Genomic DNA, 142,604 nt, shown 5'->3' with positions numbered 1-142,604 from the left:
AGTTCTTGGACATTCAAAGCCTCTGATGCCCTTCCTGATCAAAGGGTCCTGTGTTGGGATCTCTGGAGGAGCTCTCACATACTCTGGAGAGAGAGAAAGAAAACCTGATTTCTGGGTTCAGCTGGAATTATTTTAGCGCTGTGAACCAGGTGGTGAGACGGAGGCCGCCATCTTGCGGTGAAAACCAGAACTGCAACAGGTCTGCCGTGGGCCCAGACCAGACCTTCTGCCTCTCCTGAGCGTGAGGACTCACTTCTGACCCTAGAACCAGAACCCTGGTCAATGGGTGGAGGTGTAAAGCCTCTATGGCCACTGCAGCCCAAGCTGCATGCACACACCTAAGGAAGTTAGAAAGCCACCTGCAGCTTACTGAACCCCTTCAAAACAGTCCCAGGCCTGTCTGCCCTGAAATTCCATTTTCTAAATTTTAAGTGAAAGATACAGTGAATGCACCATTGCACCATGGGTTATTCGCTGTCCCCACTACAACTCTGTGATGCCCTTCCAGTGGCAGAGCTGGAAGGCAGCTGCTGTGAAGGTCTGTGTTTGTCACATTCACGCCCGTAGGCCCAAGAAAGTACCTGGAATAGTACCCAGCATGGATGGGCATCTCTAAAATTGAAAAAAGAATCCTGGTCATACTAAGTTCAAGGCCTGGGTTGGAGGATGAAATGTGATCATATACCCTTTCTACTGTAAAATGCTTCAGTGTGATCAAAAAAATACTGGGAGTGATCTCTGATTTTTTGAGATGGACCAGCAAAGGCAGCTGCATCCTTTCTCCAAATCCCCTGGTAACAACCCAAAGACTTGTAGGCTGGAGGAGGGCTTGGTCAGATGTTTTTGCTGGGCACAAGTTTGGTTTGGACAAGGAGCCCTAATGCTGAAAGTCAGAGATCCTCTGATACCTCATTCCTTCATCTACAGCCCCTTATTGAGAGCCTTCCCTGACTCAGGCATGGGACGAAGTAACAGGGATGTGGCTTGGGGGTTGTCGAGGTGGGGACAGTCAGGGGCAGGCAAGAGGCACTGAAGGGCTGCCAGGACTGGAGCAGCATGATCAGATCTTCGTGGTAGCCGGTTAGCAATATAACCATCACGCCGAGGAGAGCCAGCGTGTGCTGAGCTCCCTGTGTTGTGGGATGGAATTCTCAGGGCCCAACTCAACTCACTGAAAGGACCAAGCAGCTAATCGCCAATCAGGCGGTTAACATGTCAAGGCAAGTGGGGGCAGGATGCCAGACCTGAGCCAGCTAGGCCTGAATCAAGTGCATGGTCTGGCTCTGAGAAGCCACTTGACCTTGGGTTTGCAATTTAGCCTATTCAAGTTCAGGTTTTTGTCTGTGACATGGGGATAACAAGCTGGACCTGATGGCACAGGCCTGTAACCCCAGCAACTTGGAAGCCTGAGGCAGGAGGATCACAAGTTCAAGGCTAGTCTCATCAAATTAACCAGATCCTGTCTCAAAATAAAAAAATAAAAAGGGCTAGGGTAGCTTAGTGGTAGAGTGCCCCTAGGTTCAATCCCCAATACCGGACCCCCCCAAAAGGGAAAGGGATAACAGCTAAAACTACTCTACCAACTATCTACAATTAGGAAGGTTTTTTTTTTTTTTTAAATGTGCTTATTTAGTTATTTTCGAAAATGTGCAAGTTATCCCACCCGCTGTTGGCTACAGACAGCGGTGCTAGCAATCACTCCCCACATTTCAGGCATTGTCCCCTGGGCAGAGTCCTCAGGCCCTGAGCAGAGTTTCACCCCATCTGTGCCTGTAGGTCCCACGGGCATCTCCTAAACTAGTCTGTCAGATCCATTAGCATGGCCACCTTATGGACTTGTTTCATTTCTGCTTGGGAAGCCATTTGAGGTGTCCCCCCTTCATCTTGGCTGTCAGGACCACTAAGAATGTGCCTCTGATGGGTCAGGAGATGTTTTCAGAGCTCCCAAACTGCTGTTCGTGGAGGGGCCTAAGCAGGGATGTCCTCAACCTGGAGCATACCTAGTCACAGGTCCCTGACTGAAACCAGGGCCATCATTGAAATAGAACATGAGAAACTGTCAGGGATGGTTACCCAGCCAACTCTTCCCAAGTCCCAGATCTCCCGGAACTGGATGGCACTTAAAGATGGAATTTGAGGACTGGGGTTGTGGCTCAGTGGCAGAGCGCTTGCCCAGCATGTGTGAGGCACTGGGTTCAATTCTCAGCACCACATATAAATAAATAAATAAAATAAAGGTACATTGCCAACTAAAAATTTAAAAAAAAAAAAGATGGAATTTGAGCTTCTGGGGAGTCATTCAGAAATGTGTCCCTTTGGGCTAAAACCAGGGGATGTGTCTGGCTCAACCCGCCACTTGACCTACATAAGCAAGGAGCCCTCAGGCTACCTGGTGCTCCATCTCCAACAAGTCTCCTGGTAAGTCTTATAGGCTCTTCACTCCTAGCTAGGTGGATTCTCTTCTTCTTTTTTTTTTTTTTTTTTTTTTTTTTTTTTTTTTTTTTTTTTTTGCGGTGCTGGGGATTGAACCCAGGTCCCTGTGCATGTGAGGCAAGCACTCTACCAACTGAGCTATCTCCCCAGCCAGGTAGATTCACTTCTGTTGATATTTTATTGTGTGCATCTTCTGTGAGTAAAGTACACATGCAGCTGGTTTTCTAGATAGACCAAGGGATTCATTCATCTTACAAATTTGGGTTTGAATCTTCTTTGAGGCACTTTCAGGCCGGGTGACCCTGGGTGAGTCCCTAAAGCTCTCCGAGTCTTAAGGTAAGTATGCTAATGCCACTATTAGTGAAGTTGGTGCACACACCACACACGTGGGGACCACACTGATGTGTCACAGCACCCAGCTTGTCACTGTGGGTATGGTAGGATGAGTGGGTGAGGGTGAAGTCTTCAAAGAGTTCACAGTTCAGACAATGGCCCAGGAAGATGGTGGACCCACCATCTATAGACAGAGAGATTCCAAGTTGCTGCTAGGACTGGATAAGGGTAGGGGGACACATGGAAGAACAAATTGCCCAGCAGGCCAGGGCTGAGGTCTATACTTGGGATGGAGCGGCTGGGCCTGCATCTCCTGCGATAGACTCTTTCAAGGCTTGTCCAACATGCAGCGGTGGAATCCTCTCAGAACTAAGCTCACTCTCCATGGGGTGCCTGTAGAAGACACGACTGCAAATATAAAAATCACTTGGCAACCCACAATCAGGCATTGAGCTGAGTGGCTACCTAGGAGATCAGAGAAGCCCTTGGCCACAGGAGCTCCTGCTGACTTCTTAGGAGGCCCAGCCGGCTCTGCAGGAGGGGAATGAGTATGGGGCAAGGTGTGGCCACAGGCTTTCCCTGCAGGGCTGGCCTGGGCAGGTCCAGGGAGAATGAACTGGAGCAGGGCCTTGAAGGAGGGCTAAGACTCAGGAGGCCCTAAGGGGAGGAAAGTGTACAGGGGATGGAAAAGAGAATTCTGAAGCAGTCAGAGCAATGGGGAAAAGGAACAGAGCAGTTTGGCTGGAGGGGAAGGTTCTGGAGGAAAGTAAGGAGAGATCATGCTGGAAGGGCCTCTGAGAGCCAGAATGCAAAAGCAGCGGCAACCATGCGGCTGCAGCTGTTGGGGACAGGGAAATTGTACAGAAATACAACCCAGAGCAGAAGGAAGAGCTGGAGGGCAGAGTGGGCCCTACCCCCTGCCCCATCTTTGGGGAGATCCACTTGGCACTGGTGGCCAGTGCTCCTCTGGCCTCTAAGACATTTGCTCTCCTTTTCCACTATCCCTCTTCTCACTTCTTTCTTTCTTGACTTAAGAATTCAAAGCTTCAAGGCCTGGCTTTGACCTTAGTGGCTGTGTGACTGACTAGGGTCATCTGGGAGTCCCCTGAACCCTGGAAGTTTCCTGCACTGAGGGAGAGAGATCAGGTGGGACAGGCTTTGCCAGTACATGACGGGGCTGCCAACACTCTCCACAGGGCTCTCTGACTTCCCTGGTTTCAAAACCTCTCCTGCTCTGACTTTGACCCTTCACCCCTGTACACTCATGCTTACTTCAAGGGGATCGGGCTCCAGTGAAAGTTCAAGGTGAAAGGTTGTAATAGTCAAGTTCCTGCTATTTTCTTGCAGTAAGCGAGATTCCCTCATGCCCCAGCTGAGGCTTGGAGACTGTGACCGTCCATGCAGAGGTGATCTTGGGTCTGGTGGGGGGCCGGGGGGGGGGTTTGCATCTTTCTAGAGGAGTGCATTGTAGCAGATGTTCCAGGGTTTCAGGACTCAACCAAGTCCCTCCTGGTCCTACTGCTGTCCTTGCAGCTGGCCACTTTCAGGCTTGGCCATCTGTCCCTGTGTTGAAGAATTTGCACTGTGAATCCCTCCTCAACTAGGGAGGTTGTTAAAGTGACTGTCTCCAACTGGCACTGCCACTGTCCCAAGGACCCAGATTTTCCTCTGGAGGAGGGTGCTTCTGGGGGCTAGACCTGTGGGACCTCATCCTCTGATCCCATTTTTTCCTCTTAGAACAAGGCTCTGTTTCCAGTGACCAGGTTTGCTGGCTGTGGCAGAGGGGAGGACATGGAACTCAGGAAATTCATAGCAATATCTCTTTAGGGAAGAGAGAAGGCTGAGGAGCCTGGCAGGGCGTACAGAGCTGGAATGGATGGAGGCCTCACTTTGTGAGGGCACCTACCCCAACTGCAACTCCCGCAGACCCTGGGATTTGATATCCTTTTCTGCCAAAGGAGCTGGGTGTGTTTGCATTCATTTCTTTCCCCATATTGATAACCAGAGGCGTTTTCTTAGTTTGGGATCGACCAGAGATCATCAGTGTCCACAGGGCGATCATACGCCCCCACCTTGGTTACTCTGGGAAGCACTCTGGATGTGCCCCTTAAGGTGATTTTCTGAAGTGGCAGAAGAGGACTCCCGTCCCCTTCATAGATTCAGAAGACTGGGGCCCAGTAATCAATTTCACAGATGGCGAAAGAAAGGCACCAAGAAAGCCTCAGCTAACCTGGACCAAAACCCAGGTCCCAGGGACCCAGAGAGTCACCCCACCCCCGTGTCTGGGAGTCAGCCTGAGCAGGACCAGGGGGTAGGGGCGACACTGTTTCTCACTGTTTCTGGATGCAAAAGAAATCTTAGGCAGTGTTTTGGCCCCCATCTGCCCACGGATTTTGGCTCCTGGGCAGCCTCCGACAGAGGAGCCGCGGGTCCCAGTAGTCCAGACTTTGGTCGCTGAGAGCCCAGGCACCGTGGCCTTGCAGCCTCTAAGCCGAGTTGGCGGGCAGCTTCCCTGGGCTGCCGCCGCGGCTTTCTGGCCGCGAGCCTCGCGCCCCACCGGCTGCCCGGACCTCAACGAGGCGCTGGCGCCCTCTGCCGGCCGATCTCAGGATGACAGTCCCACCGCGCCTCGCTGTGCATGCGAGCACCCAGGGATCAGCGCCAATCCCCCTGGCATTCTGTGCGAGTGAGGCGCCCCGGGCCCCGCGGCGGCGCCTTGCCACTTTTTTTTTAGCTGCATTACCTTGGAATTAACCTCAGAGCCCTACTTGTGTGGTGCCTACTTTTCGGTGAGAGGATTACACAGAATAACCAGGGAAAAATACCCAGTGCACCATAGGTATTTTTAATGGTAGCTATTATTATTAATACCCATCTCATGTGGTGGTGGTTCGGAGAGGTGAGTTTCGAGAGGACTCGGAAAGGTAAAAGTGATAACCTAAGCGCTGGCTGGTTACTAATGCCCTCCGGGGACTGTCAGGAGGACATGGTTGTTTTGTTGTGGAAACTGGTCCATTTTAATTGTTTTCTATTTACTTCATTAGAAATGCAATCTTTTATTTATTATGTATTCTAGAGGTCAAGGCCGGGGGAAGGCAGGACTCCAACAGGGCAGGAGACCAGAGGATCTGCTTCTGGGAGGGTTTGAGGATTTTTTTGCTGATTATTTGGATTTGACTTTTAACAGGTCATAATGAAACCAGAGTTTGGAGATGAGACTAGAGTCCCATCTTCATCAATTTCCTTGGGTTGTGGTCTTGCAAATTTTGAAAAATAAAATCCACAGACAATCACAGAAGGGAAGATAACCGGAGCAGCATTTATTTGAGAAGAGATAGAACTCCCACCATGGGGCGGGGTGTGATAGCAGAAAAACCCATTTTGGGTGTGCCAGCATGGGAGTTTATATATGGTTCTGGGTAGAACAGAGAGCAAAAGCTATGTTAAACAGGCCTTGAAAAGTATCAAGGCTTTAGCTTCCTTTCCATCTGGGTTCACCCCCACCTTCAATTTTCCACCTCTGGGACAAAGGAGTTGGCTGGAGGGGTTCCCGCAGGTGAGCCTCAGGGTCTTTTACATTTGAAATAGAACTTGGTGGTGCTCATTAATACGCCTCGCCTGGGGTTAGCCTCCAGGTGTGGTTGAATGGGGCCCATTATCCTGACTGCCTGGTCATTTCACCACCTTTTCTATTTTTTCCTCATTCAATAAAGCTGCATCACCAAAGAAAAGTGAAAGTGAAAGGTTTTGTTGTTTTCTGTGGAGGCCAAGAGGATGAGGACCCCAGGGGAGAATGAGGAGTTAAGGAAGGGGGTGCCAGGTAGCGTCCTGGATTTAGGGCTCTGGGGAAGGGGTCTGCAGGAAGGGCTGGTAAGGGGACAATGAGAAGGACCAGTGAAGACACACCAGCCAGCGACCATGACTGAAACTGTCCATGGCCTATGCCCCCAGGACATATCCTACCATTAGATCACCCATTCTGCCCCCAGGATGGGACACAGCTCTGTCTCCGTCACAGCCTTCCCACGAAGTTCCAGGATACCTAGAGCCCAATGAAAGGGCTAGCCCAATAAAAGGGACACCCAGGAAGGCACAGAGAGTGTAAGGCCCCCAAAAAGGAAACCCCAACTCTGTCCCGTGGATCGATGGCAACCCCAATCAACCGCAGGAGGCGTCACTTGATGCAAACCGCAAGAGGTGTTTATTCCAGCGCGCTGGGACCCAAGTCGAGGAGTCGAGGCCCTAGCAGAAAATCTTGTAGGTTTATAAAGGCAGAAACCACACATCGGGAGGGGTCGCACATGAAAGGGAAAAGGGGGACAAAGCTGCCGGGAAATTTCAAAGGGGGTTCTGGGTTTGCTGATAACATACAACATGTTTCACAATGTTTTACAACAGGGCGTAGATTCTGGTCAATAGTTTCTGGTAATCATTCTGTTTGAGCACTATCTGGCTATCTGGCTCAATTTACCCTTTTATTCTCTGTTTGGGGCTGTTTCTTGGAACAGCTTTAAGGGCTTTGTTCCCATTCCTGGGAGGGTGACCTTAGGGAGTTGAGATGACTGGGAGGGTGACCTTAGGGAGTTAAGATAACTGGGAGGGTGACCTCAGACAGCTTAAAAAAATGTCCATTCTTTCAAGAGGAAGTCCCACATTTGTACTTGGGAGGAGGGCTCTCTCAGGGGACACAGAGGCTGTTGATGCCCATCTCATTCAAATCCTCCAGAGTGTTTTAGGAAAGGTCTGAGTCCCTGAGGAGCAAGGAGCCCTACCTTTATCTGAACTGCTCAGCAAGCACTCTGACCCTAAGGGTTCTAGGAAAGTAGGGAAGAGGGGGGGGGGGGGGGGGGGGGGGGGAGAATGAATATGAATGCAATTGCCCTGATTTGCATCTCTTTGGTTGTTGCCTAACTCAGTTTGGGTGGGCAGATGGCCTTAAGTTGGGCCACATCAAAATGGCCTTCCTGCAGTTCCTCTGTGCTCATCTGCATTGCTGGCCCAGAAGACTTTCCTACAGAGAAAAGGCCTGGCAAATGGCAAAAGACAAGACACTGCAGAGGGAAGGAAGCAGAGACCTGCTGCCCTGGGTATTAATATGATTTAGGAGATATGCAGGTCACCCCCTCATGACTGAGAGCCATCCTGGAATGAAGCTATGTGGCTATTTCTAAGCAAAACTGTCTGATGAGATGAAATAGCTCAACTCCTGACCATTAAGTCATGCAGGCCATGGCCATCGTAAATCTCAATCTTTCCGGCCCTCTAGACTGCACGGAGTGTAGCCCAGACAGTGCCAGTTACTTTGGTGGGAAGGGGCTCATTCCTGCTGTTTGTGGTCCTGAGGGGGCATGCTTCAATGCCAAGGGCTGAGGGCACTTGAATCCACCCTGCATATTCATTGTTTCTTTTGGGTGATCTAGAAATCTCCTGATCTCTAGTGTCTCAAATCCTCCACAACTCCCATCAGACAAGCTGGCCCTGCCACTTACCTATCTGATTACTTTGGGCAGGTAAGTTCAGTTTTTAGAATCTTCATTTCCTCACATTAGAAAATGTGAGTATTAATATCTCCCTGGAAAAGTTGTTTGTGAGGGTAAAATGAAGTCATCATAGAGTGCAGCCTGGTATTCTTTTCTTACAAGACTTGGCTCAAATTCTGTTCCTCTTCCTGGGGTGTCCTTCCTCTATTGTCTTCCCCACTGATTCTTATGCATTGCCAAGAGCTCCCCATTCCCTGCTGGGTTCTCCTATCTCACCCCAGCACAGTCAATCTCCTGCCACTTGCTATGACTGCACATAGGACCCTTTGGGATATGGTGGCTTCCAGATTTAGAGGCAAGGAGTCTCTAAAGAGCAGAAAATGGCTGTTGGCTTTGTATTTGAGGAACTAGGAAAGGAACATAGAGGTAGAGAAGGTAGCGGTTAGGGCAATTCCAGACTGAGGGATATGGGATTAGGGGAGACTGTGTTCATGGAGTTGAGGATATGGCTTATCTCTGGCCGGCAATAAGGAAATCCTGTGTGGTCGGGCTCTCCAGGACACTATAACTGCAATTCCACTTGTGGCCACCAGGTGGTCCATGGTGCCCCAGAGGCAGTTGCAATGAGAGGAGCTCATGAAATAAAAGGCAGCGTGTCTTCTAGCCTTCCAGCATTCAGCACTTGTTTAAACCCACGTTAATAAGGGTAAAACTGCAGTTCTTGGCTGGGGGTGGTGGCGCACACCTGTAATCCCAGCGACCTGGCAGGCTGAGGCAGGAGGATCGCAAGTTCAAGGCCAGCCTCAGCAATTTATGCAGGCCCTGAGCAACTTGGCGAGACCCTGTCTCAAAATAAAAAAATAAAAAGGGCTGGGGATGTGGCTCAGTGGTTCAGCACCCCTGGGTTCAGTCCCTGGTACCAAAACAAAACAAAAAAGTACTGCAGTTCTTGCTGCTCTGGCCCTGCTGCTCCTGCTATGATATCCACAGAAGGGTCCCAAGAACCCACACAGGGGACCTTGCAGGAGATGACTTTGTTGCTGGTTGTTCCTGCAACCCACTGCAGCCAGGAAAGCCAGTTGCCATACAAATGATTATGAGGAACACTATTTGAATCTGCCCTCTTTTTAAAGAAGTTTAATTATTCACAGACTTTGGTTCTTGGAACTAGTCATATGATATTAGGGTCTGCATGGCGACCTTGTAGTTGAGAAGCACTGAGACTGACATGTGAAGGTTGCCTTCCTGGGACAAGCAGATTCCATCCAGGAGGCTGTCACTGTCTCTAACCATCCTTTAGGAGAGACAACAGTGGTTACAAACTTGACTCTGGAGCCAGATTCCTTGGGACCAAAGCTTGTGTCTGCCATTTACTTGCTCTGAGACCTTAGGCAAATAACTTCTCAGTTCCTCAGTCTCTTCATCTGTGAAATGGGAACAGTAATGGTCCAGTCTCACGGGAAGGATTTGATGAGGGAGTAAATGTCAAGTGCTGAGTCAGGGCCTAGCTCATGGTGGGTGTGACCTGAGCCTTGACTCTCATTAAAAAAAGACACCAACCTACTCATTTATTGTTCGCTTGCATCAGATGCTAAGTTCAGAGACTTGATCTTCCATGATCAGAAAGGAAGAGTTAGGTGAGAAGGGGTTAGTCAAAATGGGCCTCTCATCCAAGCAGACAGGGCTGCCTTCACAGGTGGGTGACCTATGCAGCCACCCAGGGTTCTGAGCTCAGAGAGGTGCTCAGTTTAACGCTCTGCTGTTGCTGTCCTCGTATTCACGATCATTTATGAAGGAACCCTGGATTTTCATTTTAGACCGTGCTTGCAAATAATGGGACAGGTCTCACCAGCAGATTCCTCTGGCTCCCCTCTGTTCCCTCCTCCAGCCACAGGCAGATGCTCCACCTCAGGGGCTTTGCCTCAGACTGGGCCTTTACTTTTCCCTCTCTGGCCTCTTGATGAAAAATGTCAAGCATATGGCCATGTGGAAGAATTACAGCAAACATCCATACCTCTGCCACCTGGATGCCACCAGTAGTGTTGACCAGTCTCATCTAATTGCATTATCCATGGAGAGACATTTGCCGTCTCCTTCACACTTTCCCTGGACCCTGTCCTCAGCTACTGGACCCTTGTCTCTTGACAGCTCTTGAGCTTCCAGTCCCTCTGTTGGAATCAAGAAAGGCATTCTAGGTTCTGGGTCTCAGATGGTGGCCTGTGAGGAAGGGGGAATGAAAGAGGAGGTTGTTGAAGGTTCTGGAGAACCTGCTGGGGAAAGGCTGGGGCCAAAGTTCCACCGGGCTTGTACAATGCAGGGCAGAACAGATGAGGGTGAATTCTTAAGAGCAAAGAAATATTCATTGTAGAGTCTGAGGCCGGAGGGTCCTGCTTTTGGCCCTGGTTCCTCTTGGTTCTTTGTATGGTTTCTTGACCCTCCAGAGGGTCTTCCCACAGATGTGGACTGTAGCCTCAGCAGCCCTGGGAGGTGACCACAGAGCAGATTCTTCTCTCCACTCCACAAAGGAGAAGACTGAACCCCAGAGATTCAATGACCTGCCCAAGAGCCCAGGGCTAAAAGTGCCAGACCAGGCCCAGGCCCTCAGGCCCCAAGATCAGCCCTCTTTCTTTTGATCCCATGAAGCATGTGCATGTTGGGAGGCGGCCAGCGTTGCATTTTCTGTGGTAAATCAGGGAGAAAAAAAAAAAACCCAAATCTTAAAACATTCTCTCCAGGGAAAAGAGGGAGTCTGGGCTGCCATCTACCCCGATGTGTGGTTGGGCCACTAGTGGTCATGTTCCAAAGGGTGAGGACCCATTTCTCTACTTTCCTTGCTTGGGCCCAGAGCTCAGAACTGTGTGGGCTTCTCCCCACCTCTCCAGTGTCCCTGCCCCCTCCCAACTGCCACAGGCAGGTGACACCTGTATTATTGCTAAGGGTTAAAAAGCCCCTGAATCAATAAAACCCATTAATGAGTGTTGGTACCTCGAAGGCTACAGATAAATCCCCTCTCCTCAGTGAGTTCAGTCCCATAAAACAGCGCTCCCCTTTCCATCCTAGAATTCATTTGATGGAAAATGTAGAGAAATTTTAAAAAGGTGACTTACTAATTGCCTGTAAAATAAAAGGCAGATGGAAGCTTTATTACAGTTGAAGGAAGTCGGGAATATTAAGGTAAAATGTCAAATAACAATTGATTTTCTTTAGACATAAAGGGGCGATTTATGGCTTCCTAGTTACTACAAATGAGAAATTATTTGAAGTTCTAAAAAGTATGAGGAGAAATAAAGATTAAATAGAAGATGAAATCATAGAGATTTCTCTGGGAGGTGACTTCAATGCCCCTGGGAGCTAGAATTCATGTGGCCAGGGTCCAGCCAGCTGGGGCTTGGCTTGGCATTTTAAGGCCCAGACGGGGTCTCTTAAGGAGTGGGGCGAGGGTTACTTGCTTTGTGCTTGAGGAACTGGGAAAGGGAGGTAGGGTAGGAAAGGGGGTAGTGTTTGGGGCAATTTCAGACTGAGAGATATAGGATTAGGGGACATAGAATTCTTAAGGATGGGGACATGGCTCCCACCTGCCCACCACCATTAGCAGATATTGGAGATCTAGACAAGGGAAGGAAGATGGCTTCCCTGGGACAATGATAGCATCGCCAGTTCCTGGACAGCAAGGTCGTGCATCTATCCCTCTGAGTCACAGCACTACCCAAAGCCCTGTGGTGGTTTTGTCTGGTCTGGGTCAACCCGTTCTCTACACTGAAAGTCAAAGAGGAGAGGGAAAAGGACTCACTTCCTGGTACCAGACGCTGCGCTCTGGCTTATCTCAGCCTGGGGTCCCCCAGAGACTGATCTGCAAAGGAGATTCAAGGACAAGTTGTTGATTTTACAGATGTTCACAAAATCCACTAGGGGTGTGGGGAAGTGAGGCCGGGAGGGAAGGTCACCCCTGTAGAGGCCCGAGTGTCATCTTGCTGGGAAACCTGGGGAGCCAGTTTGAAATCCGTGCCTTGGAGCTATTCCACTGAAGGCTGTTGATTGAGCCCGCTGGGAGGAGTGGGAGGCAAGAGTTCTCCAGCACTTTCCCAGGCTGCAGGTGGTCAGAGGCGGGGCCCTGAGGCTCCAGGATGGTGGGGCCCTGGGAGGTGTGGGCAGGGCTCCCGCGGCATCTACCTCTGTGCTGTGTGTATATGTGCTAACCCTCTAATTCCTATCACATGCATACCAGACCCCCCAACTTTATGGAAGAGCAGACTGGGGCTGGGAGAGGTCAAATCATGTTCTCACAGCTTGTGGTTCCAGAAAGCTAGGAAGCTGACGTAGGGTGGCTTGACTTCAGAGCCCCGAGCTTTCCATACCATAATTTTTGTGTAATAAGCTATATCCAGGGGGTATGTTCAATTGCAGATTCCTGGGCCCACCCTGGGAGATCTGCCTTGGCAAGGCAGTGCTTATGGGGAGAGGGGTGTCAGGGAATAAGGCCTGGCACTGAGAAGGGCTGTACCCCGGCCACTGCCAGACTCTTTTCAAGATTCCTCCTCCCTCCCTCCGTTGAGTCTGTTCCCCCCGGCATTCCCTGGGGGCCTCTCTGAGCCACATCTCTGCCCTGGGTGCCCAGGCATGGAGAGAGGCATCAGCACACTGGAGAAGCCCCCACAGCAGAGGTGTCAAGTGGGAGGAGCCTGAGGCTTCTCAGGTGATGAGGTGATGGTGTGGTGGCAGAGACCCAAGGAGGGTGCTAAGGTCAGTTTCCTTAGCTGCTTAGGTGGAGAAAAGTCTTTGAGTGGGTGAGGCCCAAGTAGTGAAAAACCCTTGCAGACAGGGAGGTGGGTCAGGTTACAGAAAACTGCAGAGTTCGGAGGGACCAAGAAACCCTCATGCAGCCCAGCAGTGGAGGGTAATAAAGTCACCAAAGAGGTAAAGGCAGGCAGGGGCAATGGCCTCGAAACCTCTGGACAGGAGGAGCCACTGATGGCAGGGATGGTCTGGGGTGACCCTCAGGTTTGAGATTCCTCTCTAGCACTGTGCACAGACAGAAGCCAACACCGCCAGGTGTATGGCAAAGCTTCTGTTTCCCACACTGTATTAGTTTCCTACTGCTGCTGTGACAAGTGACTACAAATTGACTTTAAACAGCACATTTAATATCCTAGGATTCTGGAGGTAAAGAGTTCTAAAAGCAAGGTGCCAGCAGACTGCACTCCTTCCAGAAGCTCTAGGGGAGAATCTGTTTCACGGCCTTTTCCAGAGTCCAGAGGCTGCCTTGTTCCTTGGCTTGTGGCCTCACACCATGCTGGCCTCCGCTTCCACTAGCATATCCCCTTCTCCAACTCTCTTGCCTCCCTCTGTCCTCAAGGATCCTTTAGATTAGTTTGGACCCATCCAGAGAGCCCAGAATAATTTTCATATCTTAATATTCTTAATTTAATAATCCCTGGAAGGTTCCTTCTTCATATAAGGTTAACAGGTTGATTGGGGGATTAGGACATGGGCATCTTTTAGAGGTGGGAATAAGGGCTTGGGGTTTTTCTCTTACATCAGCCTTGGCAATCTGAAACCTTAAATAAGGCATGTACCTTCTCTGAGCCTTGGTTTCTCCACCTGTGCAATGGGTTTGCTCTCTCCACTATCATCACTCTGATTTTTTCAATGGGAGAGTATATAGGGGTGTGGGTGGGCAGGTTATTATCCATTTCAGGGCCTCCCAAAGTCCCACAGTGGTGTGCACCCTGTGTGTGTGTGTGTGTGTGTGTGTGTGTGTGTCTGTGTGTGTGTCTGTGTGTGTTAATCTTCCACATTTTGGATGTGGTCCTAATCTAATAAATGCTTAGGAAATTTCTATAGAACAGATTAATTTATGCTAGAAAAAAATATAATTGGTTGATGTTAAGGCTACTGCCCTGACAAATCTGCCTTGGCCATATATCTGAGAAAGTAAAAGACCTGATCTCGTTGCACATAAATATGCCATCTCCCCGTCAGGCCCCAGCGAAGCACTCCGGGGAGGTTTCCCTGGGTGATTTATTCTTCATTAATAAGCTCTATGCTATATTAGGATCAGATTTATGACTCTGCCTCTCTAATATTTCTGACATTTCATCCAAAAAGAATTCCAAATGAAATCTTGAAACTTTGCCACCTTTTCCCGCTGGTACTTGGGCACTGTGCAATCAAGGGGAGCTGGTGGAAAAAAGTGGCCTGAGAAACAGGGACATGGGGTGTTTCTCACGGAAAGGAACAGTCAGTTTGGCTTTGGGAGGACCTGGCTAGGCGTGCAAGTGGCTTGAGAGGCAAGCAGTTGAGGCGAGAAGGTTCCAGACCACAACCACAGCAACAGTGGCAATACCTGCAACATTTTATTAATGGCTGACCATTGCACCAGGGACAGTGACTCATTCATTCATTCATTCAATGCTTTTTTTTTTTTTTCTTTTTTCTTTCTTTTTTTCTTTCTTTTTTTTTTTTTTTTTTTTGTTGTTTTGTACTAGGGATTGAACTCAGGAACACTTAACCACTGAGCCACATCCCCAGCCCTTTTTATTTTTTATTTTGAGACAAAGTCTCACTAAGTTGCTGAGGGCCTCGCTAAGTTACTGAGGCTGGCCTCAGACTTACAATCCTCCTGCTTCAGCCTCCCAAGTCACGGGGATTACAGGCATGTGCCATGGCACCCGGCTTGTTCAACAAATGTTTATTGAACATTTACTAGGTTCTCACTGGTGCTTGGGATACAGTAGAAAACATAAGGGAAGCAAAGACAAAGATCTCAGCGCTTATGCAGGTGATGTGTAGTGGAGGTAGAGGGTGTTCAACAATAAAGCATGAAAACCATAAATAAGGAAATTATATAGTATCTTCATTGATGATGAGGGATATGGCAAAGATGGGAAAACCTAAATAAAACAAAACAGCAACAATAACAAAAGCCAGGATAGATGGAACCAAGAGTGCAGTGGGTAATTACTGTCCCCATTTTAAAGACAAGGATGGAGGCTCAGCATGGATAAGGAGTCATGTAATGATACGAAGGGACTTTTGCACAATGGGATGGTTTGCAAAGTGTTTCCCAGCCACTAGTCTCTGTTCTCCCACTTGGTTGCACCGGGAGACCTTAAAACAAGTGTCTCTGGGGTTCCACCCCTGGAGGAACCCTTGCCTAAGGTCACCCAGTCAGTATATAGCAGAGCCTGGATTTGAACGCAGGCAGCTTAACTCCAAAGTCTTTCTACTACAGACAGGTTTCTCAAATATCTATTTCCAGCCCCCTCCCTCAGAGCATCTGAGTCAGTGGGTCTAGAACCTTCTATTTCTATCTGTTGGATTCATTAGAGAAGCTTCATTATTCCTCATGTTCAGATCCAATGGAAGTGACAGCATGTCTCAGGCAGTGGCCAAACACAAGCAAGTCTAGACATCAAAAAGAATGACACTGTTATGGTTTGGATCTGGATGTCCCCTGAAGGCTTATGGGTCAAAGACTTGGCTATCAATGCAGCAATGCCAGAGATCTGGCTTTTGGGAAATGATTGGACTGTGAGGATTTCGACCTCACCAGTGGATTAATCTATTAATGGTTTCATAATTTGATGGCATTTTTGAAAGGTGATGGGGAAAAGTAACTACAGACTGAAACATTTGAAACCATGGGCCAAAATAAGTCCTTTCTCTTTCAAGTTTTCTTTTTCCCTTGGGTATTATGTCACAGTGATGAAAAACTGACTAACAGAACATTGGTATAAGGAGTCGGGGCATTACTGTGACTATCTCTGACCAGAATGTTCAGCTCCCTTTGTAATAGGTTTGTGGGAGGGTTTGGAGAAGTCTGAAGATGCAGGCAAGAGAAATCTTAGGCTAGTGTAAGTGGAGCTTAATGGGCAATTCTGCTGGGAGCTCAGCAGACCTGAATGCTGACAGGAACACAGACAGTAAAGACTGTGCTCATGAGTTTTCAAACGTGAACGAGGACACTATTGGGTATTGAACTAGAGGACATCTATGGTACATTCTGGCAAAGGACTTGTTTACTTTTGTCAGTGTCCTGAGATTTTACATGATGCTGAATTTAAAGGTGATGGATTAGTTAATGTGGCAAAGAAAATTTCAAGGCTGTATAGCATTCAGGTGGTGGTGATACCGCCGTTTACTGGTGACGAGTTCTGCTCCTTCTAATGTTGAAGATTGAACACTAGAGAAGCACGCCAAGGCAAGCATATTAAGCAGGTTTTATTTAAAGGTAATAATACAGACTTCTCCCGGCAGGAAGAAGAGGGCCATGGCTGATGTTCTAAAGTCCCAAGAAGTGAGCGCACCCTACATCTTTTATAGGTTAAATTCTCTTTTGTTCTCCAGTTCTCTCCCCACTTATCTCTCCTTCCTGCCTACGTGACTAGGCCTGGTTTTGCATTAAGTGAGAAGCCATGGGCAGGGGGAGGGCCAAGGTGATTCAGGCAGGTAAGGGCCCAGGGGGCATTAATTAGCAGCTCCTTGCTTGCAGTCCTTGATAAAGGCAGGTAAATTTGGTAATCAATGGGCTCCGGAGATCCTTGACATTCCATTCTTCCAGGGGCAGTCTCCAACTTCCAGAGGCAGATGGCTTCATGGCTTCATTTCCTCGAATTGACCCGATTCCCTATTTCTACACTAACTACCTGTCCTTAATTCTGGCTTCAGTGGCATGGGTATTACTGAATACTCTCGGCCGGTTTTACAGTGAGAATCAGAAGCAAAAAGAAGAGCAGAAAGATTGGAAAAACTACAGTTTGGCCAGAAAAGAGCGTGTAAAATTGGGGCTAAGGAAGTTGTGCTTGCTGAGGAAATTATCACCATTAAAGAGAAGCCAAGAACTTTGCACCAGGATGATAGGAAAGATGGCTTGAGGGAATCTCAGGAATTGGCCAGACCTCGCTCCTGGTACCAAAATCTGTGTTAGTCAGGGTTCTCTAAAGGATGTATATATAAAATTGGCTTACACAATCAAGAGGCTGGATAGTCCCACAGTGGCCATCTGCAGGAGAACCAGTAGCTGATCAATCCAAGAAACTGGAACCCTCAGAAGAAGAGGGAACAGCCAAGCATGGTGATGCACGCCTGTAATCCCAGTGGTTCAGGAGGCTGAGGCCGGAGGATAACAAGTTCAAAGTCAACCTCAGCAACTTAATGAGATCCTGTTGTAAAAATAAACAAACAAATAACTAAAAGGGCTGGGGATGTGACTCAATGGTTAAGTGTCCTGGGTTCAATCCCTGGTACAAAAAAAGAAAAGAAAAGAACAAGAGGGACCAATAATGCAGCCCCAATCTGAGACTGAAGGCCTGGAAGCTCCTGAAGAGTTGCTGTGGTCCACACTGGAGGAACGAAGAAGCCGAAGAAGCCGGAACCTGACGTCCACAGGCAGTGGCAGCCACAAAAGTCACACCTGCTCAGGGAGAATCAAGCTCCCACCCCTTGCAGGCTTCCTCCTCCTGCTTTTGTTCCGTCTGGGCCCCCAGCCTACTGGGGGCCCACATGCATACTGCCCTCACATTCTGGTTGGGTCTCCCCTCTCAGTTTGCTGTCCCTCATGTCAAAAGTCACTGGATACACTCAAAAGTGGGTTTCACTAATCTCCCAAGTGTGTCTCAGTCCAGTCAAGTTGACCATCGAGGTTAAGAATCACAGACCCTGACAGTAGCTAACATTTTTTTAAAAATATTTTTTAGATGGATTGACCTTTATTTTATTCATTTCTTTATATGTGGTGCTGAGAATCGAAACCGGTGCCTCACACATGCTAGGCAAGTGCTGGACCACTGAGCCACAACCCCAGCCTGTGTAGCTAGCGTTTAATGAGAACTGACAGGGCCAAGCTCCTGGCTAAGCTACACACACAATGCTGTGTAACCTGTGAGGAGGTATATTAGTCTCACTTCACAGAGGAAGAAACTAAGGTCCAGAGAAGTTGTGTGACTTGCCCAAGATAATACAGCTTGGGAAGCTCATAGGTAACCCCTTTCCATCAGAATCTGAACCCTCTTTACCACTCCTCTCTCCCATCTCCTCAGAGGTGTTCAAGGGCATTGGGCACTGTCCATCTGGCAAACACGATATTTCTGCATCAGGCAGTCAGTGCCATTTAAAAGGTATCCAGAACCGTGCATGTGAAGAAGGTTGTCAGATGTATCTCCATCAGATACTTTCCCTTTCACTGTATTCTGTCATTCTGTGTGTACTAAGAAGCTGTCCCTTACGGGGTCCTAGTGGGCAGGATGAAGAAATCAGTCCCTTCTCTTGGGTTCCTGAAAATGGGAGTCCTTTGTGTTTATTAAAAGAGTGTTTTTGAACCTCAGCATTACTGAAATTTTGGATCCCTCATTGTGGGGGGCCATACTGTGCATTGCAGAATGGGTCACAGCATCCCTGGCCTCTGCTCACTAGATGCCAGTAACACCCTCCAGTTGCAACAACTATAATATGTTTCCAGACATTGTCAAAGGTCCCCTGGGGAGGAATTGCCCCAAGTTGAGAATTACTGCATCAAAGAAGAAAGAGAAAAAAATAAAAGGAAAGAGAGGAGGAAGACAAAGAAGAAAGAGAGGCTCTTCTGTATATTCTACTCATGGACTGAACTATCCTAACATTTTTCTAAAATCATGGATTTCATTTCCATAATAAAATTTTTTTTAAACTAGTTGCTAAAGTTGCTACAGTTTTATTTCTTTTTTTTGTTTTGTTTTGTTTGCGGTGCTGGGGATCGAACCCAGGGCCTTGTGCTTGCGAGGCAAGGACTCTACAGACTGAGCTATCTCCCCAGCCCTCAGTTTTATTTCTTAATAAAGCAAATTGCAGTTCATGCTGAAGGGATCTAGTTTTGTCAACTGCCCAGAAAGTTCCAGTAGCTTCCACAGTCAGTGGTACTGCAACTGAGTTCTTCTGACCAACACTCCAGTACCCCTTCTTTACAGTCATGCTGTAACAGAAACATCTAAGAAACATTTCCTGCCATTGAGATTCTGCCCCTCTAGGTCCGGAGTAAGGCCCTGGCATCTGTGTGGTTTTAAAGCTTCACACATAAGTTAAGTGAACACCCAAGTTTATAACACCATAATTCTCTTCTCCCTTTCATTGTATTCTTGATCTTCCCTGGAAATCAGGTCCTGAGCTCCGATGGGTTGCAGTTCTATAAATGACCACGAGACGTCGCTGTTGAATCACAGTTCTCATGAGGTGACCCTGCGTGGAGCCAGGTGCCTTCTGCAGAGAGAGTTGACCTTCCCCTTGGGCAAGGATGGTGGTGTCCTGGCTCTTTTTCATGTGCAGTCCCTCTCCAGATATAAATTTTCCTCACTCCCAATCTGTCCCTGCCCCTGAACAAAATCTTTTGGCAGCCAAGAGCCAAGAACTACCAACTGAACCATTGCTAGTTACTGTTGTATTTGGAACCATAAAAGGCAGAATTATTACAGTTGAAAGGGATTTCAGAGCATCTGGTGCAGTGGGTTTCAAACTTTTTTAAAAAATGGTGTGATCTTGGACAAGTTCCCTAACCTCTGTGCCTCAATTTCTTCATATGTAAAATGGAATAAGAATGTCTTGCGCGTACAATTGTTAAAGGAGAGAGAACACATGCATGCATCACAAAACGATGCTCACAAACAGTTTAACGTGTAATGAAACCCAAGTTCAGTGGCTTGCTCAAAGTCACATGGGGAGATGATGCTGAATCTGGAACCCCATCTTGAGTTCCGGGCCCTCAGTCTACTCCAATCTTTGATGCTCTGGTTTTCCCTGTAGAGGAAAATCTGAAACCTTCTAGAAGATACACAGACAACGATGAACAATGACTTTTTAAGCTGCACATTTCTACCTGAAGGTGGGAAAGCCCTGGTGCTCTTGTGGGGTCAGGGTTCTGGCCATGCCTTTCTTTGACTTTGTGGGGAGGATAAGTTGGACCCCTGAGCCTCAGTTATTCTTCAAAATGAATCACAATGGCTATGTGTCCCTGGAGTGGAGTGACATCAGCCCAGAACATCAGAAAAGCTCAGCAGTTTAGTCAACCCTCAACATGACCAGAGAGCCTCTCCTTTCTCCTTGGGGGAAGCAGGGGTCCAACACTTGGCACCTCTGCTGAAATCTGGTTCTGCTTCAATTTGTTATTAGGGTTTTGTCAAATCACTTCCTCGTTTGCAAATTAGGGAAGCTGGATGAAATTTCTATGGGGGTTTCTTCTGGCGCTCACTATCCATATGTCCTCACCATGTCCTCTTCAACTTTACTACTGGCAAGGGCTGAGCAGAGGTAGCCCCCTCCTCCTTCGGACAGGAGGGTCAGAGGTGAGGCCGTGCAGGAGGTGGCCACTGTGGGTGGAAATGATAATATTTACTTCCTAACTCATGTTTGTCCCCCTCCCCATGCCTCGCCTGCAGTGTCCTTGTGAAGACACTGGCGAGGATCGGCAGAGAGGCTCAGCCCTGCTCTGAAATGGATACGCCAGTCGCTCCCCCTCAAGGCTGGTCTCACTTGCCTTCTTCATTTTTAGACACATTCCAAACTTTTCAGCAAATTACAGTGTTTGCCAACTGGCCGTCTGGGGCTCAGGAGAGGTGCTATTTATAGCAGAGCTGGGATGCTGCCATCCCTGAGCAGCATGGTAAGAAATTAGGCCAGGAGGCCCCAGAGTGGCGTCCTGCACCCTGGGGAGAGGTCGGAGCTTCTGGAGCAAGATGGCCAAGCTGGAGAGCCCATGGTAAGGCCTGTCCACACGGCCTGCCTGGGCCCTGGGGTCTGCCCTGCACACGCCCTGTGTCAAGGGGCTGCTTAGAGATTCCTGAGACCCTAAGAGAGACAGTGGTGCTGCCAGAGCCATAGAGCAGCGCTGGGTCATGCTGACCACTGGCCCATTTCACTTCATTTGTCCCCTCTCTCCTCATTCCTCGGGGTCTGCATCCAGGATCTGCCACTACTTGGGAATATCAAGTCATCTTTGTGAGTCTTGATTTCTCCCACATCTGTAAAGGATGGACATGAGCTCCAAAGTTTCTTGTGTGAGGCCCAAGTGGAGCATCTGACATACAGTAGGTGCATAATAAACGTGTTTGTATTCCCACCCTGCTCAGTGCTGGGCACTAAGGCATCCTGAAGAGAACTGTGAATAAGTATGGTTCTTATCTTCAAGACCTCAGTACCCAGACCAGGATGAAGGACTCAGACCAGGGGCTTGTGCAGGGACAGCAGCAATCCCATACCTTTGCCCCACATGCTACTTTACAAAGGATATTTATGGCATTTGGGGCCCCCATGACTCCTTGAGGGGGGATGGATGGTGATACCTGTTCACTTGGCAAAACTGGGCATCTCGGAAAGGCCCGGGGCTCACTTAAGTTCCCAGAGATGTAGTAAGCAGGGAAAGAGCCCTTCTGGGGTTTCATTTGCCATTATAACCTGCTCTGTTGGACTTCAGGGACTCTTGTCTCCCTGCTGTGTGTCCCCTGTTCCCACTTTCCAGTTAAGATCTCAAGTCTCTTAACTTCTCTCTTCGCTATTCCCCACCCCTGGAAAACTCCACCTGCTTCCAGAAAAGGTTTCCATTCAATTTTGGTGTCTCCCCCTGGGGAATCAGGTGCCTCTTCTGTGAGGAAGGCGACCAGCTGAGGCTGCCTATGAGTAAAGGAAGCTCCTCTGTGTCCTTGGGTTATGTAACAGCTTTTGCTTCTTTCTTTTCTGTATATTCCAAGAGTGTGTATCACTTTCACAATCAAAAAAGGAAATTTTCATCCAAAAGAACACTCAGCTAGGGACAGTGGTCCTGCAGGTCTCTGACCGCAGCCACTGGGGAGACTGAGGCAGGAGGATCAAAAGTTTGAGAGCAGCCTGGGAAACGTAGTGAGACCCTGTCTCAACAGGGCAGAAAAAAGGACTGGGGACCTAGAGGGCTTGCTTAGCATGTTCGAGGCCATAGGTCCAATCCCAAGTATCACAAAAACAAACGAACAAATAAATCAGACACAAAGCAAGACATGCAGCTATGCTCCAGTGTCAATCAACAAAACAGCAGGGAGACATTAGTCACAGAATTGAGTGGCCCAGCCCTAAGGCAGGAGAGGTGTAGAAGTGGAGAGGCCCCCGTGGACTTTAGAGTGTGAGCCTCCTCTTGTGCCCAGCACCATGGACAGTGCCTTGCACACAGTAGGCCCTCAGTAATTAGCTACTGATCAAAAGGTATTGCTTGACAAAGACCTGGAAGCAAAGTGTGCCTGAGCACAGGACGGGGACCTGTGGTCCAGCGTGGCTGGAGAGAAGGTCGACCCAGCTGAGCCGGGCCTGCAGGGGGCCCTCGGGGCTGGCAGAGGAGGGCTCCTTCCTCCCAGAGGGTGAGCAGCCATTCAAGAGCAGGACTGAGGAGTGACATTTTGGAGAGCTGGGAGTCGCCCCACTTTGAGAGGCAAGCAGAGGACTGAGCACTGCAGCAGGCCCAATGGGGCAAGAGGGGGAGCAGAGAAGAATCTGAGGGCGCCAGAGAGGTGGGAGGAGAGTCAAGATCGGGAAGGGTCTGGAAGAGAAGGGAGGGGAGCCTCCAGGGAAAGCAGGAGAATGAGGGCTGAGGAAAGGCCCCTGGGACGCATGTCTGAATGTGGCTGACACTGGTACTTTGTTTGGGTACAGGTCCCAAACCAGGGAGCTCAGCCAGCAGCCTCTACCCAAGCAGAGAGCTCAGCCAGCTGCCTCTACCCGTGTGCTCCAGTTCTTTCATCAGACAGCCAGGAACAAGTTACACCAGATGGTGTGAATAAAATTCCAAGTCCTTCCCACAGGATCTGGTCCCAGCCCCCTCTCTGAGCCACCTCCTGTCACCCTTCCTGCCCCCTACTGGCTCCTTCTGCTCCAGCCTCACAGGCTTCTCTGCTAAATGCTGGTGGCCTTGGGACCCTCGCACCACTTCCTCTGCCTGAAATTGCCTGCCCTAGATAAGCAATGACTCATCCCCCATTTCCTCTCTGCTCCTTATCAGGGAGCCTGCCCTGCCACCCTATTTATAAAACAGCATTCACCCTCTCCCCTTCTGCTTTCTTAGTCTCCCCATTCTTATCACCACCTGACAACATACATTTATTGGTTGGTTGGTTTGTATTCTCTCTCCCCATCTTAGTCAGTGTTTACTGAAATAATGCTGTGTAACAAACATCCCAATACTCAGAGGCTCCAAACAATTGGAGGTTTTTCTTCTTTCTCTGTCTCTCTTCTTCCAGTGCTGGGGTGGAACCCAGGGCCTTGTGCATCGTGGGCAAATGCTCTATCTCTGAGTCACATCTCAACCCAGTATTATTCTTATCCACGAATCTAGGGGTCAGGTGGAGCAGGGCAGCTTCAAGCTGCAGTTTCCAGTCTGATCCATGTATCTCTCCCTCTCTCGCTCTCTCTCTTTTTTTTTTTTTGGTGGTGGTACTGGGGATTGAACCCAGGGCCATGTGCATGCGAGGCAAGCACTCTTACCAGTTGAGCTATATCTCCAGCCCTGATCCATGTATCTCTGCTTTCTCTTTGGACCAGCTACTCCCCAGGCCATGTGCTTCTTCTGGAGAACAGCAGGGACTTCAAAGCCAAGGCTAAGTACATTGAAGGGTGATTATCACAGTTGCTGGGGTCCAGTGAATCTGTGGCCAAGACTAACAGTTATGGAGGAAGGAATTTTACTCCTTACACCTGCTGTGTAGGGGACAGGAGCTGTGTGACTATTTTGATGATAGCAATGTAACTGATCATATGTCCCAATAGGATGTATACACCATAGGGCTGGACAGAGTCTCTATTCCGGTCTCTCCCTAGCATCTAGAGAGTTCTTGGTATGTGGTAAGTTTTAAGCAAACAGTTAACAATGGATATTCAAACTATCCAAGTAACATAACACAATGACAAGGCTGTCCTTCCCAGCGGTCTCCTTCCCATCTCCCTAACAAAACTCTCCTGCTTCCACCTATCCAAGCCTAGTGATGGGCTGCTGTGACAGGAACTTTGGGAACTTCCTGGATCCCCTGGGATCCCAGCACCTGCAGCAATCGACATGTCTCTCTCTCTGCTCATGTGGACTCCTATCCCTGGGGACCCTCTGGAAGCAGCTTCTAGGTCTCTCAGGGCTTAGCCAGCTCCTGTGTCTGGTCCTCTGTCATTCCAAGCCTGGCCTTCTTTTCTGACCTGACCCTGTTTCATTACTCCTACCTGACTGTGGGATCCTGGTCAGAGGTGGGGGGTGGGGACCAAGTGTGACAATCACCTGAGACCCTATTGAAGAACTGGTCAGGTTCAACTGGAAGAAAAAGTAGCCACGAAGGATGGTATTGAACAATCAATGAGGCTTGAAAATAGACCGTATATTAGATCATAATGTTGGTCGGATGTTAAACTTCCTGATGCTGATCATTCTTCTGTAGGTAAGAGAATGTCCTTGAAATATTTTGTGGGGTAGGAAGGTCAAGATCACTACGAATTCCAAATGGTTCAGCAAAATAAAAGATGAGGGCCGGAGCTGAAGCTCAGTGGCAGAGCACTTGCCTGGCATGTGTGAGGCACTGGGTTGGATCCTCAATAATAAATAAATAAATAGTCCACTGACAACTAAGTAATAATAATAATAATAATAATAATAAAATATTCCAGGAATATATGAATCCTGCACCGTCATCTTTAATATGTGGTACTGGTAGATGACCTTGTTTCTGGCTGCTCACTTATTCAACTTGTGATTTGGTGGACCTTTATTAAAATAATAAAATAAAAGACTAGCAATAATGGTGTGATTATTATTATATTAGTTACACAGAGAGAAAGAAGGTAATGTAATAAATGTCAGGAATAACAGAGGAGATAGGAATATGGACGTTTATCATGGCCTTGCAACTTTGCTGTAGGATTCAAACCTTTCAAAATAAGTTTCATAATAAAAACAAAAACTGGTGGTGAGGCCTTCCGTGTCCTCACAGGAAACCGAGCCCCCCATTTCTGACCCCCTATTTCCTCCCAGGCCCCCTGCCTTCCCAGGGGCCCCAGGGCTCTGTTTACTAAACATCTTGGCAGCGAGTTTCCACCCCCTGATTTTATCAATTATAAATGTGCTCGCTACTCACCGCAGGGCAATTTGTGACTGACCGTGGTTTGCGGTGAGAGCCGCACCGTCCAAGTTCACGGCAGCCTCGAGCAGCAAGGAGCGCTGGGGCCAGACACAGCGCTGTGGGGGCGGCAGGGGCACGCAGGCAGCCCTGCCGCCTTCCTGTTTGTCAGCCCAGCCAGGCTCGAGGGCCGCGGTCACAGCTCAGGGCTCAATCCTGCTGCCAGGCCAGCCAGGGGAGGTCTCTGTCACCAGAGCCAAAGGCTCTCTGGGGACCTGAGGTCTCCCAGCTCCTGGAAACTGAAGCCAACACGCTGACCAGTGTCTTGAGCAGTGAGTAAGAGAGGAATCAAGTTTGGTTCCAACAAGTGGATTTTATTCATGCAATGCACACTCAACATTCCTAATGATAGCAAGTCACAAATACATTGAAGCTTCACTCCCTTGTTCACCTAGAGTCCAGTCCCCACGGACTTACTCAATGCAACGTCTCTTAGCCAAGAAGTCAGTCAGCAAGACAGAGGGGATTCTTCTCAGTCATAGTGTCTCTCAGCTCCTCGGATGTCTTTGGATGTCCTTGGGTGTCCGATAAGCGGGAGGCTGGGTGGCAGTCATCGCAGCAGGAGAGGTGGTCAGTCGTCTGGCCTTGGTGACAGCGGTAGATCAGCTATTGGTGATGGAGTGGACAGGAGGCGGGGCAGTCAAGAGACAGAGTGACATGGAGTCCTCTGGTTATGGTGCGGCTGACAGTTTGCTCCAAAAGTCCGGGGGTGTAAGTAGTGATGTTCAGCCCAGTCATGCTCTGGTCTCCATTGATAAAGACCAGAACACCACTAGACTAGGACTTCCACTCCAATCATAGATAAAGGTTCATATCAGCATTGTTCAGGAGTGTCATCCTGCCACACAGCAAGTTTGTCACCAGGAGCCTTTATTTTAGTTTTACAAGTTCAGGCAAATAGCAAATACAGCTTATTATTACTGCATAACACACAACTATAGCAATTCCTATTATGTCCTTGTCTCATTACAACCAGGCCTGCTTGAAGGACCTTATGTGGATCAGTTCATTCCATGTGCACCACAGACCTGGGAGCAGCTCTTGTGATATCATTTGCAGAAGAGGAGGCAAGAAAAAATGAAGTACTTCTTCTTCATCATGGGTAAATGACAGAACCGGGCCCTCAGAACCATCATGCCTCATTGATAAGTGATTTAAATTTGCAGATGCTCTGTGGGCTCAATTGAAATCCACTGATTACAAATCAGAGTAGCAATACTTGCACGGCTGCCTTATCCACCTTCCTGTACCCGGTGCTGATGTCTCCCTTGTGTGGAAGCATCTGTTGACTCCCACTGCCAGTGTTTAAGCAGAAATCCCTATCTGTCATATAAAGTCCTCTTTCCTATCTAATTCCCCACTTCTCTCCCCTTATTTCTGGTAGTAGCACTTCTCCTACCCACACTACCCATCATTCCAGGGAACTGACCCACTTTGCCTTGCTTCGGGCAACCCAGGCCTGGCCAATCACTTTCTGGAATTCCCCAGCTAGTGATTGGTTCAGGGAGGGGCACTTGGCCCACCAGAGCCAATGAGGATCTATTCTGGGACTTCTGTCTGAACTCCTGAGTAAAGAAAAGCTCTCCCTATGTTGGGGTGGCTGAGAGAATGAATGTGAGGTGGGAGCTCCTAGCAGACACCATGGTATTCCCCTCGACTTTTAGGGCAGGTTTTGACTCCCTCTAACAATTCCGAATCTTAATCGGTCCTGTGTCTTCCTCTCACTAATGGTGTCCTGGGCTCCAGGGCTTACATGGTCCCTCAAGCTGGAGCTACAATCTGCCTTGCAGTGGCCTGGTTTTGGGAAGGACCTGAGCCTGGCTGCTTTCTGCTGACCCTGGGGAAAAGATTTAGCCTGCCTGCCTTTCCTCAGGGTCCATTCTCAGAGTGCAGATCCCCTGCCTCGCTCTTCGCCCACACAGATAAGAGTCAGCTGGTGGCCTTAAATGCATAGGGGAGGCCCATCGTGAAGCACAAGGAGCTCTGATGTTGGGATTAGAAGGCTAGATTAAAGCCTGAAATTTACTACTTACTATAACAGGCACATACATTTCTCTCAGGCTCAGTCTCTCGGTCAGTATAATGGGTACTCTGAGAGATGTGGGCTTGGGAAGTGTTTTCTAGACTGCAAGTACCAGACTTCCTGATGATGGCCTAGAGGTAGAAGTGGTTTGTCTTCTCCTGCATTGTCTTTGGGCTCCTGATGATTGTGAGGTGAATGACTGAGCGTAAGACTCTAAACATCTAGGCAAGTTGAGTCTTCACTCTGGAATTTTCCCAGTGTCCACCATATATGGACCTACAGTCAGCTTGCAGAATGAGTGTCCATCATGGTGGGAAACAAAAGTAGATATTGTGTTATCAGAGTCACTGGTACTGTGGGGGGGCCACACTTGCTGCAGGAATAGTGTCCAGACCCACTATGGACTCCTTCTCCTAACCAAGGCCTGAAGAGGGACCTTCAGCATAGGTCAAGGTCAGCCCCAAGGGACTAAGCCTGCTTACCAGTAGATCACGAAGAGCTGCCCCGGCCTTAGCCTCCTCCCCACTCAACCCAGGGTTCCCATCCCAGGGGGCCGGAGACCAGGGTGGGGACAGCATTGCTGAGAAACCAAAAAGAAGCCCAACCGCCTCCTCTCCTTCCATGGTTTTGGCCAGGGAGGGCGAGAGCCGGTCATCCACTTGGGTGCAGTTTTGATTACAGTCTTGAACTTGACAGTCTAGTATCTGAACTGAAGTGGCGTTTGTGACTTCATGAGACTCTGGGACCCCTGAAGAATAGCCAGTGACGTCATGGGCCTGGAGAAGTGCTCCCTCAGGAGAGATCACTCTCCCTGAAGAGTGTCAAGGAAGGTGGGAGCAGAAATAAGGGTGTGTCTTGTGACACTAGAAGATGTCCTTGTGTGGTGTACCAGCCACGCCTGCTACCCCAGAGCTGTGAGTTAGGGAACTCAGGTGTTGCAAATTCTATCCAGAAGGCTCTGAGGGTACACCAGGGATTTCCTGGGTAAAAGTCTGCATGAAACCCCAAGAGCCTACCCAGACCATCGGCCTGGTTTCCAGGTACAGCGCCTTTGAATCTCCCCCTCTCTGCTGAACCCTTGGCCCAGAGCCCCTCCCCCATGCTTCAGTGGCGGGAAGGGCCCCTGAGCAGCAGGCTAAGCTCTGCTCGGCTCAGAACCAGGCTTCCATCAATGGGGTGGTCTGGGCAGTGGCAGCCAGAGAGTGATAATTACCATCAAGTTGTAGGGCCCCACGCCCCCACTTCTATTTGGGCAAAGAATAGACCTGCCCCCAGTTAAGATGGTGTCAGCAGGTGTCTGCCCACCTCTTGCTGGGTTCCCAGGCCCCTAGGGCCTCTTGTAATAGGGGCCACTTGCCCCATAACCAGTGGGTGACCAGTTTTTTAATCTTGGAGACCCCTTGGATCCCAGCTGGGAAGTGGGATTTGCCCAACGGGGAGGGGAGGGCCTGTCTGGGAATGCCAGAGGGCTTCTCAGCACAAGGGCGTTGACCTGGGGCAGTTTGTCTTCTTTCCAGAGCAGCCTCCCCATTCCTCCGACCTCCCTCAATCCCAAAAGCCAGCCCTGCAGCTTCTAGGGGGAGTCTCCAGTGTGCCCAGCCTTGAAAGCAAATGGACTCCTGCATTTGAAATTGGAACGGCTTGTTTGGGGCTAACCCAGGTGCACCTCAAATTGGTTGTCTCTCATCCTCCCTCCTTGGGAAACTTCCTTTCTACCTGCTGCCTGTCAGCAACTGCACTCATAAGACCCTTCACCTGGCCACACAAGAAGGTCGGTCCTGGCTGTCATGGTTGAGGAGAACACTGGACCAAACCCTGCCAACTGTCTGCCGCAGCTTGCTGTGTGACCTTGGGCAAGTCACCTCCCTTTTCTGGCCTCCATTTGGGGAGGGAGCAGAGTTGGCATTTCCTGAGGCCCATGTGTCATGTTCTTTGACATGCATAATCCCACACAGGCCTTGACAATGACCCTGTGACTAAATCTTATTTCCAGTCCTCACCAGAGAAGATGCAGCCTGGGAGGGATGAAGCTCCTGTCCCAGACCATGCAGCAGGTCACCCGGGGCCAGGGTCTGAAACCAGGTCTCTCCAATTCTACTGCCTGAGCTTTTCCTCCTTTGCTGTGGCCTTTCCAGGCGATGGCAAGGACCCTTCCAGACTTAAGGGAGAAAATTATAACCAGGACCCCAGGTGCTCAAGCCTCCTCCCTGGTAGTCACCGCCCGACCAATGGTGCCTTTCCTGGAACCATTCCTCCGCCTCACCTCTACCAAGCTGTTATGGTATGTGCATGGCACCTGGGGTTGAACTTTGGAGCCTCCGTTCCTATTCTGAAAATTCAGTCTCCTAGGGTAGATAAACTCAGGTGCCACCTCCTCCATCTTGGTCTTCCTGGCCGTGTCACCCTGACCACATAGCCATCACCCCTGCCCTCACAGATTCTTCTCTCTCTCTTTCAGGACCTTGCAGGTGCTAGGCAAGCATTCTATCACTGAGCTTTGTCCCAAGTCCTTTTCATTTTTTGAAACAGGGTCTCACTAAGTTACTGAGGCTAGCCTCAAACTCATGATCCTCCTGCCTCAGCCTCTCTGATCGCTGGGATTACAGGCATGTGCCCCATACCAACTCTATCAGACTTTTACATATTCATTTGTCCATTATCAGGTTCCCCTACCAGAATGTCAGTGCACAGAGGCGGGGCTTTTTGTTTTGTTCATTGTTATATCCTCAGCGCCTAAAACTGTGCCTGGCCCATACAGTATGGGTGGAGCATCCCTAATCCGAAAATCCAAAATACTCCAAAATCAGAAGCTTTTGAGCACCAACATGACACAAAATTTTAGATTTTGAAGCATTTTGGATTGGGAAGTTTGGGATTAGGGACGCCCAACTTGTAAATATTCTCAAATCCGAAAACTCCAAAATCTGAAGCACTTCTGGTCCCAAGCATTTCCAATAAGGGACAGTCCACCTGTACTCAGGATGTATTTGCTGAGGGAACAAATGAATATATAATAATAACAGCAGTAACTATTTGGGGAATGTTCACCCCTGTCAGGCACTGTGTCAATCTGCACAACAACCCTGTGAGGAAGGTCAATTATTATACCCGTTTTACAGAGTAGCAAACTGAGTCATAGAAGGTAGCTAACTTGCCCAAATCCTAGTCTCACTTTGAACTTCTACATGTCTGGCTCTGGTACTCATCCAAGAACTTTGTCAAGTCAAGAGTATGCTAGAGCTTAAATGGCTTATGTCCACGGAGACTATCCTGGCCTTGCTAAGAGCTAGACCCCCGACCTGGGCACAGCGCCGTGCACAGTTGGCTTCCCCTGGGCCTCTTGATCCAGTTGAGGGGGCAAGTGCTGAGACCCACAGGAGCCCGGAGGACAGAGAGCTGGATCCTTTCCCTTTCACAGGCAATGGTCCAAAATTAAAAACAAACACTTTAAAATAAAAGCCATATTAAAAAACAAAACTAACTTTTTCTGCCTTAAAATATTGCAAGCCAGGGGGGCAATTAGCAATTATGCTGTATTTTATTATGAGAAGATAGAATTCTAATTGGACTGATTTGAATTCCACACACCTCCACAGATTGTTTTGGGAATTAAGGTATCAGTTGTATCGGTAATTATGGTTTACCATTAAATTACCCCCCCACAGAAAACTGTTAAATTGTCTGTGACGGGCTTAAATTTAGCCCAGACCCATGTCCTATGAAGACTGCGCAAGTCAATACAAGCCATCCGGAAACCACTAGGTGCCCTGTGCCAGGCGGTAATTAGGGGTTGAGGTTTCCAAAGTTTTACCTGAGACAGCAGGGACAGCGCCTGGCCTGCAGGACGCTCACGTGGGGGGTTTGGATGATCCCCAACACCATGTTCCTGGATCCTGCCCTGCTTTGCTGGTCCAATACCTGAGCTGCTGCAGGCAATCTGGAGAGCAGTGTGGTTTCAGCTGAAGGGTAACACTCTGGTGAGGTACACCAGCACAGAGGCAACCCTCAGGCAGGGAGGGACTGTGTAGGGTCTGGGGACATTATGATCAGACACATCTAGGATTGATTCTTTGCTTTGCCACTTTATCTCTGTGAACCTCTGTTTTCTCATCTGTCAAATGGGTACAACCATTGGCCTCATGGTTGGACTGTGAAGATGAACAGAGTAGCACTGATAACAACGCCCGTCACCCAGTCATGGACATTCATCTTTGACTGCTACAACAAGCCTGTGAGTTTCTGAGTTCTGTGTTGGTATGCACTGGGCGGCGGAAGGCGACGCTCACGGAATGGCAGGGGAGGCCGAAGAAGAGACTTAGAGTCCGCAGGCCTCAGGGACAATAACTGCTCATCTTGGTCTCCCAGGCGCACCCAGGGGAACAAACAAGCTCCCAGGGTCTCTCCCAGTCCTGGACCCAGGCCCTCCAGACCCAGCCCCTTTTGGGCAGCAGGAGGAAGTTCCGTTCCAAGGCCACGCCCTCACATTTCCTAGTGTTTGAGGCAGTACAAGGAGTAGCAAAGGGAAATCAGGGTGCTTGGGAAGAAAGACCAGGCACAATTTTTATTACTTCCATTTCCTAGACCGGGAGACACCTGCCTAAATTCACCCAGCCAGTGAGTAGCAGCGGGGATTCAAGTCCACGCGTCCTTCCTTCAGCCCCCAATCTGGTCTGCTCCAGGCCTGTACCACGCACCGGCATTCAGGGGTCGTATTCTGGGGTCTCACGCAGATGTCAGGCTCTGGGGGCCCTAGCCGGGGTGGGAAAGCCTCAGGACAGAGGGGCAGCTACCCTCGCCCTACTCACAGGACCAGGCAGAGAATACAGGGAGCACATCTGTGCTTCTGTGCATGCTAGGATGCACAGGGTTGGGGCTGGGGTGGGAGGAGCTTGTTGTCATGACCCTGAAGAATTTAGAAGTTGCAACATTGTTCTGAGGCTGTGAAAGGGCTTCCTCCTTCTTTACCTCCACACCTTGGCTTTGGTTATTTCTTCCACCTGGAACCCCATCCCCCGTTTCTTTGTAACTCCACACTTTTTAGAAAACTGGGTCCAGATTTCACTCTTTCTAAGAAGCTTTCCTGAGTCCCCAACCAGGGCAGTCCTCTCCTTCCTCTGGCCCTTATAGAGTGTTCTCCTGACCCTGGCTGTGCTCTGCATGGCCGGGAACTTGTTTTGACACCTGTCACTAAAGCATAGTGCTGGGTCCAGGAGACAATCCCAAGGTGTGTATTAAGTGAATCAAAACTGTTTTCTTCCACTAACAAATTGACCTTGGTTTTTTGGTACCCACCACATGCCGAATCCTGGACATCATCTTCTCTAACCATCCCCGATTCCCCTGAGGCAGGCACCGTGGGCATTCTCTGGGTGGTAGAAGAGGAATCAGAGCTTCCGAACCTGCCCAAGGCCACCTATTAAGTGGAGCAGCTCGGATTCAAACCCAGGCAGCCAAGCACCATAGCCCTGTGTGAGATGCCACATCAGATGCCCTCTGCACCTGTCTGTCTGTCTGTCTGTCTGGAAGTGCCTCAAACAGACCCAGCCAAAAGAGGGAAGCTGTATTTTCTCATTTCAATAATTCCCACTTCCATAAGAGATTCTGAGGGGCCAGGCATTCTTTGCTTCTGAATACAGGACTGAGAAGGATTAAAGAGGGAATTAACGCTTTTTTTTTTTTTTTTTTTTTGGCGGGGGTGGGCAGTAACAGGGATTGAATTTTTTATTTTGAAACAGGGTTTTGCTAAACTGCTGAGGCTGGTCTCAAACTTGCCATCCTCCTGCCTCAGCCTCCCGAGTAGCTGGGATTATAGGCATGCACCACCATGTCCTGTGCAGAGAACTGACTTTTAAATTTTTAGTTTTACTTATTTATTTTTTGCAATGCAGGGGATTAAATGGAGAGTCTTGTGCATGCTAGATGAGCACTTTACCACTGAGACACATTCCCTGCTCCTGGCTCTCTAATGTAGTGGGAAAAGCTAGCTCTGCATGGCCTCCTTGAAGTGACTCAGCAGAACAAAGGCAAGAAAAGACACACCCTGTAGACCACAGAGGCCACTCTCTGTGGCGGGAAAGTGGAGATGGAGTCCTGTAAAAGGTACAGTCTGTGGAGGAGGCACTGGGACAGTATTCCAGACTAGAATTTGAGCTGAAGGGATTGGGGAAGAGGAAAGGAATCCTGTGCGAAGCTGTGAGCCAGAGCAGGAAAGACCAACCTAAGAGCAAGCAGCCGGGTCCTTCATGTTACCTCCATTTTGACCCAGCAGGGACCCAAGGGTGGACTTACCCCAAACTAAGTTTTTCTGCATGTGGTTTAGAGATGAAACCATGAAGGATGCCATGAGGCCGAGAGGTCTCCAGGCAGCGGGAGCAGCGATGACTTCCTCTGTCTTCTCAGGTAGGGCATGAACTTCAACTGAGGGGAAAGTCAGAGGCACAAGGTGGATCCAAGGACGGTGGCTGGGGTTTGGATAGGGATGATTCTGACTGTGACACTCCAGTGATATGGTGGTGGGTGCTCAGAAGCCCCTTGGGAAGCAGATGTTCCCCTGGAGACGGGAGCTGCAGGTAGCCCTGAGGGGACAGTGATGCTGGGCCTGGACTCGCCTTGGCAGGTAGCAGTTTATCCGTTTTCAGACTCCCCATTCTGCCCTCTCCTTCTGCTGTTGGATGTTGGGACCTGTCACTCCTAAGCCTCCACCTCTGTCTACCCCTCAGAATCCCTTCTGCCAGGGCCACCTTCTGTCCCATTTTTCCATGGTGCAGCCATCAGGAGCATAAATGAGACCCTCCCAAGGGCTTTTGTGTCCTAGGGATTGCAATGATGTGGCTGACCCACATCTTGTCAATAAACTTGGGGCCCACATTCCCTGAGTAGCTTGTCCCAAGAGCACAGAGAAAGAGAAGTCAAATCCCTTTGAGCAAATGTCCCCTAAAAGAAGGGTGATTTCTTCCTACAGTGTTGCCAAAAGATAAATAAATAAAAATAAGGTCAATGGGTGACATCACATTTGTGGGAGGAACGACATCAGCAAATTGGATGGTGTGAGGGACAGAGACAGCAGGGGTTTTGTCTTCAGCTTCACCTCCCAGTCTTGATCTGCATATATACAGAAGATTCCACCGGAACCCAATCTGGCAGTGACCTGGATCTACTGGGAGGAAGATGGTTTCTTGCAGGACCTCACCTGGGAGCAAACTCCAGCCCCTCTTTGGCCTGCCACTGAGGGGTTGGCTCAGCATCACAGGAAAGATGACAAGAAGTCAGAGGGGTAAATAGTTCCCATTTCACAGTAAAGCTGACTGGGCAAGTCATGCTCCTTTAGGGCCTAGAGTGCTGGGGTTCCCAGGCAGCCCTGACAGGAGGGACTCTGAGAGGCTGACAGTGAGGTGGGGGCTTGGAAGTAGCAGGTCTTAACATCTGATGGAAGCCAAGCGAAGGGAAGGAGAGGGAGTTCAAAAACCCAGCAGCCTGCCCAACTCTGCAGGGAGGCCCTCCCAGCCCCAACACCTCTTGGTTCCTTCTCCCTGTACTACCCTGCCACCACTTGGAGGCACCTGCTCCTTGAATCTCCCCGGGGTCACGCCCTTCATGTGTGTATCAGGAAGTACATTGTACACATTTGGTTAGTTCCTTCTTTTAAAACTGTAAATCATCAGACACAACCCTTTTGTAAAGCAATTTGGCAACAAAATCAAGTGACATAAAAATGCTCACAGCCTCTGACCCAATCATCTTCCTCCTGGGAATGAATCCTAAGGAAATAATTCACAAGGAAGAGAGAATAGTTTTGTATCTTCAAAGACATTTATTAGGGTATTATTTATGATTGGGAAAAAACTAGAGACAACTTCCAAGGAAGGAAAGGGAAGGGGCCTATAAATTATGGGACACCCAACCAATGAAATACTATCCTGCTAGTCGAAAATGGTAGATTGAACATTGTGTAGCAACAAGAAGGAGTATTTAGGAAATCAAAGCGGGTGCAGAAAGGCACAGGGAGCCATGTGTGTGCTGTGATCACTGTGCTGCGGGGGCGGATCGGCCAGAACCTGGAGACATTAAAACAGCTGGCGAGTCACCTGCAGGGAGTGGTAAGGGGATGCAACCGTGCTTCAGAGGTGCTGTTCCATTGCTCTGGAGACCTTCTGGCAAGACCCGTTTTTGCATCATTGGCATGGGTCCCCCGGGGCTTGTGACTCTCTTTACCGCCTCGTGGGAGGCGCAGAAGCAGCGCCCTTCAGACCAAGCATCGGTTCCTCCCGGTCCTCCCACCCAGGCCCCCAAGGGAGATGCCGCAGCCTCCCGAGTCCCCATCGCGGCGTCTCGCACTTTGCTCTGGGTTTTCGGTGGCAGACAGAGCCCGGGGCACGTTTTCATGCTCATAATTCAAATTACCTGTTGAAGTCGGTCAAATGAAAAAATAGCCGCGCCTCCCACGCGGCCGCCGGGCGCCGCGCGCTCCCCGCCGGCCGGCTCGGCCCTGAGCTCATTTCCTGGGGCGCGCGCGCCGGGCTATTTCAGCCTGGCGCTGTGCAAACAGGACAATTTACTGCAACCAAAAGGGGCCCAAATTACAATCGTATCACAGACAAATATCCGCCACGCCAGGTCTCCGGAGCCCGGGGAGGGGCCCCGGCGGGCGCGGGAGGCGGGCGCGGGGTCAAGCGGATCCGCGGCGCCCGGGCAGCACCCGCGGGAGTTGCGCCCCGGCCCTGCAGCAGGAGGGGGCACCGGCTCCCCAGGGACCTTCTTATGTGGGTCGTCGAGCAGAAAACCTCGCCTCTTCCTGCAGTCTCGCTCTGATGAGGGCCCCCTTTTATCTGGCTACTTGTCAGCACTTAGGAGGAAACGTCGCTCCATTCAACTCCCAAAAGTTCTAAGTCATGTTTCCTTGGTCAGTGCCACAGCATCTCCTTAAGGAATAGTGGGAATCCTTAGCCTTCTAGCCTGATGGCGGAAACAGCCATGTGCAAGCCCAGGCCACCTCACTCCAGCCCCCCAGAGCACACCAGGCTGTGTCACAGCTTCCTTCCTCGGCATTTACCTTTTTCATGTCCCCTAAATGTTCCTTTGTTTTCTCTGTCTGGTGAATTCTTACTTCTTCCTCGGGATCTAATTACATGTCACCTTCTCCATACAGCCTTCCCTGACTTCCCCTTATCTGAATGTCAGCCCTCCAGGCAGCCAGCCCTCTCCCTTCCTGGCACCTGGAGCAGAAGTGGCTGGGACTCCTCACATTCTGGAACTATTTGCCTGCATGCCTGTGGCACACCGTACCATTATTCACGAATATTCCCTCCTTCCCTTTTGGGAAAATTTTTACCTCTCTGACCCCTTGGCCTCACTCTGGCTTGGCCATGTAACTTGCGCAGGCCAGTGAAGTGGAATGTGTGAGTCACTGGGGTACCAAACTTCCACAGTCAGGCCTGCTCTCTTTACTCTGCTATCAAGTTGGCAGTATGCTAGTCAGAAACCACGCTGCCAGCCTGACCCAGGAGTAAAGAGAGCGGAGCTGTGCAGGAACCAACACAGGGCACATAAGAAGTGAGAGAGAAATGAAAAACTTCAGCGCCTGAGGCCTATGACCCTGGAATCATTTGTTACTGCAGCATGAACTAACTGATCCTGACTTCTGCAACCTCTTCCACTCTTTCCACACTTTACCCTCACAAAATCAAGGATTTTACTACACTCCTGTTATAGTCCTCAACCCATGTTCTTTGGATGGTTAATGATGTCCACAGCCAAGGTTTGTTGAGTACATACTGTGCTATCCCACTTCATCCTTTCAGCACGCTGGATGGTGGGTACTACTCTTTCACGGGACTTACAAAAGAAAAAAGGGGCTCGAAGGAATTGGGGCTTCAAAGGCATGAAAGGTAGGGCTGTTTCTTGGATTCACATCCATCTGACACCAGAGACCTCAAAATCTCTGCTACTTAAATGTGTGTGTTTTCACCTCACTACTTCCCGAGGTCCTGTGGAGGTTGAAGAACAATGGACAGGTTGTAACTATTGTTTGCACAGGTCTCTTTCACCTAAGGATGAATTGCTTGTTGACAGGGACAGATCGGAATCATCTCTGATCGCACATTTATTAATGCAGTCATTCAGCAAGGAAGTATCGAGTGGTTACTTCATGCCAGGCACCAGCTTACATGTTGGAGACACAGAAATCAACAAAATAGATAAAAATCCCTGCTATTAAACTAAATTATAGTGACAAATGGCAGATCAGAGGTTGCCTGGGGTGGGGGTAGAGACTGGAAATGGGAGTGGGAATGACTATAGTTTTGGGAAGGGCTGGAGAATGTTCTTTGTACCTTAGTAGTGGTGGTGGTTTTAGAGGTATAGACATCTGACAAGACTCAGAACTGTACAATTTAAATGATAATGCGATAAATACAGTTATTATATGCAAATGATCTTTTAATTAAATGCCCTTAAAAATCCTTGATATGGAGAAACGTTCTTCTGAGAGAAAAGGACAATAAATTAGTCCCCCCATAAACTCAATTTTGCTTTCTGTGGTTTTGGTTACCCATTGTTAACTGCAGTTAAATGGAAAATTCTGGAAATAAATAATTCATAAGTTTTAAATAACTTTCACTACAGAATATTATAATTATTCTATTAGTGATTGTTATCAATATCTTACTGTGTCTAATTTATAAATTAAACTTTATCATAGGTGTGTATGTATAGGAAAAAACAGTATTTTTAGGGATCAGTACTCTCCTCAGTTTTGGGCACCTACTAGGTATCTCCAGATGTATCCTCCACGGACAAGGAGAACTACTGTAAAACATCTGTGAGAGGAGGCAAGTGGGGCTGAGAAAAATCATCAGGGAAAGATGATCAGGAGTGCAATTTAAAATTAGGGGATCTAGCCAGGCATGGTGGCGAATGCCTATAATCCCAGCGGCTTGTGGGAGGCTAAGGCAGGAGGATTACGTGTTCAAAGCCAGCCTTAGCAATTTAGCGAGTCCCTAAGCAACTCAGCCACTCAGTGAGACCCTGTCTCTAGATAAAATATAAAAAGGGCTAGGGATATAGCTCAGTGGTTAAGCACCTCTGGATTCAATCCCCAGTAGCCCCCCCACCAAAAAAAAAAAAAAAAAAAAGAAAGAAAAAAAGAAAAAATATTAGGGGGTCCAGGAAGGCCACCCTGAGAAATTGGTGGAGCTCTGCCCTGCTCATTGTATTCTTGCTTAGGGGGCTGTGCCCCAGCTTGCAAGCATTCTGCACAGTAAGTGTGTGGATGGGCAGCTGGAGATTTGACTTTCTATGGGGAACTGATGATACCTTTGTAATGAGTCCGTACCTGGGACCTGGCGCAGCTCCCTGCCAGTCTATGTCCGCAGCAAAGGAACTCGGGGTGAATCCTCTTTATCCTCCCTCCTCTAGCACAGTCCGCATACACCATCGACACACCCGTTGTTCTGCTGTTTCTGATGCCCCCAGGGGTCTGGTTACTCCTGTTTACAGTCAGTACTCAGAAGTCTCAGTGTGGGCTTTGGGTAGACAGGACCTGATGTTCCCTTATGTCCCTGTGACCTACCCAGCCCCAGGCTTCAGGTGGAAATTCTGAGCCGACTTTGTTTCTGAAACTCCGACCTTCCCTTTGGACACCTCTTTCCTGGTTATGGGCCCCCTTCCAGAATTTGGGGCTCTCAGAGTTCTTTACCCTATCACTAAACCAGTAGTTAGGCATTTGGGGAAGAATTCTCATTTAACCTTAGTGGAAAATAGGATCAAAGTGAGTCCCCTTTCCCGGAGCAGGTACAGGCTCAGCTCTCTCTGATCATCAGGAGAGTTTACCCCTCCCTCCCTCCTGCCCTCTCTTCCTCCTTTTCTTTCTGTATGGGGGATTGAAAGTGAGGGTACTCTACCACTGAGCTTTACCCCCAGTCTTTTAATTAATTAATTTATTTATTTTGAGACAAGTTTTCCCTAAATTACTGAGGGTCTCACTAAATTGCTGAGGCTGACCTTGAACTTGGGATCCTCCTGTCTCAGCCTCCCAAGTCACTGAGATCCCAGGTATGCACCACCACTCCCAGCTACCTTTTGTTCTGTTACAGAAATTTCAGACTGAAGCTTAGTGGGAGAGGGGGTGTCTTTCAGTTTATAGGCCCCTCAAATTACCCTGTAAAGGGAAGCGTCTGTGTCTCTCCTGCAGGCTCTGGGCAGGGGCTGGGAAGGCTCTGACTAGTTCCTCCCATCAGAACAAGCAAAACATGACAAATCAGAAACAGCTGGATGGCCAGAAGAAACCCCCAAATCAATGTGGTTCAAGATTTCACGTGTCCCATACAGATTTCCAGAAAGGAAACCTGGGAGTCCAGGTCACTTCAAAACCCCAAAGTTAAAAACCTCTTCCCTCTTCCTGACCTTCCTGGCTTGGGAATTTAGGCAGCTTATTGGGAACCTCCTTTACCTGCTGTAAACTTGGCCAAAAAATTGTCCATTAGCCCTCACTGATTATGTTCCTGCTGTGTGCCTGTCAAGGGGGAACAGAAATGAGTGGGGTTTGTCTTCAAGCATCTCAAAACCCATGGGAAAGAGAATTCATGAACAGAGTCAAGCACAATGTGTGTCGTGGGGCGGCGGGGTGGGGCGTGGGGGTGTGGAGGGGAGGGCTTTGAGGAAAGAGGAGGGAACCACCGGGGAGCTGTCGTGAGTTGAACTGAGCCTTGAAGTATGAAGAGGAGTTCTTAACACTACATGGAAGTCAAAATGTCACGTGCTTACTAAGCTCAGGGAGATAACACAAATGGGAGGGAGGCTGGAGTAAAGGCAGGGATTAAAGTAGAGGCAGCAGTGGTGATGTGGAAGGCCTCCACCCTGCCTCCATGGCCTCTGCTGAGAAGACAGCCTGGTCTGGACTTGGCCTGTATTTACTCCATCTGCCTTTGTACAGTGCACAACACACACATCCTCACATGCTTATGCTGATCAAGCGTGCCTATGCTTGCTGCCATGCCGAAAAAGACACTTGGCTTTGTTACCTCTTTCTTATTCAAGGGAATCCAGAAACCCAGATTCTACATAAAAATTTCCAATGTGGAGCTGGGGAGATAGCTCAATTGGTAGAGTGCTAGCCTGGAAAGCCCAAGGCCCTGGGTTCAACCCCCAGCACCGCAAAAAAAAAAAAAAAAAAAAAAAAAATTCCAATGTTTCAGCCACTGTTGAGGCAAAATCATCATCATCATCCAATCTCAGACTGGATCCACTGTAGAGTTCCAGTCTGTAACCTTGATGGGAATCGGTCCCCGAGCCCATTCTCTCCCCCTCACTTGTACCACACAGCTCAGTCCTTCACTGAGACGTGACAGGGAGCGCATAATCACTGGTGACAGCCCCCACCAGCTGCTGAATGGCCCTGCCAGGAAGATGAGATTGGCCTCCGAACAAGAGGAAAGCGGCAGGGGGCTGCGGGACAGGAGCTGGCCCTTGGTGTTGACAGGCGACTTTAATTTATCCGCGCACCTTGCTTTGAGGGAGCCTTCCCTGCCCTACAGGCTGCCCCCCCTTCTGTTTTGCTAATGACAAATGACAAGCAGTGGACGTTTATTAATTAAACTGCCCACGGTGGCCAGTGGTAAAACCAAGGCCACATGCCGAGGAGGCATTGAAAGCATTCCTGCTGTCCCGGCCCAGGGCACAGGCCCCAGGCCCGCCCTGCCCGCCAGAGCAGAGTGGGCCTGGGCGGCCATGAAGCCCTGCACAACAGGTCTTCCTCGGATCTGTCTGGGCTCCACTCTGATGAATGAAAACCACCTCCGTGGACCGCACAATAATTAAACTCCCAGCATTCTTTCAACAAAAAAATGTTCCTCTTGGGAGATTCCCACAAACTGCCGAGGGACTGTCTGGGGCCTGCAAGCTCCCGGCTGATTACCAAGGGATTTTCGAAGTTGACCTTGACTGGGGATCAAAGGGGGATGGGAGTTCAGGAGAGAGGGTACTGGTGGGAAATGCCTTGAAATTAACTTTATCATTTGGTTGATCAGCTTGAAGCACTAACACCTATTTCCCTAGGATTGAGCTGGACAGAGATAAAAACGGACTTTCAAGGCCCATTTCTTATGTTTGTATTGTCTGTTTACTGATGCATTCCAAACACCTGAGACACACCAGGCACCTAAGTGAGTGTCAATAAATATTTGTCAACTGATTAGCCCAAGGTGCATTGGTGCCAATTCATAATAAAAGCAATCGGGAGCAAATCCTAATTAAAGTCCTAGGACATGTGGCTTCTGTTTGTTGCCACAAGATTGTAAACAGGTTAAAGATGAGGCCAGTGTCTTTTCGATTGACTGTCCCCAGGCCCTGCATGCAGTGGTTCCTTAAAGCTGTTGATTGCCTGAAGGTCTCAGGGACAAATCACATTTCAGGGCTGGGTCAGGCAGAGTCCGGCTGGGATGTGTACTTCACGCACTTTGAAGTTCCTTAAGATGTAGCTGCAGTGGCAGCGACAGCAAGGTCCCACAGCCAAGGGATCAGAGCCACAGTGGATGTCGCAGCTGAAAAGGCCTGAGATCTCAGCCAGGCACTGGCCAGACAGAAAGAAGAAATGAATTAGCCACAATGTCGAGTTTCTTAAAAATCACAATTTCATTTTCCTGTCTTTCTCTTTGAGACCCCCATTTTGCCTGGGAGCAGCAAATTTAATTTGATTTAAATTTTCAATTTTCAATTTTTTTTAAATTTAAAAATGTATATGTGGTCTGAGGCCGTGGCTCAGAGGTAGAGTGCTTGCCTAGCATGTGTGAGGCACTGGGTTCAATTCTCAGCACCACATGTAAATAAATAAATAAAATAAAGGTCCATCAACAACTAAAAATATATATGTATATTTTAGAAATTTCAGCCGAACTCAGTCATTCCTATTTGAATTTGAACTATTCTGGATTTTCTCTTCTCCTTCTCCAGGCGGTTCTGTAGTTCCAGGACCTTCTGTGGCAGAGGAGAGGGGACTGGTGGAGGGGAGATTCCGGCCCTGGCCATTGGTAGCTGGCTCTGCTGTCCTCTTGGGTGGGATCATTCCGCTTTATGGGTCTGCCTAACTCATGTCTTTCCCCTGTGTCATGTACAAAGCTGCTCCCTGGACCTTTCCGGTGCAGCCATTTTCCCCGCCTCCCAACCACTTGTCAGTCTGTGAACATCCCAGCTAGCTATTGGTTCATCAGTCAGCTTGCAAGTGTCCTTCTCCGATATTGGTCCCCTGTTAGCCCGGTGGAATTCAACTGTTTTACTGTAGCTTCCCGCCATCTTTTCTCATCTGTCTGTCCTCCTCACTTTTCTCTATCCTCCTGGCTTTCACACTCTCTCTAGCACGTGCCCTTTCTCGTTCCCTTTCTTTTCCTCTCATTCTCTCTCTTACCCTGCAGGAGACACTCTGTTTGCTTAATAAACTCCCTTATGTGATTTCCCGCGTCTGGTGTGGTTCCGTGGGATCCCTTACATTGGTGCCACGACTCGGGATGGGATCTTCCATGGTCTCTTAAGCGAGTGGAACCCCATCTGATGCCCCAGTGCCCCCCAGACACAGCCCCACCTTCCATTCTTCCCAGACGCTCTGCTCTGCATCCATCACCAGACTTCAGATTGGTGAGTCCTCTAGGCGGGTTCCCCTAGGCTGATTTATCCAGGACCTTCGAGGGGGCTGAGGGGTGGGGTACCCCCAGCCACAACTTTTATAGTTACGGCTGGCCCCTATAATTGGTCTTATCTGCCGGGTGGATTCCTGATTTATGGTGGAGATTCTCTCTCAGGGTTGAGGCTCATCTCGTACTAGCATTCGAAATCGAAAACCCTGATATCAGGTCCTCAACTCTTCTCGGCTTTTGCCCGGCCCCACATTGATGTTTGTGTGACGACAAATCTATGTGCTGCCTTCTAGTCTCCAGTCGACTACTCTGTGGCCTCGGGACGCCAGGGCACAGACACGGCTGTATCAGTCCCCACCATGGAATCTGGGTCCTCCAATCTGGCAGATTCAACCCTGGGAACCCTTCGCCCGACCCCCGACTTAGAGCCATCAAAATCGGTTTGTGTAATGGCACACAGCTTCCGTGAGCGAGCGGGCAGATGGAAAGGGATTCCTTATCTTCATGTCTCTTCTTTCTTGCTTCTTGGCTCTTCCTGCAGGCTCGGGCACCTCCAGACTCTGCTTCTCCGTCTTCCCCTGCTTCTCCATCTGCTTCCATTCCCCAGCCCAGCCACCTAGTCCCCCTGCCACGAGGTCCCACATATGCCAGTGTGGAGGGAGTAACCAGCCCAACCATCAGTGGCATGTCCCACTAAGGAGTATGACCTGTTAGCTGCTTTCAGATCTGAGTCAAGGCTTACGTTGGAATGTAAATGGAGGAAGCCAAAATGCTAAGTGGGAGACCAGTTTCAAATCCAAGGAAAAAAGTGTCCATTTTAAATTTCTCTTGGGCTGTAACTCAGAATACTTTTTCTCCCTTTCACCTCTTCTCTCTTTCTCATTTTCTCATGCTATAATTAATGACCATTATCATTTTTCTTCTAGGACTTTTGTTTTTCTTAAATGCTATATATATATATTTTTAATTTATTTTTATTGTAAACAAATGGGATACATGTTGTTTCTGTTTGTACATGGAGTAACAGCATACGATTTGCGTAATCATACATTCACATAGGGTAATGAGGTTTGATTCATTCTGTTATTTTTTCCTTCCCCCCCACCCCTCCCACCCCTCTTTTCCCTCTATACAGTCTCTCCTTCCTCCATTCTTGCCCCCCTCCCATGCCCCATTATGTGTCATCATCCGCTTATCAGTGAGATCATTCGTCTTTTGGATTTTTGAGATTGGCTTATCTCACTTAGCATGATATTCTCCAATTTCATCCATTTGCTGCAAATGCCATAATTTTATTATTCTTTATAGCTGAGCAATATTCCATTGTGTGTGTGTATGTGTGTGTGTGTGTGTGTGTGTGTGTGTGTGTGTATATATCACAGTTTCCTTATCCATTCATCAATTGAAGAACATCTAGGTTGGTTCCACAGTCTGGCTATTGTGAATTGAGCAGCTATGAACATTGATGTGGCTGTATCTCTGTAGTATGCTGATTTTAAGTCCTTTGGGTATAGGCCGAGGAGTGGGATAGCTGGGTCAAATGGGTGGGTCCATTCCAAGTTTTCTAAGGAATCTCCACACTGCTTTCCAGAGTGGCTGCACTAATTTGCAACCCCACCAGCAATGTATGAGTGTACCTTTTCCCCCACATCCTCTCCAACACCTATTGTTGCTTGTATTATTGATAATCACCATTCTAATTGGGGTGAGATGGAATCTTAGTGTAGTTTTCATTTGCTAAATGCTATATTTTTGAGCTCATGATTTTGCTCCTACTTACCTAGGTTAATGATATTTGGTCAGTTCTTTTTATCCAACTCTAGAGTTATTTTTGAATATCTGTTACATTGCAATGGAGATAAACATTACAAGGCCTTTACTTTTGTGTTAAATATAAGCACACATAAAAATTAAAATTTTAAAAATGGATCCAAATACTTTTCATTCACATGATTTAAAAAGGTTTGATTTAAATTGAGTAAAGTAATAGAAGTAAAATGTTTTTAAAATTAACTCACAAGTCTCTAGGTGGTCATGCTAATAAAATGTTGATGTTTATAAAATATCTAACATCAATTTTTCTAGGACTTTTTTTCAACAGGAAAGAGATGGCAAATACTGTTGGTACACTTGTCTAATATCTTGGTTTTTTACAATAAGATGAGTAAATTAGAGTTGACACGTATAGGATTACTCAAACGTGTTTGTTAGAGACATCTAATTAATTTACAAAGTTATTCCATAGTAACATACTTAAAAACATTATTCTTTGTATATTAAATGTGTTCATATTTTCCAGGTATACAAGCCTTTAAAGCAGAAAATTTATCAAGTTGCTATTCTCCAAATTAAACTTGTCTGTAATGGTAAACCTATCATTTAATGTTCTATTATAGGACCTGTCATCAATAGGGTATATGGAAAATTTGTTAAATGTATTTCTAAAAGTTATTGAAAGCCTAATTTATTTAAAGGTTAAACATGAAAGCATTTTGCCACTTTGCCACACAAAAGGAAACTTAAAAGCTCTCTCAGCCTTTCTTTAATTCATGTTTTAGATATAATGTTAAATTGTGTTAACTAATGTTCATATAGACTCAGGAGTCAATATATGTAAACTTCTTAAAATAACATTTAAGAAAGAGTGTAACGCGCAGTAGCAAAAATGGGACAACAGTGACTGAGATTGGGGTTGCTGACCTCATGACTATGGCATGCTGGTGCCTGGGAGTGCTCCTGTGCAGGTGCACAAGATGCCTAACTGCTGTGGCAGTACGTTGATCTCAGGCACACAGCTCTTGGGCAGGAAGGAATTCTTTTGCTAGATAACCAGTGTTTCATCAGCTCCCTTCTCTGGTTCCTGCCCACCTTACAGTAACTTTGGAACCTAACATTGCACATATATAAAGATTGCTAACATAACTCTTTAGATCTGCATTTCCATCAGAGAACAGAGCTAAAAGCCCCACCTTACCTGAGATAAGGCTCTGCCTCACAACCCTGCTGCACATTAAAATGACTCCAAAGTAAGCCAGACTTTAACTCATTTAAAGTTGTGTTCAATGAATGCCCATTTGTGGTACATACATACAGGTAGCATATATGGTTTTATCCTTTGCTACTAAAAATATGAATGTATGATGTCCAGTGGAGTTACATCAGAGACACATCTAACTGAATACATGTGGCCAGTCAAGAGGAATCCATAGGGAAAATAACACGAAGCCTTGTGACAATGCCACTCACTTAAATGCACACCCCCAAGTCATCATCTTTTCACATCTGCCTCTTACACAGCAAGCATCCTGTAGGGCTAAGTGTGATTCTAATATTTAAAAGAATGTGCTTTTTATGCACAATTGTCCCCAGACCACCACCATCAATGGAATTTTTTGTGTTAACTCATTTAAAGTTGTGTTCAAAAGTTTGATGTTTGTTATAAAATATTATTGTAATCTCAAACAGGGGATATAAAAAATAACTCAGCCAAAATTCAGGATAGCTATTGCACAAACTGAATGTTTTACTATTGGTAATTCCATTTTGTATTTTCCTTATAAACTCTAATTGTTGCCTAATCAATATTTTGCAGAAGTACTGCTTCAAGAGTGAACACCGTAAATTAACTTGAAATAGTAAGCCATCACCTATAGGACAGATTATGTAAACCCCAATTAGATAAAAGGGGGTAAATAACTGTAAAGTCATAGATATTGAAGTTAAAGCCCAGTACTTTTACTTTATGACTGGTGAGACTGACTTGCTTGATGGTTAAGATCAAACTTAGAGATTGAGATTAAATACAGAGGTCAAGAAAAGTCCATATTTGGGTCTTGCCCTCAAAGTCAGCCTGAACCCAGGGAACAAGAGGACTTCTTTAAGGAGGTTTGCAACTCTGGGTCACACAACCTCCTGATCAAGGAGATTGATGAGGCCACTAGAGGAAAAGCCACTCAGTGCACCTGCTGCAGAGGAGGGTCAAGGAAAAAGGGAAACATCCCTGGTGCTTTCAAGGGAAGCCACCTCATTGAGGAGACCCTGCCTAACCAATGGCACTAATGGAGCTAAGAAGCTGCTCTTAAGTTCTCTATGAGTGACCCCTGTGGAAACTCAGCTGACTCTTTAACAGACAGTAACATGTCACTTTGACCAACTTGATCTTAAACACCTAGCAAAACAGTTAAAACCAAAATATAGCCATTCTTAGGCATTTAAAAGAAATAATACTTAAATGTAATTTAAGATGTACACTTGTGTTAGCCCACTAGAATAAAGACTAAAAGCTACAAAAGAGATTCTTAGGTAAATGTGCCTGATAACTATCAAGAGAAATTGCCAGAGTCAGAAGTTTTAGTCAGTTTAAAGCCTACAGACACAGGTAGGCTTAATCTATGTTTGCTAGTAACAGAAGTATAGAGATCTCTACTAAATGTTGTGTTCACATTCCTGATAACCCGGACAATGTTAAAGTTCCCAAATAAAGGCCTTGTCTTCTCCAGCCTTTGCTAGGCCTTGTTATGGGAACAACTTCTCAGTTCTTCCATCCCCTGGTGAGGGATTATTGACTTCTGTCATCTTTATAATATGCATTGGCATGTTCCAGATTCTGCAGCATATATATTGTATCAATCTCATTTCAGTACTCATGTCTTTTTGTTCTTCTCTCATAGAAGCACCCATCCCCAGATGCCTTTACAACCTGCTCTTCCCCAACCGGACTTCTACCTTGGACCACTCAATTGACCAGATTTCTAAAAGGGAACTCCAAACTGCTTGCCCCATGCCCCTTCCAGCTCGAAGAAGCCAGAGCAGTCATTTGACCCCCTTTCCCTACAGCAAAGGAGTTTCTAAAATTAGAGGGGTGAATGTCCTCTTCATTCACCCCTCTAATTTTAGGGGACAGGCAGTTAGTGTAGAAATAGGGGATCAGTCAAATCGAGGAAATGAAGTCCATGAAAACCATCTGCCTCTGGAAGTCTGCAAATTGAAGACTGCCCCTGGGAGAATTAACTTTTTACATCTCACCTGCAAAACTAGACCCAGTCACTTAGGCAGGAAGAAGAGAGAAAGCTTCAGAAAGAACTGGAGAACAAAAGATTTTCTTATAAAAACAGAAACGGGGGAATGTAATGTACAAAGCTGCTCCCCCTGACCTTTTTGGGGCAGCCATTTTCCCCGCCTCCCAACCACTTGTCAATCTGTGAACATCCTAGCTAGCTATTGGTTCATCAGTCAGCTTACAAGTATCCTTCTCCGATATTGGTCCCCTGTTAGCCTGGCAGAATTCAATTGCTTTACTGTAGCTACCCTGCCATCTTTCCTCATCTGTCTCTCCTCCTCACTTTCTCTATCCTCCTGGCTTTTGCACTTTCTTGTGCGTGCCCTTTCTCGTTCCCTTTCTCTTTTCCTCTCATTTTCTCTCTTACCCTGCAGGGAGACACTTTGTTTACTTAATAAACTCCCTTATGTGATTTCCCGTGTCCAGCGTGGTTTCCTTGGGATCCCTTACACCCTGTGCATCCTCTGACTGCAGTTGAGTCCTCCTAGGCCACCGGGCCTCGCTTGCCACCTTCCAGGCCTCTGGGGAGTGATGGAAAACCAGCTGATCTCTCATTTCTATAGGGCATGGGGAGCACCAAGGAAGCCACACCTCTTCCTCCCAGAAGGCCACCAAGAAGGCCAGTGAGTGGCAGTGTGGCAGTGATCCTCATTTTAAGGCAATTGCATGAATAATGATGTGACCATGCATGACTGGTAAGAAAAAATAAAGTACATTCTTCAGCAGGTGCCCTGGAATTATTTAAGGGAAGTAAAGGAAGCAATTAAGACTCATTGACAACAGACTCCACTCCTGGCCCTGCCCATCCGCATCTCATCTATTCCCAAGGAACCTTTGAGTATCCTTTAAGTGCCTCATTAGACTCTGGGCTGTGTACACAGGCCTGGTCCTAGGATTTCCCACAATCCAGCAAGAGATGAACATTAAACAATTATTCATGCACATACTTTGAATGAAAAGCTCAGGCTGTTCTGAGAGTGGGTGGAGATCTATTTAATCCTTGTAATAGCCTTCTAAGGTGAGTATCATCATTTCTATTTTTTAAGGAGACAATGAGGCTCAGAGAGGTTAAGGGATCTCCCTGAGGTCATCTAGCGGGGACACAAGACTGAAAAGAAGCCTGAGCAGGTTCCTAAATGCAAATGGAAAAGCATAGGCACAAATGGCTGGGGATGCAGGAATACAGCTGGCTGGCGGGAGCACCGAGGAGGCGGGGCCAGCACCTCTGGCCGGTAACACTCGGGGACAGCATTAACTCCGGGGAAGACAGGGTAGCTGGTTAATTCAGAAGGGCGGCCCCATCTTCCCAAGAGGAGATGATCCTCTACTGAGAAGGAATGATGGGGTCCCATCGCCTGGGGGTCCCTGGGCAGCTGCGTTTACCTGTAAAATGGGGGCAGAAGTAGATGGGTAAGGTACGGCACCCCACAGAGACAGCAGCTGGTTCCCTTAACCCACACCTCCATTTGAGTCCCAAGGGTCAGGGTGAGGTGTAGGGAGGTGAGATAGGACATCAGACCCCACCCTCCACCTCAGAATGAAGAGGTATACCCAGCGAACAGGTTCTAATGCTGATGTAAGGCTGCCACTGTGCCATATGGAAAAGTGAAGACAGAAGCCCAGGAGGGCGCGGGTAACACCCCTTCCCAGCTCAAGGCTGCTCCTCCTCTTGGGAAGGCACGTGGGAGGGTCCGGTGTGGCTGCTCAGACTCTGACCCCCACCTTTAACCTTTTCGAATTCCAAGTCCAATCTTGGCTTCCTTCTCTCCTTGAAGGAGGGCAACAAAAGTTCACGGTTGGGGCAATCAGCCTGGACTGGCTCTGAATCCCAGCTCTACTCACTAGCGGTGGGACTCTGTGCCTTGATGAACATTGGCAGACAACTTTTAAAAATATGGGCTGGTGTTGCGGCTCAGTGGCAGAGCCTAGCATGAGTGAGGCACTGGGTCCGATTCTTGGCACTACATGTAGATAAATAAAATAGAGGTCCATTAACAACTAAAAAATATATATATTAAATTAAAATTATATATAATGTATATAAATTTAAAATATATAAAAATTATATATAAAATTATTTTATATAATTATGTATATATATATATATATATATATATATATATATATATATACCAGCTGGGCATGGTATATAATCCCAGTGGCCTGGAAGACTGAGGCAGGAGGATTTCAAGTTCAAAGACCCTAAGCAACTTAGCAAGACCCTGTCTCAGAATAAAACATAAAAAGGGCTGGAGATATAACTCAGTGGTTAAGCACTCCTGTGTTCAATCCCTGGTATCAAAGGAAAAAAAAAAATATATATATATATATATATAAAATATATATATATATATATATATATATATATATATATATATATCCTTAGCTGAGCTTTTCAGAGCCCTTAGAGAACTCCAAAGGCTCAGGAAAATGAGGATGTTGAAGGATTCAAAGAAGCCATTAGGCAAATAAATCACTAACTAAATTGGCTTCCAGCTAATGGTTTTGTTCCCTCACAATGCTGGGCAAATTACCTGTCCATTCCAAACCTCAGTTTCCCCAACCACGAAATGAAGCTAATAAAATCTGTCATTGCTTTGTGGTGAGGAGGTTGTAAGAGGGCGTGAGCTGCGTGCCAGGTAGATGGTAAACATTCGATACATGCAACTTCCCTCCCTTCCTGAGGATTTGGACCACACAGGAGCCTTCCTGCTCTTGGCTTTGGCTTTAAGGAGCTTGTGGTCACAGAGAGGATCTGACACTGGAAGTACACGCATTCCAAATTGATACCTAACTGAATATTTTCTGGTGTAAACTATATGTCGACTCTAACTTTAGCCTGGGGGAGCGTTATTATTTGTTTCCCTTTCATGAAAGCTATAATAGAGGAAGAGAAAACCTTGCCTCATGCATTCCGATTCCTAAATACACAATTTACAATTTTCTGGGATATTATTTAAGTTTATTTTAGTTATGGAGTCTCGCCATCCCTGTTGGGTGCTTATTTAAGTTTCGGGTGGGCTCTGGAAAGGCCTGGAATGTCTCAAAGGGAGGGAAGGAGAATCTCCTCATTCATTAAACAGCAGGCCTGAGGTCTTTACAAATTCTAGGACACCAACGAGGAAGCCCCGGGGCGGAGGCTGTCAAGCCAAGCTCTGCTTCTCGTGTCCAGTAGCTCTCACAGTTGGGCCTCTTTCTGGCTTTCATCATCCTTTGCTCAGATTGAGGCCAATGGCAAGGACATGGATCATGGTCTGACTGGGGCTCCAGCTCCTTCCCTTTCTCTCTTTTTTGGGGGGTTGAATCTGGGGCACTTTACCACTGAGTTACATCCCCAGTCTTTCCTATATTTTTGTTTGGAGACAAGAGTCTCACTAAGTTGCTGAGGATAGCTTTGAACTTGGGATCCTCCTGCCTCAGCCTTCCAAGTAACTGGGACTACAGATGTGGGCCACCATGCCCCAGCCAACCCTTTCTCTTGATAGATATGGGACCCAGGTGCCCATGGCCACACCCCAGGTGTGAGAACAAAACCAACTTTCATCAGGTTCTCGGAGGGCTCAGGGACCTCCAAAAGGATAAATATCATTGGGAGATGGTCAGTAGCTCCCTCCCACCTGCTTCCTGCCCTCACAACCTGCTCTTGGGACAAGGCCTTCCGTGATACTTAATGGTGAGTCGTCAAGGAAGGCCTCAGCCTTCTGAACATTCTTCAGGGAGGACATCCGCTCCTGGCCCTGTGGCAAGTGCTATCATTAGCCACGGAGATACAGAATGGGGCAGCGTGGTGGGGTCCTCCCTCTTTGTTCTGGTTGTAAATCATCAACCCCTGTTCTGGAGTTCCATACGAGGGCTCTCCAACTTTAATGTGCAGAAGAGTCAAGTGTGTTTTTTAAAACTCCCCAAAAGATTGTAGTGTAGGTGGACACTTGGGGAAACACCGATGGACTGTTAGAAAGCTGCCCCAAGTTACTGGATGTCTTTGAAGTAGTTAGTACACACACACACACACACACACACACACACACACACACACACACAAACTGGGTGCCTTTTAAGAAATTATTGGCAAACTAAGACCCAGGGGTCAAATCTGGCCCACTGTCTGATTTTTTTAAATAAGGCTTTATTGGAACACAGCCATGCCTATTCATTTACATATCATCTACACATTACTTAGTGCTACGTTAGCAAGAGTGAGTAGTTGTGACAAAGGTCTTAGGGCCTGCAAAGCCTAAAGGTGTTTAGTCTCAGTCCTTTTACAGAAAAAGTTTGCCAATTCCTGGTTTCAGGGTCTTTTTTTTTTTTTTTGCGGGGGGGGGGGGGTTCTATTACATGCAGCCAAGGGTCTCTGTCAGCCCGGGAGTTGTGGAATTTGGCGTCCCCAGATGGCACTGTTAGTGATGGCAAACTTTGTTCTTTAGACCATTTTTCCTGAGAGATTTACCACAGACTGAACTTTTGGGAATTTCAATAACATCACCCAGGCCAGGGATGTAGCTCAGTTGGTAGAGCGCTCGCCTTGCAAGCACAAGGTCCTGGATTCAATCCCCAGCACCGCGAAAAAAAAAAAAAAAAAATCCAACCCTACTTCTGATGGGAATGGCGGGTGGCAGTGTGGGGGTCACCTAGGTCGGACAAGGCCTGGATTTATTATATCCTAGTTTTACCCCATAGAACCAATTGCCTTTGAAAAGTTACTTAAATCTCTAGTCCTCAAGTTTTTTTTTTTTTTTTTCTTATATATAAAAAAATAATTATACTTTCCTGAAGGATGGGTACACTCAGGGAGGGAATTCCAGACAAGGACTCAGTATAAGCAAAAGAACTGGAGTGGGAAAATTCCAGTTCCATGTGGAGAACAGCAAGAAGTTCTGTCTGACCCAAGCCAGGAGCCTGTGGATGGGGGCTTGGAATTCTAACTTACCTTGGGATTTCCCAAGCGATATGTCTTTGTTATTCCTAGTGATCCCTAAAGCCACACCTGAGTTAATGCTAATGAGCTGATTCACGGTGGGCCCCTACATAGTTTTGGCCATCAGAAAAACCAACCATGTGATTAGAGGGTTGGGCCTTTGAAGCAGATGATAAATCAGCCAAGGAAGGCAGGAGGCTGAAGGTAGAGTTCAGTCACATGACCAATGATTCCATGACCAATGATTCTATCAAATACACCCATGTGATGAAACCCCAATAAAAACTATAGATAGCAAAGCTCGGTTAAGTGTCCATGAATGTTCTAGGAGGATGATGCGCCCTGATTCCATGGAAACGGGACATGGAAGCTCTGACCTCCCAGACCTGGCCCTGTGGATCCCTTCCCTTGACTGGTCCTGATTTATACCCTTGTAATAAACTGTAACATTAAGCATAGCACTTTCCCAAGTTCTGTGAGCCTTTCTAAGGGAGGAACATAGGGTTAAAGTTTAAACCGGTGACTGTTAAAAAGACTGCATGCGTGCCCAATGCTTCAGATGACTGGCAGGATCTTTCCCAACTATATCCATTATTTGAAAAAAACAACAGGAGAGCAAGGAACCAGTGCAGGCAGACTGGACCACATATGCTTGCCCTGAAGGGAACAGAGGCCCTCAGTTAAATGCATCCGCATGCTAAAGGATACTCCCAGCGGGGAGACCTAATTTCAGGTGCATTTTTTACTGCAAATTTGAGCAGGTGCAATAAGAGATTGCGACATAGTTTATGAATATGTTAATTTCTAGCCCTGAAAGGTATACTCACCCCCAATCTCTTTGTCACTGTGCCTATGGGGCAGCCACCTTGCTAGGTGAATCAATGCAATTCTTGCTAACCCTCTCTTTGTTAGTGGTGTTTGATTTCTATCCTGCATGAGCTAAAGGATCAACTGAGCTAGTGACGGTTTCTAGCAAATTATCAAACGTGAGGGGGTTGTGTGAATCCCCACTTGTAGCTAGTTGATCATGTAGGTGGCCTGGGGATTCCTAAACTTGTGCTGGTGTCTGAAATGAGGTCAATCCTTAACCTCTGGATTCTGCACTAACTCCAGACAGTAGGTATGGTGTAGGAGTGCGGTGCTAGATCAGCAGTGCCTGATTCCAGCCTTGGATTTTATATGGTTGATGGCTAGGAGCCATGAAAGTTTTGTGAGCGGAAGAACAACAGAATTGGTATCTGGGATTCTGGAATAATAATCAGGCAGATACTGAGGCCAGTCAGAGCTTATCCAGAGTCCCAGGCCCCCTTAGTTGTACAATCTTGACACGTGCATGTAATACTGGTCACCAAAAATGCTTCCTTCCAAAAAATAAAGAGAAACTATAAAGCAACTCACATATGTTGGTGGGCGTCTCAGGGTAGGCCAGGCCGAGGAGCTGCAGAAAGTACCACTCCTGGGAAGCATAAGATTGATCGGTTCTTCCCAAACCACTTCTTTTTCAGACACTGACGCCCATGTAAAAGGACTGGATGCTGTTATGGTTTGAATACAGTTTGAGTGTGACCCCCAAAGTTTTGTGTTCTGGAAGCTTGGTCCCCAGTGTGGGCCCATTGAGGTGGTAGAACCTTAAACAGGTAGGGCCTAACTGGACATGGTGGCACATACCTGTAATCCCAGTGGCTCGGGAGACTGAGGTAGGAGGATTGAGAGTTCAAAGCCAGCCTCAGCAAAAGTGAAGCATTAAGCAACTGAGTGAGACCCTGTCTCTAAATAAAATACAAAATAGGGCTGGGGATGTGGCTCAGTGGTCAAGTGCCCCTGAGTTCAGTCCCTGGTCCTCCCCAAAAGAAAGAGGTAGGGGCCTAGTCAAAGGTTGTTAGGTCATTGGGGGCTCTGCCCTTTGAGAGGATTAAGGTGATTCTCATGGAAACCCAGTTAGTTTCCACAATAACTGGTTGTTATAAAAAGGGCAAAGTTGGCCACTAATTCTCTCTGGCTTTATGTCTCACCATGTGAGCTTTCCCTCTTGCGCGTGCTTCAATCATGATGCCATCCACCCTATTGTGAAGGCCCCCACTAGAACTGAGCAGAAGCTGGCACTGCTGGCACCATGCTCTTGGACCTCCAAAATTGAGAGTTAAACTACCTCTTGACTTTATAAAGCATTTAGCCTCAGGCATTTTGGTAAAGCAACAGAAAATAGCCTAATACAGATACATACCCAGACCAAGCCTTCTCATTAAAGCACAACAAGTATAGCAACAGACTCTGGTTCAGGTTTCTCCTTAGGTATTTGAAGAACAAGTTGTCATTCAGGAACCCTTTTCCCTAAACCTTTTGTGCTTTCCGGCTTTGATTCTTTCCAGCACCAGCTGACTGTGAGGGAATTGTATTTCAGCATTTCTTCAGCATCCCCTGCCAGTTAAACACTACACTACATGTTCTCTCTCTAATTTAGCCTCCCCTGCAGCCCTCCCCGAGGTGATGACTTAATCTCTGTGCTGTGTGAATAGAGCCACGAAGTTCAGATAAATTTTGCAAGACAAAAACCCAAATCTATTTTGTGGCTGCCGATACACATTCTGACTTCACCACATCCGCAGTCATTCTGATCACAAACACAAAAAGTGCTATAAATTCTTCCCATGAGGTATTGGTTTGTTTCTGGTCTCATTCATTTTTTGGAGAAGTCAGCCAGTCAAAATAGCCTGTCATTGATTCAAGAGCCCCACGGTGGTGCACTTAACTTACTGACACAGTTTAGTCTTAGTAGTAGCCAAGTTTCTTTTCAGGAACACTTTTTCTCTGACACTTTTTTCTTTGCGTGCTAGGGATCAAACCCAGAGCCTCATACGTGCTAGGCAAGCACTGTAGGAGAAAAATATTTGAGAGAGATGACAGTGAAAAGATTTAATTGCACTCAAGGAAGCAACAGTCACTCTTCTTTTTATAATTTAATATTTTTACAAAATAATGATCTTTAGAAAAACTTTAAAAATATGGAAGTATAAAGAAAACAATTCTGTAGGCATGGTGGTACATGCCTGTAATCCCAGCAACTTGAGAGGCTGAGGCAGAAGGATTGTAAGTTTGAGGCCAGACTCAACAACTTAATGCTAAGCAACTTAGCAAGACACTTCTCAAAAAAAAAAAAAAAAAAAAAAAAAAAAAAAGGCATTGGGGCTGGGGATGTGACTCAGTGGTTAAGCACCCCTGGGTTCAATCCTTGGTACCAAAAAAACACAAAAACCCTGAGATAATCAACTTAATAAAGAAGGAGTTGCTCTCCGGTCCTCGCTTCCAAGATGACCAAAAAAAGAAAGAATAATGGTCGTGCCATAAAGGGCCACGGCCACGTGCAGCCTATTCGTTGCACGAACTGTGCTAGGTGCGTGCCCAAGGACAAGGCCATTAAGAAGTTCGTCATTCGAAACATTGTAGAGGCCACAGCCGTCAGGGACATTTCCGAAGCAAGTGTTTTCGACACTTATGTACTTCCCAAGCTCTATGTGAAGCTGCATTACTGTGTGAGTTGTGCCATTCACAGCAAGGTGGTCAGGAATCGATCTCATGAAGCCAGGAAGGACCGAACACCCCCACCCCGTTTTAGACCTGCTGGTGCTGCCCCACGACCTCCACCAAAGCCTATGTAAGGAGCTGGGTCCTTAATGAATGAAGAAAAGCTATCTTCTGGAAAAAAATAAAATGGGAATTATAATCCAAAAAAAAAAAAAAAAAAGAAAAAAAGAAGGAGTTTATTTTACATCACAGTTTCGGACATTTCAGTACCCATGGCTGCCTGGCTTTGCTGCCTTTGGGCCAGTGGCGAGGCAGTACATCATGGTGAGGAACACGTGGCAGAAAAAGGTGTTCACTTCGTGGCCGGGAGCATAGAGAGAGGAAGGGGCTGGGATTCCAACATCCCTTTCAAGGTCACGCCTCCAGTGACTTAATTTCCTCCTATTAGGCTCCACCTTTTAAAAGTTTCATCCTTCCCAACAGCATCACAAGCTAGTGACCAAATCTTTAACACATGGCCTTTGGGGGACACTTTTCCAAGCCATCGTAGGTTCTGTCTCTGATTATTTTGGAGCAATTCTTAGGAGCAAAATTACAGTTCAAAGACTACAATGCAACCGTAGCTTTCCATGCTTTTTGACCACTGGGTACCTGTCCAAAATGCTTCCTGCATTTGATGATTCTCCACTCTGCCAGACCCGTCTTCTCCTGATAGAAAACAAAACTCACTTCCCCAGGGCTCCTCAACACTCAGGGTCAAGGCTACAATCTAAACTCCACTGAACAATGAGATGCCCCGTGAGTTCTGAGCAGAGAGCAAGGGGAAGGGAGAGCTACCTGCAGGGTCCCCAGATTCTGATGAATCTGGGAGATCATGATGAAGCCAGTCAAGAGCCACCACCTTTTAGGTGTTGCTGCTGCAGGTCCTGGGCCCAGCCCCAGTGGGATCTGATGCTTGTGCCCACAGTGAACTGTTGCTAAGCCTGGTCTCCGTCTACTTGGTCTCTGGGGATCAAGGAGAGTCCCTCAGCTTCCTTATACCCTTAATCCATTTTTTAACAGCTTAAACTGACCAAGAACCTGATCAACTCGTGAACATTTTAAACACTTCTGATACACATCGATGTAAATTTTGTAGTTTTTTTTTCTTTTTGTTTAATTGAATAGAACACTATTACAAGAACAGAACTTACCTAAAACGTAAGATGTAAAACTTTAGGAACATTTTCAAACACTTCCACAGAAGCCCAATGCTCTTTCATGCTGGTCTAGTCACTAATAATAACATTATTACATCCAAGGGCTTCTGCATTAGATATCAGGGCAAAATCATGTTCTGAGAACTTGTTCCAGATTAGGTCAGATGCCATGGGTTGTGTATTGTGCTTATTTTCTTACTGATAAATTCATGTATTATAAAAAAAATTCACATATTATAAAACTCACTGATTTAAAATATTCAATCCAGTGGTTTTAGTTTAATCATGAGATTGTACAATCATCACCACTAATTCTAGAACATTTTTGTTCCATATGAAGAATGAGTCACACTCATTCCCAGTCATTCTCTGGGCCCCCTACCTTCCTGGGCAACACCTAATCTACCTTCTGCCTCTTCTGGATATTTCATATGACTAAAATTATATAATATGTGCCCTTTCGTGACAGGCTGCTTTCACTTAGCATCATGTTTTCAAGACTTAGCATCATGTTTTCAGATTGGGGATCTAGCAATACTTTATTTCATCTTATGGTTGAATAATATTCCATTGAATGGATATACCACATCGTGCACACACATTCATCAATTAGAGCACATTAGGTGATTTCCAGTATTGGACCCTTATCCATAATGCTGCTGTGAATGTTGTTATACAAGTTTTTGTATGGAATTATGTCTTCAAATCCGTTGGGAATAGGAGTGGAATTGACAGATCATATGGCAATTCTATGTTTAACTTACTGAACTAGCATCTCTGGAAGTAGGGCCCAGGAATCTCTGTTTTAACAACTCTACAGTTAATTCTGTACTCACCAAAATTTGAGAAGCCCTAGATTAAGGGGCAGTAATTTTTTTCCTGTAGAGTCAGGTGGTATATATTTGGGGTTTGCGGGCCAAGAGGCAAAATTGACAGTGTTAAAGTTAGTTGCGTACCAACGTGTAAATTTTCACAAAACTTTTTGTTGGCAGAACTTTAAATATAATCACAATAAATGGCCACAATTTTTTGTATTGCAGGTTTACTAATGAAAAGAATGGAAAATTTTTGGAGAACATGTCATTTAGTTGGGATTCAAAGTTTTTATTCCTTATCAGCAAATCAATGACAAATATTCTTCTGTGTAAACTAGCTCATAAAGTGGGGTAAGGGGAGGCAGTGGGCCAGATTTGGCCTGTGGCACTTCTTTGCTCACCCATCCCAGTACTCAAGATTTTGCAGGTTGGCTAATGCCAAGCGGCTTCTTTGGCCCCCAGCCCGGTTTTACTTTGAGAAAATGATCTTTCTCATGTCCCATGCAGTTCCAATGGGGCTGTAGGTTGTGGAGTTCTAACACCTCCCACCCCAACCTCAGCTAGAGCAATCGGGCCCTTGGCAGTTTGAATCTGGAAGGAGCCATGGGTGGTAGAGGTCAGGGCGGCAGGTGCCTTCTGATGGCAGCCCCGAGTTGGATCATGCTCCACTGCCTAGGCCTTGCAGGATCTCCGAGACTCCCAACCCATCTGCTCCAGCTCTCTAATTTGCAGGCAGCCTCTGCCATATCCATTTATTGATTCAGTTCAGCAACATCTACTAATGACCCTAAATCCCTTGCAAATGTACTTGAAGTGGCCCCAGGGGTTTAAGATCTGGATGTTCTCCCACCAGCAAAAACACTGCTATCCCCACAGCCTGGAGGGGTTCCTGTTCTACCTGCTGTTAAACATTTATCTATTGCTTATTAATATGTGCCAGAAATTGGATCCTCTCTTGGCCTATTTGGGTCACGGATTATAAAGTGGTACCTATCTTCTCAAAAGGAATAGAGCAACATATGTTAAGAGTTCTCAGAAATGTCTTCCGCCTGAACGTTGGAGTGTGCAAAGGGAAATGAGGGCAGGCGGTGGGGAGAAGGAAAGACAGTGGGATGAGACAAACATCATTACCCTATGTACACGTATGATTACACACATGGTGTGACTCCACATTGAGAAATGAAAAGTTGTACTCTATTTGTGTGCAATTAATCAAAATGCATTCTGCTGTCATGTATAACTAAACAAAACAAACAATAAAAAAATGAAAAAAAAAAAAAAAAAAAAAAAAAGTGTTTTCCTCCTGGAAAAATAAATAATCCTAAATGCAGAAAAGTCTATTTAAGCAAAGGTGTTCATGGTTGTCTTATGCTTCTCGATGTCCTGAAATGGATACAAACTCAATTTACCACCAGCAAGAACCATCTACACTCATCTAGGATGCAGAAGATTCCTGTCCTTTCCACTGGGTTGCCTTCTGGAAAACAGCTTCCAGGATGTCCAGAAATCTCTGTTTCCCTTGGTCTCCCTTTCCTCCTTCCTTGTTTGACCTTCTTCTCTCAGAAAACCAACATCATCCCCCTTGGTCAGAAGCAGCAAATCTGAATTGCTCTTTATGACTTTTGCTCTCAAGGTGGACATAGCCACCTGCCCTGCATCCTCCTGTTCTCTGAGTGGAGGACTCTTGAGATAATCAGCCTCTGGCTACAGCAGATTCTCACTGTGTCACATTAGTGGTTTATGATGTTTAAAAGCTCCCTTTCCAGTAGGGATGAGCAGAGAGGGTAGACAGGGACTGACTGGGCCGGAGAATCCACCTACTACATATTTAATAGTGAAAATATCAGAAACCATCAGGTGTTCCAGAAGCACTTTTGCATCACCCACGGCAGGATCCCAGCAGCTGGGGCAGGATGGTGGCATGGTACTCTAAGCAACAAGGCCTCTCAGATCTGAGCATGAACACTGTACTCAGCCTAGGAAGGTAGGCCTTGGTTCTAGGGAGGCCTTCTGGATAACTGTTTTGTTCTGAGTTGTGTGTGAAGGTTGAGAGGACCACTGTCTCAGGTCTAACCCCAGTGGGTCTCCTATTTAGACTTCTGCTATTTTTTCAAATATACTTGCATACTAAATCCCAAAGAGCAAATCTGACAAGACCAAAAGAAAGAGAGCGTTTGTCACTTGGCCTTGACTCTGTCTTCCACCTCTGGATAGTTCACACAACCTACTGCATCTCAGGATTTTATCTTTTTCGTATGAGTTTCTTAAGGTGTTACACCATATTGTTGTCTGATGAGAGTATTGATTTGCTCGGGGTAAACACTAAACTCCTTGGCAATCTTTAGGGATAGCTTCATTTGGAAACAGACTAGGAACCTCAAAAATGGATGGTAATGCAGACATTACCTAAATTGTCAGATCTGGAGAGGTGACAAGGGTGCCACACAACTGGGAGGCAAAGCAAAAAGTCTTAGAGCAGCGAGAAGTGAGGAAGCAAGGCACAGGATTGAGAGGGTCAAGATTTGGGGCTGGTTTATGGAGCAGGTGCCTGGTGCCAGGGCATAACTTAGCCTGGTAACAGGTGGGTTGGAAGATAGCAGGCAATCGTCAGAGACACCATGGCTGGTCATCTAGGCAACCATAAGGAACAAGGGTGATGAGGATGCTGCAAAAATATGAAAGTGCTCATGTTGTCGTACGTCATACAAAACTCGATGGACCTACAAGACACACACACACACACACACACACACAGAAACAAGGCTGGAAAGAATTACACCTAAATGGAAGCAGTGTTTGTATTAATGGGGAAGGGTGAGGTTGTGGGTAGGTTTATTTGTTCAGTATTTTAAAATAAAACAACAGCACTAGCTATTAAATGAGTACTAGCTGCCAGGGTGTGGCTAACACAGGCATGGTCCTTGTTCCTAAAACAGGCCCAAGTCAGGAGATAACTGAGCATTCCATTCAGCAACTGCCAACCCTGGGAAAAGCCCAGGCCTTGCCAAATTCCCACCACCTGGCCAAGAAAAGCTGGAGCCAGTGGGAAGCTTTTGTCCCTCTCCTGGTGTCCTGAGCCATGAATCTAAAACCCCATGCCTTGGGGGACCAGCCAGGGATTGGGGGCAGATGTTGGAGCTGGCAAGGCCTAGCTTTGTGGGAGCCAGCATGACGTGGCTTCTGTCCTAGTTCCAGCTCCCTCGCCAGCATCCTAAAGCAGTCTTGAGGCTGACTGTCCCCACCCCACACATCCCCACCTCCCCAGCCAATCAGGCCCAAGGTGCCTCCAGGACACTATCTCCCCACTGGTCAGCTAGGGGAGAGTCTGCTTCCCAAACGCAGCTCCTCAGGAGACCCACATGGGAGGACCTCAGGGACTCACTGAGGCCCTGAGTCCCTCCTGTGGGTCTGAGCCCACCCCCCTCCACTGGGCAGTTCCCAGCTGGTGCCTCCTCAGGGCTGCTCAGCGCTCTCAGCACTCCCAAGACAAGGAGATTTTCTTGGGCCTCTTCCGGCATCTCTGTCCAGGCCAGGTCCTTGGCAGGATTCTGCACTTGAACTCCACATGGCCTTCTCCCTGGGTCCACCCTCAGGGACTATGGGAACTTTAAATCCCATAGCCTGGGCTTTGGGGCCTCTGACAAAAGTGGAATATGAACTATAGTGGCTTATAAATATTTTGACAGTTATTTTTAATAAATCTCATAAAAGTCATTTACATTTCTGCTAGATGAGGTAGAATTTTCCTGTATATAAGAGTCTGACAAACTTTGTAACAAGAGGTTGGGCCCAGTCAAAAGCCAACCAGTACCGTGCACTGCATCAGAATCTGCTTTGTTTTTTTTTTTTTTTGTTTTGTTTTGTTTTGTTTTTTGCGGTGCTGGGGATGAACCCAGGGCCTTGTGCTTCAAGGCAAGCACTCTACCGTCTGAGCTATCTCCCCAGCCCTGTGTACTGCATCAGAATTGCTCTTGGAATGTGCTAAAAACACAGCTTCCTGGTACCAACTCCAGGGTTACAGAATTAGAATCTTAGATGGGGGGTGAGGACTGGGAATCTGACATGACTCTGAGGTACATCACACCAGTGGTGTAAGGCTTCAGTGCCAGGGGAGCCTGGCTCCCTCCCTGGGAGCCTGCATCTCCAGCAGGAGCCCCTGGGGTACTGACCAGGACAAATGAATGGATTCACAGACATTAGGCAGATGGACAGAAGACAGAAACCAGGCACAGGGTGGTGGTGGTGGTGGGTGTTGGATGCATGCAGCTGGGGGTCCACAGAGGAGTCTTGGGGATATTAGGAGCCTGGCTAGGACCCCCGAGAGGGCATAGAGGGGCCCAGCTGGTCAGTCAAGCAGAAGTAGAGCAGCATGAATGAGTCCCATGCTGATTTCGAAATGTGTGCCTTTGTCTCCCCAGACAGCAAGAAAGGCCCCAGCAACGTTTTAAAGGGATTCTGTGAATTGTGTTAGTAAGATAAAGTCTCTAATGAAGGGGCAACTGCTGCAAAAGGGAACTATTGAGGGACTGAGGGAAGGAAAGCACCTTGTGCAGAAAGAAGCCAAGGGCATCACAAGAGTTTAAAAGAGTTTTCCAGGTCTGGGGCTGAGGGGGAGGGCATCCCTCACCACTTCCAGGAGCAGAGCTGCGAGGGACTAAGGCACCAAAGTGTTTGTGATCCAGGAGTTTAGATGACACCCTCAGTGGTCGTGTTGACAGCGACAGCCGAGTGACCAGTTGCCCATCTGCTGCTTGCTGGTTCACTCATTTCTCCAACATTTACTGAGCACCTGCTACGTGCCAGGTGGCTCTGTGGTCTCAGACCTCAGGAACAAGCCAGCTCCGGACAAGCTTGACTCACAGAGCTTATGACTGAGCAGCAGACGCAGACATGACATGACACAAATATAATGCGATATGACACATTACAACATGACAAACTGTGACAAAGGCTGGGAAAGAGAACAGCAGGGTCCTGTTTTAGCCTGGGTGGTCAGAGAAGGCCTCTGGGGAGGGGGCGACCTCTGAGCTGCGATCAGATGGGAGAGAATGCAGGATAGCGCTCCAGGCGGAGGGGACGGCACTGTCATCATCTAGGAGCTGGTGCTCTCGAGGAACGAACCGAGGGCTGGGAGGATGGAGGGTGCCAGCCAGGAGGCGTGGGGGTGGGAGGACACCGACAGGAGACCAGCCTGAGAGGAGTCGAGGGCTGACAGCAAGAAGGGGAATCTCTGGGCAGAGGCTGGACCAAATGATTCCTGAGGGCCCTCGTTACCCCAGGTTTCCATGACAGTTTAAAAAGCCACCCTGATGCCGTCGTGAAAGGCTGGGGAGTCTGTTTCATCTCCAGGTCTCCTTTAAGAAGAGGGTGCATTCAGACTGTCAAAGAGCCGGCGACCTAGAAGATGTTCCTGGGTCCAGTTCCTACAAAATGTCCTGCAGCATTTTTAGAAAATGTTCCCTTTTAGAGTCAACTTGTCTTAGCCAAATTGACTAGGGAAAAATAAGTCCCTACAAATAGCGATCACGGGCTAGAGAGGAGAGTCATTATCTTAAATTGAAGCTGGTTTCTAAGAAAAAAGGAAAGGAAAAAAAAAAAATGTCATTGGGCCAACACCCTCCCCCACCCCAGCACAGACCCGATGGCTCCCCCACCCTCCCAGGCTCCAGCACCCGGAGGAAACAGACAGAGGAAGGAGGCTAGAGATTAGAGAAACTGACAGATGTAAATAGCCTCCGAGGAGCCACACTGTCCGACTTTCTCCCCAGGGAGCCTTTTGTACCAAGGAATCTGGTTGCCTGAATGAAAAATGATATCATTTATTTCTTTTAGTCAGAGGGAGCTGTTTTCTCAGACATAGAAATAACCTAACACCACAACACCAAATTGTTGGCCAAGTGATAGAGATAATCTGTCATTTGGGCACTTGATAATGTCCTAGGTAAACAACCATTGCCTTTTTTTTTGTACCAGGGATTGAACCCAGGAGATGGTCAAGCACTGAGCCTTTTTATATTTTATTTAGAGGCAGGTCTAGCTAAGTTGTGAGGTGGCTTTTGAACCTGAGATTCTCCTGCCTCAGCCTCCCAAGCTGAGCCGTAGGCACTACAGGCAAGCGCCACCACACCTGGCCTTCTTTCTTGGGAGGGGCCCTGTTCCCCCAGCGAGGATGTACAAAGGGACTTGAGTAAGAGAAGTGCTTTTGAAAAGTTGTCCACAGCTCTTGCTGGTTGCTGAACTGGAAGGAAGCTGGGCTGCTCATTTCTGTCGCTCAAATCACACCCTACCAGCCAACACTCGTTAATTGAACAAATGTTTATGGAGCCCTGACTCTTGCCAAGCTCTACACAGAAGCACTGAGGCTACAGCGTGTAGAGATGGGGTCCTGTTCACAGTCCAGAGGGAAGTTTCAGCCTGTGTGACAGTCCAGTGCAGTCCGTAGAGCAGAGGAGGCATAGGATGAGTTAGAAATGGAAGGTGGAAAGGACTTCCCTGCCAGAGATGTTGGGGGTGAAGGGGTCCCAGGAAGACTAACCAGCATGTGTAAAAGCACAGAGGCTTGAAATCACCTGAGTTATTTGGAAATTAAAAGGAATACAATAGTGCAGAGAATAAAGTGCTAAATAGGTCAGTAGTTGAATGTGTAGGTGGACAGGTAGGCAGAAAGCAGATCTTATTCATGTAAACTGATGAGTTTAGAGTTCCTTTCAGATACTAGGGAACCAGAGAGGAATTTGAGCAAGGAAGTGACATGATTTGTCTAGACAACATTTTCTGTTGCTATAACAAAATACCTGAGACTGGGTAGTTTAAAACGAAAGAGGTATATTTTGGCTCACAGCTCTGGAAGTCTAAAAGCATGGTGCTGGCATTTGCTTGGCATCTGGTGAGGGCCTTCCTGCTGAATTAGAACATGGTGGAGGGCATCACATGGCAAGACAATGAAAACATGCCAGGGACAGCTTGGTTTTATAATAGAGCCACTCCCACAATGACACATTAATCTGTGAATGAATTAATCTAATCACCTCTTAAAGGTCCCACCTTCTAATACCTCACGATGGAAACTGAATTTCAACAAGTTTTGGTGGGGACATTGAAATCATAGCACACAGTCACTCCTCTGAAGAAACCCTGAAGAAACCCTGTCCTGTATTATACAATGGGACAAATGTAGACATCTTTCTTAAAGTATTTCTTGTGAAGGCAAAAACCTTGAACACAACACAATGTCCATCAGTAGAAAAAGGAGAAACAAATAGGGGTATACTCATAAAATATAATACTGTTTAATAGTTTAAAATATTTTAATATTAATATCTATCTATCTATCTATCTACCTACCTATCTGCACGTATGTATGCATATTTTGCAGTGGGGATTCAACACCGGAGTTATTTATCACTGAGCTAAATTCCTAGTCCTTTTTGAGTTAGTATCTCACTAAGTTACTTAGGCCCTCCCTAAGTAGCTGAGGTTAGCTTTGAACTTGTGATCCTCGTGCCTCAGCTCCTCCTGAGCTACTGAGATTACAGGTGTGCGCCACGGTGCCCAGTTCCAATATGACTACATCTAAAAAGCACAATTTTGAGTAAAAAAAGGTGAGTTTCAGAAAATGTACAGTATGACAAAATGCAATTAGAGTTTCAAAACACACATTTATAATTGCTTATAAATAATATATTTGTTTTACCAAAGCATGAAAACTTGGATTGTTGCCTCTGGAGAGAGAAGGAAAGGCATGGAGAGGGAGAGAGACAAGAAAGACAAAGACCCTTATCTACTATGTTCTGTTGGTTTTATATAAAAAAAGAAAAGAGGGGCTGGGTTGTGGCTCAGTGGTAGAGCGCTTGCCTCGCATGTGTGAGACTGGGTTCACTCCTCAGCACCACACAAAAATAAATAAATAAGTAAATAAATAAAATAAAGATCCATCAAGTGGGCTGGGGATATAGCTCAGTTGGTAGGTGTTTGCCTTCCAAGCGCAAGGCCCTGGGTTCAATCCCCAGCACCGCAAAAAAAAAAAAAAAAAAAAAAAAAAAAAAAAAATCCATTAACAACTAAAAAAATATATATTAGAAGAAGAAGAAGAAGAAGAAGAAAAGAAATGCAGAGGCCCCGGATGTAGCTCCATGTTACTTGCCTAGCATTCAGGAGGCCCTGGGTTTGATCCCCAGCTTCACAAAAACAAAAAGCAGAGAAAGGGCCACCACAGAAGGGGGTTGGCAGCAGAGATTCTAGCCAGCCTCTTCACCCCCTCACCCCCATACCCCTTCAATCTTGGAGGAGGGCTGACAGGTCTCAGGGGGCCCCACAGGTCCATGTATACAGAGAACACCTGCCTTCTTGGACTTCTTTTGGCTTCTGAACAGAGCTGAGGCATGCTCCTGGCCTCTTATCTGGTGTCCCTGGAGATACGGGGCTCTGTCTTGTTTAGAAGTGTCTTCCTTTTTGACCCAATGCAACTTCTAGACCTTGCATGTTTCACAGGCCCTGGGATGGCAGTACCATGCTTGGACATCTGATAACCACCTGCACGTGCACACCACACACACAGGTGTAAGCATAGGTGCACATTCAAGAGAATGATATCAGGTTGTCTCAAAGGGGCTTGTGGTAGGTGCTGTCACTTGAGTTTGCTCACTGCTGAGAACGTTCTTACACAGAGAAATAAGAATCTTTCCTTCAATCCCCAGCACCACCCAAACAAGCAAGCAAACAAACAAACAAACAAAAAAGAGACAAGAATCTTTTCACAAGGACTTCATTTCTAGATGTCCTCTTAGCCTACGGATCTCCCCCGCCACACGCACACCACCTAGCCTCCCTCACCCCTGGCCCTAGGGCTCAGCCGAATCCATCTAGATATATTTTAATGTCTGGAGCACAGCTGCAACAGGAAGGAACAAGCAATATGTTCTTGTATCCTTCTGGTGGATCAAATCCTCGGCTTCTCTCCCAGCATGGATTTTGTAGGCATTGGAAATGGTACGGCAGAACCAGGCGCCCTGGTACATGCCTGTAGCCCCAGCACTCGGGAGGTTGAGGCAGGAGGATTGTGAGTTCAAAGCCAGCCTCAGCAACTTAGCAAGATCCTAAGCAACTTGATGAGACCCTGTCTCTAAATAAAATAGGAAAAAAGGACGGGGGATGTGGCACAGTGATTAATCCCTGAGTTCAATCCCTGGGACCAAAAAAAAAAAAAAAAAAAAAGTCTTTCCTGAAACTGCATATGAATTTCAGGGCATAGGTGTGTCCTAGAATGAGTTCAAGGGCATCGGTTTTCTTGTCGTAATACATCTATCCGCCCAATGCGGTAGCCTTCCTTAAGCAAATAAAAGCTTTAAGGAAAAGGTCTGCGTAGCAATGTCAATAATGTGCAAATTGTGCCTCTCTGGGGCCTCTTGGTCTTTAATCTACAGGGCTAGGATCAGGAGAACACACAAAGAGTCTTACACACACACACACACACACACACACACACAAGCACACATCTCCCCTCTATAATTATAATTACTACTCTGGCCTCCAGATCAGGGGTTAGCAGCCTTGGCATGGAGATATCTGAAAGACACCGGAGGCAATTGGCGATGTCCCTTCCCCACCCTGTACCCCCTTCAGGACATTCGTCCTCCCCCACCCCCTCTCGGCACATTGGGCCTCCTGTGGCCCCTCGAGGCCTCACTGCATTTAGCTTCTCAACTCAAATGCCACCTCAGAGAGGCCTGGCCTGATCACTCCAGGGCTCTATCCGCTCACCGACTAGCCATATTTTTCTTTGTAGAACTTTTCATTTCCAGATCTTATGCTGTGCATTTATTTGTGATTCATCTTCGTCCGTTTTCTGTTGCTAACAACCTAATCCAGACTGCATACGTTTCAGTAAAAAGAGGTCTGTTTTGGTTCACGGTTCTGGAGGCCCAAGGTGGTAGTGGCCTTCTTGCTGGCAGTATTGAGGAGGTACACCACATGACATGAGATGGGGGTGCACGTGTATCTCTCTTTTGGTCTCTTTTCCTCAGCTTATGTAGTCAATCATGGGGGATCCATCCTAGGAACTTTACCTGATCCCAGTCACTTCTCAAAAGCTCCACTGATAAATACTACAGTTGGATTAAGTTTCTACATGTTTTTTTCGTACCGGGGATTGAACTCAGGGGCACTTAACCACTGAGCCACGTCCCCAGCCCTTTTTAATACTTTATTTAGAGACAGGGTCTCACTGAGTTGCTCAGGGCCTTGCTAAATTGTTGAAGCTGACCGAACTCACTATCTTCCTGCCTCTGCCTCCTGAGCCGCTGGGATTCCAGGTGTGCGCCACTGTGGTCGGCAGCTTCTACACTTTAACCCTTTAAAATGGGGATTAAATTTAAGCACACGAAGCCTTGGGGTGGCTGGGACACACTCAACCATTCCAAACCACAGTGTCCTCTAACATCTACTCTCTGCCCGCACTAGGCTGTGGGCTAAATGAGGCTCCATGATCACAGCCTCACGCCAGCACCTCAGTGGCTCCTGGCACACAGCTGGACTGGCCATAACAGAACACAGGGTTAGTTTTCCTCCTCTTCTTTCTTCTACTCCCTCTAATGATATTTCCTGCCTCTGCATCAAACATGGGGGCAAGGCGGGCCCTCAGGGTGTCACCGGGCAGGGCAGGTATGTGATCTGGGTTCCTCACGGTTCCACCTCCCTTCCCTGCCCTCCTGCATGGGGCCTCTTCTTCCACCTGCAGCTGCTGACTGCTAATTCTGGCCTCCTTAGCAGGCAAGACCCCATCAGGCACCTCAGGTGGTTGGTTATAGGGAAATTGGAAATCTGGTGGGTAAGAGAATGGTTAAAATAAAAAAAAATCAGGGCTTAGTCTCCAAAGCAACTCTGCCAGGCACACAGAGACCAGGACGTGCCCCAAGGCACCCTTCAGCACCCACCCAGCGCCTTGCCTTTCCCAAAGGAGTCCCTGCTACCGCTGCGGGACCAGCCTTTCTCCTTGCCATTCATTGCCCCCCTCTCTCCTGTCATGATTGACAGTATCACTCCTGCTCCTGCTTGCTCCCCTTCCTGGCTTCTGAGTGCACTTGGTACTAAGCCTGTGACGTGACCTGATTATTCACCCCACAAGCCCATCAGACTCTGAGCCCTTTGAGTGAGTGTGGGGGCCAGGAACTGAGCCCAGGCCTGCTGTAGGGAAACTATTAACCTTTGGTGTTCCAGTCTCCTCAAACACAAACCTGGTTCCACAGGCTGTGTCCCTGCCCACTGTACCACACTGCCTCTTGGGGCCAGACAATGTCTCCATGGCCTATGGGCTCTGGGACACTTCTCATGATGCATGGATTCCCTGCAGGGACTCACCTGTCCACAGGGAGGACTGGCCAACAACAGGCACTGATACCAAAGACGGTTGATGCTGGTAATTAATTTAGGGAGATTTTTTGGGGAGTTAAATTGAAAAGTCATAAGGACTAGAACTTACTTTGGATGGTGGGTTCCCCAAGAGAGGCTGGACTCCATAGGAAAATGTGTAATTGATCATCCCTCCTTATTGCAACCAAAGAGCATTTACTGAGTCCCAGGTAGTGTAAGCTCCACTGGAGACAAGACTCTTTGAAGGAGATGTCAGACATTGTCTCTGCTTTTGAAGATCTGACACTTTCACCACGAAAGCATAAAATCCACATTTGGAAAAGAAAGCGCCACCAAGCTGCCTGTGAATTGGCCCTAGGTGTACCTGGCTTTGTGTTTACCTCAGCACTAAGAAGCACTTGGCCTGGCTAGTCACGCACTCTGTGAGTGAATGTCTAATGGAAGGCCTAACTTAGGGACCAAAGTAGTGGCGAGGACAACGGGACTGGGATATTAGAGGGGAGAGGCCTCATCAGTGAATGGAACATCTCTGGAAGGTTCAGGGAAGAGGTCACATGGAACATGAACCCTAAAGAAAGAGTTGGCATTCTTAGGGGTGGCAAGTGGGGACTTCCGAATTGAGGAAGCTGGGATCAGTGTGGCCATTTGGAGTCCGAAGGGAGGCTTGGCGGAGGGGGAGATGGGAATGAAGCAGAGGAAGACCTGATGCATCAGACTGAGCCCACACTTAATCCTGGGCAGACGTTGGGCAGGGGAGTGAGAACAGCATTTTGGAAGAGAAGGTGGAGGGCAGGCTGCTTAAGGGAGAGACCGGGCTGAGGTTATGACAATGACCCAGTGAGGGATGAGGTCTAGGTTTGGAAAGGAAGAAACAAACATGACTTTTCAAAGGAAGGACATAATTGCCACAAGAGCCACCAAAGAACAGTCAACAGTGCCTCTAAGGTTTAGGCCTCATGACCATGAGAAGGGTGTTACCTGACAGAAATGACATTGTGTGTGGTTGACAAAATGAAACCACATCCTCTGGGTAAGGATTCATTGTCTTTATTAACAATGCCTCTGGACTCTGAAAGAACAGACTGGTATTTTATAAAGCAATATTAACGTTGTCACTCTACAAGACAAACTTTTTGCATAAATAACTTAAATGAGAAAATAAATATGTAACTTAACTCTTTAAAAATCACTACTTTCATTCTTAAGGACAAATCCCACGTGAAAGGATTGCAAAACAACCAGCCCAGCAGGCTTTCACACGGCATGTGCTTCTGTTTAAGTTTTTTTTTTTTTTTTTTTCTCCTTTAACAAAAACTATACAGAAAGTAAGAGGGGTCTGGAAATGATTTTCTAAAAGATTTGTGGGTGGCAGCTCTTATGCTCTGCAGTTTCCCAGCATATGTACAGCACTCGTTACCCGCCCCCCCATAATGTTCTTTTAATGTAAGATACACCATCACAGGTGAGAGCAGTAAGAAGCTATTTTCTAGACAGAAATATGTCTGTGAGTGGTGGGCAGGAGGTGCCTGGCAAGGGACATGCTGGTCTTTGATGGGTGGTGGCTGCTCTCTTCTGGTCCTCTAACCTTGAACTTCTCTGTAGAAGGTGACTTTAACATGTGGCAATGGGGCAAGTGGGGGATCGCTGCTGCTCTTTGGGAATGGGGATGGACTTTCTGTCCCTCTCACCACCTCTGGGACCCTCTTCTTTACCTCACTTAATGGCCCTTCTTTCTCTGAGATGGAGGAGGCAGAGGTAGTCAAACATCTGGGGAGGCCAGGCTGGAAAGCAGCACAGCTTCTTCCAGAAATTTGTCAACCATAAACAGACACTCTTTTCCCCCTGATAGTTTTCTATGGTGGCTGGCAGACCAGAGCAACACGACTCTGAATTTGGGAAGTTGCATTGGCACTGAATGCATCCAATCTCTCCCCCCACTCCACCCCCTTCTCTTTCCCCACCCTCTGCCTCTTCAAAGGGCACTTGGGATCATGTTACAGTACATAGTCCTGGAGATGCTAATCCCACCCTCACCCCCATTTTACAAAGAGATTATTGAAGTCCCAAAAGAGAATCGTGTAGTCCAAGATCACAAGTTAATGGCAGACCCAGGACTAGAAACCATATCTAGTCCTGTGTTCTTGACCAAACAGGCTTTCTGATAGGTAGACAGGTGAAGGGGGAATTTTATCGAACTCGCTTAACCAATCCCTGAACTTTCCACACTCCCCCACTGCTACCCTAAAACCCCAGGGCGGTGAAAATGCTTCCATTTCTGCCTCTTCTGAAGCGGGACCAGCAAAGGTAGGCGGCCCCGGTGAGCAGGGCTGCGTGGCTCAGTGTCTGACTGTCGGCTCCCTCCCCAGCCTTGCGGGGACCCCCTGGAGGGACGGGCAAGGGGGGTACTTTGCGGGCACCCGGAGTTCCGCACTGCCTGGAAGGTTTCGGCTCCCTGCCCTGGGTTGCGGGCATTTTAAAATGAAATACAAACAATCGGACCACGCTCAGGGGGCATGAACGGGGTGCGCCTGGGTCGCGGCGCCGGCCGGGGAGGCCGGCGGGCTCTAGTAGGCGTTCTCCAGCTCCGCCTGGTTGGCTTTGGCGCCCCGGGCGCGGGGCCGGGGCTTCCGACCCTTCTGCGGCCGCGCGGTCTCGGGCCCGAAGTCCTTGAGCTCGGACTGGTTGTGGAAGCGGGTGAGGCGCTTGCACTTGCAAGAGGCCACGAGGCGCACTTTGCGCGCGCGCGGTGCCGCGCCACCGGGACACAGCAGCTGCACCCGCTGGGCGCGGTAGCGGTCGGGGATGCAGCGGAAGTCGGGCCCGCTCGGGCGCCACCACTTGCCGCGGCCGATGGCGTTGGGCAGCAGGCGCGCGGGACCGCACTGGCCGGAGCACACCAGCTCGGTGACCGGCTTGGCGCTGCGGCACGGCCCGTCTGTCACGTAGCGGGTGAAGTGCAACTCGCGGCAGCTGTACTCGGACACGTCTGCGGAGAGAAGCGCGCATGAGGGCGGCGACCCGGCTTCCTTCACCCCGCCCCGACTTTCCCAAACCTGCCTCTCCTGCCCCTCTCCTGAGGATTTTGCACCCGTGCACCTATGATAGGAAGGTCCCAGGCACTCCTGGAGTTGGTGGGAAGATCCGGGGCTGTGCTTGAAGCTAAGTGATTGATGGGTTCCTTCCAACCAAGGCTCCATCACTTACTACCCCTGTGATCTCGGGCAACATACTTAACCTCTCTTTCAGTCTGTAAAGGGGGTTGCCCTGGGATTCAGTGAATGACTCCACTATATATATAATGCACAGAATACCATTCGTGCAACCCATGGGGACAGCTCAGAGTGTTGAATGTTATTATGTATTATCATTATTCTCCTAAAGGCCCTCTTCCCATTTTATTTAAGCCACACCTGTGTGGCAGAGTCCCTGACCTGAAGAGGGTAAGTACTAGCTACACCTTCTGTGTGGTTCTGTCTTCTCCTAAATTCCTTTTCCAGCCACTTGGGAGGGTTGAACAGGAGATGGAGAAAGGAGTAGAGGTTAATTGAAGGCAATAAATCAGGACAGCTGCTATGGAGGAGAGGGGTAGAAGGGCAGGTGGTCAGGATAAGAATTCATTAGACTTGAAAGGCACCAAAGGCAGTATGTCCAACCCCCTCATTATCAATGAGAACACTGAGGTCCAGAGAGAGACAAGAACTTGCCCAAAAGGCAGAGTGGGTCTCCTGACTCCCCTCTCTAGGGTTCCAGCACCTTCTGGCTCTTTCTTGGGTGGAAGCAATTTGTTCAGACACCCATGGGAGTCTGAGCTAGGGGGAGGGGGTCCAGAGGGTTGCTTTTTACAAATTACTTCCCTACCGGAGATAGACAGAACTCTGACCCAAAATCTATAGATTCAGCTGCCACAAACATTGATTAGGCATTTGCTGTATACCTGGCTGTCTCCTGGGCACATCTCTTGTCCTGGGTCACTTGGATGGACATCTAATGGTAATACAAACCTGTCTCTGGGACAGAACCTGCTGGGACCTGGCCTGGTCCCCTGTGTACACCTTGACCACACATCTCCTACTGTGGGTTTAGATGGGTGGGAGCTTTTTAAACAACTGGTCCTCATGTGAGCATCTGTTCACCCCCAAAAGTTTCATAGGGTCAGTTCCAATATGACACAAAAAGATAAAAAAAAGAATCCTACAACCAAAACTAGAGAGAGTCCTGTCCCAGGCCCTGGAGCACAAGCCCAGCAGGGGATGTGTGGGGCTTTGCCACCCTCCTGCGGCTGGCTTTCTTGTTCCTGGGCTGGTTTGGCATCTTCACCCCTGCAGGGGTGTTGTGTGGGGGCGACCTATTTGCCCAGGAAGGAGATGTTTGGGGCTTTCCAAGAATAGTGCCCCTAGGCCAGGCATTTCCTCTGCAGAGCATGACTTTGAGAGTGCTTGGCTTCCTCAGGGGCTGCGACCCTTCACGGGAGCCAAGGGAGGTGGGCGTCTTATATTCAGGGTCCCCTACATCCCTGTAAGCAGTCATTTAAGCTCAGTTGACTGTGTCTGGGGGGAGCTGGGGAGGAGGGTGTTTTGTCCCCCTCTTTCATTTTAGAAGATCCAAATCCTGGCCGGCCTCCCATGGGGTCCCTTTACCCACATCCCCTGCAGACTGTGAGGCATGGAAGGGTGGCATGCAGCAGCAGCCTGGGCAGTGGGTCCTTCTGGCACATGGGAAACAGCCAGAGAGCAGTGAGGCCCTCTGAAGTGTCATTCCAGCCCGTACCCAGCCATTCCTGCCAGCTGCAGAACCAGCTGTGCACCCCCACCCCACCCCGCTTCTCTTGCAGACCTGCTCAGGAACCCAGATTCAGCCTCCTCGGGGTCCATTCTCATAGGGTCAGGCTCCCTCCCCAGGAATAAGGTGAAACTTTGTCTGGGCAAAGGCTTGGGACAAATGATGCCAACTATATCCACTCTCTGCACAGGGGACGCTGCCACTCCTCCAGGTCCTGCACTAAACTGCCACCCATGTCAGATGCTAGAACTGCACCTATAACTCCCATTCCTTCAAGTGCCAGCCCACTGGGCAAGTGGAGCTGAAGGGAGCCTTTCCAGCTTCCCTTTCCCACTGCTTTGCAGGAAGAGGGGTCTCAGTCCCCACCCACACCCCCACTCTCCCTGACCAGGACTGTCTTGCGTTTGCATCAAACTGGATTCAGATCTCAGCTCTGCTATGCTGTCGAATGACTTAACTTCTGGAGCTCAGGTTTCTACACCCTCAAGCTGGGCGTCCTGGGACTTCTACATGGTGAATGTGTGGGATACGTGCAGCCAGTGTCTGGCCTTCAGCAGGTGCCACTACCCTGTTTTGCCCCTTCCCTACTGGTGCCAGCAGATGGACCTGGCTCCTGAATTCTCAGGACGGGATTCTTGGAGCCTGTTTGAGCCGCTGAGCCAGTTCTAATGCCTTCTCCTCCCCATTCCAGCCTCCTCCCTGCCCTGGGCTCTCCCGGCCAGCCCCACCCCTACATTCAACTCTAAGGCGGCGCTGGCAAGTGGCAAGTCATCCTTCCCCGCCTCCAGGCAAGCCTCCGCCGTGTGACTGACATCTACCTCAGTCTCCAAAGCCTCCAAAGAGAAGACTCTAAAATCTCCCCAGATACCTCCCCAGGACCCCTGGGCTAACACTTTTCTCCTCTACCCCATACCTTTGGCCTCAAAGGGGTGGTGGGGAGGCCTCCCTCCGTTCTCCGCCCGGTTCATGGTCTTGTTCTCCAGCTCTGGCGGGGGCTCAGGGTACTCCCCAAGCTCAGGGATGATTTCCGTGGCATCATTCTTGAAGGCCTGCCACCCCTGGCCCTCCACCGCATGGAAGGCTGCATGCACCAGCAGGCATACGAGACACAGGGCTAGAGAGAGCTGCATGGTGCCAGCCAGCGGAGGGCACCCAGCCTTCCAGTAGCACAGGCTGCCGTCCCCAGCCTAGACACGGTCGCCTTTTTAAAGCCCCCTCTACCTCGTGCCAGCCAATGAGGACAGGCTGGGACAGGGCTAGTCCCATGTTTCCCTCAACCCCCGGGGGAGGGAAAGGGGTGTGCTCAGAACAAGCCCTCCCCAAAGACTTCTGGAGCTCAGCAAACTTCCAAATTGCTGCCGGCACTCCCAGGTGACCCAGGGAGAGGGGGGCGTGTGAGGCAGGGCCCAAGCCAGCTCCCCAGGCACCTCCCACGTGCAGGCGGCTGTGGTTTTCACATATCAAAATGAGCTCTCCTTTTAATCGGTTCCCTCTGTGGGCCCCTCGGGCATTCTCAAAACAAACTGTGGACCAGCTTAACAAAGAAAATGTGCAACTCTGAGTTCTCCACAGGGCTGAGCCCAGCTCATTCCATTTCTCAGGCCAAGTTCATTTGTCACCCCACCAGACAAATAGACCTAGGGGTGTCTGGCTCCTGCAGACCCAGCCAGAGGCAAGAGGATACTTTGTGTGTGCGGGTGTTGCTGGGGATCGAAAGCACAGCTTCATGCTTTCTAGGCAAGCACTGAGCCACTGAGCTGTACCCCAATCCCCAAAAAGGCTACTTTTTTAAAATTCTCATTGAGTTCATCTCCATGAGGTTCAGCACTGATTATCTCTCTGCAAGGCAAGAGAGAAAATTAGAGGACAACAGCAAGGATGCTCACGTGGATGACATGGTGGGATTCTGGTGACAAGTTGAGGGGGAGCAGGTCACGAGGGCTCTGGTGGTGGAACACAAAGCGGAAATCTCACTTCCTGCTCCTCAGGGTCCCCGCACATTATCACAGGCACTTCTCCGCCAGGGCACTCACTGCGGCTCACAGCGGCACACAGGCTGATGTGCCAAGCAGTTATTTCCCTGGCCAGGCCATGGGTGGGAGTGGACAGCACAGAAGCCCTTTTCTTAGCAAAAGCCAAAGCCAGCATTTTTAGTGCTGACATTTTTTTTTCCTTGTCTCCCAACAACCCCTTACATTTTTCAAAACCAGCTTTGTGTTCTGTATGGAAGACCTTAGCGGTGTATGCCATGGGTGTGTTCCAGGAAACCATCCCAGGGCCATCTAGGTACAAAAAAACCAAAAGGAATTGCTAGCTCAGCCCTGGAGTAGAATGAGGGACACAGGGAGGGGTAGAGGTATGGGCAGGAAGGTTCACACCTGAGGTGCAAGAAAAGAAAGGAGGGCCAGCGGAAGCCTTCAGTGGGGAAGATTGTTGAGGCCGCCCTAGCCCTGGAGGGAGGCTGGGAAGAAGGCTTGGCCCAGATCTCCTTGGTATGTTAACTGGGTAATGAATCAGTGTGCCCCACCTGCAGAGCCTCTGCAGGCCTTTACCACCTGCCTCAACTTGTAAGTCACTGTGTCCATCTGCGGCCTACTGACTGTCCTCCTTCTTTCCATCATCCATCACCCAACACATGAATGCAGCTGCTCTGACAGTTTTACAAGCCAGACAGAAGCCCCTGCAGGAAGGGCCCTCACTGATACCTGCTTCCTAAGTCAGTTTCCTCAGGGCAGACAAAAACAGCTGTGGCCATTGTTGGGGGTGATCTATCTCTCCCAACAGAGCCTGGATGTTGTGAGAAGCTGGCCCTCTCTGCTCCCTCCCTTCGTCTGTGGACCCCAGGCCCTCCACCTCCTTTTCCCCTGTTCTGGAATGCAGACTTTTAACCCTGTCATGGCCAGACAACTGCCTTCTTGCCCTGGATTTCAGAGAGGCCAGTTCCAATGCTTGGGGTCCGTGAGTTCACAGGTTGATGCTCAGAGCTCCCACCTGCTGGTGGGAACCACTGGACCATCCACCTTGAACAGAAGAGGGGAGACAGACCTGGTGGAGATGACGCCATTCTCGGAACACTTCTGCCACCTGCTGGAAATGAAAGGAAGAGCCAGAGACTGGAGGATGATTAAACTCAGGATTTTATTTCATTTCATTGTTACTTGGAACTGACATAGCATTAAAAGCAAAAAAAGAGAAGAGAGAGTCCACTTGACTTCTAAATGATCCCCATGCCTCTGAATTATTCTGCCAGTGGACAGCCATAGCTTTTCACAGGATGGCTCAGGGAGTACCTGCTGCAATTGAATGTTTGAGTCATTGGTGGCTCTTAGTATTGACTGGGTCCCCAGACTTGTCATTGTACAGAGTTAGACAATATGCCCTGGAGTTCAGTCCCCAGGGTTTTAGCTGATCTCTGTTATTTAGGTTATTTCCAATCTTCCATTCTCAGCAAAACTGCTGTGAACATTCTCATATGAAGTAATTTTTTAATTGTTTTGAGATAACTGTAAATTCACACATACTGGTAAGAAATAACACAGAGAGATTCTATGGATCATTTTCCAAGTTTCCCCTAATGGTAACATCTTGAAAAACTATGCTACCCTCTTAGCCAGGTTTTTTGGGGGGCAGGTACCAGGGATTAAACTCAGGAGCACTTAACCACTGAGCCACATCCGCAGCCCTTTTTATATTTTTTATCTAGAGACAGGGTCTCACTGAGTTACCTAGGGCCTGCTGAGTTGCTGAGGCTGGCTTTGAACTTGTGATCCTCCTGCCTCCACCTTCCGAGCTGCTGGGATTACAGGCGTGCACCACTGCGCCCACCTACAACCAGGATATTGATATTGACCCAATCCACAATCTTGTTCAGCTCCCCCAGTTTTCCTTGTATTCATTCAAGTGTGTACCTGTGCTTGTGGGCCTATGTGTCTATTTAGTTCTACACAAGCTTATCGATGTGTAGACTCACTTGTCCACCAACACAGTGAAAGACAACAGCTCTGTGACCACGAGGGTCCCTCCTGTTGCCCTTTTATAACCACACCCACTTCTCTCCCTTGCCTTGGGTCTCTGATCCTGATCCCTGACAATCACTAACCTAAACTCCATTTCTATAATTTTCTCATTTCAAAAATATTATGTAAATGGAGTTGAGCAGTATGTCACTTTTGGAGACTGTCTTCTTTCAATCAACGTAATTCACTGGAGAGTTAGCCAAGCTTTATATATCAATACCTCCTTCCTTTAGTAGGCCTTGCTACCTATTACAGGCTGTTCTCCAGGAAGCCTGGGCAGGTCTCCAGTTCCCCAAGGGAAATATAAGTGGGCATGGATGGTATTTTGCATGTATGGTATAGCTAAGTACCATACCTGGGTGGCTTAAACAACACAAGTTTATTGTTTCACAGTTCTGGAAGCTTGAAGTCCAAGGCGAAGTGTTGGTCTGGTCCTCCTGAGGGCTCTGAAGGAGAATCTGCTAGATTCCTCTGATCTTTCTTCTGATGGATTGCTGACTATCTTCGGTGTTCCTTGACTTGTAGAAGAATTACCCTGTCCTCTGCCTTCATCCTCACTTAGTGTTCTGTGACCCAATGTTCCCCTATTTTATAAGGATACCAGTTGTAACAGATTAGAGCCCATCCTAATCTGAATTTGTTTGAACTAAGTACATCTGCAACAGCCCTATTTCCAAGTAAGGTCACATGCTGAGGTACTAGAGGTTGAGTTTGACATGAATTTGGGGGAAGACAAAATAATCCATAATTGTATGTTTCTCCATAAGGCTGACAAAGCTGGGTTTGAGTTTTGATATTTTTAAAAAAATTTTAATAGTCATACCTTAATTTCTAGAAAGATTTTTTTTTCAGCCTATTCATATGTCACTTCCCATTCAATGAGGAAAGGGGGACATGTGGTCCCCCTCCAGGAGCCCCCCTACCAGGGAAGAAAGTTCTTTATCCAAGTAACTCCAATTCCAGGTAGAAACTGATCAATGTCACTAAAAAAAGGTTCTGATGCTTTGAAAAAAAAAAGACCTGGGCTGGGATGTAGCTCAGTGCTTGCCTAGCATGTGTGAGGCCCTGGGTGTGATCCCCAGCACTGCAAAACAAAACCAAAAAACCCACTTAATTTTCCCCCCCTTGGGAAAAAAATTGGGGATTGAACCCAGGGGTGCCTAACCACTGAGCAACATTTCCAGCCCTTAATATTTTATTTAGAGACAGGGACTTGCTGAGTTGCTTATGGCCTCACTAAGTTGCTGAGACTGGCTTTGAAATCCCAATCCTCTTGCCTCAGCCTCCCAAGCCACTGGGATTCTAGGCATGCACCGTGGTGCCTGGCTTAGGATTCATTTTTTATTTATTGTTTTTCAAAAAATATTTTAGGTGTTGATAGAACTTTATTTTATTCATTTATTTATATGTGGTGCTGAGAATTGAACCCAGGGCCTCACACATGCTAGGCAAGCGCTCTACCACTGAGCCACAACCCCAGGCCTCAGAGTTCATCCTTGATGGGGGTTCAGACAATATATAATGACATGTATCCAACATTGTAGTACCATACAAAATATTTTCACTAACCTCCAAATTCTCTGTGCTTCATTTCCATCTTCCCCCATCTCCCCAACTCCTGGCAACTACTGACTTTTTAAAAACTGTCTCCATTGGTTTTGCCTTTTCCAGAATGTCATAAAGTTGGACTCACACGGTAGGTAGTCTTTTCAGGTTGACTTTTTTCACTTAGTAACACGTGTCCACATGGCCTCCGTGTATTTTCACACCATGATAGCTCATTTCTTTTTAGTGCTAAATAGTGATCCATTGTCTGGATACCCACACCTTTATCTAGACACCTACTGAAGGACAGCTGAGTTGCTTCCAAGCTTGGCAGTTATGAATGAAGCTGCTATAAACATTTGGATGCAGGTTTTTATGTGGACGTCAATTTTAAGTCATTTGGAAAAATACCAAGGAGCACCATTATTGGATCATATGGTAAGAGGATGTTTCATTTTGTAAGAAACTGTCTTCCAAAGCGACTGTAACCTTTTGCATTCCCATCAGCAATGGGTGAGAGGGTTTGTTGCTCCACATCTTCACCAGATGCTTTGTTGTTGTTTTTAAATAAAAAGCATTATGGTTCCTCAGAGGAGAAAATGGTCTCTCCCTCTGAGGAGGTCATGAGAAGACACGGCATTTGGATCTGACTTTGAAGGCTAGGCCAGATTTTCAAAGTAAATTATTTTACCTCAACTTCTCAGGATCATTGAATCTTGGATCTGAAAGGGACTCTGAAGGTCATCTGGTGTCATTCTCTATTTGGTTCAAGAGGTCCATCTAAATTAATGGAAATGGAGGATTCTCCTTATTGGTTTTAAAACTGATTTTGCTCCCCCAGGTCAGTGATACAAAGGGAGTGTCTGGTTTTGGAAGGCATCCGTTTCTAGGCAGGTGTCTGTACTGATGGATGTCGAATCACCTCATTATTTGAAGTTTAGAATTGTTTCTCTCTAAAGTTTAAGGTCTCAGCATAGCTGGAAGTTCCCTGTTCATTCAGCAGCCCCTGGGGTATGGTAGCCCCCAAAAGCTTGTCACTCATTTTTAAAATAGACCAGTGGCTGCCCAAATCCTAATAGGGTAAAACTTCAACTTCACTTGTTTGGAAGACCAGGTGGGGACCAGTCACTTCTCTATCGCCATATATACTGCCACCATCCCTGCTGCCTTTGGAGACTGTCCGCCCTCATTCAGAAGCCCCCCTACCCACTTCCCACTCGCATACACCTCCTCCCTGGTACATCCTGCTGGCTGGGCTGACCTCAGGCGGCTCCTCAAGTAGGAGGCTTGTCTGCCCTCTTCTTCCCGCCCTCCTTCTCAGGCTGGTGGCCCAAGTACTCTGTGCTCTAGGAATACTAAACTGGATCTAGATCTAGATCACGGGCTTGCAAACTATATTTTCTGAACCCCACATGTCCAAAGAGATGACTCATGGTTTTTAAAGTAGGTATTGTAATCATTTATAAATAAAAATATACATTAATCAAATGTGTTTCACATCCATTCTTGAACCCAGGGCCTTGTGCATGCGAGGCAAGCACTCTACCAACTGAGCAGTATCCCCAGCCCTCACATTCACTTAATGGACTGGACACCACTCATTCATTTAGGTTAATTCATTTCAGTGTGTACTTTGGAAATGGAACTTCTGTGCATTTTGAACTTCTTATGAATGGCATCACTTCCGAAGGCCATAGTTCAGGGACTGTTACTGGAAAGATGTCCAACAAATATCTACTTCATAAATATAATCATCACTGAACTTCTAACTAACTCAGGAGGGCTGGTTTTTATATTAGATTTTAAAGACAGAAAAAGCAAACAAAGTCTAGGCATAAAAGTAAAACTGTGATAAGGAGGACAACAAAGCCTTTTTCTTTGTAAGGTAAGACATTTATTTTGGTTACAATTTTAGTGTTTTAACACTGATTGGTGATACAACGGACATTAAACTTGCTTTTTTTTTTTTTTTTTTGGTGATGTTGGGGGTCAAACCCAGGGCCTCACGCATGCTAGGCAAGCGCTCTACCACTGGACTATACCCCCAGCCTGACTTTCTTTTAAAAACCAGTTTGATATCTCCCCTTCGCCTCCAGGAGACCACTCCTTCATAATCAAGTTATCCTTAAAGCCGGAGGAGGTAAGCGGGAACACAAGTTCAGCTTCCAACCAATCTGCAGTCTCACCCTGAGATGGCCTCTATTTCCAGTCAGGACACACTCTTGACACAGAAGAACCAACTTTGTTGGCTCTTTAGTGATTCCTGACACCAGTTTTATGACAAAGAAAATTTCCCATGAGAGAAGATCATCTCTTAACATTTAAGATCAGTGCTTATTTTGGTTAAAACATTAGCATCTTAACATTATTAACATCTTAACGTGAACTTGTGACATAAAAGACACCAACATTCCCTTTCAGAACCATGCCTCGCCATGGGTGGAATACAGCGCCACCTGCTGGCCATTGTATTATTATGCATTCCCTCTAATTTCCTGGTGGTGCTAAATTTCAAGTGGGAATTTTTACTTAGAGGTCCCTACAGTGTGGGAGCCAAAAAAGACCACACAGTCTTCTAGAGGAGTCCCCTCATTTGATAGGTGGTGGTCTATGCTCTCAAATAACTCAGAGTGGCAGGGAAACAGACCAGCTCATGGGAAGGTAGACTGCTTCAATTTGGCGCTCTAATTTTGCCTGGATGGGGCTCTGTTAGTCAAAGAAAGGGATCGGGTCTGGGAAGGGGGAGGGACACCCTGAGTTCCTATTCCATCACTTCCCAGGGATAGAAAGCTCTCCAAGCACAGCTCCCACCCACGGATGGGCACGTGATGGCTCTTACACAACAGACTTGTATTTTACTTAAAGAACTAGGAGCTAAATCTCTTGAAGTAAACATGGGGTTTCTGGGCCTAGAGACTATGAAAAAAAAAAAAAAAAATCTCAAATTCTCAGCAAAGTAGCCCCAAAGGAAAGGTAATAATTCTCCCAAGAGCCAAGAGGTGCTAGTTAATTAGCCAGGCCAACCTGCTGCATTTGCATAAATGATTGAGACTGTCCTATGGGGTAACCACAGCCCGGGCTTAGGAGGGAAGCCCCAACTCCAGTTCCCAAGCCTCTTCCAGAAGCAGAACCCAGGAAGCCTAGGGTTGCTACAAGTTCCCTGGAAGATAACTGCACATTCTAATGCAATCTGCGACCCACACTTTCCACTCCTCCTCCAGGGCTGGGTCAAGGGTGTGAGCTGCAAACCTGGGCACTCCTGGGGAGTTCCTTTCTTGCGGTGTATCACAGGAAAGAACAAATCCAGCTTCCTGGAGCAGCAAACCTAAAACCTTGCCTGGGCTCTGCCTTAAGGACTCTGGAGGTCATGCCCTTAGTCATTTTGAACCAGGTTCCTTTTTTTAAAAAAAAAAAGGGTAACAACATATGATTAATCTCTGTTAACTTTACAGGTTCCCGTGAGGATCAAGTCAGATTAAGTGCAAACTGTGAAGGGAGGGACACAGCTCAGGATGGCCTCTCCACTTATGTGGGGCTATCTGGACGACAGCACAGTGTCTGGAAAAGACAACAGGTCCTAGTTGCTCAGGGCTGTTGTGTTTACAGGAAAAAGGAGATGGGGACTGTCCTGGCTGCGCAGCACTGTTCCTGCTGTGCTCAGAGATCTCACCCCGGGAGTGAGGCCTTGAGGCCACCAGCTTTTCTTCTTTGCTGGAAGCTCCTAGTCAACACTGAAAAAGGCACATTCCCCACCCTGACATGAACACTGCTAGAATTTAAATTTAAACCTGAATCCTAAATATTCAACAAAAGTCCCTGATACTACTTTCACTTCAGGTAAGACTCTTGTGCAAATCCTTGCAAGTGATCCTACATGAATTTAGACTTCGGGGAGCTGGGTACACCCACTAGAACAACACCCGAAATATATTTGACACTCAAAAACAGAGTTTAATTCCATCAACTTTGATGAGATGTCTCTGAGTCGGCGCTGGGAGTAGGCTGAGGACCAACTCTCTGCCCTGAGTGACCCTGAAGACACACAGCATCGCATTACTTTCCATAATAACAAGAACGTCAAGACCCAGCAAGACTGTTCAAAACAAACTCCCATCGTCTGGCAAATGTCCACACACAGTGCTCGTGGGCATTCTGACGTCACCTTAAAAAAGTACTTTAAAAAGCTGTTTCTTTTCATGTTTGCTCTGCCACCAGCATAGGATCCTTGTGGATGCTCCACCATGGCTCATCCTGCCTCACTGAGTCACTCCAGGGCTCCTGCAAGGGCACCAGAGAGCGGTCTCAGCCGCCTGTAAGTGGGCAGGGTGTGCGCCTGGGACCCTTCATTTCCCTGCTGTCCTCGGGCTGCGTTTCTGAGAGGCACGCCCCCACGCACACACCCACGCACACGCTGTAATTGGCTAACTTCCTCCTCCTGTTCTTGGAATAGCAACTGGGACAAAAAAGCAGTTAGCACGAGTGGCTTGGGCTCGCCAACACTATAATTCAAGACAAAACCCTTGTAATTCTCCAAATGGTGGGGTTTTTAAATAGGCTGGACCTTAACACCCTGTTTTCTAAAAAAGAAAAATAAAACCGTGCCCTGAGGCATCGCTTTCCTAACAAGTGAAGTCACAGAGCAGTCCAAGGGCATATTCCAAAGCAGTGCGTTCAGAATTCAAGCATTCCAAAGAGGCACATTTTAAAAATTCTGTGCATTTCGGAGAGTCCGCCAGGAGAACGTGCTTGCCCACCCAAGGGACTCCTCCTGTGGTGTCTTGACTCCTAAGGAAATAATTAAAAAGCAGCCTCTTCCTGGGAATTTCCATCCACTAACTGATGACACCCCCAGCTCGGCTTCGGACCCCACGATGTGCCTCTGTGCATGAGCAGGGTGTGCAAAGCTGTGACGAGACCAGGTGACAGATGTGGTGGGGACAGAGGGGCCCGCACTTGCATAGTTTCTTTACTAGGCTCAAGGTGCTGAGGTCTCCACTCAGGAGAGACTCTGGGGTGTGGGAAGGAGGTCACAAGGAGCCCCTGTGAGTGTCTCAGGCCTCACATTCCTAAAACCCCCTGCCCTGGGCCATGGAGAAGCATGCATGCCACAGGCCTTCCCCTCCAGAGCACCCACCTGAAGAGGAGGACATAAATTACAGGAACAGGACAACCAGGAAGCAAGAATGCCCTCCTTGGCAAGCTTCTTTATATGCCCCCTGGGGGTGGGGGAAGTGGCCCAGGGCCATGTTGTGATAGACATGTAGGCAAGTGCCTTGTGACACTGGGGGCAGGGTACACTGTTTCCTAAACATGGCGGCTTGGGACACCCTCAAGCAGGGCCTTCCCATCAGACCTCTAGAGAAGAGGCCGTGGGGGTGCCCTAGAGTTTCAACTTTCCCTCCTTGACTAGTCTGTCATTAAGCTGGCAGAGCTGGGCCAGGAAACCATCGTTGGGACCAATCTCACGGTTCTGCCTCACAATGCTCAAAGCAGACTTGACATCCATCTTCTGACGCATCATGAGGTACGCGATGACTAGGGTGGGGGAGCGGCTGTAACCCTCACGGCAGTGGACAAGCACCCGGCCTGTAAGAAACAGGGGAGGTTCAGTGAGCTGGGGACATCTGACCACATGACTCTTGTTGAAACTATTCCATGAAAGTTTTAAAAGCATTATGCAGTAGAGCACGGTGGCGCACGCCTGAACTCCCAGCTACTCAGGAGGCTGAGGTAGGAGGACCGCAAGTTGAGGACAGCTTCAGTAACTGAGGCCCTGTCTCAAAATAAAAAGTTTACAAAGGGCTGGGGATATGGCTCAGTAGTAGAGTGCTTGCCTAGCAAGCTGGATCTGGATGCCCTGGGCCCAATCTCCAGTACTGACCAAAAAAAAAAAAAAAAAAGCATTACGCAATGCCATTTGGTGCCCACTGCCCACCAAAATGGCTAAAATGGTAAACACAGAAAATAAAAAGTCAGTCAGTGAAGATGTGGTGCAACAGGGACTCTTCTGGATAGCTGGGGAGGGCAGGCTATGAAGAGGTACAACCAGGCTGAGATGGTGGCTCAGCGGTAGAGCACTCGCCTACTGTGTGTGAGGCACTGGTTTCAATCCTTGGCGCCACATAAAAATAAATAAAATAAAGTTATTGTATCCATCTACAAACAACAACAAAAAAAGGTACAGCCCCTCTAGAAACTGGGGCAGAATCTCCTCAAGCTGAATCCCTGCCCCCCAGCCTAGGAATGCTGCTGAGGACCCTCACCCAACGGGAATGAGCACACAGGTTCACTAAAAGACACGGACCATAATCTACAGTCAGCATGTTCATAAAAGCCCCATGCTGGAAACTCAAGTCCAGGGGCCCATCAACAATAGAATGGATAAATGATACAAATCAACAATCTACACCTTACCAGAAACAACGTGTGTGAAGCACACAAAGAAATATGGTTCCAGAGAGCAGGACAGCTGGCATGACTGAGGTGTGCTATTCAAGCCTGGAGAGTGGCAACTTCAGGAGTGAGGATGGGGGTAGAGGAGGGAACGTAAGTTGGCTTTCCAGAGACTGGCTGTGGGGTTTTTTTCTCCCCCTTTCTTTCTTTTTTTTGGAATTGAACCCCGGAGCACTTACCATGAACTGTATCCCCAACCCTTTCTTTAAAATTCTGAAACAAAAAGTTGCAGAGGCTGGCTGTGTTTTTTCTTAATCTGGGGGCTGATATATGGGTGTGTGACCTTCTCTGTGTATTTTATACTTTAATCAAAGACGAAACATGAAGACAGCGCAAACATCCCCCAACAGATGAATGGAGAAGCAAGCTGTAATGAATCCAGTCAGTGGAATATTACTCAGCAATAAACAGAAAGGAACGACCTGGGATGTGTGGCACATATCCCTAGTCTCACACTAGAGATGAAGCTCAGGATAAAAAGTGCGCACTGGCAGATTCTGTTGATATTAAGCTCTACAAAATGCACATTGATCTCTAGTGACAGAGAGCAAATCACCAGGTGCTGGGGAATATGGAGCAAAGGGGCAGGAGAGTCACTGAAGGACATGAAAAATTTGGGGAGGTGATGGATATGTTTACTGCCTTGCTTATGGCGATGGTTTCACAGGTGTGCATGTGCCAAAACTCATTCAGTTGTTTCCTTTAACATGTAGCCAACTGTATCTCAACACAGCAATTTTAGAAGGACCAATATCAAACACAAATGCGAACAAAACCAACACACATACGCATATACTGCCCTCTCCTGGCTCTCCAAGTGGCCCTGGGGCCCTATAAAGTCCAGCCCTCCTCTGCCATAATCTCCTGCTGTCCTTCTCCCAGCACTCCACTCTGTCCTTGGCCTGCAGTCCCCCTTTCCCCAGGTGTTTGCTCAAATGTCACCTTCCCAGGAAGGACCTTCCTATCCCCAAACCACAGGCCACTCCCATCCCCTCCCCTGCCTTAGCCACAAGGATCTCTTGCTTGTTCCTTCTCACTTCCCCACTGAAATGCAAGTTCCAGGAGGGCAGGTATGTGTTCTGGTTTGCTCCCTGAAGGAATGAAGGAAGAACAATGAGGAGAGGCCAGGGGTCACTGTCAACAAAGTCCCAGGACACTGCAAGGAGGCCCTGTGGGCTGCCCCATGCAGAGTGCTCAGTTCAGGTCCCTGTCACACCTCATATATATATATGTGTGTGTGTGTGTGTGTGTGTGTGTGTGTGTGTGTGTGTGTGTGTGTGTGTGTATACACATATACATACACACACATTTTATTTATTTATTTATTTAAAGGCTCCTGGGCTCAAATGATCCTCCTGCCTCAGCCTTCTGCAGTTGGAGCTACAGATGTGTATTATTCACCCAGTCTCACTGTACCCTCTTAACACCTCTAAAAGGAGCTCTCTCCATCATGCCTCACAACCACCAAGCCATACTCTGCCCAGCAGCTGGAAGGTTCTTTTTAAAATACAAATATGATCTGCCACCTTCCAGAGGGTAGGGTCTAGTCTCCAAAGTGTGGCTTCTAAAGCCACCTGCTTTGTTGCCATTTACTCACCTTGATGCCTTTGCATGTATTTTTCTCTCTACCTCAAATACCCTCTCCCTCTTGGCTACCTAGAAAACTAGTCACCCTTCTGATGCCAGTTCCAGTATGTCCACTGTCATCATAGGGGTTTAAAACCCAAATTTCTAAAGCCATCTGAACCTGGGTTTAAATTTTAGCTTGCTGGCTATGATGGTCAAACAGGTCAATCTGGCTAATCTGCAGGGCCCAACTGCTTATTACAATACTAGACTGGATGTTGCTGTGAAGGTATTGGGCCATTGTAATTCACATCTCCTATCAACGGACTCTAATGGAGATACCTTACCATATAGGTAGACCTCACCAAATAAGCTGAAGACTTACTGAAGACCCACAGGACAAAAACAGGTTTCCTAGAGAAGTAATTCTGCCTCAAGACTTCTTTAACACAGAAACCCTGCCTGAGTTTCCATTTTGATGGCCTGTCATACAGATTTCAGACTTACCTGCCCTGACAATCATTTGAGACAATTCCTTAAAATAAATCATATATCAGACGTATATGAATATCTACATATATATATATGAGAGAGAGAGAGGGAGAGAGAGAGAGAGAGAGAAAGATAAATCAATACAGTATTCCTCCCTTATCTGTAGTTTTGCTCTGCACAGCTTCAGTTACTTGTGGTTAACCACGGTCAGAAAATATGAAATGGAAAATTCCAGAAATAAACAACTTATAAGTTTTGCATTTTGGGTTGTTAAGAATAGTGTGATGAAGCCTGAAGCCACTGCGCTCCCTCCTGCCCAGCACGTGAATCACCCCTTCCTCCAGTATATCCACAACACACACTGACGGACCGTGAGTCACTCAGTAGTGGTGGATGGGCTATCAAGGCCTTGCAGGGTTTGTGTTCAAGAAGCCTTCATTTTACTTAGTAATGGCCTCAAAGAGCAAAAGTAGTGATGCAAAAAAGGCAGAAGATGAAACATGGAAAGGCAGGTGAACTCTGGGACTATGTGGCAAGCTACAGGGCACACAGGAAAATGCACAGAATGTACAGGGCTTAGTACATCTATCTGCAGTTTCAGGCATCCACTGGGTGATCCTGGATCACATCTCCTGAGGATAAGGGAAGGACTACTATATAATAAATAAATATAATAAATCAAATATAAACACACACACACACACACACACATTCTACTGGCTGTTTTTCTGGAGCACACAATAAATAATACCCCAAACAAGAAGTCCCCTGTGGCACCCAGTACATGGGTATTATTTGGAGGGAAATTTGATGACCTCTTCTGCTCTCCTCACTCTGTCCCAAAACACCATTCTATTTTTCCAGAGTCTCCCAAATCAGGAGGTGGGAAACCTCCACTTTCCTGCCCATTCACTCTGTGGCCATTATACCTACAGCATTCAGAGTAGAGCTTCTGCCAGGTGCAATGACACACACCTGTAATCCCAGCAGCTGGAGAGGCTGAGGCAGGAGGATCATGAGTTCAAAGCCAGCCTCAGCAGCTTATTGAGACCCTAAGCAACTCAGTGAGACCCTGTCTCTAAATAAAGTACAAAAAAAAAAAAAGGGCTGGGGATGTGGCTCAGTGGTTAAGTGCCCCTGGGTTCAATCCCTAGTACAAAAAAAAAAAAAAACAAAAAACAAACCGTGGAACTTCTCTTGCCCTACCTGGGAACAGGACCCTCTGCAGAGTAGATGCCTTGCCACCTGGAATGTGCTCTGTGCCCAGGACACACAGCCTACCACGCATCCAGGCCGGCCCAGATGCCAACTCCTCCACACAGCCTCCCATGATTTTCCTAGCTGGAAATATGTCTCCCTCCTCCGAGCACCCGCCAGCCATCCCATCTGGTTCTCTTAGTGATTGGTCCTTGGTCCCTTAAGACCAGTACATTTCTGCTGACTCACTTGCCCAGTCTTGAAAGCATTTACACATGGCATTTGAGCCCACAGAATTCATTGTCACTTGTTCAGTAATCATTTGCAGTATGCCAACTACAGAATGTACCTGATGCTACATCAGATGCTGGGGAGATGGACAAGGGACAGAGGACCCAGTTTGAGGGCAGGCTCACAGAAGAGAGGATGCTATACCCAGCCCTACAGCATGGGAGAAAGCTTGCCAGAGGACAGAGGAGAGACAGACAGCATGAGCTTTTCAGATTGAAGAGCCAGCCCACATGGACTAGGGCAGGAGGTCAAAAGAAGCCAGGGTATGTTCCTGGTTGGCTGGAAAGAGGAAACAAAGTCAAAGAATTCTGAGTCCCCTGAATGGATGACTAACTAATGAGAAGAACAAATTCCATTCCCTTAACTGGGTCTCTTGTTCTCCATCTATACAAGGTGAAGAACTTAGCAGAGCTGGAGGGAAGGTGGGCTAGGGTAGGGAATGACGGTGAGCATGAAGAAGGCCTGAGCGTAGAGTGTGCAGTTTCCCTAGTCAGTAAAACTCTCCACCAGCCCCTCTGCAGTTCCCCATCAGGCCCACCTATGTCTGGGGGCTGCAGGAAGCATTTAAAGACTGGCTAGAAGATTTGGCCTGTGGGCTGTAGTCTGCTGATCCACAGCCTAAGCCAGTCAGGGTGGCCCCATTTCCCCTGGCCGTGTGAGTAACTAGCCAATGAAGTGGGAGAGGATCCACTGGAGGAGTTCTGGGGAATGTTCTCTTTGCTCTCAAAAGGACAGAAATGGGAGGAAGAAATGGCTGCTCATCAGCTGCACTCTGTCCATTTGGGGTGTGGTGGCCAGATCCCATCTTGGGACCACAGGGGAGTACCCAACAGTGAGGGCAGTGGAAGAAAAACAGGGAAAGAACCTAATCCAGACACCACCACTGAGCTGTGCCATCAACCAGCCCTGCTGCTCCTTTGCCTGAAGACTTCTTATCAGGGACGATGTACCTGAAGACTTCTTATCAGGGATGATGATAAATTTTCCTTATTATAAGAGCTTTCTGAGTTGGGTAGAGAGGTAAGTGGCTAGAAACCAACCCTCAGCCAAAAGTTTCCAATGCAAGGACCTGGCATTGCCAATGTGTTAAAGGGCTGAATATTTTATACAGTGTGGGGCCACCTGACAGGCAGAAATTAAGCAAAGAGAACTCTGAAGCTCTCATTCAGTCACCACAGGGAGTGAGAAACAAAAGGATTTCCCAGAGGAGACCTGTTGTGGGTCTTTCCAGAAAGACAGTCCATGTGAAAGCTGCCTTCCATTTGTTCCTGGGCAGCAGGTCCCTTACCATTCTTTTGAGCCAAGGCCTGGTCAATGAAGTCTGCAGCCCTTTCAAAGTAAGCACTGAGGTTGAACTCCTGTGTGTCATTGGCCTTGATGCCCAGGTAGGTGATGCCGGAGTCCTTGTAGAAGTTCGCATTGGTATTGACATGCATGAAGGACCTGCCCTCAGCGGCGTTCAGGACATGAGTAATGCCCAGTTTCTGCAGCTTGGGAATGTCCTGAGCCACAGACCTGGAGAGGAGACAGCAACAGGTTATGATTAACTGACCAACTAGCCTTGGGGGAGAAAGAGTGGGGAGCATCTGAGCCTCTTGGCAAAGTAAGGAAGCCCTCTGTGTGCTGGACCCAGCTGGCTTCTACAGTCTCATCTCATGACCTCTCTCCTCACTCTGGCCATATCCAATTTCCAGCAGCTGCCCCAAATAGACTGGTGGTTTCATGCCCCAGCTACCCCTCTGCCACCCTTTCCCGCCTTCTCTGTAGACACACACCCTCTCATCTTTCACCATCCTCTGCACTATTGCCTCCCCTCCATTCCGAGTGGCATCGTGCTCCCTCTATCATGATACAGACAGTGGATAAAAACAGCTCTGGAGCTAGACTGCCAGGGTCTGGATCCAGCCTGTCATTTACCAGACAATTTGAGTAAGTCACTTCACCTCTCTCTGCCTCCATTTCCCTCTCTGTACAATGGGAACGATACTGGTGCCTACTGCTTGGCATAGTTATGAGTGTTGAATGCGCCATTCTGCAGATGGAGGCTGACTCCACCCTAAGTGCTACTATTCCAACATATGGTTGTACTTGTTTAAAGGTTGTGAGCTCTTTGGGAAGGGAACTATGTCTGTTTCAGGTCAGTCTCCAGCACTTGTTGTGGTGCCTGGCATGTAGTATGTACGAGTGACAGAGTGATGGAGAATGAAATCATCATGCCAGGCAGCCCCTTCCAGGTCTCACTAAGGGATCCTTCTTGCCACACTCTGGGCGAGTTAGTACTTGGAGAATAAGGAGTCTCAAGAGAACCATGGAGTTTACAAAATACCTGATCTGAATGGTCAAAGGGTCCCTTTATTTCATTTCACAACAACATCCCAATTCAAACAACAGTTACTACATCATAGTGGTGCTTCCTACATGATCTCCTTTGTCCACCACAGCAGGCTTATGGGAGAAAAGGAGGGAAATGCCCCCACCTGACAGAGCTTAAATCTAGCAGGACAGATGGGACAGAGGGAAATGCATGTGCACACACAGGTGCTGATCTGGAGCTGGGAAGAGAGCTTCTTTCTCCTGACATCCACCAGCCCTGCTCTCAATTCCACCTCCCTCTGCTTCACGTGCCCACATCAACTCCAACACCTGCTGACAAGGAGAACACGGCTCACATAGGTTTTGTCCCTGCCTAGTGAGGATGTGGTTGGAACCCTAATTTTGCTAAGGGATTCTGGTGGGTGGAGTGGGCTTGAGTTTTCTCAGCACTAGAGATTCAGTTGATTCCACTGAGCACCCCCCCCCCCCACTATACCCTGAGATTTGATTAGAGGACAAGGGTTGTTTCCTACAGTGGCTACCACATTTGCTACTCTGGCTACTACCAGACATTTACAACCTTGCTTTCCACTTGGAGTAGCTACAGCTCAGTGTGCCAAACTGCCCTGACAGCCTGGTTGCTGCTTGGATAGCTGGTGGGTAGGCAGTTTCCCTAGAACACTGCAATTATTGGGCCATTGGCTGACACTTTGAGACTCTTTTTAGTTGTTCCTGCTCAGGACACTGAACAGTATTCTAAAGCAATGGCTGACAGAATGAACAAAGACGAGTCATTCCCATTCATCTCCCTTCTCTAGTATTAATTCAACAGTGGACACATAAACCATTATCACTATTATCATGACTTCTATGAATGAACATTACACAGTGTCTGACATCTAGCAGGGGCTCAATGTGATAAATAAGTGATGGGATGGATGAGACCTGTCCCCATGAGGCTAAGGACCTTGTGAACCTTTTCTAGGTCCATGATTACCCCCATTTCAGTGGCAGTCCCTGGAAGGTTAAGCAGCAGGTGCTAGTGCAGGACCAGCCACACACACACATGATCAAGACACTGACCCTGTCCTTACAATCCCTCAATCACTCTGAATCACGGCTCCTTCTGTGTGAAATGAGATGAGGGTTTAGTTCCTAGTTCTTGACATGCAATTCTTGGACTGGAACAATGAGTTTAGGACTTTGATAACAGTCCTCTGAGTCTCATGAATATCCAACCCAAGCCCTCCCAAGCTGTAGACCTGCTGGTATTTCAGTACCTCTCAGAATTGCTATCACTGGTTCTACTCTGCTGCCTCTGAGGGATTCTTATTAGTAATCTGAATAACAGGAAAATGGAAAAATCAATTTGATAAGAGGAACACATAAGTAATAAATAATAAATGCATTTCCTGGTGATAAGATTGGGAGCCTTCTCCAGGTGATGGTTTGGATCCTTTTTACGATTTTGATTCATCCCATCTAAATCGAATCCTCTCTGGAAGGTAAGAAAGTAGCCAGGAAATCCCTGGTCCAATTCTAACTCTCTCATTTGGGGTATTTCAATTCCCTGAACTGGGCCTGCAGGGCCGGGGAAAGTTCCACGCCCGGATTGTGACGTCAGCCCGTTGCCATGGAAGCAGAGGCAGACATTCCGCGGTGACCTCACTGCAGAACCAGGCTGCTGTCACATGACACGCGCGGGCAGGAGACCGGCCGGGTTACAGAGGGCCACCTGTTAAGTGAACATGGTAGCCCGACCCCGCCCAAAGCCGAACCCCAAGCGGGTGGCAGCTGAGCGCCGGGCCTGCACCCTTCGGTCTCCTCGCAACCCGCGACCGGGCCGGTCGGGAACCAGCGCCTCCGCTCCACGCGCGGGGGTGGGCGTCGACTCCAGCCGGGTCCCCAGCCCCCACTCCCGCTCCCGGAGGGGTGACAGTGCTCGGGCTCCCCACAGCGTCCCCACCCCGGCCTCGGGTGGGCAGGGTGCCCGGGAAGGGGCGTCGGGGCCGCGCCGGCAAGAGGGACTCACGCGTTGCCCACGTAGATCCTCGGGGTGACCTCGTTGCACGGCTGGCTCGGGAGGCTGTAGCAGCCACTGCCGTCTGAGAGCAGGTCATTGAGATCCTGCACCGAGAGTTCGAACGGGCCCGACATGGCGGCGGCCGGGCCCTGCACGCCCGGGCAGGAGCGAGCGAGGGGAAAGCGGCCGGGTCAGCGGGGCGGGGCTGGCGAGCCGGGAGCCGCCCCGGGGGCGGGACCACCGCGCGCGGGAAGCTGCTGAACGCTGCGCGGCGCGCGGGACCAACGCGCTGGGCTGGCGAAGGACGCGCGCAGCCAGAAGCCCACGCTCCTCAGGGCGCGTCCCCGGGCGGAAATGCCGCCACTCCTGAGTATTAAGGGTCCTCTCCCACCCTCGACTGGGCAGTTTCGGTATCTTTGTAAACCGGGAAGTTCAGTAACGTCCTTCACCGAACCAAATTCAGGGCGCCGTAAATATTCCCATGGACCTGGGTACACCCAGGTGTCGCTTTTTCAGGATGACAGTGTCACCCGGGGTCTACTGTGAATCTTAATTCTCCCTGCTGCAGACTAGAAGTGATGGCATCTTCCCCGACTCCCCCATCGCGGGCTTGTCCGAAACGCAGACTCTCTGCCCCAGTCCAGACCCCCAGGGGATCCTTACCGAGGCCGAAAGTCTTAAGAAGCCCTACTCTGTGGCATGTCCTCTTTCAACGGTCGTTGAGAGTCAGCGTCGTGCTTAAAAGCTTAGACTATGCAGCCAGGCTTGGAATTCTGACCCTGGGAAATAAACCTCTCTAAGCCTGTTTGCTAAAGAAAAGGAGGGGGCAGTGTTAATAAAAAATAATAACACATATTGAGCATCCCTAATCTGGAAATCTGAAATGTTCCAAAATCTGTAACTTTGTGCAGACATGCCACAAGTGGAAAACTCCACGCCTGACCTCTTGTGACCCACCATAGTCAAAATGCCAGTGCACTAAAAATATTGTACAGATTACAATAGGCTGTGTATATAAAGTGTATATGAAACATAAGTTAATTTCAAGTTTAGACTTGGGTCCCATTTCATAGATACCTCATCACATATATTAAAATATCCCCAAATCCAAATACAAATGGTCCCATGCATTTCCAATAAGGGATACTAAGTTCCTAACTCCAAGTGTTGTTGGAAAGATTAAATGTGACAGGAAATCACCTAGCACTAATAGTGAGCACTAAATAAGTATTGGTCCTTCCTCCAACACTGAATGTGTTACACAGTCACTGGGTGCTACTCTGTGCTAGTGTTGACATCACTCAGACTCCTTTGCAGCCCTTCTTGAAGTAGAGGCCAGCCCACTATAAGTCACATGGTGGTAGTGGCTCAGCTTTTGCTGAGTTCCCACTAAGTGCAAAAGTACACTGTCCTGGAAGAAAGCCGCCCTCCCCTACTCACGAAAAAAATGGCAGATTCCCTTCCCCATAGGGGCAAATATGGTCCCTGGAATTTAGGAACTCACATCCTGAACCCACCTCCGCCACTAACTTGGTTCTTGAGCAACTTTGCTGCTGCTCTGGACTTCAATTTCTTCATCTGCAAAGCAATGAAATTGGATCAGATTATCATTAAGGCCATCTTTCATCTTCCCCAAAAGCTTGTGGTTTTGTCCCTTCAGGGAAACTGTTTGTAGTAGGGACTACTTGGCTTATAGCCCAAGGTATATAACCAAGGATGGAACTTATCCCCCAGCCCATGCCTATGCCATCCGACCCTCCCTTTTCCTTTTAGTGTTACCATCTACATTCCATTCAGGTGGAGGAACTTCCCTTGCCCTTGATCTTGACCTGGACCTAGGTTAGCATGAAAAATACAAGCCCAACACAGAGAATATGTTTTAGGAGATATAAATGCTCATTACCCTGATTTTATCATTACATACCATATAAATGTCTCAAATTATCATTCTGTACCCCACAAATATGTGCAAGTTTTATATCAATATAAGTTTTAAATTGAAAACAAAGTTTTAGAAAGTAGATGCCTAGAGATAGCCAGCATGTTCTCCTCCTTCTATTCCTTTCCCAAGAGTTGGCCCTGATGTCATAATTGGATAACTATGACATCCTGTCATGGAGACAGCTAAGTACCTCACAGAGGAAACTAGATGCCTCATTTCTGAAGTTAGACTAGAAAGAGAAGATGAACAATTCCCTGGATTATCTGGCCTACCCTGTTATCGTCTCTAATCATAGACAAAGCACAACCTTCAGGAAAAAACTGGATCTTGGCCACTATGTACTTCACAGGAATAGAATACAAATAGGTATGTGGATAGTTTGGCTAGACACTGCCATAAGGGGTTCTCCAAGGGTCCACCATAGAGATATCAACTTTGGGATGATATAGTCTTATCTGCTGAGTTTGTTCAAGAGGACATTAGTATTAGTAACAAAATTTATTTTCCACCAGGAACTTCATGGGTGGAAATACTTATTTTAAACTCTTTAAAGCCAAAATAAGTTAGAAGATAGGACTTCAGTGCCCAGTAGATAGAGGCTGTTTATCTCTGTAAATGTTCCTCACCATTCTTTCACTACTGCTCAAAACTCTTCAGAGCCAAGCACAGTGGCTCACCCATAATCCCAGTGACTTGGGAGACTGAGACGGGAGAATCGCAAATTCTAGGCCAGGCTCAGTAACCCAGTGAGGTTAGCGAGGCCCTGTCTCAAAATAAAAAATAAAAAAGGACTGGGGATGTGGTTCAGTGGTTATAGTGTCTCAGGGTTCAATCCCCAGTACCAGGAAAAGGAAAAAAAAAAGATCATGGCCAGAATATAGTCATAAAGTTCATTAGTCAGAGTTTATTCTAGTAACTTTTCTGAGGCCGTCACTAGGATTCCTGGGCAGTAACATTGATCTTTTATCCCTTTTCTCTAGTGAAGCCCGCGGTCGATACCAAACCTCCAATGGCACACACACATCACATTTTAAAATTGAGCAGACTACAGGTATTTGTCCTTGCCATTGGCAGGAATATTTTATTGATTTTTTATCTTTGCCCTAAAGAGAGTCACCTTCCCAGAACCTCCTAGATGCCCACCTAACACAAAGCTTTACCTCCCTATACCCATCAGCTCCATTTTCCTAAGCTCTGCTCTTCTCCACGGTGACCCACAGTCCCAAAGGAGAGTTATGCTCAGCCACCGTGTGCCAGAGCAAGCACGCAATGATGTCACCATGTGGGATGGGGTTTCTTAACAGGGTGAACAAAAGAAAATCGACAAAATCGAATATGAAAATAAGCAACTGTGTCAGAAAATTGCCAATGCCCATCGTGGCCCTGCCAAGGTGGACTGCTGGAATGAATATTTTTCCAAAAGGTAGTGTTCTTCCTCTGCATTTCATTTTTAGGTAGTCAATTGGACCTTCCCCCTGGGTTTCAATGCAAGATTCTCATGAGCTAGAGAAATACTTTTTAATTTTGAGAAGTAACCAAAGAGACCATGTTGAGAATGGAAACTTCAGAAATGGAGAACTTTCTCTAGCATCAAAGAACTAACTTTAATATAATCTAAGAGACTTTTCAGAGTTTTATTCAGAGTTTGTCACACGAATGCACTGCATATTTTTATAAAATGATGATCATGTGCCTTCGTCATTTGGGCTGCAGTACCATTACTGGGGTAGCTTATAAACAATAGAAATTTATTTCTGACAGTTCTGGAGATTGGGAAGTCCAAAGATCAAGGCACCAGCAATGAGGTGTCTTGTAAGGGCTGCTTCCTGCTGCACAGAATCCATCTTTTCACTCACAACACAGTGGGAGGGGCAAAGGGGTCTCTCTCAGACTTCTTCCATAAGGACACGAATTCCATTAGGATGATTTAATCCCTCCCCAAAGTCCTACCTCCTAAGACCATTACTTTGGGGGGTAGGATTTCAACATGTGAATTTGGGGAACACACATTCAGACCATAGCACCATAACTGAGACTATGACACAGTATTCTTAAAATTAGTTCCAAAAATATTTCTTGAGCAACTACTATGTGTTAGGCACCAGGAATAGATGAAATAAGACATGTATTTTCTAACCTCAAGGAACTTAAAGTCTGAGAAAGGGAGCCATCTATGTAAATAATGCCAATGTGAAGTGGTCAGAGCTACGAAAGAGGTGAAAGCAAAGGAAAGAATTTGGTGGAGGTGTGTGTGTGTGTGTGTGTGTGTGTGTGTGTGTGTGTGAAGATGCCTTTCCTAAATCCTGTTATATCTCAAACAAAATTGAAACCTGAGGAGTGTGAGATTCTCTAAAGTTTGTAGCCAGCCATTTGTGACTTATCCATTGGGAGCCCTTCCCCCATCATTTAAACTCCAGGTTCTCGATCCTGGTTTCACATTATAATACTGGGGGAACTTTTTAAAATTGCCTAGTGCCCAGGCTCTATCTCAGACCAATAGAGTAGAATCATCTAGTGGGCAGGCTTGCCTTTGGGGCCTCAGGGCTTTGCAGAACTCTTTCCTCCCTGCACTTGGGCAGCCTGACACTAAACTGGCTTCGCAACTTCACCTCCCCCTCCCCCATCCCCAAGAAGCATTTTCTCCTTCATCCATCTCTGGTTTTGTGTTTTTTCAGCTTAAACAGAGAAACGAGGAACCGCGAACTAGTGAGAATTACTGTGGAAAACCAGGGCATTCTGAAGAGGCTTGGTGATCGCAAACCCCACTATGACCGCAGTGCATCTGAGATAGACTGGCAGGCATGTGGGCACTCTTGTTATATTCCCAGGCACCCATGGAATTTGTCTGTGGTCAGCCTAGGGAGGGTCTCAGAAGGAACCCCGAATGGCTGGATTTATGGGAAATGCAATGATCACCAAAAGGAAAATCACCTAAGGTGACAAAGTTAAGAGGCCCAAACCATCAAACAGCTAAAGACATTATGATAACAATGCTGTTATGTGCCAGTTTTGGAAAATATTTGGTAGCATCTTCCTGGTACTTTAATTCATTAAGAAAGCCGGGCTCAGTGGCACATGCCTGTAATCCCAGTGGTTTGGGAGGCTGAGGCAGGAGGATCGCCAGTTCCAAGCCAGCCTCAGCAAAAGTGAGGCACTGAGCACCTCAGTGAGACCCTGTTTCTAAATAAAATTCAAAATAGGGCTGGGGATGTGGCTCAGTGGTCGAGCGCCCCTGAGTTCAATCCACAGTACCCATTCACCCCATTCCCCTAAAAAAAAAGAAAAAGCTCCATGTGTAAAGTGAAGGGTGCACAATTCCATTCTGCCTGTGATCGATTTGCCTCGTTTTAGGAATGACTCCTCAAAAAGGGGTGGGGGGGAACCACTTGCAGTATGTTTTAAAACCTCCGCTTCCTGGATTTAGTCTGTAAACCTTTCTAAGCCATTCTTAGAATTTAGAACTTCAGCTGCAGACCATCACCCTGGCATTGACAAAACCTTTCTGATTTTTTTCCTTCTAGAATTCAAGGCGTTATATCAGAAATACAACAAGATATCTTCTCTCCCAAGATGAATAGGTATGTCTCCTTACTCTAAAGAACATTGCCACCTCAGTTGCTACCAAAGCCCTAAGAACTGCATAAATGGTGAACAAGGGGCCCTGCTTAGGGGATAATTTTTGCTCTTCTGGTATACTATTGTTTGGCATCAATTCAGGGAATTGAGAGATCTTTGACTTCTCTCCATACAATAAGGAAATGACATTATCTTCTATCATCAGCTTTGAGGCTTTATGGGAACCTGAAAGGAAGTGATTTGTTACAATAAAACATTAACAGGAGGCCTCTGGCTTTAAAGTCGTGCCAAAGCTACCGTACAGGTCTCTGTCACTATTCAGAAGTACTGTCATTTTGGCATTTGCTATGATTTGACATTATTAGCTAATGACGAAGTGGTTCTCTCTTCAAGAGAGAAAGGAGAAATGGACACTCGGGCTTTTCAAAGAACAGGGCTGTATAATTGATGACTCTTCTCTTTCTCTTTGTCCACCCCCTCCACCCCAAGGCAAGGTTGGAAAACCTTGGAAAAGACACAAGAGAAGATCCTAGGATTTCTTGGCTGCTCAGACTCCTGAGACACTCCAGAGTGGCTGAAGGCTCAATCTTAGGATGCGACAATAAATCTTGGAAATAAAATAGGGCAGACAGGGGAATATGCAATGACCATTTTTTATTGGAGGTTATAAAAAGAAGTTTTAAGGAGGTGGGGAGGGAGAGAGACCCGAGATGACTCCTAAATACACGCCATCATCACCATGCTGGGGTGAAAAGGTGGGGTGAGGTGATCTAGCCACAAGCCTGTCACTGTGAAAATGGAAAACAAGAGCATGTGATGGCATCAACACTCAGACCACACAAGGAACAAATGCCATTAGTTCTCTGTGAATACACACACTTGGAAAAGAAGGCTTCATTGTGGCTTCCATGTACTCTGGCCATTGATAGGCAGCTGCAGCTTTGAAACTGTCTCAAAACGTGTGGTGAGACAATGACACGTCGCTTCTGTGATTGCTAATCATGCTGATCTTGAGCACAATTTAAAATATTTTTTAAATTAACATAATAATGGCACTCATTCATGGGATACAGGGTGATATTTTGACACATGTATAAAATGTGCAATGATCAAACCAGGGTTATTAGTATGTTTATCACACCAGTGTTTACCATTTCTTTGCATTGGAAACACTCAAAATCCTCTCTCTAGCTTTTATTTATTTATTTATTTTGGTACCAGGGATTGAACCCAGGTGTACTTAACCACTGAGCCACATCCCCAGCCCTTTTTTGTATTTTGTTTAGAGATAGAGTCTCACTAAGTTGCTTAGGGCCTCACCAAATTGCTGAGGCTGGCTTTGAACTTGTGATCCTCCTGCCTCAGCCTCCTGAGCTGCTGGGGTTACAGGCATGTGCCACCACACCTGGGGCTCTAGCTATTTTGAAATAAATTAACTATTGTCACCCTACTGTGGTATAGAACACTACAACTTCATCCCCTTGACTGTGGTTTTGTACCCGTTAACCAAATCGTCTCTGTCCCCTCCTCCAAGCCCCTGGTGACTGCTGTTCTACTGTTTTTCTGATATCAACCTTTTTAGCTTCCTCATGAGTGAGAACATGTAGTATTTCTTTCTGAGCCTGGCTTATGAGCCTGATTTTTAAAACTTTCTACTTTGAATTAATGAGACTCACAGATAGTTACTAACAAATATGCACCTTCACCCAGGCTCCCCCAATTTTTAGCATCTTGCAGAACTATAGTACAGGGCCGGGGCGTGGCTCAGTGGTGGAGCACTTGCTTAGTATATATGAGGGCCTGGGTTCCATTGCCAGCACCAAAACAAAACTGTACAGTACACTATCAAAACCAAGGAAGTGTCATTGGTACAATTCCTAGAGCAAACGCAGATTTCATCAGTTATACAGTGCATTCATTTGTGTGTGTGTGTAGCCCTCTGCAGTTTTGTCATGTGTAGCTTTGTGTAACCACAACCAGTCAAGATACTTAACTCTATCACTGATCTGTTTTCCATCTCTATAAATACATTATTTCGTAAGTGTTACATAAGTGGGATTGCACAGTATATGTCCTTACTGGTTCTGGTTGTTGTTTTTGTTGTTGTTTTATTTTTGGTACTGGGAATTAGACCCAGAAGGTCTCACCAATGAACTACACCCCAAGCCTTTTTTTTTTTTTTGTGGTGCTGGGGATTGAACCCAGGGCCTTGTGCTTGACAGGCAAGCACTCTACCAACTGAACTATATTTCCAAGGCCCAGCCTTTTTTTTTATTTTAGTTTGAGACAGAGTCTTGCTAAATTGCCCAAGCTGGCCTTGAACTTGCAATCTTCCTACTTTGGCTTCCTGAGCTGCTGGGCTTACAGGCATGCACCACCATTCCTGGCTGTGTCCTTCTTTTAAGATTAGTTTGGTCCATTATAATTTCCTCAAGGTTCATCCACGTTGTATGCATCGATCACTTGTTCTTATAGATAAGTAGTATTCCACGCTATGGATGTGTCACATTTGTAACCATATGACCACTGAAAGACATTTGAGTAGTTTCTAGGTTTTTAAAAAATATTATGAATAAAGCTATTATGAAGACCTGTGCACACGTTTCTGCATGAAAATAGGTTTGGATTTCTCTGGGATAAGTACCCAAGAGTGCAATTGCTGGGTCATATGGTTAGTCTGTTTTTAGTTTTAAAATGAGCCTACAAAACCATGTTCCAGAGTGGCTACACACCATCTTACATTCTCACCAGCAATGAATGAGTGATCCAGTTTCTCTACATCCTTAGCAACATTTGATATTATCTTTTTTAAATTTTAGCCATTCTGATATGTGTGTAGTGACATCTCATATGGCTTTAATTTGCATTTCTTTGATGGTTAATGAAGTTGAACATCTTTCCTGTGCTTATTTGCCATCTGTATATCCTCTTTGGAAAAATGTCTGTGTCTACCCATGTCTTTTGCTCATTTTTTAAATATTGAATTCTGAGAGTTATTTACATATTCTAGATCCAAATCCTTTGCTAGATATGTGGTTTGCACATATTTTCTCCCAGTCAGTGAAAAAGCCTCTTAACAGGGTCTTTCACAGAGTGAAATATTTTTATCTTTATGATGTCCAATTTATCAATGATGAAAGCCTTCTGTGTCTTGACTGTATCAAAGTCAATATCCTGGTGTGACATCATACTAGTTTTGCACTGTACCACCTCAGCGGGGAACTGGGTAAGGAGTTCACAGGATCTCTCCATAATATTTTTTACATGCATACAAATCTATTATTTCAAAATATAAAGGTTAAAGAAAAAATCAAGGTAGTATATATTATTAACTGGTTCAAATTGATCTCAGTTTGAGGAACAACCATTCTTCTAGACATTCTGGGGGGTCTTTACCCTTTTATCACCACCCCCAACCCCAGGCATAGCTTAAATTGACAAGGCCTACTTCTCAATCTCTATATGTGCTGCCTTCCATATTTCAAGCACTGATGATTTATTAGGATTTTTTTGCATTTATTTTGTAGGTACTGGGGGTTGAACCCAGAGGACCTCTGCAACTAAGCTATAGTCCCAGCCCTTCTTACTTACTTAATTTTTTTAATATGGAACAATTCATGAATTTGAATGTTATCCTTGCAAAGGGGGCCATGCTAATCTCCTTTGTAGTCTTCCAATTTTAGTATATGTGCTGCCAAAGTGAGTACCCTTTTTACTTTATTTTGAGACAGGGTGTTGGTAAGTTGCTGAGGCTGGCCTCAAATTTGCAATCCTCCTGCCTCAGTCTCCTGAGTAGCTGGAATAATAGGCATGCACTACCATGCCTGGCCAGGCACTTGTGATTTATGACTAGTATTATTAATGCAAAAATACATCCATATCACTCTCTAGCTTGCTACTTCCAGTGATTTACCATTCTTCCATAATGGGACATCACCTTAATTATGACATACAAGGCACTCTGTGATCTTGTCCCTCTCTTTGCAGACTCTACTAATAGGAATTCTTAATTTCAATGAATAAATGTCAAATGTTGATATAAGTAGTGAAGTAGTTTATTAAAAGAATATAGATTCAGCCTGGCATGATGGCGCACGCCTGTAATCCTAGCAGCTCTGGAGGCTGAGGCAGGAGGATTGTAACCTCCTGCCTACTGAGTTACCAGTCTCAGTAACTTAGCAAGACCCTGTCTCAAAATAAAAAATAAAAAGGTCCTGGAATGTGGCTCAGTGGTTAAATATCCCTGGATTTAACCCTATGCAAAATAATAGTAATAATAATAATTCATTAGTAGCATTTTCTAGAAAACCACAGAACCACATTTTAAGCTACACATTAAGAGACCATATTAAAGGCCTGGTGTGCAGGTGCTGCGGCTTGCTTTGCTGCCCCTAGAACTAGAACTTGCTGAACTGCTACTGCTACCTTTAAAAAGTCATCATTGGGTTGGGTTGTGGCTCAAGTGGTAGAGTGCTTGCCTGGCATGTGTGAGGCCCTGTGTTCCACCCTCAGCACCACATGTAAATAAAATTAAAGGTCCATTGACAACTAAAAAAAAAAAAAAAAGTCATCATTGTCCCTGACATTCTGTCACTAGCCCCGATTCTGTTTCAGAGAAGGTGTATCTGATTGGTGTAAATAGATCCTCTGCCCACTCCTTAGCTGCAAGGGAGTCTGAGAAGGTGATACATGGTGTTTTTTTGTTTGTTTTTTGTTTCTCCACTTTGAGACATGGGCTCTGCCTCTCACCAGGAGAAGACAGGAAGTTTACCCCAAATTAGGAGGTTCAGATGCTAGACTGCCACAAAATGACAGACTTCTGTAACCCTGTAACTCTTTGCTCCTTGCCTTTTTCAGCTAACAGGAGGCTTGTGATTTTTCTCTTCCCATTAATTTTTATGCTGTTCCCTCTGGCTGGAAATCCACAGCTCTTCCTCTTTGCTTGGACACCTGTTCATTTTCAACATTTGAGAGCTTCCATCCTCTAGGAAATTTCCATGAACTGCTCAGTTGGAGTTCCTTTGGGTACAGTTTCATTCAGAGGTTTTCCTGTTGTCCTTGCTAATATTGATTTTTAGTTTGATTCCAGAGAACAACTATATGCAGAGAACAATTCTATTATTTCAATTCTTTTGAGTTTGTTACAGTTGTCTTATGACCCAGGACACCATCTATCTAGGTGTATATTGCATGGGCATTTAAAAGAGAGTTGTAGCTGTAGCTCAGTGGTAGAGCGCTTGCCTAGTACATGTGAGGCACCGAGTTCTAGCCTCAGCACCACATAAAAAAAATAATAACAGGGGGCTGGGTATGTAGCTCAGTTGGTAGAGGGCTTGCCCAGCATGCACAAGGCCCTGGGTTCAATCCCCACCACCACCAAATAAAATAAAATAAAAGTACTCTGTCCACCTACAGAAAAAGAGAATGTGTTTTGTGCCATTATTGGTAGAGTGTCCATGAACTCTGTTGAATGCTGTGGTTCAGTTCTTTTAGATCCTGATAATTTTCTATCTGGTAGTTCTATCAATTGTTGAAAGTGTGGTGTTGAAATCCCCAGCAATAATTGTGGCTTTGGTTAATTTTCCTTTCAGCCCTATCAGGTTGTGCTTCATCTATTCTGAAGCCCTGGTGTTTAGTACATACACATTTAGGATTGCTATATCTTCTTGGCGGATTGATTCTCTTATCATTATTTAATGTCCCTCTTTGTCTCTAGTAATTTCCTTTCTTTGAATCTGACTCTGAGAGTAATACAGCACTATTGCTTTTTAAAATTTATGTTTGCATGATAGATTATTATATTTTTACTTTCAGTCTGTGTCATCACATTTAAAGAAGTATACACTTGTAGACAGCACATCATTGAGTTGTTTTCTTATCTACTGATTTTTTTTTTTGTAAGTGTGTGTGTGTGCGTGTGTGTGTGTGTGTGTGTGTGTATGTGTGTGGCATTGGGGATTGAACCCATGGCCCCACGTTCATGCTCAGCAAGCATTAACCACTGAGACACAGCTCCATCCCTTTTTATTTTTATTCTAAGATGGGGTCTCACTAGGTTACCCGAACTGGCCTCAAACTTGTGCTCCTCCTGCCTCAGCCTCCTGAGTAGCTGGAATTACAGATATGTGCCACCACACTGGCCCACAGCCTTTTAATTGATCCTTTTGTCCTCCTGTTTTAGTCAGCTTTTGCATCACTTTGATCGACATACCTGTCAAGGACAACGCAGCAGAGAAAAAGTTTATTTTGGCTCATGGTTTCAGAGGTTCAGTCCATGGTCGGTCAACTACTTAGCTCTGGGGCTGAAGTCAGGCAGAATATCATAGTGCAAGGGCATAGCAGAGGAAAGCAGCTCCAGACATGGCAACCAGGAAGCAGCACGAGAGCTCTGCTCACCAGGGACATAATATAACCCCCCAGTGACCCCTTCATCTTTACCTACCTGTAGTTACCACACAGTTGATCCATATCAATGGATTAATTCACTGATGAGGGTAAAGCAATCATTCTGAGTGTTTGCTTCTGACCATTTTTGCATTGTCTCACACATGAGCTTCTTGGGGACATCTTATACCTAAACCATAACACTTTCTCACTTTTAAAATATAATTATCTTAATTCCCCCACAAGCATTGAGTACTACATCAGACAATGATGTTATTTTGCTTCAACAGGTAAAGAAACTCAAGAGGTGAATGATAGTGTACGGTTTCCTTATGTTTTGTCATTTTTTTCCTTTCGGAGGGTCCCAGCCTTCCTCTGATACTATATTTGTTTGGAGAGCTACTTTTAGGGAAATTGTTTTTCCCTTCTTTCAATAATGTCTTTATTTCCGTTCATTCCAGAAGGAGAGTTACCACCAAATACAGAACTCTAGAGTGACAATTAAGGGCTGGGGATATAGTCAGTGGCAGAGCACTTGTCTGGTATGTGTGAGGCCCTGGGTTCAATTCCCATTACAAGGGGGAAAAAAAAGATTGATAGTTGTTTTCAGAACTTGATAAATGTGTGGTACTTCTTTCAAGCCTCGATAGCTTCCCTTTGCCTAGTTTCCTATTGCAATTTTTTTTTTTTTTTTTTTTTTTTTGGTAACAGGAATTGAACCCAGGGGTGCTTAACCACTGAGCTACACCACCAGTGCTTTTTATTTATTTATTTATTTTTATTTTGAGACAAAGTCTTGCTTAGTTGCTTAGGGTCTCACAAAGTTGCTGAGGCTGGCCTTGAACTTGTGATCCTCCTTCCTCAGTCTCACACATTGCTGGAGCAGACATGACAGGCGTGCACCACCACACCCAGCCTAACTATCTGATTTTAAAATGAGCTTCATGCATATGCTGAAATCTTAAGTTATTAAATAAATCGGCAAGACCTATCATTGTTTGAATGTATGATACTGTGACTGGTGGTACAAATGAAGTGACACCTGATAAGTAGATGCTCAATATGATTGTCCACATGCTTTAAAGCATGTACATATTTGAACATACAGTGGCTAAAGCACCACTGGCAAATTTGCTCACGTCTGAGCCCCATGTGTGAATGACAGATGGTTGTAACTTTCTTAAACCCATCTCCTGCATGGAGTGGAGTGGGTGGAGGAAAGGCTACTCATCACTGCATCAAGGTTGGCAAGCAAGATGAACTCACTTGCTAATTCTGTTCGATTGATAGTGAACACTGTGTCCTGAAAGATCCAAAGGCAGGGCCTAGATTTGATAGGAGAGTGCTGTGATCGATGAGTAGTGTCTGCTACGGGTGCAGGAATGAGTGACAGCCTATATACCACCCACTTAACTTCCCCGACCTAGAATATTCGTGGAGAGTTCACAGTCCCTCTGGCTGTAGAAACAGGCAGAGGACATACCTGTGTTTAAAGGCCCAAGGAAACAAAAGATGCATCTTGAGGAGTTTCAATGAGATTTATTGGTGTGGCAGCCCAGAGTGATGAACTTCTGCAAACATTTTCCCCAGGGGCTCAGAACAAACATACTGCTAGTTGGGATGGAACTTGGAATTGCATTTACATGTATCACACCAGTATATATTTTAAACAGGTGCATTAAAAAAAAAAAAAAAAAAAAAAAAAAACACTTTTCTGCCTTTTACAGACAGCAAGAACATGACTTCCAAATGACCTCCATCCTTGGGGCCCTATTCTTTCTACTCCCACAGATCTGGTGGCAAACAGCTGTAGACCAGCTTGTCTTGGGGGTGGAGCAGCTACCGCAACAGGAAATAAAGCAAGCACACTTTAACACCTTGCTTATAATATGTAAAGAGAATCACCACATTTCATCTCAGAATTGGGTAAAAACATGGGGTAAGAAGCAGAAAATGTCTGTTGAGTAGTATGAAATGCAGAAAACATCATGATCTGGTGCCCGATCACTGGAGTCCAACTTTGGAGGACAAATCACCCAGGTGAGACTTCACAGGGTCTCCACCCTGGTGCACTCCCCACGGGGTGTTCAAAAGTTATTTTTATCTACATATTTTTTTTTTGCCTGGGAGTAGACTTTTTTTTTTTTTTTTTTTTTGTACTAGGGGTTGAACCTGGGGATACTTGCCACTGAGTCACATCCCCAGGGTCCCCTGCACTGCCCCCGCAATTTTTTTTTTTTTAATTTTGAAACAGGGCCTTGCTAAATTGCTGAGGCTTGCCATCCTCCTAACTCAGCCTCCCAAATCACTGGGATTACAGGTGTGCACCACCACACCCATCTGGAAGTAGATTTGGATTAGAAGAAGACTTTTGGTCTTCTGCCTAACAACTTTGCATGTACCCCTCATGGGGCAGCTACCTTCCCATGCCTGGTTCTCTGTGGAATAGCTTAAGACCAATTTTACTTGGTAAGAATTCAATACTCTGTAAGTGCAAGGTGGTCGCCATCCTTTTGCTAGAAAGTTCAGAAGAATGTGATCCTGGTAGTTGGGTCTGCCAGGGTAGTGAGCTAGCGAGTAGCATAGAGTCCTTGTGCAAGAAGGTAAAATGGAAGTTTCTAAATGGGCAGCAGACCCTCTCACTGGTGCTTCACCTGGGACCTGGCCTTTTCTATCTCTTCATGAATAAAAGCCATGAAGAATGGCACAGTTGTGACATTTCTGTAAATGTTGTGTAAGCTTGGGTACATTATTTAAACTTTCCTTCTTTTTTTGGTCCAGGGGTTGAACACAGGGGTGCCTAATCACTAAGCCGCATCCCCACATCCCCAGATCTTTTTGTATTTTATTTAGAGACAGGGTCTTGCTAAGGTGCTGAGGCTGGCTTTGAACTCAGGATCCTCCTATCTCAGCCACCTGAGTTACGGGGATTACAGGCGTGCACCACCATACCTGGCTAAGCTTTCTAAGCCTCATTTTATCTCAATTATAAAATGAAATGATAAGAATCCCATCTCACTGGCTTGGTGTATTTTTGAAAGTGGTGTAGGTAAAGATCTTAGCATTGCACTCAACACAGAAAAAACACATACATCGACTGTTCCTCTGAGCAGCTAACATGGATCACAATCCCTGTGACATTAGCCACTTTTGCTCAGAGACAACCCCATCAGGCCCATGTTCTGAGTCTATATACTTTTATTTTGGCAGAACTGATTCATCATGGCTTAGACACAGTTTTGATGGGAGGAAGGGGTCATCTGGTTCCCTATGATCTAGAACAACAGGAGCCCTAATAATCTGAAGGTGAGGACAGCTAACCAAGGCCAATATCGATAACAAGAGAGAGAACTGATGCAATAGACCAAATAACAAAGCAAGGACTCAGTTTTAGGAGCATGAGGGTATTCAGAAAGGGGACAAGCAGCCTTCCATTCCTCAAGAGTCCCTAAAGGCACTACTGCTTTACAGAATAATACAGTGATTCACGTGGACGGTTAAGTGTGCCTCAGCCTTCCAGAAAAAGCTCACTATTTAAAAAGGCAGGGAACCAATTTTTCTATTACCAGACAAGTTTGGAGTTGGAAGCCAGGGGAATTTCAGCTACATGGAAAATCCCCTTGGATACAACATCTTAAGCTTCCAACACAGCTGGATAAATTCGGTGTCACTGTTTATAAAGCTTAAACATTGCTGTAAATCAGTACTACATAAATTCACCACCACCACCACCACCACCAAAAGACAGTGGCTACTTAACTTTGGTACAAAGAATCAAGGTCCACTTGCCTGCGATACTTTAATGAATGATATGTGTGGTTTTGTGACATGCCCCTTTTAACTCATGAGCTAAAGGGGTGCAAGTGAAAAACGACAGACAAAAGCCAACAACAGACAAGACTTCCCATTTCTACTCTTCTCGATGATGGCGTCTGTGGAAAATTCTGCCCCTCTCTGCACTCGACATTCCTTGATGGTAAAGTGAGGGAAGCTGGACCATCTGGTCTTCGAGGTCCCCTCCAGTCTGGATGTTCTGGGATAAAGTTACCTGACCCAACTAACAGGTACCCAGTGAGTGTCCTTGCTCAGCTTCTCTAAGAGCACCTTGAGCTGGCTGCAAGCACCCTGCAGATCTTCCTTCACCAGCACAGCATCCATCAGGTGCCCGTAATGCTGGTCAATGAAGGCGGCAGAGGCGGCCATCTCCTGCTGCTCCTCATCCTGCAAGGAAAGAGGCAGTATGGAGCAAGAAATCTACATGTAGCCTTTGTGTCCAACAATGTTCCCATCTTCAATTTCTAAGGGATGAGTGGAAGACGATGCCCCACTATTCGCCAACTGCGTACATGAGAACAGAGTGTAGTGACAACAGATCAAACTTCAAAGAAAGTTAACGGGCAGCAGACATCGTTCAGTCATTCACTCCCCAAATACCCACAGGATCTATGAACTGAAAATACAAACTGCTTTGGGGGTACGTTGATTTCGTAAACTTCGTGTATATATATATATATATATATGTCAATATCATATTTCCTGCCCCAAAAGGGTTTCCCAAGAAGTAGTACTATTGTGTTGCCCAAAATGTATGCATTAAGTAATTATAAAAACTATAAATAACCTTAACTGTATAAAAACAAAGAAAGCATGTCAGGAAACAAAGGGGGGAAGAAGATGAAGAATGTGTAACTCTAATATCCTTCTAAAAACTCTTCAATTCACCATGTAGAACTCCATTTTCTTCTTCTTCTTCTTCTTCTTCTTCTTTTTTTTTTTGGTACCAGGGATTGAACCCAGGGATGCTTAGCTCTGAGCCACATCCCCAGCCCTTTTAATATTTTATTTTGAGACAGGACCTCCTTAAGTTGCTGAGGCTGGCTTTGAACTCGAGATCCTCCTGCCTATCTCTCAAATTGCTGGGATTACGGTGTGCACCACCACGCCCAGCCTCGATTCTTCTTTTCATCTCTTCAGGCCAAGGCCAAACAACAGAGTAGACAAGGTAGAATGACTTAAGAAAATGTCAGCACAACTTGATCATTCTCGTTAGGAAAGGGATTTCTTTTTTCTTTTTTTTTTTTAAACGGTGCTAGGAATCAAACCCAGGGCCTTATGCTTGCAAGACAAGCACTCTACCAACTGAGCTATCTCCCCAGCCAAGGAAACCTGATTTCTTTAGTCAGATTGCCTTCCTAACACCTAACATCGAGGTGTAGACCAAAACCTTGTATTATCCAATCTGGGAAGTGCTCTCTCCTTCATTCAAAAGAACCTCTACTAAGTAGAATTTCAGGAGTGTAGCAGACAAACAGCCTGGTTTATGGAAGGAAGGAAAGTGTCCAATCGACTCTAAGAAAAATTACAACATGAAATTTGCTGCAGGCATTCACCTCTCTCCTTTCCCGTCCCTTCCCAGTCCTCTGTGGCTTATTCTGCTTCCAGGGGCTCAGAGTTTTCATGCTGCCCTGTGGGAAGAGGGGATTCTATCCTCCCTATCCCTCCATAGAGACCCACTTTCAAAATATTCCCTCCTCTTCTCCCTTGTCACCATCCCTTGTCACCAATTTATACATTCATGAGAGCATCTACAATTTCAGGAGATGTGTTCTAAAGGTCCAGGGAACAGTTTTTCTACCATCCCACAAAGACAGTAGAAACCTGAGAAGGTTGAGATACCGCTTCTCCTTCTTTCCCCCAGGAGAAGAAAAACAGGCTTCAATGGGGAGGCGCTTGGTCATTCTCCATTCTATCTTTTGGGGCTGCCCTCATGCTGGAAGCACTCTGCAGCGTCCCCACGTGGCCCCTACAGCTTCAATCCCTCCTCCCCCACTCAGCCCCACACGCAGGCACGCACGCACGCGCGCACACACACACACACGGCCGTGGACCTGCTGCTGTTTCCAGAGTCTGCCTTCCTACAGGCACCCGCGTGGTTTATCCGGAGGCTTTTAGACTTTTGAGAAAAGATAGAAGGAAAATTTTTGCCACAAGTCCCAAAATCTTCTTAATAAATATTTGCCTCTAGGAAGAACTCAAGTAAATGTCTGATAGAGTGCAATGTACAACATTTCCTTTGCATCCATAAATCCCCTGGACCTTTTTCCTGGTTAGTAAAAGCAGAACTCATCCCCTGTGACTTCACTAAGAGTCACAGTCCTGAAAAGCATATAAAAAAGATTCCCTCCACCCCATGCCATCCCTTGTCCCCATTTTGGATCAGCCTAATGGATCAGAAGGCAGAAGCCCCATTAACTTGTGGGACAGCAAACAAATGGACAGAGGATATGCCCATAGGGTCTTTTATCAATCCCCCTAGCTGAAACTCAAGGGCCAGGTAATGGACAAATATTTAGTGTTAAAAAAAACAAAACAAAAGAACAACTCAGGCCTTATATAAGAATTCTTTCAAATGTGGTCTGGGATTTGCCTGCATACATTAAAATCACATGAAAGTATATGTGTTAAAAATGGAGATGCTGAGCCCCATGCCAGCCTCCCAGGTCAGAGTCTTTGGGAGCAGAGCTGGCACCCTGTATTTAAACAACCTTGCCATGACCTTGGTGCCTACTCATGTTGAAAGTGACTCTGGCTTCAAGACAGTGGGACACATTTGGAGAGAAGCAAAGTGGGATTTCACAATTGGCAGGTGGACTGATCCAGACAACAAAAAATATCAGCCAGCTATGCATCTGCCTGGAGCGCACCTGCATGGAACGCAGCTTGCTGGTGAGCACTGAAGGAAATGGACTAGGTGGCAACACTGGTCAGACTGGAGGGACACCAGTAAAAGACTGCAGTCCACTCCAATGCCAGCCATGGGTCAAGCAAGGTCTGACTCCTAAAAAGCTGGCACTTCCTGTGGACCTGATGCTTTGGCAGACCTTCCTTTGTATCTTAGGAAGCTGATTCTTCTTTCCCTTTGTGTCTTCTTGATTCTTTTTAAATAAGTTTTTCCCCCATGGTTATTAAATTCTAACAACTCTAAAATATTTGTTTAAAAAAGTAAAATCAAATTGATAAGCTGATTCTAAAATTTATATGGAAATGCAAGGGACCCGAAGAGCCAAAGGATCTTGAAAAAGAAAAAGAAGTCAAAAGACTCACATTTGTTGTTTTCAGAACTTACTACAAAGCTATAGTAATCAAGGCAATGTGGTCCTGGCATAAGGCTAGATTGATGAAATAGAATTGAGAGTTCATCCAGAAATAAATCCTTACTGTTTTTTGCCAACTTATTTTAAACAAGGGTGCCAAAATAATAATTTTAAAAATGGTGCTGGGAAAACTGCATATTCACAGGCAAAGAATAAAATTGGACCCCCTACTTCACACCATACACATAAATTATATCAAAATGGATGATAGTTTCAAATATAACTGATAAAACTGTAACTTTTTTTAAAAAATAGCAGCAAATTTTTATGACTTTGGATTATTAGGCAATGATTTCTTAGATACAACACCAAAAACCTAAAAATATCTTTTGAATTTAGAAGCAATAAATTCAAAAATTTTAATGCCAGACACATGGTACTTTCTTGTAATTCCAGCAACTAAGGAGGCTAAGGCAGGAGAATCGCAAGTTCAAGGCCAGTCTAAGTAACTTAATGAGGCTCTAAACAACTTAGCAAGAATCTGTATCCAAAAAAAAAAAGAAAGAAAGAAAAAAAGAGGGCCAGGGGAATGTAGCTATCTCAGTGATAAAGCTCTCTTGGGTTTAATCCCCAGTACCAAAAAAAATTATTTTTAATGTTGAGCTTCAGATGGCACTATCCAGAAAGTGAAAAGACAACCCATTGAATAGGAGAAAATACTTCCAAATCATATATCCAATAAGGGACTTATACCCAGAACATAGAATTCTTTCCATTTAATAAAAAGATCAATAATCTAATTTTAAATGGACAAAATATATGTAAAATATTTCTCCCAAGAAGATACACAACTTAAACACATGAAAAGATGCTCAACGTCATTAGTCATGTCAATTAAAATCACAGTGTGGGCTGGGGTTGTAGCTCAGTGGTAGAGCACTTGCCTAGCACACGTAAGGTACTGGGTTCAATCCTCAGCACCACATAAAAATAAATAAATAAAATAAAGGTATTGTGTCCAACTACAACTAAAAAAAAAAAAAAAAGTGTGATACCAGTTCACACCCACTTAGGATGGCAGTAATCAAAAAGACAGACCATAGCAAGTGCTGGAGAGGATATGGGGAATATGGAACCCTTGAATACTGCCGATGGAAAGGTTAAATTGTACAGCTGCCATGGAAGAGTTTGGAATTCCTTCAAATGTTAAACAGAATTATCAGCAATTCCACTCCCAGGTCTATCCCCAAGAGAAATAAAAATAAATGTTCGAATAAAAACTTGTATCTGGCTGTTCATAGCAACATTATTCATAACAGAAAACAGAACAACCCAAATGTCCATTAGTTAATGAACAAAGAAATAAGATATAGTATTATATGTGATGGAATATTATTCAAACATAAAAAAGAATGTGGTACTTACATATGAATGGACCTTACACATACTAAGTAAAAGAACTCAGATTTTAAAAAGGCCACATATATGATTCTATCTGTATGAAATATTTAGAATAGACAAATTTACAGCAACAGAGAGTAGATTAAGAGTTTCCTGAGGATAGGAAAGGTTTTTTTGATTTTTTTTTTGGGGGGGAGGGGGGTAGAGTTTTCAATTTATGATTATTGAATGCTATTAAATGTTTCTCAAACACATGACTTTAATTGATTATATAATAGTCCATTCTATCCTGTGAATATCCTGTCATGAGCTGGGGATATAGCTCAGTTAGTAGAGTGCTTGCCTTGCAAGCACAAGGCCCTGGGTTCAATCCCCAGCACTGCAAAAAACAAAACAAAACAAAAAACCCACCATGATTGTTCCTGTCATATAGTTTATTGTACTGAGCCCTCCTATTAGATATTTTAGATTGTTTTTGATTGTTTTGTTCTTGTTGCTATTACCTCCACCATGATAAATGTTCTGCATGTCTCTAAATAGTTCTATGCCCAAGTTCCTCTTAGTGTTTCTAAAGGGGAACATTTCTAATGTTCTAAATAATTCATTGATGTAGACAGTTACCTCAGAGAATTAGCATGAACTAGGACTATGTCAAAATCTTTACTTGGAGGGAACTTTGCCACCCAGGGGAAGATGTGAGAGGGCCTCCCTCAGGTGGAACCAGCCAGGCTGGACAGCAAGCCAAGTCTGCTGTGGAACTGGGTAGCTTCTCACCCCCATAACAACTTCCCCACTCCCCAGCTGACTCGGCTGAAATGGGAAGAGATGAATCCCCATGCCCATGTCTTCTAGGAGAACTCATTCAAATATTCAGTTTTCAGGAAGGGGTCCTGGCAAGACTGAGCTGAACAAAGAATCTATGACAGTTGAACAGAAGTATATTAAGAAACCATTGAATGATCTCATCTGATAGCTTCAAAAATAGATTCATTTGTTGATGATTTTAACTACTTTGAAAGGAATGACAATGACCTTGTTAGTTGGTGTTTCAACTTAAAAATACTAGGGTTTGGCTTACGAGTTCAACAGATGAGTGTGGTTTGACACACTCAGATTAGGTCTCTGACAGATGTTAGTCCTTTATTTGGTGGCAGGGGGGTGCTTATGTGGAGGAGTGGGGGTGGTAATCCTAGCAAAGCCACCTTGCCTGGATTGGGAAGCACTTCTGGCTGTCTGACACTGAGCTTTCTGGCCAAGTGACCATCTTTTCTTAGACTTGCCAATAGGCAAGATAGAAAGATGGTCTCATGTAGAAGGTATGTCCTATGTCCCTCTTCCACTGAAAGTACCCTTCTGCAGCTAGAAGCATTCCCCAGAATCATCCCCTTTAAGCCTTCATAAAGGAAAGGATCAATTTGAAACTTACAAGTGGGGTTGCTGTGTCCTCACAAGCTGGGGACATAGGTGGTGTCTTCCTTTTTTCCTGAATTGCAGGCTTTACAAATATAACATAGGGTTTGAACTCTGAGGTTCTCAGCTGTTTCAGTGCCTGAAAAAGAAAGTTCGGGAAAATTACACACCTTTGAAATAGTCTATTGTGAAACATACTTTTTGAAAGCTTGATCCTCATGCTTCCCTCACATAACCTCAACAGCAAAGGTCCCGGTGACAATGGACTTCACTGTACAGACTAACTGCACACTTACTCATCCTTCACTTTGACACTGAACTCAGCTGGGCCCTGAAGGCCACTTACTGAGAAAGGAAGGTTCCAAAGTCTCAGTTCAGAGTCGCTGACTCTCTTACCTCAGATCCCTCTAGCTCCAATTAACCTTCTCAGGCTCCTCCACCTGCCCATTCCTGATGGTCCAGGGAGCAGGATTCAATGTGCATCTATTTAGTCTAACATCATCAATTTGTCTACATTCATGCAAACTCTGTGCTATCACACATGCCGCCTCCTGAGAGTCAAAGAAAAGATTTGCAAAGCAAATGAAAACATGACCTAAGGGATTACTTGGAAAGAACTTGCAGACTTGAGGTTTTCCGTATGCAAATCATACAGTTAATGAGTATTTACACTGTAAAAACCTCTGTTCTGGAAATACTGGTATTAAACTGCTACATGCCCTATCCGCACAGGCAAAGATCAATAAAATCACTTTTTGAAAAACTTTTGAAAATTAGACTTTGAATTTTGACCAGCAACTCCCAGTAAGTCCAAATGAGTGAGGGTTTTCCCTCATAGGCAAAAATGTGCTTTTTGAAATGTTTCAAGTCGACTTCTGTAAAATAAAGCTTACAGTTGTATCATAAAATCAAAGATCTGTTTCTATAAAGGACAAAAAAAAAAAAATCCTCATATGTGTTCAAAGCTTGGAAGTTTTTCTGAAAGACAAGGTTAAAAAGATGGCCAGGTCCCTGTGGAGCCCACAGCATACTGGGTGTGTGGGACTGGAAATGGCTTTGAAGCTCCACACAGGGTCACATCTCCCTCCCTCTCCTTCCCTTTCAAATTGCTCTCCAGACTGCCTCTCCCATTGTCTCCCCCAGGGGTTCTCTGTGCCACTAATTTCACTCATCCTGGTTGGGGGAGGGTGGCCTGGCACAGAGAGCTCAGCCCCAGCTTCGCCTGGGTACTTCATCTAATTCTCTGTTTCACTGGAACTGGCCAGGTGGTGCCACTGGTTTTTTTTTTTTTTTACATGATTTTCTCCATGCAGGGATTACTGATCTGGGTCTGTGGGCCACCAGGGGGCCCATGAGTTCCCTCCAATTAATGCGATATTTGTGGATAGAGATACATGTTTGGGGATTCAAAGTTTTTATTCTATCCTCAAAGAGAGACCCAAGGATATTTAACATTTGATATTTCAGACTAAGAATTCCTTAGAGGTCAAATGTTCTGTAAAAGCTACAATCCTCTAGGTTATAACCTCCATTCACTAAACATGCCCCGCTGGCCCAGGAACTCACATCCGGTTCCACGTCCACCAAACAAACTTTGTTTCTGGCCATAACAGCCCGAATGGCCTCCAGGCTGGTTCCATAGAGGTTTTCCTTATATTCACCATGCTCCAGGAACCTAAAGCACCACCACAAACAAGGGAAAAGAACTTTAGGTCCTGAGCTTTCTGGAAGTAGTAAAAAATTAAATGGACATCCCAATACAACTTCTCTCCCACTTCCCCTGCCCCTTCTGGAAGCCCTCCTAGGAGGTCAAGCTACCGGGAGGGCTAACTGGCCCACCAAGCAACATACTTGCTGTGATGTAAGTCGGCCTCAAATGCTTGCTTAGACACGAAGTGATACTCCACCCCTTCCTTCTCATGGCTCTTTCTGGGTCTGGTGGTATCTTTTAAAGAAAGAAGAAGGAGAGTTGGGCAAAGAGATGTCACATCACAGTGAGTGAGAATAGCATCTAGCTGTGCCCTCCCCCAGGAGGCATTCGTCAAGTGTCCTGGGTGTCAGGCATTGTGCCTTTTCCAGACTTATCTGCATGACTCTTCAATGTAGGCCAAAGGAGCCTCCCATTTTGCAGCTGGGGAAAACTGACATTCAGCAAAGTTAAACACCGTGTTCAGCGACTCACAGCCAGTAGGCAGTAGGCCACTCTCTTTACCCCATGCCAAGCACATGCCCTTTGCTACTCTGCTGAACTGCCTTCTTGATGTGGGGCTTTGAAGGACCCTAGTTTTTTGTGGAGGGGTTGGGTACTGGGGATTGAACTCAGGGGCACTCGACCACTGAGCCACATCCCCAGCCCTATTTTGTAATTTATTTAGAGACAGGGTCTCACCGAGTTGATTAGTGCCTCGCTTTTGCTGAGGCTGGCTTTGAGCTCGCGATCCTCCTGCCTCAGCTTCCCAAGCCCGAGGGATTACAGGGGTGCGCCACCAAGCCCTGCAGGACCCTAGTTTTTAGTTCATTATTATTTTTCTTTTCCTGAGAGCAAGAGTGCCACAAAGACATTGGACCCTACTCTATGCTTTTAATTCTTTATTCGATTATTTCTCCTTTGGAGAGGAAAAGAGACATAAAGACAGCCCATTATGGATTGGATGTGTTTCAGCAGAGCTGGATCTCAAAGAAATATGTTTAACCCAAGGGCTCCCCCATTGATTTCCGTAATGGAAGTGAGATGCACACTTCTGGGGACAACCAGGTCCTTTCAAAGCAAGTGCACCCACGAGACAACACACAGCTTTTTCCAAAAGAAAACATGGGAACTTAGAGGACAAGGTTTTTCTGGCCTTTCGGACACTTTGTGTTCCCTATTTGGCATCATAGTCCAGCCCCTGGAGGAGCTAGTGGACCACGTCTCCCAGTCATTCGCTTGATTTAAAATTTTTATTCACCCACGGAAAGGATTTTAAACATCTCAATGAGCATACAAGACCCTCATGATCTGCCCAGCCTTCCACTCAGCTTCACCTCCTGCCATGTCATCCATACTAACAACCCAGTCCCTGGCACGGTTACAAAAGGTCACACCTTCATCCCTTTGCACATGGCCCCTCTGCACAGTGAGCTCTTCCTCTCCTCTCTTCTCTGCCTGTAAAATTCCTATTTATTCTTTAACACCCAGCATAAAAGTCGCTGCCTCTGGCAAACCATCCCTGACCCCTCTAGTTCCTAAAACCCAGCGAGAAACATCTAGAAGGCCCCCTGAGGTTCTCTAGGCCCATCGCCACTATGCTGTCAGAATGGCCTCCACAGTCCTTCCAGCTCTCCCGCATCCCTGCCACTTCAGTCTGGCCTCCGAGAGACAATTGCAACAACCTCTAGGCTGGGCTGTGGGCCCCGACACCCGGAGGAGAGCAGTAGAATCAAAGAAAGGCTCTGGTAGGCACTCTGGAAAGTTCTATTCCTGCTGCCATAGCATCCCCTCAGGCATACACAGTGCATGAGTGAGTCCCCAGGAGCCAGCCACAGCCAAGGGCAGGATGTGGCAGGCGGTGGTGGAGAAAGAAGCCTTTGTGCCACTCTTAAACACATGACTGGGGCAGGCTGTCTGGGGTCCAATCTTGGCTCTTATCAACTGTGTGACATTGGATAAGGTAGTTAACCTCATGGAGCTTCAGTGTCCTCCTCTGCAGAACGAGATGATAACAAGCCTCTCCTCAGGGGCACCAGAAGGGCCAACCAAGGCTCTACACACAGACGCTCTTGGTGCAGTACCTGGTACCTCTGTTCTCCTCCTCTCCCTCTCCCTCCTCCTCACCACCATTATCACATTCAGGACCAGGACCCTGGCTCAGGGATCTTGGCATCAGTGCTGCCTCTAGCAGCAGGAAGGCTGAGGAACTGGCAGGGGTGGCTTTACCCAGGACTGTACCCCAACCCTGACAGGCTGAATCCAGCTACAAGGGAGTGCCAGGCAAAACTTCTTTGTGCTTCTCTGTCTCCTGCTCTCTTATCTAAGCAACAGTGGCTGGGTGTAGGAGTCAGAGTCACTGGGAAGAGGAGGCTGGAAGACACCAACTGTGGAGATCCTCTTGGTATCCGGCTGAGGCTGCCATGGTCTACAGTATGCTCTGGACTCAGCTCCCTCCCCTGGCAGGAACCAGGCAGGTGGTCCTCCAGCTCCTACCTCAGAGGGTCTCAGTGTGCCACTGAGAGTCAGTCTCTTCCCATCATGCCTTGCCTTGGTCCCACAATTTGCCCACAGCAAGTTGTGCCTGGAGGTCATTCACACCCAAAGTGCGTGCACCCAATCACGCACACCCACATCAGCCCTCTTACGTGGAACAGCAACACCAAAGCGTTGTGGGTTCTCAGCCACCATCTTTTGCTTCAGTTCATGGAGTCGGGCTCCTAGAGACCCTGGGAAACAAAGGGAAGACTGACAGGGTCTGTGTTGAGCTCTCTCCCCACTCCTGTGGGGAGGAAACCAGCCCACTTCCCAGAAACCCAGGATGTCACCTACCAATCAGAACCACCAGGCGGGGCCGCTCACCCGGCTGCTGTTGGTACCTGGCCACCTCCTCGTAGGTCAGCAACTCTGGAGACTCAGCACTGGCACACATCTTCCCTTCCTGTGAGCCACCCAACCTCTCCCTGCAGCCTAGCCGGAAGCTCCTCCGGAGACCAGCTTGGAGAAGGGCAGACAGACGTGGAGGCATCTGTCCCAGCATCTCCCAGGAAAGACCTTCTTCACCTGACCAGACCTGGCAGCAGGGCTGACCCCATTGGTCTCCCCACCCTCCGGTTTAGAAAGAGACTGTTCAGGGAGCACAGTGATACAATGAAAGGGTGGCCCCCCCAACACCCAAAATCTAGGGTTCAAGATCACTGTTTTGCTTGGCATGTAAGTGACCTTGGGCGAGTCTGCATCTCTCTGAGTTTTGATTCCCTTATCTGTGAAATGGGAATGCAAGTGTGCAGTGGGTGGTCTTAGATTGAATCCTGGATCCAGGAAAATGCTCTAAAAGACATTATTGGGACAACTGGTGAAATTGTAATAAAAGCATATAATAGAATTTTACACATGGTGAATTCCCAGAACTTGATCATCATCCTGAGTTACGTAAGAGGATGTCCATGTCCTCAGGAAATACATGTTGTGGTACTTAGGGGCAAAGAGGCATGATGTCTGCATCTAACTGCCCAATGACTTAGGAGACAAATGCATATGTGTAGAAAAGGGAGGGACAAGGCCAACAGGGCCACAGCTCCCAGCTGGGAATCTGGGGTGAGGACATGGGAGCTCTTCCTAGGATTCCTATCACTTCTCAGTAAGTTTGAAATCACTTCAAAATAAAAGTTAAAAGACTTTTTGCCTGTCTCTAAGGCCTTTGAAAAAACTGATAAAAATAAAAGAAGTGAAGGTACTTTGGAGGCCAGTAAAACATTCCATGAATGTATACTGCTGGCAGTCACACTGAATAAACTTTAATTAAGATGATGATAAAATTAGTGTTAACATGGTGCTCAGTGTGCCCTTCTGGCCAGGGTTTTTTGCCCAGGGGCTGGGTAAAAGCCGGGATGGAGGCCCCCAGGGATAGACAGGCTCAGTCTCTTCTCCGGCTGACAAGGTAGAGGAAGAGGATCCTGCAGGCTGGCTGCTCCCGATCAGCTCCTGGGGCTCTGCCCGCATCTTTCCCCACTCGGAAGCCTGAGGCTACAGGCCGTGCATGGGCCGGGAGGGGGTGCTGGAGGACAGCCCAGGTACTTACCCACATAGTGCCCCTTGAAGTACCCCTCACAGTCACAGGTCTCTATGAACCAGAGGGAGGGAGGCCAGTGAGTCATGCTGGACACATCTTCAGGCCCAGAGGGACCCAATTTCTGGATGGTCAGGCAGAACCCTCCAGAGTGATATCCCAGGGGAACTCAGGAAAAATACCATATCAGGGACAAGTCCTTCTGTTTCACTGAGTTCTCTATGCTTAGGCCCCAACGGCCTTCCCAAGCCCTGGTGGGAGTTCTGGGCAGAAGATCTCCTCACGGTCCTGAGTCGGAACCAGTGGGAATAAGGCAGACAGTCCCACTGCCCTCCTCTCTTGGCTCCTACCTAGCTGCACCCCACAACATAGCTGAGTCTAAGGAAGGCTGGCACCTTCGTACTGGTAGGAGGCGAGGGTCCCCACAGTCTTGAATCCCATCCCCACCCTACACATCTGGCTGCAGTCACTCAGATGGGGAAAGGAAAATCAGCTCTTCTAGCCCCAGATGTTCCACAGGAAAGGGGCCTCACTTGGGCCCTCACAGGGGACAAATACCAGGCCTACCTTTGTCACAAGGCTGATCATCTGCGGTTTGCACAAAAGACAGATGGGACAGCATTAGTAGAGGGGACCATGAAGCCCTGCGGCTAAGAGGCAGCCACAGCCTCAGGAGCCTGAGGAGCCTTCCATCTGTCTCCTGTTCCTTTCCTCCAACAAACCTGTGATCTGAGCTGTGGTATGTCATTAAACCCCAAGACCTGCTCTAATTAGTCTTCTTGTGTGTGTCTCATTAGCAGCCCAGGGAAAACAGCTCATGGCTGGTGGAAGCAGCCTCCAGGCCAATTTACCCAGCAGCCTTCCCACCTACAGGGAGTCAAGAAAAGTGGCCACTGGCAGTGACCGATGGAGTGGCTTCCGCTGGGGTCCTGTGGTGGGATTAGGATCTACTGTCCCTTTTCTGAGGTTGGAGGCTTGCCTGAGAAAATAAGTGCAGGTGCCAGAGGATGGGGTGGGGTGGAGCAGAGCTGCGGACTAACCATGCTCAGGCCACCTGGTGCCTGCTAAGGCCCCTTCCTTGGTTACAGCCTCTGCCTCAGAGAGGCCAGATGCTGGAAAAGCCTCCTTTCTAACCTGGGGCTATTGTGAAGGTTAAAAGGTGTGGCTCGGCACTGGAGCACTTGCCCAGCATGCACCAGGCCCGGGTTCCATCCGCAGCACCACAAAAAATAAAATCGAAGTAAGTAGAAGGTAAGAAGATAGGTGGACATATTTTCTAAAAGGTAATGTGTTATGCAGGACAGGGCTGTCAGATAAAATACAGGACACCCAGGTAAACTTGACTTTCAAATAAATAACAAATGATTTCTGAATATGCCTCACAGACTGCATGGGATGTATTTATACTAAAAAAACCAATTCATCGTCTAACAGAAATTCACATTTAACCGAGCATGCTTGATTTGTATTTGCCAAATCTGTTACCCTATCAGAGGCACAGGTCACTCAGAACCTCCTCCGTTCCCTCCTAAAATCAGTGGCTCTTGAAACTGTTCATCAGAGAATCCTTTGGGAATCTAATGAAAGCTGCTGATAGACCCTCTCCCAAACACATGTACACACAATAGAGGTTGGCACACCATTTTGGGAGGTGGTAACATACCCCCAATACCATAGATGGACCCCAAATATAGAAGTTCCTTTCTGGGGAATAGCTGCCCCCACCCCACCCTCATTTTACCCACTCAAGCCTCTCCCATCCCACTTTCCTCTGGAGGTCTACAAGCTCAGACAGGACTCCTGATGATGTCCTGTCTGCTCAGATAATACATCCATCCCAGTGCCAGCTTCTTCCCAGCACAAAGTACCAACTCCTAATCCCAGTCCCTCCCTGAAGTGCCATCCCTGCCAATCTACTCACAGGGGGGCTTCTTGAGGCTCTGGGGGCTTGGCAGGGTGCCCGTGGCTCTCCGGTAACTTAGTCGTCTGCAGGGATACAAGGGGATGGGAGTTCATGAGCTAGGACATACTTAACAGAGCAGCTGAAGAGTCTTCTGGAAAACCTGGGGAAAACGAGGTCTGGATCCGACAAGTGGGCCCAAGTCAGGCACTTACCCAGCCTCCCAATTTCTGAGGAAGCTGGAAAAAAAGCAGAACAAGTCCCAAACTCCCAGAGGAGAGCTCAGCCTAGAGTTGATCAAGATGGCTGTCAGTGGAAAGGCAGCCACCAGACCATATCTGAGTTGAGGAAATGCCCAGGGCTCTTGGAAGTATCTGGCTACCCACATTTAAATGCAGCCAAGAGCCCTCCCTGTCAGCAATCATGTTGCCAAGACCTGTGAAGCCAGAAATATAGATGGGTCTGAGGGTCCCCTGTGGAAACACAGCAGCAGTTCTCACACCTTAACACCTCAAAACCACATGAACTTTTATCAGAATGCAGATCTCAGGCTCTGCCCTGGAGTTTCTGCTTCAGCAGGTCTAGGGTGAAGCTCAAAGATCTGCATTTCTGGCAAATTCCCAGGTGATGTGGATACCTCTGACCTGGGGACCGCGCCAAGAAGACCCCTGAAACAGGTGACTGTGATGTTCTGTCTTCACTGCATTCCGTACCCCAAAAGATATGAGGAGGGCTACAACCCAAGGGGAAGCGATAATCTGGTCTGCCCTGCCCTCTGCCCCAGGATTTGCCTTCTTGGCAATCAATCCTTAGGGGGAAAAATGTGAACTATGAAGAACACCCTGTGTAAGATAATTTTTGCAACCTTAACACAGAGAAGAATTGGAGACCACAGGCAAGTGGGCAGCCACAGGCGAGTAGGGGAGTCGCCTGACACTTCCTGAGAAGCCTTCCCTGTGGACCTGGTGAGGGCACATCCTCCTCCCCACACCATCACAGAGACCTCTGGGCTACACCATAAGCCACACCAAGACCTTCCAACTTCCTCCACGCCTGGCACAGGGCCAGCCCAATTCACAATGCATACCCGCATAGCTCCTGAGGAAATTTCCTAAATCAAAATCATACTACAAAGAATACATAATAAGATGGGAAACACTAATGTCAAAATATTAAGTTAAAAAAAAAAAGAAAAGGAAATAAAACCCCAAATCTTGTATGTGATACTCAGGAAGGAGATAAACTATATTGTTTATATGATGATGAGATTTGGGATAATTTTCTTTTCTTAGTCCTTCTCTTCCTCATTTTCATATTTTGCTTATTTTGTTATAAACACTTTTTTAGTTGTTAAGGGACCTTTTTAATTTTTTTTAAACTTATTTTTATTTTTACGAGGTGCTGAGGATGGAACCCAGTGTCTCACACGTACTAGGCAAGTGCTCTACCACTGAGCAATAACTCCAGCCCTCTTATTTTTATTTCTAAACTTTCTCTAAGTGTGTATTATAAAATACGGTTGGGGGGGCTGGGAGAAAGCTCAGTTGGTAGAGTGCTCGCTCTCGCAAGCACAAGGCCCTGGGTTCGATCCCCAGCACCACAAAAAATAAAAAATAAATAAAATAAAATAAAATACGGTTGGACTGCTGCATCCATGGTGCAGATTCAACCAACCGCGGGCTGAAAATATTTGAAAAATATTGCATCTGTTATGAACATTACAGACTTTTTTCTTGTCATTATTCTTTAAACAATACAGAACAACTATTTGCATAGAATTTCCATTGTGTTAGGTATTATAAGTCATCGAGAGATGATTTAAAGTATTCAGGAGGATGGCGTAGGTTATATGCAAGTACTACACCATTTCATATAAGGGATTTGAGCATATGCTGATTTGGGTATCCACAGAGGATCCTGGAACCAATCCCATGGATGCTGAGGGACAACTGTATACATTAGCTTAATAATGTAAATATTGATACATTCATTTAAATCTCAAACAGACATCACCACTAATCATGGAACAAGAAGAGACACAAGTTCAATTGATACTTACCTCCAAAAACAACACTCAGTGGCTCACTCTGGCTGTTGGTGGCAGAGACTTAGGAGTTTGTCCAGTAACTGGGCCATTGGCCACTTGGGAACCACCCCATGTCAGCACCCCAGACCCACCTCTCCTGGAACTGCTTGGAGGGGATAAGGCCGGCTCGAAGGTTGGTATCTCCCACTCGCTTGGCTTGCCACCACGTGGGGTCATCCTGGCTCACCACCTCCAGGACCTGCCTGCGCTGGAAGGGTAGGCCTGCCTCCTGGCAGGGGATGGCCCGGTCCTCCCGAGGGTCGTAGTGGAAGAGGGCCCTCATGAACACCTGCAGGGGAAGGGCCCAGGTGAGCCGATGGGTGTGTCTATGCCCCAATGAAAGCTAAGGAACAAGCAGCCCTGGCACTAGAAAACTAATCAGCCACCCAGCGTACGCATTTTTCTCTGTTCTTCAACCATCCTGGACATTCTAGCCAGGAAATCCATCAAGAACTGGAAAATTAATAAATGGGCCCCACGGCTGAATTTCTCTTTCCAACCTAAACATTTCCACATTTACCGGATCCACTGTCCTCGTAACAGCCTCATAGTGTACACTCAAGGCAACAACCAATCCTGGGGACAGAAAGTAAAGACAAGCACAATTCACAACTCTAATGTTATTTTTACTACACCAACTGCTCCTAGTGAAGTCAGGAGCCATCTGTTAAACAGGTAGTCTAGACTTTCTGGTAAAAACACAAATATTAACAAAACTACTGCTCTTTATCACCCCATGGGGTGGGGGATTGAGGGTGCTGCACACTCGGCCGCTCTCTACCGCTGAGCTGCACCCCCCATCCCCACCATCACTTCTTGGTGGGTAACTGACCCACATTTTTTACAGCTCAACCCTGCCTCATCTGTCACTTGGAGAAGTCCCAAATCCCTGCTTGCCCTGGAGTCCCCTCTCTGGAGAAGATGGTGTGAGGACACAACACACTTCCTTGTTCTCTTCTATAACCCAGTAGCGTGGATTTATTTTAAGTATTTCTAGTTTCAGACCATTAGGGCCTAATGACTTCAATAGCAAACAGAAAGAAAAACAAAACAAAAGACAGCCAAGGGTCTTCCTCAGACAGATCCAAATTATGTTCCTGTATGTACCAACCAGAAAAGATCCAGTTAGACAACAAAAAGAACTTCCTGTCCGAATGTTGTGGAGACAGATGCCCTCATCCTGCCACAGATGTTCCAGGGGCCCTAGGCACTCAGAAAGGTATGATCTTAATTAAGTGGATGCCCGACTCAAACACTTGGATCAAGAAGAAATATTTAGAAGGAATAAGTTAAGGGACAGGCTATTCATTCTGTCCCCCAGGAAAACCAAGTTTTCTTCCTGTATCATGCCAGAGTCCTTGCATGCATACAGGGACCACAGTAGCTTGTCCCAGGAAGAATCTGTTTCCATGAGGTTAGAGTCAACATTATTTATACCCTGGGATTTAATCAAAGGTGCAAACAAGAAACAGCCATGTAAAGATTATTTCTTCACTTGCTGTAAAAACACTGTCACTGAAGACCTCGTCCATTATTAATCCTCATTCAAAGCATTTAGTGACATCTCCTCTGTGTCAGAAGCTGTTGGGTCCCTTTTTTCATGCACTTAGTACCCAGAAGTAGGGGTGGGACTGGCCTGCTTTCTTCCATCCACTGATAGAAAGCATGTAATTCATTCTCTCCTTTTGGCCCTGGCTGCCAGAAGTTCAGATCCAAATTTATGAAATCAAAGCAATGCCCTCCTCTCTTCCTCTACCACTACCTCGGCTCCTGTCTTTTTTTTCTTTTCTTTCATTCTGTCTCTTTTTTGTTTTTTCTATTTTGAGATAGGGTCTCATGTTGCTGAGGCTGGCCTCAAACTCAGGATGGTCCTGTCTCATTTTCTCAAGCAGCTGGGACTTCAAGCCTGGGACACTGTGCCCTGCCTGGCTTCAGTTCCAGCCTTAATGTTCTCTCAACTGGGCTTTTACAATGGCCTCCTACTAAGCTCCCTGCCTCCAGCCTCCATCCACTCAACCTACCTCCACTGGCTGCCAGGGATCTTTCTAAAACACAAATGTGGCTGGATTGCTCCCTTCCTAAACAAAACAAAACACCTTTAAGAACTTCTCACCACCTACAGGGTTCTCTCTTGGGCTGTGGGATGTGCTCCCCACCACCAGGGCTGGACCACTTCAGTGCACCCTGGGCTGATGTCCAGCTACCAGCACCTGCATCTAAGGACGTAACCTCCTCTGGCCACTGAATGCCTGCTCTTCCCTAATTCAGCAGGCGGGAGCTGCTAAGAATCCCCCAGGTGCAGCCTGGCAGGAGGTGGAGTACAGATTTCCCTAGCTCCCCAGGGCTCTTGAGCTGGATGACAGCAGCATGTATTCTACAGGGGATCCCTGAATTCCCCAGCAGGATTAAGCTCTGGTTACCCACAGTCGCAACTTGCTGGATAACATACCCTTTGTCAGATGGGCCTTCCTTTCCTCACTTGCTTGCTGGTGTTTCCTGGGGTCACTTCCCACCCATGAAGGAACATTTGCATTCAAACCCTTGTCAGAGTTAGCGTGTGTGTGTGTGTGTGTGTGTGTGTGTCTTGTACTGGGGATTAAACACTGGGGCACTTTACCACTGAACAACACCCCCAGTCCTTTTTATTTTATTTTAATATTTTTTCTTTTTTTTCAGTTTTAGATGAACATGATACCTTTATTTATTATGTGAGGCTGAGGGGCCAACCCAGGGCACCACACATGCGAGGCAAGTGCTCTACCACCAAGCTGCAACCCCAGCCCCCTTTTAATTTTAATTTTGAGACAGGGTCTTGCTAAGTTGCTTAGGGCATTGCTAAGTTGCTGAGACTGGCCTCAACTTGTGGTACTCCTGCGTCACCCTCCGGAGTACCAGGGATTGCAGGCTCAGGGTCAGCTTCTAAGAGTCCTCACACAAAGTAGGAATTATGCCAAAACTATTCACAAAGCAATAGAGGCCGTTCAGAACAGAGGCTTAACTCGCATTCCCAGCAAAACCCACTGCCATCCTGCCCTGAGTGCCACCACTGTTCCCCAAACATGCTCCCCACCACATCTTGGAGCCCCTGTATAGCAGACCCTTCTCTACCTGACCCTCCCTCCAAATCTCTAGTCATTTTCACCTTCCTCAAGTCCCATCCCCAGCACCCCCATACTGTGACCCTTCCAAGGTGACTCTAACTCTGTTCTGGCTCTTTCCAATACACTTGTCACATGGCAATGAAATATACTCCCCAGACTCCCTTTCTGCACTAGGAACCCTTGAAGCTACTCATTGTCCCTGTCTCCAGCATTTGGCAGAGTGCCCTGCACAGAGGAGGTGACCTCCACAGGTAGGCTCAGCAAATAATCAAACAAATGGCAATTATTTCATTGGTCCAGAATCCAGCACATTTAGTACCTTCTCCCTCTCTTGAATGCCCTGATTTTCTATTTCAATTAAAGTAACCCCGTCTTTTATTTCCAACCTGCATCAGATCCTGTTTAAAAAGAGGCAGGGTACAAACGAGTGAATAACCCTGTGACTGAATTAAAGTCCTCAGCTGGGCCCAGGCTACCGACTAGGCTCATGATCTGTTCCCAGTGACTGTCAAAAGACATGCCCACACTGCCCCTCGCACAGTATGCTCCCGTGAGCCCACCTCCCCATACCTTGCTCTCCTTGAAGCGGTCCTCCTCCTGCGTGGCTGGGATGATTTTGAGGGTAATGGATCCCTGGGACTGGGCCTGAAGGGAGACGAAACAGAGGCCTGTCTCCTTCCAGGTCTGACCACCCACCTGGAGCTGCAATCTCCCTTCCCAGTTCTAAGAACTGACATTCAAAATGGAAGTCAGACTCTCAGCCTCCTTCCCTGCAGCCCACCCTTCTAGGACAGCACCCCAAATTAAGTAAGGCGAAACTCAGAAATCAAATGTCTGTATTTTCCCAGGACACAGGGAGATTTTAAATGAGAACCCAAGGATGTGGTGTGCATTTGAATCCCAATTTTCCCACTGCTGGCCTCTTGGGCCCTAATAGCTCCCTTCTTGCTTTTCTCTTGGGCCATTTCAATAACCTACTTTAGTTTCATTTTCCTTCTTGACTGACTGGGGCTGCTCCCCAATTAGTACTTGGCTCTTTGCTTCCATCTCCCCCAACGGCTCTCTGCTGCCACTCCCACCTTTCTGGGAGGTCCCCTTCCCTCCACCTGATAAAGACCCCGTGCCCCAGAGCCAGAAACACAGGGGGACGCACACTGTCAGAGGAGGGCACGGCCTGCCAGCTCGCCTCCCAGCTCTGCGTCACTCCCCAGAGGGCCCAGACCCAACATCACAGGCACACTGGAAGGCCACTTTGTCTCCTCCTGAAAATGTGAGGCTGAGCTAGAATCTGCCCTGGCTCTGGAAAGCACCCCTTTCTGGGTCTCTGAAGACACCCCACAACCCAGCAGAGCATGCAGCAACACAGACCAGAATCTGGCTGATTTCGTCAGGCCGCTTGTGCAGGACGGCGATTCCATTCACTTCTCGGAGCTCGTCTCCAACATGGACCAGGCCTAGGAGACACAGGACTGACCATCAGGACAGGAAGGTGCCTCCGCCCAGGAGCTTGGGGCTCTGGGCACTGAGGAACCCACTGCCAAGGCAAGCTCAGGGTTTAACGACAGTGTATGGGGCTGGGACACACTGAGTCCTACTAAGTGCTGGGCACTCGGTATCAAAGTCTCATGGTCACTGGGTGACATCCCCAATATACAAGCTGGCAGCTGAGACCCAGGAGGATGAAACAGCTTACCCAAGGTCACGCCGCTAATGATGGAGCCAGTTTACAGACGCTGATATTTTGGTGTAGAAAGTTGTGTTCCTTCTACCACCACCTCTTCTTCTTTAAACATATCAATAATTCATCTTCCTGAACTACAGACACACCCCAAGACCTACCTCCTTAAATCTTTTATTTATTTATTTTTTTGGTACGAGGATTGAACCCAGTGTCACCTAACCATTGAGCCTCATCCCCAGTTCATTTTTATATTTTATTTAGAGACAGGATCTCGCTAAGTTGCCGAGGCTGAGCTTTGAACTCACTACCCTCCTGCCTCAGTCTCCCAAACGCTGGGATTACAGGCATGCACCACCGCTCCCAGCTGCCTTCTTAAATCTTAACAAGGAAACAAGCTGTAGCCAAGATGTCATCAGAGTGTTAGACTAGTCATCTATTGCCTCTACTTTAATGACAAGTGTCCCTGCATATTTAGGCCCTATTTGCTGCTCCCCAGTGGGAGAGGTCAGAAGTGCAGGCTGCCGCCTCAGTGTCTGCTTGGCACCAACCACGATGCTCAGGGGGTGTATGTGCCCATTAACATATGGCAAGCACTGCTCTAGGTCTCTCCATAATGACAATTCCCCCCGAGTTTAAGGACAACAGTCCCCCTATACCAGGAGGTTCACCTCTTAGCTTGATAGTTCTTCCACACACCAGTGATTCTCAACCTGTTTTCCATCCCAACCTGGATGTGAACACCCTCCCCTCAGTAAGAGCAGCTTGCCAAGGCAACGGGCGGTGGCAGGGAATGCTGTGCCTGGCCCCAGCGAGGAGCCCGTCAGCAAGCCCATGCTGTGTGCTTAACTAAACTGATGCATGAGACCTTTCCCGATTGCCCAGAGGACCCCAGGCCAGCTGTGTTTTCAATTAAAATTTCTTCTGGGCTTGGACAGGAGATGGAATTCAGTCCTACTCCCAAAAGCAAAGCACACTCCAAATAGGAGACCGAAGGTGAAATGAGCCTTGGGAGCAAAGGGGAGGCTCTGGGACAATGACCGCCATCACAGCCAGGCTGGCCGCTCATTGCTGCACTCACCACTCCGGTCTGCTGCACCCCCACGCATGATCCTTGCCACCACGACAGCCCCCGAGTGCTCATCCCGTCGGATAGTGGCGCCCTGCATTGGAGACAGAGCAGGCAGGCTCCTAAGAGGTAGCCCCAACCCTAAACCTCAACTCTCTGGGCCCAACTGCCTCCTCTATCCTGCCACTTGTCACCCCAGAGGGTGGATCAGTGGGGATCTTCCCAATGCTAAGATTCAACAAAACCAACATCTCCCATGAGTATAGCACCACACTTTACAATTTACAAAGCGCAATTACCCTGTGACATTTTTAGATGAGGAACAGAGGTTCAGAGAAGTTAAGCATCCTCAAGGTCACAGACACACATGGAAAGCTTTTTTAAACACTGAATTCAGTGCTTTCTCTATCACATCGCAGACCTTGCCACTTGCAAAGATGCTTAATAATGAGGACAACATGTGCCAGCAAATTCTCAACCTGCCTCAAACAAATCACAGTGTTCCTGGGCCTTCTGTTGTTGCCAAGAGGAATCAACCATGCCTCCACCAGAGCCTCAGGACCGGGACTTGGACCATAAAGCACAGCAGAGATGACATCTAGGATGTGAAAGGCTCTAATGAGCCTTGATTTCCCACTTCTGTGAGCTGGATGGTGCCAAGGCAAGAGTGAGGTTGAGAGTTGACAACCCTGGATTTGAACACAGACCTACCACTGACCAAAGAAAGCACGTGGCATTAGCAAGGAGGTTCCTTATCCTCTCTGAGCCTTCTCCTCTGGCATACGGGAGAGCATTTAACTCACAGGATTGTTGCAAGAAGTCCATCAGGGAATGCATGCAAGACACTTAGTGCATAGTAAGTGCTCAATAAATGTTAGCCACTTATTATTGGTTGTACCCACAAACACATTTGTATACTTAGTATCAATTTCATTCATGTCACCTATCTGAAATATGGAAGATCACTCTTGCTGGCAAGAGAAGCTATTCATTAAGTACCTCCCCAACGAGGCTTCTTGCCCCTAGACCTGCCAACTCTCCATCATTTATTCAGTTCTGAACTGCCAGCCCCCAACACAGTGGCTACACAGGAGGGCTCCCAGGATGTTTACCAAATCCACGGCTGATGGTTCCATTGTGCAGATGAGCAAATAGAGGCAAAGGAAAGATCTCTGCCTGTTTGCAGACACGGTTCACCACAGGTCAGTGTGTGAAAAGTGAAACTTGAGAATGGCAGCTGTGGTATTCTCTAGGGCAGGTGCTCAGTGCTCTGGACTTCCATTTCCTTCCATCTGATAACAACCCTGTCCCTCTGCCGGTCAATCAGTGCGGACCCAGGAGCAAGATAATTGTCAGCTGGAGAGAATGGATGGGGCCCTGTGCTGCCTCACTATTCAGAGCAGGGAGCAGCAAACTTTTACGGTAAAGGACCAAATATAAATGTCTTAGGCTCTGGGGCGGGGGGCAAACAATCTTGGAAGCAACCGCTCAACTCTGCCATGGTATGAATCATCACAACCATGATAAAAATAATTAAAAAGTATAAAAATAAGCTATAAGCTAGGCTTGGCCCTTGGGCTGAGTTTGGCAACTTCTGGTTCAGGGCATACAGAGGTGCAGGTTGTTTACTGCACCAAGGGGGTTGGCCACAGTTGTAGGGGGAGCTGTATCCCCCCAGAGAAAGGGGTGCCCTGTACACCCAGGTGTGGCAGACTAGCACTGGCCCTGTCTGATGAAGCGGCCGTCACTCACCTTGAAGATTTCAGGAGGGTCCCTTCACAATTTTCTGGGTGGGAATGAGATGCAGAGAAAGGGTGGGGAAGAGAGACAGACACCACATACCAGGGGTTCCTTGTTCTTCACCAAGCGGACAATCTTCACTGATTCTTCATCAAAATCCTCATCAATGTTATCGGGCAGAGGGGGCAGAACAGGGTCAAAATTCTTCTGGGCAACTGTGTCATGTACCATGAGCACAGCCTGTCAGGAAGCCAGAGACAAGAAGGGCTGGCCTCAGAGTTCACAGGGGCCGGGGGCCTTAGCAGGGGAAAGGGGCTGAGGGGGCTCTTGGATCTCAGGCCAGAGAGACCCCCACCCTAGACACCGGTGCTGAGGATCCCTCAGGACCCCGAGCTCCCTCCTGCCCCCATCCCAGGAGACACAAGATGAGTGGGTGGGCAGGGACCGTGGCATGACTACCCTGAGGTGGGGGGTGGACAGCAGCTGCAGCAGCTCCCTCTCATCGCTGTGCACGGAGGCGGCCTGCAGCTCCTCCATCACCTGTAGGACAATGAGAGGGGACGCCAGCAGGCTGGGGCGCCCCTGCCTGAGGCTGTGGGGAGGCCCTCAGGGAAAGCCCGGGTCCCCCCACCGGAACAGCTGCAGCACCCAGGGGCACATCAGACCCTCGACCAGCCCAGGACTGAGGCACTCAGGGATCAGGAGAACTTGGTCTACAAGCAGACCCACTAGGGGCTGATTAGCAAGCCCCTGCTGTGTGCTATTGCTTTATAAGCATCTCCCCAGTTAACCCTTGCAACAAACTGGATGCAATGGGTACAGTTTTGCCATTTAACGGATGAGACTCTTGAGGCCCAGAGAGATTATCTTTCCCAATGTCACAAAGTTCACACGTCACAAAATTCACATGTCACACAGGATCTGAACCTGGCCATGTCTGTCTGTACACTCATTGCTATGCTTTTATGCATGAGGAAAATGGGTCCCAGAGAAGTTGATTTGACTTATTTAAGGTCACAGAGCTAGTGGTAAAGGCAGTGCTGAGCCTGGGTGCTGGGTGATCTAACATACTACTAATCACACTCCAGAGAGGAGACAGGTATGGGGAATCTGTGTTAGGAGGCTGCACAGGGCCAGCTCCTGGGGTCACGTGAGTCATTTCAGAGCTGATCTTAGTCATCAACCAGGACAGTTTTTCCCCATGCAACCCACAGACCAGTCCACAATAAGTTGAGAAGCATTCCTTTAAAAAATAAGAAGCCTGAGTCATTTAACAGGGAGACATTACAAATCCCTTGACTTTGGGACTTCACATTGGTCTCCTGAAGCACAAATACAAGGTGCTTATTTGACATATTCATATCACCAGTTCTCAGAACAGTTGGGGAACTGCTGCTCTGATCAAATGCTGTCACCGACAGCTGAGGAACAGTCTTGCTCCAGACACACAGTAAGTGGGTGTCATCAAGTCACCATGTCTCCCAGCTCAGTCCAAGGCTCTGGAGTTCCTCCCCACCTGCCAGGAGGCCCAGGGAGGAGGAAGAAGAGGAAATGGGAAGATGCCTTTTCAACTTTGGGCTCCTGATCCCTCCTGTCCCCAGACTAAGCAATGGTGACCAAGCAGGAGGAAAGAACCCTACAGGACTCAGAGTGCAGCTGATACCATAAGGAAAAATTTGGAACTTACATCCTCTGCGAGGGCCACTGCGCTGTGCAGGACAGGGGTTGGACTTTGCCTCTCGTAATAGCGAAGCTTCTCATGAATCTGCAAAGACACCTGATGTCCAGTTTACCCTGGACACCATATACTCCCCACCCATGGCTCTGGGGACACCTAGGGCTACAGGCTAAGTCACCAACAGGGCAACAAATGAGAAAGGGCAGTTTAGTGGGCTAGTGAAGATGCTTCTGGAGCAAGGGGATAGGTCCAATGACCTCAAGGGCCACAGACAGCTAGGAAGACTCTCCCTCGGGGGAGGGATGGCCAGACAGAACTTCACCTTCATTAAATAACTGAGGCTTTTCTCACTGAAAACGTCCCTCAGGAAGCCCATCTCCTCCTTGTGGTTGGAGTCAGGCCTGAGCTGAGAGGTCAGCAGCGCCAGGGTTTCATGCAAACCTGAGGAGGGAGTAAGAAAAAGAAGGAATAACAAATGAAGGAGGGATTTCCTGCCCCTTGGAACTCTGTGCTTCAGCCCTGCCCTGAGGACCTCCCCAGGATTTGGAGGCAGGGCAGCTTCTAGGGGTTGCACTAGCATAGCTTGGTCTCTTTCCAGCTCTGGGCTGCCTGGAAGGCTCCCGTCTCCAGGGCTATGACAAACCCAGGCCCGGTGGGGGCACTCACCCGAGTCCTCTGATAGCACTGGCATGCCTGTGCCTGGCAGGTCCTGAGTTCTCCCTGCAGATTGGGGACAGGGGTGCAGGTGGGTAGCACATTCACTCAACAGTGATTATACATCACCTAGGTCTGTTATGACAGATTTGAGGGTCAGATGGAACAAAAAACTCTCTGCTCACTTTTTTCAGAGAGGAAGGAAAGAAAACTAAGATGTGCTGGGTGTCCCCAATGCCAAGCATTCTGCTGGATAATTGCATATCCGTTTTTTTGAATCTGCATAAATCCCTCAGGAATGGATACTAATGTTCCCATTTTACTGATAAAGAAACAGAAGCTTAGAGGGGTTCAGTAAGTAACTTGTAGGACAGAATCCATAGTCAGATCGACTCTTCCAAGCTGGCTCCGGAGATGCCAAGTGGCCTTGCCTGGAGGCAGGTGCTCTCACCCAGCAACATTCCCCTCTCCACAGCTACCTTCTAAAAGACCTTGGCCAAATCCCCTGCAGCAACACCCGCTTCAACAAGTACCCGGCTGGGCCTACAATCCCCCCTCTTACTTCCCCACCGCCAAGCTCCTGTCCAAAGGGAGCCTCCAGAATGAAACGCAGAAAGGAGGTGGAGAAATCAAAGTCGGGTTTCTACTACGCTGGAAGTGGGGGGAGGGGGCTCTATCTCAGGACCCCCCCCCCCCCAGGGTACTCTGCAGCACGTGGACCTTAAAAAGTCCTCCTTCAGAAGGGGACAAGGAGAGTCATGATTCATTCATTCTGCAAACATGGAGCCAGCCCGCTGCGCTGAGCACCAGTGACACTAAGAGGCAGAAGAATGGTACCCGGCCCTCCAGCCCCCTCCCCGCCACTCCGGACTCACCCCCTGGCTGCTTCCCGCTGCGGCCCCCCTACTCCCCCAGGCGGCTAAGCACAGACTCCAGCCCGCTTTCGAAAGGAACCTGTGGGACGGACAAGGAGCGGGGCGAATCCGGGGCTCGCTCGGAGGATGTGGAGCGGCGAGGATGGAGCAGGACGCACGGGGTGTGGGCGCCACGAGAAGGGAGACTGGGGACCGCGGGCCGGGGACGGAACCCCGCAGCTGGGGGCCCAGTGGGCCGCTAGGCTGTGGGGCACCGAGGGGCGGGTCTCTGCCCACCCTCCCGCCGCGGCGCCCGCTCCCTTGTCTGCTGCCCGCACCGCCTCCTACCTCGTCGCGCCAGGATCTCGGCTCGGTGACCGCGAGCAGCGCGGGAGCCCGGAGCCTCGGCCGCCGCTGGCTCCGCCTGCGCGGGCCCCTCCCTTCGCTGGCCGCGAGGGCGGGGGCGGCGGAGCTGCGGAGGCGCGGCGGGGCCGGGAGGGGCGGGGCGCGGACGGCCCCGGCGTGCGGCAGCGCGGCCCCGCGGCCCTGGCGCCGCTCGCCACCTCGGACCCCTCCCCTCTCCCTCAGCCTCCGCGAGCCGGAGGAGCCCCCGCCCGGGCACGCAGCCAGCCTCCCGCCCGCGCCGCCAGCACGCACCCAGCTCCCCGCGAGTGGAGGGGTGGACACCTGCTCCTCGGAGATTCAGATTTTGCAAACATTTATTGAGCGCCCTCCAAGTGCCAAGCACTGTGCCAGGGGCTGAGGCCTCAAAGACGGTCAAGGCAGAGAGGCTGGGTTTGAAGAACAGCCAAGCTCGGGCGGGGGGACCGGTCAGACGCGAGGGCAACTCGCTGTAACAATGCAACGTGCTGGGAAAGATTTATCGGTGCTCGCTGCCCTGGGGGCGCGGAGAAGGGAGGGAGAAGCCGGGCTGGAAGAAGGCGGGCTGGATGCTGCCTGGGTGTAGGGGGTGGGGCTGCGTGGAAAAGGCGACTGGAGTCCAGGGGCTTCTCCTGGGGTGAGTTCTGAAATGGCAGTGATTATCCCCGACTTCTGTGCTGTCCCCCAATGCCCCAGGTGCTCTTCAGATCAGTTCACATCACATTAGCACCTGAGAGATCGCATTATTATTGTGGCTCTGCAATTGAGGAAACTGAGGCTCAGGTGTGGAGGGATGTGTATGGAGAACACGAACTGCTGGGCGAGTGAGCAGGTAGTTGTGGCGATCAGTGAGGAGTGGGCTGGGGGGTGTGTCCCCTTCCCTCAACCCAAGGAACATGAACGCGTTTGCTGGGAGGGGTGGACCCAGAGATTCAGTCTAGGAGCAAGTAGAGCATGTCACAGAGAGGAAATGAGTCGACAGGCCCTCGCAGCCTGCAGGGCACGGGGAGGCTGGGAGAGGCAGCAAATGTCATGAAGATATTTCCCTTCGTTCCTCAAAAAGTACTTAAACCAGTGCGCCTCAAAATGAAATGTTTCTGTGAATCACCTGGGGCTTGTGTGGGGTCAGAGTAGTGTCCAACTTTATATTTCTTCTGACACAGGCTCCCAGATAATGTGATGCTGTTAGTCTGCAGACCACTTTAAGTAGAGAAAGACTATACAGATGCAATCACATTTTTACTTGGGGTATTCCGTTTTGGAAAATTATCAAGAGGCATCTAATTGATTTTTGACAAAGGTGCCAACAAATGGTATCAGAATGTGTGTATGGGAGAAAGAGACAGATAGAGAAGGGACCAAATCCCTACCTCACACCACATACAAAATTCAATTTAAGAGAGATCAGAGACCTAAGTAAATTGATACAACTATTAGAAGAAAATACATTTTCAATGTATTTGAAAAAAAAAATTGGGATAAGCACAGATTTCTTAGAAAGGATACAAAAAGCACGGACCCTAAAACAATTGATAGACTTCATCAAAATTTAAAACTTGCTGGGGGCAGTGGTGCATGCCTGTAATCCCAGTAGCTGGGGAGGTTGAGGCAGGAGAATTGCAAGTTCAAAGACAGTCTCAGCAACAGTGAGGCACTAAGCAACTCAGTGAGACCATGTCTCTAAATAAAAATACAAAATAGGGCTGGGGATGTGACTCAGGGGCTGAGTGCCACTGAGTACAATCCCTGGTACCCCCTCCCAAATTTAAAACTTAAGTTTGTAAAAATACATATATCAAGAAAATAGGTAAACCACAGACTAGGAAGAAATACTTAATTTTGTCATATATATATATATATATATATATATATGACAAAAGACTTGCATTCTGAATAAAGAACTCCTGAAACTCAATAATAAAAAGACAAATAACCAAAAAATAGGCAAAAGATATGAATAAACATTTCACAAAAGAAGATATACAAATATAAGCATATGAGAAAATGGTCATCCAAAATCATTTGTCATCAGGAAAATGCAAATTAAAACCTGTCTTAGTTCTTGCTGCCATAACAAAATGCCATATCCTGGGTATTTTATAAACAATATAAACGTATTGCTTACAATTCTAGAGGTTGGAAAGTCCAAGATCAAGGCGTCAGAAGGTTTAGTGTCTGGTGAGGTCATGTTCCTCCAAGATGGTGCTATATGGGTGTCCTCACATAATGAACAAAATAGAAGGGCATAAAAGGATGAATTCTGTGCTCTCCCATGGTGGAAGAGGCCAAGGGGACCAGGGTGCTCTCCTCAAGCTCTTTTATAAGGGCATTAATCTGATTCAGATGTCCATCAACAAATGAATGAATACATACATTTTGATACACATGTACAATGGAGTATTTACTCATCAGTTATAAGAAACAAATCACTATGCAAAGATTATCCCCGCTATGCAACAATATAGACAAATGTCAAAATACATTAGATGAATGAAAGAAGGCAAATATAAAAAAGTACAATATTGTGTGATTCCTGGGTCATTGTGATCTTGATGCTACCACTGCAGAGGCTTTGATTTGACTGGTACAGAACCCACTTTATTATTTTTATTGTCATTATTACCATCATCATTAGAGAAGTTACCACAGAAGAGAGGGAAAATATCAACACACAATTTTTGAGAGTAGAGCTGTCAAAGAATTGCTTCCTCAAAAAAGCATGAGGCCCTGGTAGTTCTACAAGAGAAATCTCCCAAGCATTTAAGGAACACTTATTTATAACGGAATGTACAAATAAAAGGAAATCTTCAAAATTCTTTCTATGATAGAATAAGAGGAATTGATAATAAAAATTGTCAAAAAAGAAAAAAACTACAAATAGGTCTTACTTATGAATATTAATACAAAAATCCTAAAAACTATTATAACTAGCAGTTTTATCAGAACATCAAAAGAATAATACATGATGATGAAGTAAGGTGCATTCTAAAAATTGTTTGGAAATCGAATTGTTTAATCTTTGGAAATCTTAGCTGTAAATCCATAGAAGGCAATTTGTCAATAGGACAAAATTAAAATGTTTATATTCTTATAACCATAGGTGCTGGAAAGTCATCAGTACATAATTTTCTAAAATATCTCTCAAAAATGAAGTTGAGCTGGGTGTGGTGGTACACGCCTGTAATTCCAGTGACTGAGGGAAGGAGGCTGAGGCAGGAGGATCAGGAGTTCAAAGCCAGCCTCAGCAACTTATCGAGGTGCTAAGCAACTCAGTGAGACCCTGTATCTAAATAAAATACAAAAAAGGGCTGGGGATGTGGCTCAGTAATTAAGTGCCCCTGAGTTCAATCCCTTGTGCTAAAAAAAAAAAAAAAAAAAAAAAAAATGAATTTGAACTAAAGGTTAAACATAGAGTTGCAACATGAAACAGCAATTCCACTCCTAGGTATGTACCCAAGAGAAATTAAACCATCTGTCTCTGCAAAATCTTCTACACAAAAATATTTAAAGCAATATTATTGATAATAGCCAAAAAGTGGGGAAAAAACAAATATCCATTAATTGATGAATGGATAAATAGTGACATATCCAAACTATGTAATATTATTTGGCAATGAAAAGAAATAAAGCACTGATAGGTATCATGGCATGAAAGGACCCCAAAACATTATGCTAAGTGAAAGGCATCAGTCACAGACCACAGATCCTATTAGTCCATTTACATGAAAAAATGCAAAATAGTCAAATCTATAGAAACAGAAAGTAGGTGAGTGGTTGCCTGTGCTGGGGAGGCAGGCAGAGCAGAGGTGGGAAGTGACCGCTAATGACTGCGAGGTTTCTTTTCAAAAAGATGAAACCGTTCTAAAATTAGATTCTGGTGACAGTTGTAAAACTGTGAATATACTAAGAAAAATTGAATTGTACCTTTTAAAGGATGAATCTTATAGTATGTAAATTATAACTCAATAAAAGTTGTTATTAAAAATAAATGGTCTAGCTAGGCACTGTGGCACATGCCTGTAATCCCAGCAACTAAGGAGGCTCAGGCAGGAGGATTGCAAGTTCGAGGCTAGCCTCAGCAACTTAGTGGGACCCTAAGCAACTAAGCAAGATGCTGTCTCAAAATTTAAAAAAAATAAATAACAATGGGGGATATGGCTCAATGGTTAAGTGCCCCTGGGTTTAATTCCTGGCACCAAAAACAAACTAACTAACTAACTAACTAACTTAAATAAGTACATAAATGGTCTAATCTGGCTCTTTGGGGCAGCACATCTGTAATCCCAGCTAATAGAGAGCCTGAGGCAGGAGGATCAAAAACTGTTGGTCAGCCTGGGTAATTTATGGTACCATCTCAAAATAAAAAAGGCTGGGGATGTAGCTCTGTGCATGTGGCCCTGGGTTCAATTCCCAGTATTTAAATAAATAAATAAATAAATAAGCAAGACTTGCATATATGCTTTATAGAAGAAACTCACTTTAAAAATTAAAGATTCCAGGGCTGGGAATATAGCTCAGTTAGTACAGTGATTGCCTCACGAGCACAAGGCCCTGGGTTCAGTCCCCAGCACTGCAAAAAAAAAAAAAAAAAAAAAAAAAAACCAAGAAAACAAACAAACAAAAAAAAATTAAAGACACAGATATGCTAAAAGAAAATGAATGAAAAAAGATTTACCATGGAAACACTAAATGTGTATGAATCTTAGATCAAACCTCAAGGTATCTACCAACATCAAAGCCATGTAATGTCACACTGGATGTGTTGCCCATAAGAGCAGAGGAGAAAAAGAAATAATTGACACAATGCTAGAATGAAGGAGACTGTACAGAAGTTAATGAAGTATGATGAAAGGAAAAAAATTCCAAAATAAAATAGCAAGCAAAAGATTAAATACCAAGTTATGAACTTCATAGGAAAAGTGAAATACCTATTGATACGTGGGAGGAAAGAAATCTTTCAAATGCTAGTAAAAAACATGAAAGACAACATGTGACTCAAGTGGACAGGAAAAAGGATAGTTCGACACTTTAAAGGTTTAACATTCTGAAATAATCTCCAAAACCAATGCAATTCCAAATGAAATAAACAGTTTTCAGAGGGAATGTATGAAATGCCAAAATTGATCAGGAAAAATAACCCTTGGTGAATAGCAGGAAAGGGAAGAGTTTTGGCCTCCGGAGGTGAGATGGACGGTGCCACACAACCTGTCACATATGAATCAGTTCAAATATGAAAACAAACGTTTCGTAATGAAGCGTCAGTCAACAGCTAGACAAAGAAATGAATGCACAGAAATACTCAGATATATGATACTTTTATTTACTTA

The 142,604-nt window shown here is 47.0% G+C and overlaps 5 protein-coding genes across 10 annotated transcripts; 2 read left to right on the top strand and 3 right to left on the bottom strand.

The window, feature by feature from the left end:
- Window positions 1-56,287: 56,287 nt before the first annotated feature.
- LOC306655936 (small ribosomal subunit protein eS26-like) lies at window positions 56,288-56,716 on the top strand. The gene has a single exon (XM_079130715.1). It carries the CDS (start codon window positions 56,304-56,306, stop codon window positions 56,649-56,651), a length of 348 nt encoding a protein of 115 aa, XP_078986841.1. The 5' UTR covers window positions 56,288-56,303; the 3' UTR covers window positions 56,652-56,716.
- Window positions 56,717-72,462: 15,746 nt separating this feature from the next.
- SOST (sclerostin) lies at window positions 72,463-75,860 on the bottom strand (the record flags this gene model as incomplete). Its single annotated transcript, XM_079134656.1, has 2 exons — window positions 75,591-75,860; window positions 72,463-72,884 (listed from the first exon to the last, which is right to left on the bottom strand). The coding sequence occupies exons 1-2, from the start codon at window positions 75,805-75,807 to the stop codon at window positions 72,463-72,465; spliced, it is 639 nt and encodes a 212-aa protein (XP_078990782.1). The 5' UTR covers window positions 75,808-75,860.
- Window positions 75,861-81,670: 5,810 nt separating this feature from the next.
- DUSP3 (dual specificity phosphatase 3) lies at window positions 81,671-94,776 on the bottom strand. 2 transcript variants are annotated; one of them, XM_079135399.1, is made up of 4 exons: window positions 94,583-94,776; window positions 91,526-91,752; window positions 85,718-85,824; window positions 81,671-84,516 (listed from the first exon to the last, which is right to left on the bottom strand). In XM_079135399.1, exons 1-4 carry the CDS (start codon window positions 94,705-94,707, stop codon window positions 84,433-84,435), a joined length of 543 nt encoding a protein of 180 aa, XP_078991525.1. In that variant the 5' UTR covers window positions 94,708-94,776; the 3' UTR covers window positions 81,671-84,432. The 2 variants fall into 2 exon arrangements, with proteins under 2 accessions (XP_078991525.1, XP_078991524.1); XM_079135398.1 differs by having other exon boundaries at window positions 81,671-85,824; window positions 94,583-94,774.
- Window positions 94,777-96,757: 1,981 nt separating this feature from the next.
- Window positions 96,758-100,689, top strand: CFAP97D1 (CFAP97 domain containing 1; the record flags this gene model as incomplete). Of its 2 annotated transcripts, XM_079132482.1 has the most annotated exons (6): window positions 96,758-96,881; window positions 97,496-97,566; window positions 97,820-97,938; window positions 99,191-99,314; window positions 100,037-100,093; window positions 100,581-100,689. In XM_079132482.1, 5 exons carry the CDS (start codon window positions 96,758-96,760, stop codon window positions 100,091-100,093), a joined length of 495 nt encoding a protein of 164 aa, XP_078988608.1. In that variant the 3' UTR covers window positions 100,581-100,689. The 2 variants fall into 2 exon arrangements, with proteins under 2 accessions (XP_078988608.1, XP_078988609.1); XM_079132483.1 differs by lacking the exon at window positions 99,191-99,314.
- An 8,498-nt stretch (window positions 100,690-109,187) lies between these two features.
- On the bottom strand, window positions 109,188-137,330 carry MPP3 (MAGUK p55 scaffold protein 3). 4 transcript variants are annotated; one of them, XM_079135394.1, is made up of 19 exons: window positions 137,245-137,330; window positions 136,055-136,108; window positions 135,711-135,829; window positions 135,398-135,475; window positions 134,170-134,250; window positions 133,813-133,950; window positions 131,983-132,064; window positions 130,592-130,677; window positions 129,794-129,868; window positions 126,215-126,411; window positions 124,058-124,122; window positions 122,704-122,724; window positions 122,149-122,190; window positions 120,900-121,064; window positions 120,716-120,796; window positions 118,232-118,325; window positions 117,947-118,055; window positions 116,397-116,519; window positions 109,188-110,696 (listed from the first exon to the last, which is right to left on the bottom strand). In XM_079135394.1, the coding sequence occupies exons 2-19, from the start codon at window positions 136,077-136,079 to the stop codon at window positions 110,520-110,522; spliced, it is 1,758 nt and encodes a 585-aa protein (XP_078991520.1). In that variant the 5' UTR covers window positions 136,080-136,108; window positions 137,245-137,330; the 3' UTR covers window positions 109,188-110,519. The 4 variants fall into 4 exon arrangements, with proteins under 4 accessions (XP_078991520.1, XP_078991522.1, XP_078991521.1 ...); XM_079135396.1 differs by lacking the exon at window positions 137,245-137,330 and adding an exon at window positions 136,997-137,083; XM_079135395.1 differs by lacking the exon at window positions 137,245-137,330 and adding an exon at window positions 136,918-137,043.
- Window positions 137,331-142,604: the final 5,274 nt, after the last annotated feature.

Source organism: Sciurus vulgaris, assembly GCF_902686455.1.
Source record: "Sciurus vulgaris genome assembly, chromosome: 3".
NCBI classification, from domain to species: domain Eukaryota; kingdom Metazoa; phylum Chordata; class Mammalia; order Rodentia; family Sciuridae; genus Sciurus; species Sciurus vulgaris.
Note: the sequence above shows the minus strand (reverse complement) of the source record. Positions and strands in the feature narration are given on the sequence as shown.

What these genes read in the sequence shown, in the direction of transcription:
- LOC306655936 (XM_079130715.1), top strand. Translation starts at nt 56,304, where the DNA reads ATGACCAAAAAAAGAAAGAATAATGGTCGTGCCATAAAGGGCCACGGC.
- DUSP3 (XM_079135398.1), bottom strand. Translation starts at nt 94,707, where the DNA reads ATGTCGGGCCCGTTCGAACTCTCGGTGCAGGATCTCAATGACCTGCTC. An exon ending in AGGATCTACGTGGGCAACGC is followed by an intron (nt 91,753 to 94,582) that starts GTGAGTCCCTCT and finishes TCTCCTCTCCAG; the next exon opens with GTCTGTGGCTCAGGACATTC. An exon ending in GGCCTTGGCTCAAAAGAATG is followed by an intron (nt 85,825 to 91,525) that starts GTAAGGGACCTG and finishes TGTTTCTTACAG; the next exon opens with GCCGGGTGCTTGTCCACTGC.
- MPP3 (XM_079135394.1), bottom strand. Translation starts at nt 136,079, where the DNA reads ATGCCAGTGCTATCAGAGGACTCGG. An exon ending in CAGTGGCCCTCGCAGAGGAT is followed by an intron (nt 134,251 to 135,397) that starts GTAAGTTCCAAA and finishes ATTGTCCTACAG; the next exon opens with GTGATGGAGGAGCTGCAGGC. An exon ending in GCCGACTTACATCACAGCAA is followed by an intron (nt 118,056 to 118,231) that starts GTATGTTGCTTG and finishes GTGGTGCTTTAG; the next exon opens with GTTCCTGGAGCATGGTGAAT.